This window comes from Gymnoscopelus microlampas (assembly GCF_963454915.1).
Source record: "Gymnoscopelus microlampas genome assembly, chromosome: 11".
Classification (NCBI taxonomy): Eukaryota; Metazoa; Chordata; class Actinopteri; order Myctophiformes; family Myctophidae; genus Gymnoscopelus; species Gymnoscopelus microlampas.
This window is the reverse complement of record NC_139948.1, coordinates 32,914,877-33,034,943: the sequence shown is the minus strand read 5'-3', so window position 1 is coordinate 33,034,943 and position 120,067 is coordinate 32,914,877. Positions and strand designations below refer to the sequence as shown.

Below are 120,067 nucleotides of genomic sequence, written 5' to 3'. Positions count from 1 at the left end.
TTTCCCCCAGTCACTGCCGTTACGATGTGTGTGGCAGAAACCAGATCCCTTGCCATTCCTATGGCCGAAGGCTTGGGACCGCAAACACTGTACATACTGTATATGTAATATTATCACACTATGTACCGGGTCAGTGACCTTGTGGCTATAGAGTGTCCGCCCTGAGACTGGGAGGTCGGGGTTCGACCCAATTCCCCCTGCTTGGCACTCAGCATCAAGGGTTGGATTGGGGTAAGTCCCTGCAACATACTAGCGTCATGTCCAGGGGGTGTACTTGTACATCAAGCTGCCTCACGCTCCTGCCCTATGGGCCTCAGGGCTCGGCAAGGCTTTCATGTATCGCGGTATGTGTGTTGTTCTGCAATGATGCTGTACAGTATAGCATGCTATTTGTGGGCTTTGCATATTTAACACCTTTCTATCTTTAACACCTGATTTACTGTTTGGTTGTTTAACCAGCACTGACTGACATGTCTTCTGTTAGGAAACAAATAACAGTAATACTAGTTGTGTTGTTGGGTAACAATTTCTATGAAGCCCTTGTCTATAATGCATTATAAGTTCATCTAGTAAATTCACATAACTCGGAAAGCGTCTGACCGAGTGCTGTCAAACTCGGCCTGTGAATATGACCCTGAAGTGTGTGCGGAGCCAATGGCAATTCGGACGGACCAACGGTTACCGAGAACCGAAAAAACAAGAATATCTGTATCTGTCAGCCAGAAGGTCTGAGGAGAACACAAAAATACTCTGTGTGTTTGGGAGATTGTATGCATTGGCTTCCCTGATTGGCCAACCAAAACCGCCGACTTCACGGATTGGCGGAGCATCACTTCACGTTTGTGGCGCTAAGCCAGCATAAATCCCTGATTGGCTAACCCGATCCGGCGGCTTTTAAAGTGATTGGCTGAGCTTTGCATAACCTTTGAGCCACAAACACTGCTGTAGCCAATATAAATTGAAACGTATCACACTATAATGCATTGCTGTCATTATAATGTATTATAAAATTATAATGTATCGTATTACAATATGAGAATAATAATACACTATGATTCTGGTGAAAAGAACAAAATGGCATCACTTCCTATGAAGCCCATGTCTATAATGCGTTATAAACATACTGTATTATAATACTTCACCTTATAAGTCATTATAAAATTCTTTATAGTTTGTTATGATTCATTGTTATCATTATGAGTAATATTATGAGTACTTATAACTATAATTATTTACATTTAATATAGTGTTATAAGCAGATTATAATGAATTATAGACATGGTCTTCATAAAGTGTTACCTTGTTGGAATGACATTGGTTTGTTCTTGATATACATTAATGAATACTATCCAAAACAGACTTCTCCTCATACAAGGTTTCCACCCGACAGATATGTCTTTCCTATACCAATAGGATTTACTCGCTGAGGCACATATCAGGTCACTGTTGAGGTTTCCATCTGGGATGTCTCCTCATACAGTACCACCTCCCAGCTCTGTGCGAACCACACTCTGCTTACTCCAACACATGTAGCCACACATCTCAGAGAATGACAGCCAAAATATGGAGTTTGCCAATTCGTCTGACTTCATACTAAATGAAAACTGCTGTGGTAGTCTGATTATAAATACAGCAGCAGCAATGGAATGGAACGGTACAGTGTCCTATTTCATTGAGTGAGTCTAAATTTAGCCACATACTCAGCACTAATTGATTGATTGTGTGTGTGTGTGTGTGTGTGTGTGTGTGTGTGTGTGTGTGTGTGTGTGTGTGTGTGTGTGTGTGTGTGTGTGTGTGTGTGTGTGTGTGTGTGTGTGTGTGTGTGTGTGTGTGTGTGTGTGTGTATGCTGTTATGTCTTCTAATATGAATTATACCATGCTTTGTCCACTGACTGCATGTGTATTGACAGGGAAATTGTATAATGAATTAATAAATGGGGAACTTAAAATCTTACTACAGCTACAGTGTGTTATACCCATAACAAGGAACATATTTATAAAGAGACACAATAAAGACCTTCGGTTTTTGGTAATGAATAGTTACATTTAAGAATAATCTTTAAACTAATATATTTTATAAAATAGTTATGTAGGCCTGATAATCTTGTAACAAAACAAGTTGCTTTTGAACCAAACATTTCCCCACACTAATTTGCAGATATATGATACTTAATGAGTTACCATACAGTGTAATTTGCCCCTTGAATCTCAGTGGCTGTTTCTGCTAGCTGGTATTTCTCATTCCTGCTGAAGGGGTGCTGTGTTCCTGGCACTGTCCTGTGAGATATAGGCTGTTAGTGAGACCCAGGACACACTGTGTTCTCAGTATCTCCAGGACTAGATCCTGTATGCACATGAATAATAAGAATTGTTCAACTGAAGATTAAGGAAATGGTGCATTTCCTTAATTCCAAGGACACCTTGGAAGCATAATCAAATGTTTGACAGACCTTTCTTCTGCCTAATTCATATTCCACCGTATAACGGTATGAAATGCCGAAAATACACAATTTACAAGCAATTTACAAGCTCACATCAATTAGGCTTTATTTTGAGCGTGTCAAAAAGACATGACTTCGAGTCTACCAATGACACAATACAATTTCCCAAAATGTCATAAAAGTTGATTTGGTTGTGTTCAGTTATCTGTCAAATCTGAGGTGGATGAAATCAGTGATAACGAAAAAGTGCTCCTCGGAGCACAGGTCAGGTCTCCGCCAGGTCTGGTAGGTTGTTTTGGGCCAGCAATGTTTGGAATGTTGGTCATTATAGAGGTTTGTTGATGAAGTTTTTGCACGATTTGCGTGATGTTTGGACAAAATCTGTAGGAGTAATGTTTAAAAAAAAAGTTTTGCTAAGATTGGCCTACTGGTAGCGCTGTAACAGGCCAATGTGAAAAGGGAAGGGTGCCATTTCTTCCTCAACTTAGTGGGGAATGTGCGTGCAAGGTTTCACGGCAATCAAACGCTACGTTCATGATTGATGAGTTATTTTGTTGAAAATCAGGATGGTATATGAAAAATCGGACCAAAAGCATGTCACTTGAACCAATTGTCAAAAAGTAACGGGGACGCCCCCCATGTCATTCGAACCAATCAAAAAGCCACGGCCACGCCCCTTCATCCACGAGTAAATCTAGACCAGCTTGCTGTACAAGCTGGTAAAACCTCTTACTTCTTCCACCACTGCATCTATGCCATCAATAATCACCCAGCCCCATTGTTCAGAATCGCTCAAACAATAGTGCAAGTGCGAACAAAGCCAAGCAATATGGCTTCCTTCCCACATCGCCAAGCATATGGGCAAGAATGACAGCTCATGAATCACTGTATTAGCTCTACGTAATCTGATCTTTATAGTCTTATAAGCTATTGGCTGATGCTATATTAAGGGCAGCAGGCTGTTAATCATGTTCTAACTAGATGAAGATTGCTTCCGTGCTGATTGCTATACGTGTAGTAAGAATGTGGTAATTACAATACTATTTTTTTTACTTTAATAACTAGTCCATACCCAGGGATGTGAGCACTGAAAGTATTTGCAGACTTATGGTTATAAGGGTTATGCGCTGTGTACACAGTATCAGGTATCATGCTGTTTTACTTGGAAACGCTGATTCCAATCACCTCTTCAGCTGTGTTTCTTGTTCACCCTCATAGCTTATTTGGATAATATAAGTACATTTTTCTATGTTATAAATATATAATATTCATTTCTCAATAGGCTACACATTGATTCTGAATATTTACAGTTTCAAAACTCATTTAATAGCTGTGTGTTCATATGACTGATCTCTGCCTAGCTCCGACAGCTAATCGCACACGCACGGCTACCTTGGAATCTCTGGTGTTTACACCAAAAACGCTAATAAACAGCTTAAATGTTGGAAAACAGGCTTCCTCACGGTCTGCATATGCTAATGGTCAATGCCTGTGTGCAAGTTCAGATCAATTGCTCAACCCACTGAGGAGAACCATGCGGAACAGAGAGTGTGACTGTGTGACTGACGGGCAGAGGTTTCCTTATTCATATGTAGGATAAAAACTGTCCAGTGTTGTAACAGTGCAGTCTAAGAAAGAATAAAGAGCTCCTAATTAAAACGTTAAATGCAAGAAACCAGATGGAAAGACTGCACTGATAGTTGTTGATGTTGTTGCAGAGTTATTATACAGTAGTTTTGAATTATTCATCACTTAGTTATGTCTTAGTTTTAGTTAACTATAATAACCCTGTGTTGTTCTAAACTTTACAGCAACGGTACTTAATCTGTTACTATAATGTACCATTACTGATAGTTTCAAAGAGAGGCACGCACAGCTTTGTTAGATAATTTGCCCTAGTCGCCAGTTCATACAGACACAACTGGAAAAGTAAATGGTCAAATCCTGATATTCCACTTGGTTTCAGTCATAGTTGTGGCTTGTGGGAGGGAGGGCTGAAGCATGGAAAAGGGCTTTCCCAGTCTGACTTGAATGAATGAAGTCACAAATGACTCTGACAGAAAAGAAAAGGAACTCCCTTCCTGTGGCGCATACGCAGGCTGCGTAGTGACATCACCATGGGGGTTAATGGAAACAAAAATGTCTCTCTCTTTGAATGCATCTGCCTGTAAGGAGACACATTAATCCTGCAGAGCTTGACTGTTGGGGACAAGAGAGCATTGTGTGTTCCACAAAACAGAATAGTTACTGTGCTCCTCTCCTTCATTAGATTTTCTGTCGTAATAACAGCTGCCTGGTTTAGTAATCTCCAATGTGTAGTAGACAGAGTATAAGGGCTGACTGTGATGTGGCTGATATTACGCTGCCATAAACTCATTCCCAACTGATAAATGCATCTTTATTTGACTTTTATAAGGACCAAAGTGTGGTGCTTCATTGGCTATTAACAAAAGTGGTGCTAAATAGCACTAAAAGCTCATTTCTTTTGCTCATAATCATAGGTGAACTTCTTTTGGCGCTATATAGCACCTATTTTATATAGTATCTTTGTCAAATGGTCCTAGAACCATTAGAGGTGCCTATTCTAAGCTGTACCAGTAGAGATCCTCTAAAAAAGCATACAGGCTATAACAGGTACTTTGTACAACAGCATTGTTATATAGAACCTCAACCACCACAAAGAACCTTTTAAGAACTGTGGAAGAACCAATACTTTTTATGTGTTATAAACCCAAACCTCCACCTTTCCTGTCAGTGTGTAAGAGCCACCCCTCTAGCCCCTGCTAGAAGGTCACATGGGTGATATCACTCCTAGTTAAATGAAGTGGACAGAACCAGACAGCTGCCTCTGTGATTCACCACACCTACCTTTCATCACACTGCCTTTAAAGGAATGGTGTCTATCTAACGGTGTGTGTGTGTGTGTGTGTGTGTGTGTGTGTGTGTGTGTGTGTGTGTGTGTGTGTGTGTGTGTGTGTGTGTGTGTGTGTGTGTGTGTGTGTGTGTGTGTGTGTGTGTGTGTGTGTGTGTGTGTGTGTGTGAGCCAGAGTGTATGAATGTGTGTGTGATGGTGTGTGTTTATTTGTGGGTGTGGATGCATATGTGGTTGTGTGAATGAGCAAGTGAGTAAGTACGGGTGCGTGCATGCATGGTTGAACACATGTCGGGTGTTAAATGCCTTGGTTCCGGATGGTCGTAGATGTTATACGACTTGAATAACAAATAGGATGCCAACCTGCTAGCCCTTTTCTATTGGTACCACTGCCATGATGAAGCTTTCTGGGTAATGAGTTACATGGGTACAGAACCGATGCAGCAAAACTAATTCATGAGTCACTGAAATATGCAACAACCAAGTGTTTTGTACACCTCAGTTTGTTTGTTTTTTACTAAACTTGACCAAAATGGATCTGCAAATATACTGTGACAAAAATACCCCCAAAGGAGTGGGGACCTTATTATTATTATTATTTACAGGTCTATGGCATTCGTTATGTTATTGCATCACAATCATTAAATTACATACTTTTCAATAAGCACAGGCTTACAAATAAATGAAACAAACCAACAAACAAACAAGAACAATTTCATTATTTCATTGATATTGTTAATGGCGAACCCTGACAACATTGGACAGTAATGTTATGATAGCATTGGATCAGTAAATAGCATCTCAATCCTGATGAGAGAGAGATAGATAGATGGAGACAGCGGGACAGAGAAAGAAATATGCCAGTGGGTTTAGTCAAAGTGACTGTGGTCTCTTTATAGCACTTGTCAGGGCCACTGTTGGCTCTGTTGTTCATGGCAACAGCCCGTAGTTAAGTGATCCTTGTGTCCTCGCATGAGTCCTGCAGAGAATGCTCTGCCTCTGAGAGGAATTAAGCCAGATTTATACTTCGTCATATGACAGTGTTGCTTGCTGAAATTAAAAGATTTTCAGATAAGGATGATATATACAATGTAATGTATACAAGAAGTATACAGTAACCAGAAAAGGTGCTCCTCGGAGCACAGGTCTCCGGCAGGTCAAGTAGGTTATTGTGTGGGCCAGCAATGTTCGGAATTCGTCATCAGGATGGAATATGAAAAATCTGACGGATCCGTCTTGATCACTTGACTATAGAGATAATGTGATTTTTTTTTAGGAGTAATATAAACAAATCGTTTTGCAAGAATCTGCCTCCCGGTGGTGCTATAATCTTAAAAGGGTGGCATTTGTTCCTCCACGTAGTGTGAATGTGTGTGCAAAGTTTCATCGCAATCGGACACTGCGTTCATGATTTGCGGAATTTTGTTCAAAACGGGCCACTCCTGCAAACTTTAGATGTCAATCTTAGCCAATGGAATATGAAAAATCAAACAGATCCGTCTTGATCACATGACTATAGAGATCATGTGTATTGTGTACCGATTTGAGTGAAATTTAGATAAAATCTGGAAGAGTAATATCAAAACATGTGTTTTACATAAGTCGGCCTCCTGGTAGCGCTATAAAAGGCAGATGTGAAAAATACAGGGTTAAGGTTTTCGGTGCAGTTATAAGTAAAAACATAAATCGGCCTAGAAAATGTTCAAGTGGCATTTCTTTCTCGGCCTAGTGGGAATGTGTGTGCAAGATTTAATGGAAATCACACTCTGTGTTCATGATTTCAGGCATTTTGTTCAAAACGGAGCACTCCTGCAAACTTTGGAAGCCAATCATAGCCAATCAGGATGGAATATGAAAAATCTGAAAGACCCGTTTTGTTTTATGACTATTGAGATACTGTGTACCAATTTGCGTGATGTTTGAACAAAATCTGTAGGAGTTTTGTCAAAACAATCCTGGTGGCGCTATAACAGGCCCATGTGAAGAAAGTGCACCAACGGTTCACAGACGGACACTCACACACACACACACACGCACACGAACGGACGGACAGGGTGCCAAAACATAGTCTCCGCCATGCCTTCGGCCTGGTGGAGACAATAAGACTTCAGACGCAAAAAGCATGCTGTGGTTTTATGTATTGAGGGTGTCCCAATGCACAGGGCATGCTGGAGATGATAACTTCATCTCGCAGTCTTGTCATGCTTTTGTGTTGTCCATTTTGCTCTCTCTCTCTTGAGCCTGATTTATGTTTTGTCGCTCACAGCAAATAGCTTTAAACTGAAAAACGTGATGCTCGGCATGTTTTTGAAGGTATTAATTTGTGTTCTTTATCAGACTCACAGCACCTCCTGGGTAGGGGCTCTTTCTGAGAGACAAGCTCATGAGCATAGAGATAGTGTTGGCTTGTCTAGGCCATGTAAACACTCGCACATGCCTACACACACACACACACACACACACACACACGCACACGCACACGCACACGCACACGCACACGCACACGCACACGCACACGCACACGCACACGCACACACACACACACACACAGACGTCTTTGCCAACATTTCCATGAGGTATGTTTCACCAGGCCACTCTCCAAGGAAAGAAAGACACATTACCAGCAGAACTCTCTCTCATTGAGAGGGACACAGTCACACATACCACTATTACTCTGGCACCGGGCAGAATACACTCGATTACACAGAGGCGGCGCGCACACTTTTCCATCGGTGGTGAGTGGGAGGAGATGTGGAAGGTAACATAGGGACCCTAATGGACAAATTTAAGCGACAGAACAGAGTGACAGTATGAGAAAGTCGGCAGACTTTCTCATACTGTCACTCTGTTCTGTCGCTTAAATTTGTTCTCATGTCAAGCCGTAGAAATAATAAACAGTTCCTGTTCTCTGTGATTGTAATTAGACAATGGTATGCTTGAAATTTGGCTGGCTGATATCTGCAGTATCATCCTCTAGGCCAGATAACACGCTAGAGTCCAGTTTTTTAAAGTATAAACCTAATAGTTGTACATGTAAGGATCCGTGCTCTATGTATAGAACACTGATCCAAACATGTACTCTAATTTCTAATTTCTTCTGCTTTATTAATGTTTACATCCAAACAATTGAGATGATAACAGAAACACATTGCCCAATTCCCTTCCATTGACCACTTAAGCCCTATTTCCAAAATAGTGAAAATAGCTAGCTTTTAGATCTGTTATTTAGGACATTTTTGAAAATCTTTGAACATTTGTCGAAGTTTGGGAACTTTTTGGCCTTTAACAATGGCGTGTTTGAGGTATTTTTTACTTTACTGGAGTATTTCCAGTTTTCAGTACTTTTTCTTCTACTCCACTACACCACCGGCAAATATTGTACTTTTATTGCACTGCTATTATTTGAAAACTTTAGTTACTAGTTACTTTGTAGAATTTGATTATTATTACAAAACATACATTAACCACTTCAACCCTATATACATTTTGGCTATTTAAAAATAGCAGAACTGCAAGCTCACGATACGACGCATCGTGAGCTTGTAGATCTGCTATTTTTAAAGGATTTTTATACTTTTGAAAACTTGTGAAATGGGACCTTCTGCATAATGAGTAATTTCTACTTTTGGTACATTTTGATACCAATACTTTTGTACTTTTACTCTAGATGTCTTTAACTAGATGTCTTAGTAAGTAGACTGTGTGACCGGCACAGTGATTTAGTGCATAGAGCCATACTGTTATTTCCTGTTTCGTATGACTTCATCTGTTCCCAGCATGCCCTGCACTGCCATGTTTCCACTGGCTGTAGCAGCTTCCTGTTCAGGCCTCATAACTGCTAATAGAGGTCCAACATAACTGTGTGTGTGTGTGTGTGTGTGTGTGTGTGTGTGTGTGTGTGTGTGTGTGTGTGTGTGTGTGTGTGTGTGTGTGTGTGTGTGTGTGTGTGTGTGTGTGTGTGTGTGTGTGTGTGTGTGTGTGTGTGTGTGTGTGTGTGTGTGTGTGTGTGTGTGTGGCATGCGTGCGTGCATACTATATTTATATAGTATATTTGTTTACTGTAACTGTAGTATAATGTAGTATAACTGCAGTATATTTGAATACAAAACTAGCATTTCAGTTTGTTATTTCCCAGAACCAATTGCACAAATTAAACCCTGGGACATACATTTCTGTATTGACGTCCATCCATGCAGAAACATCCCTAGCATCAGCATTTCAGATTTGCTGTGGCTTGACCTCAGAATGTGTAACATACAGATCCACCGAGCAGGAGAGTGACACTGCGTATCGTCCTACTATAATCAATGTAACACTGAGCAGGTGATAGCCATCAATGCAAACTTCACAACACTCTAAGGACATGTATTTGCAGGAGGTGGTTGCCTCGGCGACAGGACCCTGTGTTTATCTGTTGCTTTGCAGAGAGGAGGGGGGGGCTGAGTGCTGTAGTGGCCAGTAGCCAGAGAATGATAGATGGAATCCAGAGAGGGGGACAGGCAAGCCCAAAATAAACCCTTACAGGGCAGGTTGGCCTGGGAGCCCCACACCCATACACCAGCACCAGATAAGGCAACAATGTCACTTTTATGATAGACTCATATGGCAATATTTGAACAGATGGAGAGATACGGAGATACAGCTATAAGCTGTACTCGTGTGTGTTACTACTGTACTTGTAACAGTGTAAACGCTGCCTCTAATTTCAGTGTCATTATCAGCCTTGACATCCCTACTGTACATACAGTACTTGTACAAACACAAAAGCTGTCAAATAGGCTCTTTATATGCCCTCTAAATCAGGCTAAAGGTTTATACTTTTTTTGCACGGCTGCAATAGTCACAAAAAAGAACAGCTTTTCTATAAAAATATACATGAGGCTTAATGGATCTATGTAGCGCCAACAAATGAAATAAAATGCAACAAATTAATGAAAGCTGCCATAGGAATCCATGCAGATTGCAATGAGGACAGAAGTGTTTCCTAGATGGATGTAATGGATGTTCTTAGTGCAATGAAACAAACAAATGTGTCTTGAAGTCTTGAGGTGAAAGTGAGATGAGGAGGAACGGAGAGGGACTATGCTTCAAATTAGATGGGATACATTGATATTCTCTTATATATTTATGACATAAATATCAATATATCTCTAAATACAGATTAATATGAATATGAACTAAATTGTCACTTTGATCTCGTGTGTCACAAGTGTCAGCATCAATTCCAAAGAAAAATGTCAATTCCCACACACACTATCACCTCTGCATTGATGACATTAACAACAAGGTAACAAGAGGCAAAAGAAGTCCAAATCATCATAGCATATCTTACAGCAGTGGTTCAGGAGGTACATCAGCCACTTGGTTCGATCCCCCTTGGTTAGTGTTGAAGTGCTCTTAAGCACTCAACCCCTAACCAGCCGTCGGTGTGTGAAAAGGTGAACGTAATGCACAGGCGCTATATAAATGCACCATTTACCTTACCTTAATAATTGTTGTTTAATGATAATGTTGATAATGATTTCGATAATTTCACGGTTAATGCCCCCACACAATAAAGTTTCATCTAATGGCAATGTAGATTGATAGATCTCTCGTGTCAGCCAGCCTGATTAATTCCATCTGTTGCAGGCCAGGGAAATGGAAGACAAAGGGGAGATTGGAAAAATGGATAACAACAATTTGCCGTCTTCTTCAACCTCTTTCCCACTGGCATGTAAAGCCCCCCCCCCACACACACACACACACACACACACACACACACACACACACACACACACACACACACACACACACACACACACACACACACACACACACACACACACACACACACACACACACACACACACACACACACACACACACACACACACACACACACACACACACACACACACACACTCACTCACTCACTGGTGCTGCTGAGATGAAAGAAAGTAACACACAGACATCAATCACACATCTCTGCTGAGCTGTAGCGCTTTCCATGCAAACCCTGCACAGCTGATCTCTCACTGGGCTCTTCTTGTCGCCAGGGGCCCTTGATATTGATTATTTCAACCAGCTTGTACAGTTTACACGGGTAAGCTCAGAGAATACTAAGCTTTAGCGGTTTTAAGCAGGACCATGCAAGAGCACGGAAGAGTGTCTACTCTTCCGTGCTCTTGGGTCACTGGCAACTGAGGGAACAAGTGAGCATGTACTGTACCAGGCAGGAACGTTCTATGCCTGATCCTTGAAAACCGGCCAACACAGGATTCAGGATCACTATTGTAATACTCAGGGTGAGGCACGTGGGGATCCTGGGTGGGCAAGGCACTGGCAGTAGGTGTGGAAGTATGCACCAATGTGATCTGTGTTGGAAGGGCATTGGAGCTGGCCGTTAGGCCACAGGCTCCCTCTACCGTTTCCTGAAGAAGCTGGCTGTGACACTTGAGGACAACTCTTTGGTGTGAAACCACTGTGCAGAGTTGGTCGGTAACCTCTGGGTGCACAACTAACATGTTCATTCTGTCAGGGGCAGGTAACGAATGGTTTGCCATGGCAGACCGCCTCCACAACTTGCTCCAAACTGGTGGCATCGTGATAAACAAAAATGAAAATAAAATGAAATAAAAATTCTTCCCACTGAGTTCGGTGAATCATGATGGTTCTGTCACGGTTTTAAGCAGGACTCCAATGCAGGACATAGTAGGTAGGAATTGTGGGGTAAAACAAGTTGAATTTAGCAACAGGCTGAAAACATGAACAGGAAACACATGGGTAGCATACGGGACCATCTAATAATGTACAATAGAATCAAACAGGCTTAAATACAGTATAATCAACAGACGATCAGTCACAGACGTAAGAAGGCCGGGCTTACGTACTACACACAGGATAACAGGACAATCAACACAGGTCTTACACATGACATATTTGACACATACGTACGCACATTAAAGCTTCTCTTATGTGTTGAATAATCTTTAGTGGGCCTCCAGTCTTTTAGGTTAATGCTGAGTGTGGTGTTATGATTGGAAAGGGAATTGTGACTCATTCCCTCTGTCCTGTGGAAATATGCATGCTGAACACAGTACTGTAGCTGTTCAATCAATGTAATATCAACTGTAACTGCATAGTCTGACAGTGAAGGGAGTGAAGGAGAATGGGGTGTTAAGGGAGGCATGCAGAGCAGCATATGAAAAGAGACTGAGATATGCTAAAGACAGTAAGTAGGAGCAGTGAGGTGCGGCAGGGTGGGGCAGTGATGATAAAGTCATCCATAAGACAGATCTCGCCGTGGGTCAAAGGCATGTTGTCAGGGGGCAGGGCAGTGCATTGGGAGGGATGACATTCATTCTTATAATAGATATTTCTTTGTTCCTCTGCGACTATCTGGTTCCACACAGACAGCATGCTTCTAAGATTGTGTGAATGTAGTTGTTGCACTGCTGAATGAATGGCAACTGTCAGAAGAACAGCAGTTAGTGGATGAGCAAGAACAGATGGTTTTATGTTTTCCTCATCTGATTATTGAACCTACAACTCAAATTATTATACAGAAAAAGATGAGTTCCTCTGTTTATCTTTGTAGAGTGAGGTTGTGGATATTTGGTTTTTTTACTTGTGTAAAAACGTGTGTTTTTTTTTTTTACGTGTGTGAAAGCAGCTCAGGATACTTCGCCTTTTTACCACTAGGGGGAGTATAAGACTGGAAAAATAAACTGAAAAGACTGCAATTGAGGCCTGTTTTCACAGGTGCACAGTGCACTGCACAGTGAAGTTGAGATTATCCTTGGCTCACAAGGTAGTGCCCTACACTTCTGTAGTGTGTTTAAAATGTGTTAATAAGCTGTGAATGTGTGTGTATTAATACCTCACAAGTGGAACTCAATGTCTGAAGTGAAGCTGACTTGTGTTGCGTTGCAATAGCCACAAAATGCTTTAGAAGTGCAAGCAGAAATATACATTTTTTTAATATTAAAACCACAATCCAGAATTGTTTATTGATATAATAAATTATAGGTAAATATGGACAAATGTTTTAATACAACACACAATGGCAAATACTTTTCCTTCTTGGAAAATAACTCATCCCGTTTAAAATGCAGCTCTTGGTGTATCATAATTACATTAAAGGTTTGCTTTTCACCACGTGTGGATAACGGTATTCAGAAACAGCTGAGATATGACAGGAAATGCATTTGTGTCTAGACATGCCATGCCCAAGGTTTTGGTATGACTTGCAGGCCAAGGTTTTGGTATGACTTTACCGTCAAATGTGTTTCCTTGAAGCAACAAAGATTTAAGATCTGTAGGGAGCTGTGCCAACCACACTGACCTCAGTTCTTTTGCTTTAAGATGGCAGATGACTTTGATGCCTCAAGCAGCATTTCAACACTTACACCACTAGATGGGGCGCAACAATAAAAACTAGCCTTCATATCTGATACTGTATCAGCCATATAATGGATCAGAATAATGGATCATGCATTCACATTTCCAATTTCACCTCCATCTTGAAGTCCATTACAAATTTAAATTTCCCAGTCTCAGATTTTTGATATGACATGACAAATGAAAACAATTACATAAATGAGTTATCATACAGCCTGAGTGAGTGGATCACTAAAGTAGTCTATACTATAATACTATAATATGGAAAAAAAAGTTTTTTTAAAATATCCAATTAATTTACTTGATTGTTTTCCATGGACACATCAGGAAAATGTCATTTAATGTCCTTGACTATTACTTTCATTCAATTTATGTTTAAAAAAAAACTCTTTGGAACTACATATTAGCCTCCTTCCACTGACTGCTGCAGGATTCAGTGGAGGCTTTCGTGTTGCTGTGTTTTGTGTTGCTCCACAATATACCCTTTTCACTAATGTTGCATGTTATCCCTCTTGTATCTCCACAGGAAGAACCACCAAAGGAAGCCAAGGCCAAGATAGAGGAACCAGTTGCTGAAGGTGTGGTAGTCGAGGGCCTGCAGCAGATACCTGAGGAGGGAGCTGAGGGGGCAATAAACTCAGATGAGGAGGTGGAGATCGAAGAGATCATCGAGGAGTCTCGGGCCCAGCGCATCAAACGCAGCAGTAAGGAGCGTGTGGACAACATAAAGAAGGCTTTCTCCAAAGAGAAAATGGAGAAGAAGCGTCTAAAGACCCGGGAGAAATATGAAAAGACCAAGCAGAAAACTCGCGACAACATGGAGAAGACAAGACAGAAGACCCGTGACAACATGGAGAAGACCAAGCACAGCTTAGAGAAGCAGATGGGCAAACTGAGCACCCGCATGACTCCCAACCTGGAGCGCAAGGAGAAAATGAAGACCTCCACAGAGAACATAAAGAAGTCCCTGACCCCCGACCACACCGTCCACGCTCGCTCGAAGACGACTGTGTACAGGGTGCCGCCCTTTACCTTTCATGTGAAGAAGATCAGAGATGGGGAGGAGGAGGTGCTGCAGAACACAGTGGAGGCCGTGGAGGTGGCTAAGATTGAGGGCCTGCCACGGGCAGAGGAGGATGGGCTTGACCTTCATGTGGAAGTGGCGGAAGGAGAGCTGGTGAGAGTAGACAGCCCAGAGATGGAGGCCCTGCTGGAGGTTGTTGAGGACTCTAAGCTGGTCCTAGTGGAGACAGACCATGTAAAGTAGACTGCCCCACTTCTGCACTTCTGGGATGTGATGAAGGACGGTACTGAAGGATGAAGAAGAGAGAGAGACAGAGAGAGAGACAGAGAGAGAGAGAGAGAGAGAGAGAGAGAGAGAATGAGAGATCATTGATGAATGATTCTGATTGGACACCACGTTAACTATAAATCGACTTTCTGGACATGATCACAATCTATTATGACTCATTTTTTTCTGTTTCCTTTTTTCATTCACCCAACAGGGAGGACTGTTTTTGCTTCTTGTTAGTGTAAACATTAGAAGAAAAAGACAGTAGTTTATCAGTTACGCTGCAGGATGTTACTGACCATTTCTCTCAGCATTTTAGTTTTTAAGTGAATATTGTCATTCAATACAACAATTATCCCAGATCCAGATGTCGCAGATCGCGCACGGTTTTTCATAGAATTGTATTTGTTTTCCAAAGCGGAGTGCCAGCAATGAAAAGGGAAAAAGTATCATTTGCTATTGATGATTTGATGTATAATTGCTAGTATGTAAAATATATGCATCAGAGAGTATGGTAACAAGGATTAACAGAAAGGTTTGTTTTGTAATCAGTGTTTTTTGGTCATGTAAATGAAATGAAATGTCTGGATGACTAAAACAAAGGCACAAGTTGGGCCTTCAGAAGAGGCGTCAACAGGATTCGTTGAGTTATAATAATGTATTTCCTTGGTTGAAGAGTTTACAGATAATGTTAAACGATAATGTATAAAGCAGTTTGAGATTAGATCATGAAGCTTTTTATTGCCACTGTGGGCTTGGCTCACTCAGTATTTGTGCAAAGTGTCAAGATGTAAAGTTTGTCACATATTAAAGGTTGAAACGTAGATGATTGAAATTCTAATTATGCTATCTGTTATTTGAATTTATGTCAGGGAATGACAGGTTTGATTTGATTGATTCCTCCTTAGTTCAAGTACCACAGAATTCATAAATTCATAGCTCATGATTTTGAAAGCTACTCACTCATGTGACTACCATTTCTTGGGTTATTTTTGCCTTGCTTTAGGCTAGCTGGCAACCAAATAAAACTTGCATTCAGGAAACAGGACTGACAAGGGATAACAAAGACATTTCCACTTCAAGAACATTCTACCAAGGTTCTGAGTTGTACAATATTATTATGTGGGATATGGGTGTCTCTTCTAATTCTCCTTGATTGAAGCTAGTCACTAACATTACATTTATCTATAAATCATGATCTAAAACCTGAATTCATAACGATTGTTATTGTGTTTTTTCAATATGCATGTTTAATATTAACATAAAAGCACATTTTGAAAATGACTTAGGGCTACAATGTGTTTGTTTATATGTATGTTGCGTTGAAGCTGGACATTATATTCTGACTGTAGACAGTGTGTTGTCTATAGCTAACAGTGCTGCACATACTATAGGAAACATTGCTTGAGAAGAACAGCGTGTCACCACAGTCACAGCTCATTACAGAAAATGTTGACTCTACTAGGTAACTGCAGGCAGGCAGAACAATATTCGGAAAGCCCTGAAGCAAATTTCAGGGTAAAATGGCAATTTAACGACAGCTCATTCCACATGCGGAAATGCAAAATGTCATGGTAATTGTTAGTGAATTTATACACTAGTGTTGTGAATGGCTTTGCACTTTTATAAAATAAAAAACAGGAACAACACATTAAAATCTTAAACCTTCCATGGATACAGATATTAAGGAATCCATCACTCTCCCAGAAATGTTTCCATGACCATAACAGATCCACAGCAATTGTCAGCAATTGATGCTGTTAAAAGTGGAGTTCTAAAATATTTGCTGTATAATAAGTAGCCTACATTCAAATAAAAACTACTCCATATGTGAATGACAGTTTTTTTTTATCACAATCTGCAAAGCAGAACTATTCATGTAGATATGCAACCATGTGAATTAGAACCCAGATTTCCTACATTTCCTGCATCTACTGCGCAGCAAGAGGGGAACCTTCCCCTTGGACAAGACAGACATAAAGCCTCTGGTCTGCTACAATCAATCAATCCAAGGGTTGCTCTGCTTCACATACATGCCAGAATACATTTTTATAAGTATACGTTTTTTTTTTGCTAATATCAGCATGTTATGCTGACTGGATCATAATTATGCTCCTGATTGATGAAACAACGCGAGCCAATAAATCTAGCTCTGGACAATGACAAGCACACAATACTCATTGCAAGATGGAAGTGAACGTGCGTCCTGCTGTCTCCCTAGAGCCCATTGTGCCTGCCCTTGATGGAGTATGGGCTAGAAGGCCGCTCCTGTGTAGCATACGACACCATTAGTGTAATCAATGGGCCAGGGAATGTGATTAAGGAGAGTGCTCCCTCTGTGTCCTGAGAAGAGTGTAGAACCAAGAGAAGGACACTGCAAAGAGAGAGGCTACGATGCATGCAAACCTACACCCAGTGGCGGCCTTTCCTATGTTTCACCCGTTTCAATTGAAACGGGCCCCCAACCTCAGGGGCCCCCCAAAAAAAAAAAAAAAAAAAATTTTTTTTTTTTTTTTAAATATATTTTTTTACTTGCATCCCAGTCCGGGGCCCGCCTGTGGCTGGCCGACGTCCAAGAATTTCATACAAGAAGATGATGTAGATCTGATTGAATCAGGGCTCAGCTCAAGTGAATCATGTGAGTGAGTTGTTTTAGCTGTCTGTCCATGGTGGAAGTGCAGATAGCCTAATTAATTTAGTTCGAAAATGCATCATTATGGATTGTGGAAGCAAACCAACTTCAGTCCACACATTTTTTTTTAATTAAAAAAAAAAAAAAAAAAAACATTTTTTTTTTTTTTTTTTTTTTTTGGGGGGGGGGTGCATATGGGGCCCCCATATGAGCTCTTGAAACGGGCCCCCAGATCATTAAGGCCGCCCCTGCCTACACCATACATACGTATGCCACTCTGTCAGGATTACATGGGCATACATCCAGTACACTATATAATCACTATGTCTGCAGGGGGAGTACAAACTCCCAGGTACGTCTGAATGTTGCACATACGAGAAATGTGTCTCTGTGAGGTTGGTGCACATAGTGGCTCTACATGTTGGCTTTACATTGGCTCATAATCAAATGCCAACCTTGTTTTGTGTGACAAGGACTATTTCACCTGACCATTTCTATATGAATAAAAGCTTCTTGAATTACACATGTAGTGTGTATTTTGATCTTCTACAGCTTATCAAATTTCTTAATATGTTATGCTTGATTGCTGTATGTCCAATACTAACATTCATAAGCTGCTGTCAACTTTAGTTGGTCTTCCATTTTGGTGTAACTTTTGGCAGTGAGGGTGGCCTAAAGGTATAGAGGAGAATACTAGTGACTGGAAGGTTATCGGTTAAACCCCCTGGACCGGCAGGGAAGTAATAAATAAGCATGATTCGCCTCTCCTGCAATAGCCTTCCCACCATTGAAGTGCTCTAGAGCAAGACACTTGACCCAAAACTGCAGAGTGAACAGGGTGGCTCCCAGGTGTGTACTGTATGGGAGTGAAGCAGGGTGTTACTGAAGAACATGCATACAACAAACCTGCACTGGGTAAATAAAGTTAGCGAACCTTTTTTGATTGACTGATTGATTAATTGATTGATAGTTTTGATAGTTTACTTTTTAAGAAATATTTATTATTGTTTTCTCAGCATACCAAGACATATACAAATGTAATCCCAATCACTCTCGTCCCAGCCCATCTCCCTCTCCCCTGTCACTAGTCTTCACACAAAGTTACCAAAAATAAAGTAAAGTAAATAGCCCAAACAAACAATGATGATGATGATGATAATAAATATATAACATATAAAATGCTTAATTTAATTAATACTTAACAATGTGTTACAAAGCTGGTACACAAAAGAAGCTTCCCACATATTTTCTAAAAGGCTTTCTTCCTTTGAGAGCAAAGGTTAATTTCTCTAAAGCAAGACACTGGGAGAGGTTTTTCAACCACTAACTGATAGCGGGATTTTCTGGGTTTTTCCACAAGACAGATTTGGATGATTAGCTTGAAGAACAGAGAATTATCATAATTATATTCTTTGATCCTTGGGCAATCCCATAAACAGTGCTGTTACACTGTTTATGTGCCATTTTTGGTCTGTATTATTGGCATCAAAATGGTGTAATAGGGACAGTTACGTAAGTATGCATGAATCTGCTGTTAATAATGAACCTGGTCTTCATACCTGCACACATTCATCTACTGTATCTCTGTATCCAAGTCACTAAAAGTGAGTCATCTATTCTGTGAAGACTCTTTTTATTTTGTTTTTAGTAACCTATAGGCCATAGGTTAAAGACGCTTCACAATGACCACCAGAGTGACTGGCACTCACTTGAATTTTAACTTTTCTTTCTTGACTTTTGATGATGATTGCATACTTTATTAACAGTTTGCAAAAAGTACAGATGTACAGTTATACAATAATGCTAAAAGGATGACACAAAAAGCCCTGAGGACTTGTTTCCATTGTGGTCCTATGTATTCAAGTTGGTAATTTCTTTTGGCAAGCTCAAAGACTTGACAGGTCCAGTTGCAAATTGCAGACAGGTGCTCTTTTATGGCGGTTTTGAGGTAGGGTAGGGTGTCGCACTTTTTGATGGCGGTAGGGCATTCCACATTTTGGTGGCATAATAGCAGAATGAATGCATCCCCATGTTTGTGCCGAATCTGGGGGGAATGAGATCGTTGGAGCTCTCTCTGGAGTTGTGCATGGGCACTGGTCCCAGAGTATCTTGAAAACCAGGCCCATTGCAAGTTGATGTAGGCTACATTGTCCTACCCTGAGCATACCCTGAGCCCAACCTAGCATAATGAGCAGGGGTTAGGCGAGTCGTAGGTGTGAGGCCTAGTAGTATTCTGACTAGTTTGTTTTGAGGTCTGTAGTTTTGTTTTTAGTGCCTTTGAGGTGCATGCATAGTCAGAATTACATTGGATGACTTCAACTGTTTTCTGCATTCATTCATTCACTCTCTCTCTCTCATAAATATGGACATTATATCTACAGACAAAAAAATAGTTATATACAATCTAACCACTTTTTTCCCTCCTTTTTTGCTATTTGTGCTGCCCAGTTGCTATGAGTGAGTAGATGGAGGACTTGTTTGAACTCTTGTGCAATATATCGGGGTGGGAGGGTGGGCAGCCTACTAGTTTACCTTTTAAATTACCATTCAGATATTTTTCAGAGATCAAATAAAGTAATTTTACAATTTCCATTTGTGGAAGATTTGTATTTTCTGTTATCCAGACAGGCTTATGATAGATTGAGGCATAATAACAGCTGGCGATAAGATACAGGAGTGAGCAGGTAAAGGAGGTCAGGTCACTGATGTAGAGGTAAGGTTGGTCCGTTGTTTAGTCTTCATTAAACTTCTGATGACGTAGATACTGCCAGTAATTCAGATGACTTCCAGCCTGGCTGTTCTGTTGAAGGGCAGGTCCTCCCCCCGTGTGCCCGTGAAAGTAGACGCCATTTTCTGTGCACGCGGAGGGGGCCCGCATTGATGGAACAGCGCAGTTGCGACAGTAATAAACACAACCTTACTTTGGCTGTCTGTCCCGCCTCTCATGGCTGTATGGATGACGATGATTGGCTAAGGTTGTATTCTGGACTGACATTGGCTACTGTAGGTGTCAATCAATAGCATGACAGCGTTTGTGTGGCTGAAATGGCTGCAGTCAGTGGAGGGGTGGCAGTGTTGCCAGGTCCGCTTATTATAAGAGGCTTCGGGCTTGTTTTTCTGTAAAGTTGCTTGTAAATACTTGTGGGTTGCGGTTTTCTAAAGTGTAGTTGCTTATTCGTGCTTTCTTCCTAAATGTTATTTAAACCAGTGGTTTAAACAACATTTAAATCATCATAATATGTATGTGTCTGCGGACCCCATCTGAAAACATTTATGCCAGGGACCCCATTCAAGATTTGTGTTGTTAAAATGTCAAATTGTTTTCAATATATAAAAAAAAAATAGCAGATCTACAAGCTCAGCTTGTAGATTGGGTATTTTCAAATAGCCAATGTGGTTTAAGTTCTCATGTGGCCTTGCTTCTTTTAGGCTTGTTTTCATATACCTGGTTGCTTATTTCTCTCACACAATTTGGCAACCCTGGTATTAGGACGGACGGTGTGACTGTACATTGGAGAAGTGCTACCGTGTTGTGCGTTCTTTTTTATTCTTCTGCCTCAGTTTTAGCACTTTTAAGTTTAGCGAGTACGTCCTATACTGTGTTTTATTTAAATATCTAATAATATTATTGACTATCGTCGTGTTTTGTTGACCAACTTTTCAGAGGAGAAACGGTGAGTAGTTTCACTTTTCACACTAGTGCTGCTGCTGTTGTTGGTTGGTGTTTATTTTCCGTTACCAGCTTGTTTATTTGATGCCAATTATCATTCATAGTAAGTGTTTTATCGGTTGCTCAAGTGTGCATCGGTTTGCTCAATTAACATGTTGGAGATGGATGTCCCAATGTATCAATGTTGTATCAATATGAGTTCTTGTGTACCCTACGTCATATTATTGCATAATTGACTCATGGGAAATGAATGTGAATTTATATGTCTGCTGTTTAATGATATATTTGGGTATTTGCTTGGATGTTTGTTGCTCTGCACTATTTAACAATGTGGGGAAATTGCTTAGGCGAGGCCTTTTTGTTTTTATAGTTCTTAACCCCTCATGGTCTGGAACATAACATATAATATAATATAATATAATATAATATAATATATGATGATCCTGCATACTTGAAAAACTATCGAAAAAGCTCAAATGTTTCATGTCAAGGTAAATTAAACAACTGGGATGCTGTAGATCATTGTACTACAGTACGTAGCCTATGTTCTCCTCTTGTCACGCCCATCAGCCCAACAGGCTGCAGGCCTGACACTATGCTCTTTGATTTGCTGTTATTATTTAGTTATTACCATGCATATTTAAATGCATGGTGTTTGATGTGAACTGTTTTGATTTCTAAAGTAAGCTTAGCTCACCACTAACGAGTTCAAAACATTCCAAACCTTGCTCTGCTGGTGAATCCTCTGTTTGATGTCCTATGGCAGCATCTAGAGTCTAGACTGTACATCCTTTAAACTGAAGTGCAATCATTCTGTTTTAGTTTACTTCTTTACTTTGTAGCTGTGGTTTCAGGCACATATTGTTGCACAGCATATTTTCTTTGTTATTCATAGACATCTGTTCAGCTGTGCATAGTTTGTTTCTTGGCAACTAATTTATAGATTATAGAAGATTACATTTCGTATACCTTATTGATTTATCCCCAATGGGGAATTTCATAATGTCACCAGTGCAGAACGTACAGAGAAAAACAAGCTAAAATGAAAAACAGAGGGCACAGCCACTATCACACAGCTGTGCAAAATAAAACAAAGATCACATACTGTAGACCATGGCAGTGGATGAAGGACTTTCTAAAACTCAGTAATACTCAGTATTACACCTTGGTAGTATTAAACGATCGCTAAAAGTCTTCTGCCTTTTAGAAGACCAGTGCAAAAGATGACCCCTTGTACTGCAACATGGTGCATATCTTCATAAGTTGCTATGTGGCAAGGACTATAACAATGATGTAGCCAGATGTTTTGATTTGTTTATTCAGACTTCCTATCTTTTGGGGTAATGCTGCCACCCCAGCAAACTACTCCATACAATAAAACACTGGCTAAATGAATTGCTCTCAGGAGTTGGCAGCTGACATTTAAGCAAAGTTTCCGTAGGAAGAAAAGTCTAGACTCTAGACCAAGTCTAGACCAGGCACCAATGCATTGGTGTTCTCCTTCCAGTCATTTAGTTTTGCATCAATGTGGGCATTTGTACTCAGTAGCAGGTGACTATTTTTTCAACTGGGTGGCTTTTGACTGAGATGGGAGAAACCTCAACCCTTTTTGGCTGAATCATCAGAATGTTTTTTTAGGTGACATGAAGCCTGGATATGCGAGGGTGAATAAATACAGGGATAAAACGGTAAATTGTGTGGTGCCTGTGTGGGCCTTGTTATGTATGTGTGTACTGTACTGTACATGATATTGTTTTAAATGTAGTTCAAGGAAGTATTTTTTGGAATATAGTAGCCTGACTTCCTTTTGGGAATTCTTTAATGTCAGTTTGTACACTATTAATCATCCTTTGACACAACGCTATCTGTTGCACGTATGTGGATGACCACATGTCGAAGGCAGGTCAAACCTCCAGTTGAACTACTGTTGAACTCTTGACTCTTGCCGGATTTCCTATTCCCATTGACACTTAAAAAAAAAAAAGATATATATATATTTTTTTCTTCCTTTATTGAAAGTTACAGTCGACTGACAGGAAATAGAGAGAGAGATGGGGAGTGACATGCAGCAAAGATCGACGAGATCAGGAGTCGAACCCGCGACACGCTGTCAGGCGGCATTAGCAGCAGTCTAGGTGCCCAGACGGCTACGCCAGCCGTCCGGGCCTCCCATTGACACTTATGAGATTCCGAAGCGCTGGAGTCTTAACCTGACCCTAAGCAGAACTCATTCGTTATCTAATATCTTTCTACCTATTAACACTTAAGCCTAATACGTATTTGGGAACGTGAATAACTATTTCAAAAGACTCACTTGGATATATACTGTACCATATCATCGTTAAGGTAACGCTTGAAGCTTCTGGCTTGACCTTACACCAGATTCAGACTTGGTGTTGAGTGATTGTTTATTTGATCTTTACCTACATCTATCATTAAGGTACAGGATAGTTGTGATATTCCAATGACTGCCTGGGTCGTGGAACCAGTGTAAGTGACTATACTGTAAAATGGTTTAAAGAACACAAATAGAGGAATATAATGGACAAGTGTTGAGCTCCAGTTGTTGTCACAGCTGTGTTATTGACAAATGTGCCAAGTAGAGCAGTGCTTTTAGTAGGTCTTTGTTGTCAGGCAGAGCATTCCACACTCTGTTATTAAGGGACAACACAACATAAGATGTGCTGAAGGCTTTAGGTTGCTGATGGGTTTATGGCTCATCTAAGTGTTGCATAGCCTAGGCCTAGGGGTTCCCAAACGTTTTCATGCTAAAGACCCCCAAGTAGTCATAGCCTCTGGCTGCAACCCACTATTGCAAAATAGCTTAAATGATTCAGATGTATTTATTTAATTTGTCTATTTTTTTCTTTTTCCTCTCCTTTCCAATTGGCACCCCAGTGGCAACCCCCACTTTGAAATCCTGTGGCCTAAAACATGGGTGTCGTTATCTTATGAATGTTGTGAAGCCACTAGCTAGTGGATAGATTAACAGTCACCAGGAAGTTGTTACCATTCACACTTTATGGCCCCACAATAATCCTTCAATAAATGGTAACAACACAACATACAAAATAATGCCTCAGTGTGGTATTGTATTGATTGTGTAATGAATGATGGAAGCCTTGAGAACTCTACCAAGTTAAAAATCTTAATCACTGATTAGTTAGCCTAAAATGAAAGTTAGTGTGTAATGAAAATGCAGCAATATGAAAAAAAGAAAACTAAACTGGATATACGATGATGACTCAGTCGCCCTTTGGTGCTACTCGCCTATAGTTTCTACATACACACAAGTTCACCCACAGAGATGCACCTGTTTGATGTGTTTGTGAAAGGGGAATGTGGGTCAGATATGAGCTTTGTCACCGTAGTTCAGATAATGTGGATTCCCCTCTTTCTCCCCTAAAACAAAATCCATAACCATGTGTGATGCTGACGAGCTGAGAACATAATCTTTGGCTGCTGTACCCAAGTCTGCTTTCACGCATTTGGATCATACCGGTAGAATAAAGACCTCTACTTTCAAAGTCATATTCATTATTTTATGATAGGGGGTTGGGTTGCCCTAAATATATTAGTGAATAAATGTATCCAAGTATTGACCATGGTTTATTTTTTGGCAATGTTTGCCTTATTCGTTTATTAGTAGATAGTACAGTGTAGAGAGACAGGAAACCGAGGTCAGACAGAATGGACAGCCCAAAAGCCATGGTTTATTTACAGACACTAATCCAAATAATGTTTTGGACAATGGCGAAGGTGTGTGTAACTTTTGAGCATTGTCTCAATGGAGATAAATGAACCTGCTTCCTAACCGATTGTAAAGCCCAAGCAAGCCCATGTCTGATTCATCCGAGGAGCTAAGCTAAAGTTAATTAATTATGCCCTGTGTAAATACAGTGTTAGATAACATTACTGCGGCAGCCGGCAACACATTCAGAGTTGAGGCCAGAGTTCAGCAATAAAATGCTGTGAGTGTTTAGTAACAGCTCTCTTGACTGACATAGTCAACTCTTTAGATTTGGTTTTTATTTTCAGGGTCCATCATTGTTGTCTACATACAGTACAAAGTACTCCAGGGAACAGTGTGGCCTGCTGTTGGTAAGATGAGAAGCCAGACAGGCGCTGTCATTTGGGGAACAACAGGGATGAGAGAGACAATGGTTTCACTCATCAGGATAATGAAAGGCCGTAGCTCCATTGTACTCTCTGATGATGAAAGATATAACCTGGAAAAAACATGAGGAAGGGTTATTTTTTTAATGCAAGACAATATTCTCTCCAAATAATATAACTTGTTCAGCTTTTAATTATCAACAGCCACGGAGATATGATGTAATGAGATTAGAGAGGCATTTAGTCCTGTTAGCTTAGCCGTGTGAATGTGAACTGTTTGCATTTGTGAAGGTGGTGTGTTTCGAGGAACCGGAAGTTATTATGCTAAAAGGCCTCCTGTGTGTGGGCCGTTTATAAAGATTTCTGTGAAAGCAGATGAAATCTTTGATTTGACAAGATTGATGTTCATGTTTGGTGCATTTAACCCAAGACTGGGGACACATCTCTGTCATTTTTAGATTTGAGCTAAAAAGCAATGTTTTACACTTTGGCTATTAAAAAATAGCAGATATACAAGCTCATAGCTTGTAGATCTGCTATTTTTGAAATATTTTGAAAATTTGTGCAAATCTTTGAATATATATTCTTTTAAAGTGAACATTTTTAACTCAAATCTTTGCTTCTGGGGGTCCCTGGAACAATATATTTTAAGATGGGCATCCGCGACCAAATACATATACTTTTGGTCCTTGACATGAAAAAGTTTTTTTTCAGAAAGCTGTTTGGATTTAGAAGACATTTGTAGAATCGGCCTCAGGTCTTAATGGGTTAAGCGGATCTATTATTGTTGTTGGATAATATATAAAGTTCTCTTTACTGTGCAGGGTTGTGAGGTGTGAGTCAGGATGGCACAGTGGAACCAGTTACAACAGCTGGAGACCAGGTATCTGGAGCAGCTCTACCACCTATACAGCGACAGCTTCCCCATGGAGTTACGACAGTTCCTCGCCCCCTGGATTGAGAGCCAGGACTGGTTGGTATCATAAATAATTGATGACAGAGATCCTTTCCTCTGTTATGTAACTCCTCTTTGCTTTCATTGCTTTCACAAATGTTCTCGATTTTTCAAAAATAGCAGATCTACAAGCTCGTAGCGCGGCACTCAGTGCCGCGCTATGAGCTTGTATATCTGCTATTTTTGAATAGCCAAAGTGTAAAATAATGCCATTCTTATACACCTGCCACTATCGATTATTTTCTAATTTCTCAGTGATTATTCTATTGGTTACTTTTTGGATTAATTGAATAATGAGGAAGCACTTCTTTTTGTTGGTTTTTCATTATAAACAAAACATATATAGATACGGTGTATATATATAAAACAATTATAATTGACGATTAGTCTGATTAATCACTTAAGTCCTGTTTTATAATTTGTTGTACAACAGTATTGCGTAAAAATAGTGAAAATGGGCTATGAGTACAAACTCACAACGCAGAAAACTTGTAGCGCTGCTATTTTCACTATTTTTGAACATTTAAAAAAATATGACAATAATGACATGCCAAAAATAGGGATGGCAGTCCTAATTGTTTTCCTCCACTCGCTATAGCAAACCAAGGTCCATTGTGGGTTCATTTTGAGAAGTGGTGTCATGTTCATTTATTGGCAGTGAGACCTCAGCATGCCATGAACGCCTGGGAACTTACCAGGAAAATTATTGTAGTTTCCTTCACTAGTCTCCTTCCTCATAATGCCTACTTCCTCGTAACACCAAATAGACACACATCAACTGAACGTTATCATTTCTTTACATGAACTTTATGTTTTAGAGAGGTGATGTCATATTCTTTTATTTCTTCATTGTGTTATTATTTTATTTCTTAGATGAAATGAATCTACACTCTCATGTAGCCAGAACGTTTTTCAACATTTTGCAGACCCTTGACCATGAAATTATGTTATGAAATTTGGGAGGTGCGCAGTGACTCTTCAGCTTTTTAATAAACAGAAAATATATTTTCAGGTGGGTTACGAATCTTTTCCAATCAGGAGAGAGTACCCATTTTATAATTTGATAGTGTTCCAGTTTTCCTCTCTCCTGATTGGATAAAATTGGTATCCCTACCTGAAAAAGACATTTCTATTTACTACAGAGCGGGAGAGACAGGTTACTGAACAAACACTCTATAGCAATGATAGCTATCAGAATATAGAGCTATTTACCACTTATTTTAACAAGAAATATCACTTACTGCCGCAGGATCAAAAGTATGCTCCAGCAAACATTCTGACAGGCATTCCATGCTGGTATATTTAGGTTGGAGAAGGTCAGTTTCCATAAATGTACCCGCGAGGCAAGCACTGCATTAAAATGTTTGAAACTGCAGTTCTGCCTTAAAGTAACTTAAGGAAATAAGAAACCTTGACTCTTCAGGAAGTTGACGGTGAGCTGTGACTGCTTTGTAAACTGCTGTGGGAAAAACCCACATTAAGAATTAAAGCTTACTAGGCTGATGATAGATAATAGTTTAAACAACTAATGTTGAGTAAATGATTAGTATGTGCAGCACGGGTTAACCACATGAACCCTAGTATCATGAGGTATGTCATGATAGGTGAACAGTGAAAATAGGCGAATATTCTGTGCAAGTAGCAGATCTGCAAGCTCACAACGTGTTACATTGCGATGCGTTGTAGATCAGCTAGTTTTGCTGAAGAGATTTGGTGTGTAGAGGGTAAAAAGGAGGGGACCAAGTACAGTATATAGCCCTGGCAATGAAATGTGACTAGTCGACTAGCTAAGCAGTGCGCATATCATGGCATCTCCCTCTGTGTAAAGCATTGGTTCTCAAAGTGGGGTCCGGGGACCCCCAGGGGTACTTGAGGGGGTTCCAGGGGGTCCCCAGCTAAATGATGGACAGGAACCAAATGGACCCTTATGGGTCTGTAACTCTGAGAGTGTACAAATGGAACCAAATGGACCCTAACGGGTCCATTTGGTTCCATTTGTACACTCTCAGAGTTAAATTAACATTGGTTTTACAATGTGAATTGGGGTCCCAGAGGTATAAATGCCATTAAATGGAGATCTGTAGCCTAATGCATGTTAAACTGGGGGTCCTTGAAATTAAAATGGTTGAGAATCACTGCTAGAGAGCCGTAAAAACCTTCTCTTATTGGGGTCCCTGGATTATCTTTTCAAATGGGGGTCCGCGGGCTAATAAGTGTCAATTAGGGGGTCCTTTACATGAAAAAGTTTGAGAACCAGTGGTGTAAAGCATATGCTAATCTTTTTCCATTGCTTTCATAGGGCCTATGCTGCAAATAAGGAGTCCCATGCCACACTAGTGTTCCATAACCTCCTGGGTGAGATTGACCAGCAGTACAGCCGCTTCCTGCAGGAGAATAATGTCCTCTACCAACACAACCTGCGCAGGATCAAACAGCATCTGCAAAGCAAATACCTGGAGAAGCCCATGGATATTGCCCGCATCGTTGCTCGCTGTCTGTGGGAGGAGCAGAGGCTACTGCAGACCGCCACCACTGCTGCACAGGTAGCAAGGTCTTTTTAAGGAGTAGTTCACCAATTACACACCCCATGAAGCCTTGCGTTCTTGGAGATTGTTTTTGTCGCAATAATAAGACAATAATTTGATGGTCACGTGGTCGGTCCGTAGGAGACTCAATTGAGTCTCCTGCTCTGCCGGTCATCACATTATTGGCCCAGGAATGTGACAGAAACAAAAAAATCTCCATGAATTCAAGGCTTCATGGGATGTGTAATTGATAGAAAATAAGTAATTGTTTGGGTTAACTACTCCTTTAACGTGTGTAAATTGTGTTCAGTTCTCCAATCTGCAGTTGTATACAGTAGCTACCTGGCTATGATATGTCCAACTGTCAGTATATGTTTATATGTGTATGTGTATATGAGGAACCAGAAGTAGTGATTTCCACCCCCCGCCCTCTCCTTTCACTTCATTTTTAAACCTGACACATTGCGCAACAGGTTTCAACATCACACTTTCATCACAAGAACGAGTGTGACTAAAAATGTAAACAGTTGTCGTCAGATCACTTGTGATTGGTTTGGTTTGTTTTGGTTTCATTTGGGCAAACAATAACAACATTTCATCATAAGATGTAGTCAAATTTATGTAATTTTTACCTTTACTGTAATGTAATGTAATCTCATTCTCATTCTCAAGAGAGACCTGAATAACATGTGCATTACAACAATTTCATCCAGGACTCGTTATTTTATGTATTGGCATATGTGCCAAAAGTATGATTTTGAGACCTGTTTTTCTATATGGAGAGAAAAGAAAAAGGAGAGATCTAAATGAAAATACAACAAAAGTTACAGCAGCTTTGTTATTCTAATGCAAAGTTTCGTCTGGCAGGAAACGATTGTCGCTGTGTTGGAAATGAACACACGGACAGATGATATACTTTGCATTTACCCGTTTTATAAATGTACAGCGCAGCGGCCTATGTGCTTACTACATGTCTCTTTGTGTGTGGTTCTCATATAGGATGGCCCAGCAGCCCATCCCTCTGGGACAGTAGTGACAGAGAAACAGCAGATGTTGGAACACAACCTTCAGGACATCAGAAAGAGGGTTCAGGTGAGGCTTCAGCATGACGTCTTCAACCCATTAAGACTTGGGGCCGATTCTACAAATGCCTTCTAAATCAGTAGTTCTCACACATTCAAGATTTTCAAAATATTTTAAAAAATAGCAGTTGTACAAGCTTGCGGCACGAAGTGACGTGCTGTGAGCTTGTATATCTGCTATTTTTGAATAGCCGACGCAAAAATCTAAAATGACACAGAATACAGATGCTTTCCCGGTTTTAATGGGGTAAAGAATAAATGCATGCTGTATATTAAGCTATCTGGTCATAAATATAAAACGTCTCCTATATTATTCCTCAGGATATGGAACAAAAGATGAAAATGCTTGAGAACCTGCAGGATGACTTTGATTTCAACTACAAGACATTGAAAAGCCAAGGAGGTAACATTATGGATGGTTTACATTTGATATTATTCTCTCATTGATATGCGTTTGATCCCATGCCGCTAACCCTCACTTAACACCTGAACCAGTTTTGAGAAACCAACCCTTCAGTGCATCCAATTCAGTTTGTTTTCATCTCTCACTCCTTTTTGGACAGAGCTCTCTCAGGACCTGAATGGGAACAGCCAAGCAGCTGCCACCAGACAGAAAATGGCTCAGTTAGAACAGATGCTCAGTGCTCTAGACCAGCTCAGGAGGGTCAGTCTCTTTTCCTCACTTTATTATAGTCATATGACATGTTTCTCAATTATCTTGTAATCATAAAATGAAAAATAAGAATGAGAATAGTTTTGTCATGTACATCTCCCAGCTCATGATAACTTGGCTTGTATACTATATATACTATATATGTTCATGATTGGTTTTCATTGTACTGGCCGGGTTCATGATTTCTTGTTGTACTGGCTGGGATTATGATTGTTTCTCGTTGTACTGGCTGTGTTCATAACGTGGTCCTGTTGTACTGGATGTTGTTGCAGCAAATAGTGACAGAGCTGGGTGGGCTTCTGACAGCCATGGACTTTGTGCAGAAGAACCTCACAGACGACGAGCTGGCTGACTGGAAGAGGAGGCAGCAGATTGCTTGTATCGGAGGACCTCCGAACATCTGCTTGGACCGCCTGGAAACATGGTAACTCTACTTGGGGAACAAAATAAATATGACCTATTTTTCCTTGTCCAGCAGTGATGCTACTTGGCGTATTAAATCTCCAGTGGGTGCAGTTTGTTAAGTACATAATGTACACTATCCACCTCAATTTGAACCCAGGTCTCACGCATGGGGAAAACAATCATCCAAAGGCCAAGGGAAATGTTAGGCCTTCTGGTACTCAGGGCTACTGTGCTGCAAACAACTTATTGATACATGAACAGGATATACTTAAACAAACCACAACTATTCAGTTGTCTTTTACCCTTGAGGTATTTCAAAACAATTTTAGAATGACACTGATGAAGGCCTAGGACTGAAACAATGTCTACTCTTCCCTTGAATGTTTTATTAAAAGACAGAAAACGTATTCAATGATGTGCAGAGTCTGCAGACCCATAATTCCTTTTTTTGATATCCAGTCTTTTTGGTCAACGCACCAATTCAAAGCAAAAGTGATGACCTTAAAGCTACAATCCGTAAATTCAACGTCTGCTGTCTATCCCCTCATCACAACGATGACTGAACTACAATAAAGACGGCAGTACATCTGGTGTCCAATCTGGTGCGCCGCCTGCTTCAAATAGCATTATTGACAACCAGTCGCTGTCCTACCTGACAGAAGGGTAGTAATTTCTCAATGGAAGAGTAGTAGGGATAGAGATGTGCTAGTTATATTAACATACTCTACCATACAGATTGATTAAAATATCATTTTATTCATTATAATACTCGGATTATAGCTTCAAAACTACATACAAGCTCTCTTGAGGTTGTACATTGTTGTACTATCTGTTTGATTGTCCGTCTCTCTGTCTTATGTATATGAACCTTTATGTTTTATTAGTGATTTGTAGCAGGGGCCCATTGGGAATGACACTTCCGTCTCAGTTTGACTTCCCAGCATAGATAAAGACTTTGATCGATCGATCGATTAAATGTTGAATGCTCTCTCCCTGGACAGGATCACGTCTCTGGCTGAATCTCAGCTCCAGATCCGCCAGCAGATCAAGAAGCTGGAGGAGTTGCAGCAGAAGGTGTCCTACAAAGGAGACCCAATCATCCAGCACCGGCCCGCCTTGGAGGAGAAGATCGTGGATCTGTTCAGAAACCTCATGAAGAGGTATATATAAAGAGAACGTGACGTCACACCATTGAAAGTAATAGCTGAAAACCCCACAAGATGGCGCCACCTGTCCATTAAACTCAATGGCCGGGGACAAGGGTTTGATGTCATGATATCATCCTCTACATTTGTCCACTAGGGCTGCAACTATCGAGTATTTTCTTAGTGATTATTCTGTCGATATTTTTTTGTATTAATCAATTACTCAAGATGCTTGTTTTTTAAATCCATATCTTTATTTTTTATACATATATCAATGAATCGACAGGATTTTTGTTTTTTATAATCGACTAAGTGAAATAGCCTGATTAACCACTTACAGTATGCCCTATTTTATACTTTGTCATACAACTTGTACAGCAGATTGACTATTTTTGATATTTTTGAAAATGTTTGAGGAAAAGAAAACTAAGACAAAGTTTACCGCCTTTGGCACCTTTCTTTTTGTCCCTTTTCCCCTTACCAAAAGCACCTCGGATATACAAACAAACAAACACGACAGAGCAAGCTTTTATTTTTGAATTGAATTTTTATATTCCATTCAAGCCTATCGATTAGTTTGATAATCGATTTGAATCCCTACTGCCCACATACCTTTTTTGCTCAACATGTGCTAAAAGCATATTCAATATTGATTGGTTAATTATGTAATGCATGTTCTTGAATACTTTGTATAATCTAAATATTATACATATATCAATATATATCATATTTAAAAAATTATTGTTCTTGTGTTGCTCTGATATTTTGACGTTTTCCCAAAAGTCTCTGAAATAACCTGTTCTGTATTCTAGTGCTTTCGTGGTGGAAAGGCAGCCATGTATGCCCATGCATCCAGACAGGCCACTGGTCATTAAAACCGGAGTGCAGTTCACAAACAAAGTCAGGTAAAGCACTGCTTTTGTGACAAGTAGAACGTAGGGCTGTCACGATTGTGAAAGTTTGCGTTTTAATCGTGTTTTTTTCATTGAACACTGGAACATGAATAAAAATTACATGCCTGTTTGCCTTTTAGGTAGATTTGTGCTTGTAGAGCTTGTAGATCTGCTATTTCCAATTTTTTGGAAAATATATGAACAATTTTTAACATGGAAACGATTGCGGCGATTATTCAAGATAATTGCGATTATCTCAAATATTTGCGATTAACCGATTATGTAATAATTGTGACAGGCCTAAGTAGAAGCATACCAGTGCATATTTCCATGCCACACCAATACGCTTGGATTATGTTTGGACACATACTGATGCGGTACTGATATGCTGACTGATAGTTTGTCAAATGTGTTTTTCATCATTTTTTCAGGTTATTGGTGAAGTTTCCTGAACTGAATTACCAGCTAAAGATCAAAGTTTGCATCGACAAGTGAGTTTTCCCCTCTCCACACAGTCCAATACTTTATTATAATTCCTGATTACAAAGACACACGTCCGTGCCTCAAGACCTTGCATGCTTTCCACAAAAAGGAAGGCCCTCTATATCAAATCCATCTATTTGTTTTGCAGGGAATCCGGGGATGTGGCTGCTATCAGAGGGTAACTTCCCTTGTTAAATCGCATTAATTACTGAAGCACCCTTTTAAAAGAGAGCGTAAAAGAGATTATTGTCAGTAACTCCCTACATTGATTATCTCTTAGGTCTCGAAAGTTTAACATCTTGGGCACAAACACCAAAGTTATGAACATGGAGGAATCAAACAACGGCAGCCTTTCAGCGGAGTTCAAACACTTGGTGAGGCAAAGAGGGGAAAAAGATTAGACGATGGCGATGAGCTTGTGTGATAATCAAGCCAGCTAATGACTTGTGACTTCCTGTTTGTTCGCAGACCCTGAGAGAGCAGAGATGCGGCAATGGTGGCCGGACCAATAGCGATGTGAGCACTATCTCATGACACCTGTCATGTTTTACTTAAACTGTGTGTTAAAATTATACATTCTGTCATCAATGTGTTTTTATTTTCATGAGCTCTGATGGGAATGAGCAACACACATGAAGAAAAAAAAAGAAAAAGAAAAAGAGCAACACATTTATGATTTGTGTCTGATCGAACTGTTGTTCTCTCCAGGCATCGCTCATTGTCACAGAGGAGCTCCACCTCATCACGTTTGAGACGGAAGTGTATCACCAAGGTCTAAAGATTGATCTGGAGGTGAGCTTCAGTTCTCAATGTCACAGATTAGGAGAGGTTTTCTATGTATGTTTCGGTGTCATACGTACTAGAAGGTCATATACTGTAAGGTCTCTTATCTAGTAATGAATGTCACTTTGTTCAGAAAACCTTTTTTACCCATCTAGGGACCACAGCCAAAACTTGCCTACAACTGAAGAAAAATGCAGTTTTGCATGTTGCGCTGTAACTCACACATGGCATGTGGCTCTTCTAGACAGACGAGTCATTGTCAAACTTTGTCTCCTGCCCACGGCTTCCATAGATACCAGCCCCCCACAGCATCTAAATGAGCCCTTAATCAAGCAGAAACACCCAGCCTAGTCTAGCAATGAGCAGGAAGGGTTCAAAACAGTAGAGCATATCTGTGGTGGCACCTCCAATACCACAGTGGTGAACTGTGGTATTGGATCGTCTGAGCCAACGTTATTCACATGCCAAAACACAGGAAATGAATGTCTTTGTTTTTAAGTTTGGTGCAATGGTAAATTCCAAAGAAGGCTCTTTTAGATTTGAGTACTGAAGCTGTGTAGAGGCTGAGAGTATTTTTTGTTAAAAAGTCAAAGCTCTATATCCCGATGCTAATCATTGATGTGTTTCAGTAACGGGGGTCTCAGCGTCTCTCCAGCTCTTTAGTAAATAGAAAATAAAATGTCAGGTGGGATACCAATTTCATTCAATCAGGAGAGAGAACCCCACAAAGATAATTTATCAGCTTCAATTGTGTACTGTTCCAATTTTGTTAAAAGTAGAGGAAGCTTCTCAACAACACTTTCAAATCAGGATATGGAGCTTAATATCTAACATTTTCAAAGCAGTCAACCTGGAAATAGACAAATAAAACAATTACATTTGTTTTGTGTCATTTTTAGACCCACTCCTTGCCAGTGGTGGTCATATCCAACATTTGCCAGATGCCAAATGCCTGGGCCTCCATCCTGTGGTACAACATGCTCACAAACCACCCCAAGGTATGACAGTGCCCCCTGGTGGAATGGGGCCTGAACTCAAACTATCTAAATTCCAGTGGAAAGAGTGATTCACATTTTGGTTCTAGCCTTTCTAGAGATGGACGTGTGTGTGTCATTTCTATGCAGAATGTGAACTTTTTCACCAAGCCTCCTGTGGGAACATGGGATCAGGTGGCTGAGGTACTAAGCTGGCAGTTCTCCTCCACTACTAAGAGAGGTTTGACTATTGAGCAGCTCACGACGCTTGCTGAGAAGCTACTAGGTGAGACGACTTGCCAGAAAATTCTCTGCTAATGTTGTAGTGTCTTACTGTGTCGTACTGTAATAAACAAAAGAGAGAGAACGCATACAATAACTCCAGTTAGACTCCCTATTGAAGGTTCAGAGCCGGCTTACATTACAAACAAGCCTTACTTCATAAGCCCTTGTATCCAATACTGTAGGCTTGTTACATGAAGATATGCATAATAACCCTTCCCAAAAGAAAACTGGTGATGCAGCTTTCTTCAATTATGCTCCCAAATTATGGAACACATCACACATCACACTAAAGAGATTAGATGGGCAGGCTCTGTTGAAATCTTTAAACTACACTTTAAAAACACATATTTTTAATCTATCCCTTTTATAGGAACATTTCTCACAATTTTAGGCGCTTTATTTCATTTAACTTTCAGAAAGTCAAATTTCTTATTTTTAGTTTCCTTTAAATTTTTTATTGTCTTGTTTTTTATGTAAAGCGCTTAATCAACGTTTTTCGTATCTCACTTAGCATGTTTTATATGAAAGTGCTATACAAATAACGATTGTTATTATTATTATATTAACATGGGACTTGCTTATCCAGGGCCATGTGTCAACTACTCCGGTTGCCAGATCACCTGGGCCAAGTTCTGCAAGGTATGTCATCGACACAACCAGCAGTGATCAATTCTCCATCCTTCCATTGTGCTGCTTCAATTTGATCTGCATTTCCTTCCTCTCCTCAGGAAAACATGGCTGGCAAAGGTTTCTCCTTTTGGGTGTGGCTGGACAACATTATTGACCTTGTGAAAAAGTACATCCTGGCCCTCTGGAACGAAGGGTGAGAAGTCATTCTAGGGGTTGCGTTGGACACTGATCCGTTGACCACTTTAAATGCAATGTCGCTGGTTCAATTCATCGCTGTCGCAAGTTGTGGATAATGTCCGTGTAAATGATAGACGGAGCGCCATGGGTTAGAATATACCAATGATGCCTTGACCAGTTCCCTAGTTTTGCATTGTAATGGGGGTGATTTGCTGAGTGCAGATCCACATCTGTCACAAAGCCATTTGTCTGGTGAGAACCTGAGCTATTTACTTGAATTGCTAATCACCCATGTGCTAACAAGCAATTGAAGGTGACAATGTAGTTTTCTATGAATAGTTGAGGATTTGGAAATGTATTGTCTCTCCTCAACTGTCCAGTAGTGGTACATATTAAGAAAGCCTTGTTTGTGTTCACTGTCAGATTATTAGTGCTTTCCCACCGCAGGGCCTAAAACCAATAATTGAATACCTATATGTCATTAAGATTGGTTTGGCCAAACTGAACGCGCGCTGCATTCCATGTCAAACCGTGCCCAAATAGAAATGCAATTGGAACACGTATTACCGTTCTATGTAAAAAACTAAAAGCAAAGTGCCGAAATGCAATCTTTTGTAGTTGTTTTGACTAGAATACTATGATCACAAGGCCTTTTATGACAAGATTCAAATTGGGTGTCACGTAAGAGGTTAGGGACACCACCCCTAAATGAGGGAGAAATTAAAACTTGAAATAGGGTCCCATACTATTTATATTTATTTTAGCTTATGGAAGAGTTTATGTAAGCTGATTTTCCTTTGTGTGACGACAACTACTGTAAATAAATGCCAAGACCTCTAGCACAATTCGAATACTGCCTTAGGGTTACTGAAATAGCTGCTGGCCGCCATCCAAACCGAGAAGGGTTCATGATATGAAGTTCATATTCACTGCTCTTATGGCAGGAGTGGTACTGAACCATGGAACGCTGATTAGAGAGCTGAGAGAATACTGTATATACCCAATAAACAAAAACAATTGTGAACATTTGGTAGGTGTTGATTGTGTTGTCTCTCTGTAGGTATATCATGGGCTTTATCAGCAAGGAGAGGGAGCGAGCTATTCTGAGTCCTAAGCCCCCTGGCACCTTCCTACTGCGCTTCAGCGAGAGCAGCAAGGAAGGGGGCATCACATTCACCTGGGTGGAGAAGGACATCAATGGTGAGGAAAGCCACTGTCTAAATGGTGATTTATACTTGGTTACGCGAGACCGGTAAATATATAAATCTGGCTTAACGGTCAGTGCCACCGCGTTGAACACAGACAATGAACGTCATGGTTGTTATTTGGTCTTAGGTAAAACCCAGATCCAGTCAGTGGAGCCTTACACCAAGCAGCAGCTCAACAGCATGTCCTTCGCTGAAATCATCATGGGCTACAAGATCATGGATGCCACCAACATCCTTGTTTCACCGCTCGTCTACCTCTTCCCCGAGATCCCCAAGGAGGAAGCATTTGGGAAGTATTGCCGACCAGAAGCCGCTCCAGAGCCCGAGATGGGAGGAGATCCCATGAGCAGTAAGCTGTTGCCTCGTACACCATTGTGACTGTTTTATTGTTTTTAAACAATGAAACAATGTGCATTGCTTGGCACACAAGTTGTTTTTATATTTCATCAAATATATTGATGGGTGTGTCTCTATTTTTAGCCCCGCTAAGGCAGGCATCTAAAGATGGCTTGGCCAGTCCGTCTGTCCAATATATATCAAAAACAACTGGCCTGGATTGCCATGGAATTAGCTGTACACCTTCATGGACCCTAGAGGATGGCCCATTATGATTTCATTACATTTATTCCATTATTTTCATGCTCATTCATGAACCCTAACCATTTGAGTGTCTCCATGACGTATCCATGCCACTAGCACCACTCTCTAGCCAAAATGTCAACTTTGTACTCAATTATATCTCATAATGTATTTGGCAGATTGCATGATGAACCCTCCTGATTTTGGTGACCTCATGGCCTTCTAGAAGCCTCTTTACTGAGGCATCCACCGCTACTTAAGTGCATTATATTTGCCCTCCTGATTGTGCCACTAATAAGGATTTCTCTGTCATGGATGGCAATGTCGGTCTGTTCAAACCACTTTGATGTGGTTCAGTGTAAGGAGCAGCACAGTCTTGTTTTCACAAAATATTTATAATATATGGTAACAGCAGCTATTTCTTTGTTTATTCCAACAGCTATTCAGCCATACTTGAAGACAAAATTCATCTGTGTGACCCCGTAAGTATCTACTTCCCTTTTACTATGTTAGAATCACCCAAATTTACCGTAAGTGCATGCCACGTCAATCAGTGACTTTCAGTTACAGTACATTAGCTCTTTAGTCACTGGCAGTTACTAGCACCTAGTTTCAATACTGGTTCCTGCTAGATATTAATGTTCACTGCAGTACTTCCCTGTGGTTATTGTTTCTAACCAATAACTGCCCTTGTATTGTAGCACAATGAGCAACAGGGCTGCATTTCTTGCCTGCTCACTATTTGTCATCAACTTGCTTGGAAGATGTCAGAAATCATGTAATAGGAAGAGGCAGGAAGTATGTGAGAGGAAGAGACTAGAGAGTAGCGATGAGTGCATACAGTACATTGTAAACCATTTAGCAGTGCAATAAATGATAAGAAACTTAAAAAGGAATTACCTGTAGAGCATCCATAAATGTTGGCCTGGGCAGAAAAAATGTCTGAGAAGGACAGAGTTTACAGTGAGTATGATGTACTTCCAGTGACATCAGACGGATGTAGTCACAGGTTTTATTTTAAGTGCAAAATCCCTTACACATTGCTGTATGACAGGACAGGTCTGACTTCACTATCCCACCCCAAACTGCTTCATTGGCACATTTTAATTTATAAAGCCATATTTGGGCTACTTCCTTTAAATTTGCCTTTTTAATTTGAAAACAAATTCTCACAATCGTCCTTCCCTGAACCTGCCACTCTTTACCGTCCCTCGTCCGTGAACAGAACTTGGGAGGATGACTTTTAGTTTTTATGCTCCATGGTCCTTGAATGGAGAACTTAAAGCCTCAATATGTAACTTTTTTAATGAATAATTAAAAAAAATCTCTGGTAGAGTATGTTATACAATATAACTTGGGGTGGTTGTATTTTGTCTCCCTGATCTTCTATTGAGACATTTAGATTGTGTCAAAGGTCATGTCTCACCTAGACACAGGACCTGACCTGATAGTCATGATTCAAGTTATCCCCTGAGCAAGCAGGCCGGCTCTATTAGCTCAATGGTAAAAATGTCAGCACATTAGCAGGAAAACTGGTTCAAATCCGAGGTAGAAGAGGAAAGTTACATAGCGTTGTTTTAATACCTTTGGGTTATTTTAAAAGTTTACATTCAGATGCTAAAAACTGATGTCTGCAGCTGTTATACTTGAGTTTGTATTCATGTAATTTATATTTTGCTTTGTGTTTTTTATTGTATTTTAGATTGTTTGCATTCTTTGCCAGGGCTCCCTTGTGAATGAGAGATGGTTAAATAAAGGTTAATACAAATTAATAATGGTTAATTTAGTCAGGGATGGTTTGGATGATGAGCGTTGGTGGTGGATGTGAAGGTGCGTTGCGAGGTTTGCTCAGCCAGATCCTGACCTGTCTCCGTAGGTGTCCCTCCGTGTTCATGGACTTTCCGGACAGTGAGCTCCTTGGGACCGCATTTGCGGGGTAGGCTCTGGGGGAGCTGGCATGTAGGGCTATATGTGCATCTTCTCCCTTTGTTTGTGTGTCTGAGGGCGGGTGGGTGTCAAAGGATTTAGTTACAGTCCTTCAACGACCTAACACTTGTTATGTTTAGCCATGGCCTAACACTAGGCACATCTCCCTGCCATTTCATTGGAGTTTTTGACATTGTTCATTCCACCCCCGTTTTCCAGTCATTTTCATAATTCAGCCGAATCGATTTATATGGATTAAACAGTCCACCTGTATTATTTGTTTGATTTGTTGAATTTTTTTTTAAAGAAAGAAGACATTACAGGATAAAGTATTCAACAGTTTCATTTAAATCCGCACGCATGTTTTTAATCCAAAATGACCAAACAAAAGGTCAGTTTTTGTATCTGTATAATGGATTGTCTGTAAGGCTTGTAGAGATGATTTCCTAATGCACTCTGGTCTGTTTGATCCACTCAACTGCTCTAACCTCATAATCCTGACTGTAGAATAGCTGTCTTTAACACTAGTTAAACGTGGTAGACCTCTGTGTCAATGTGCTGGTCCATTGCTGCCTAGAAAGAGAATGTCACTTACTCAACATGTCACCTGTTCAGTCATGCCTATTTTTCTTTACACTGTCATATTCCTTGTGTCAGTGAACTGTGCTTTGTATTTATTTGCATTGGAAGATTTTGCTTTCACCCACTGACTTTGTCCCCTCTGTCAACCACTGCACCAGCATCTTTTCTGAAGCCTCTGAATTTTCTCCAAGGCAAGTCAGACCCTTGGAGTTAACTTTTCACTAATCAACCTTAGTCTCGCTGATGTTCATGCTAAATGATGAACTGGAATGGCAGTCACTTGTGATGAGCCTGAAGTCATACATAGTTGCTGGTGTACATGAGTAGCCTAAGTTATACTGTACTTGGTTACGCGCCGGTGTCGCACAATGAAATGAGCTGATCTACAAGCTCACAAAGCATGTCGCAGGCTCGCAGCATAACGCATTATGAGCTTGTAGATCTTCTATTTTCGGTGTGTGACACTGGCGCGCAACTAAGTATAAATCACTTAACACTTATCTTAACACTTGTAAGACACATCTTAAAAACATGTAAAACATACAGAGATCTTATCCTGACATTGACATCTGCAAGTACGTAGTATATGTGCTGACGCAAGCGGTAACAGTGGAAGTCGTGTGGTACTGTTGTCTGTGAGCCATCGGTGTGGTTTGTAACATAGTTTGTCCTCTTGCTATTTCCACAGTACCAATTCTGGCAACACCAGCGACCTGTTCCCAATGTCACCCCGCACCCTGGACTCTTTGATGCACAACGAGGCAGAGGCCAATCCAGGGCCTTTGGGTGAGTCAATTACAAATAACAGTACGTGCATACACAGGATATGCACATTGCGTATACAGTACCGTACATACATACAGAATGTTTAACCTGACATTTATGGCTATATTTGAATTTATTCCACAGATTCACTTACTTTGGACATGGAGTTGAGCTCTGATGTTGCATCACCCATGTGAAGACAATATCGCTGTTATTTTTTGACATGCGTCATGTTTTTGTATCCTCCATAGATTACTGTTTTACCCCATGTTGTGGTAGAGATCCAGAGTTTCATTAGAAACTCGCAGTCTGCCCTGTACAGTTTGTTGTAATGTTCCTGTGAGGGTGAAAGCAGTCCCTTTCACACTATCCTAGATTAAGGAATTTTAAAAGATATTCTTTTACAAGACATTGAATTTGCCACTTCTTTTAGGTTTTAACATAGAATTTGCCACTTCATTTAGGTTTTAACAGTCAAACTACAGAGCTGTATGATCAACTGTTGATTGATCTTGACAGATTGTATTTCAAACCGCATATACACAGTTTTATGAAGTATGTCCCCATGTGGAACCTTTCAGTAACTCAAAATATATATTTTTTATTTTATTTTAAGAAACTATGTATCTTCGCTTTATTGATTTATTGACATTGTTCATTGCATAGCTTTTGTTTATAAAAGGAAATGTAAAGAAGATGATTGTTATATAAGCTATCCCATTTTGGAATTAGGTTTAAACAATTATGGTTGTTGTTTTTTGTCATTCCTGATGAGATTTTTCTTTTGTGCTTTGTATTTGTCTGACTTTTTGTATTTGTTATAATTCCTGCCAAAAGTGACAGCTTTGGTGTTTCACAATGTCCCAGATCCCGTTTACACAATTTCCCCTACGTTCTTCAATATATCAATGGCGTGGAGCCATCTGATGTATTTATAATAATACATTAAAATGACTGTAGAGATAAGAAAGGAATGACAAGAAATTTAAATTACTCTTAAAGGTTATTTGTCTGAAAGACATTTTCTTCTTATCTTTGTAGTGCGAGTAATTACCTGACATTTTCTCTGTCTTGTGGTTATACCATATACAGTATATATATGTATATACACACACACACACACACACACACACACACACACACACACACGCATAAATTCATCAAACCTATTCTGAAAACAGGAAAATGTTTGTGGACCCCATTTAAATGCTGTCATTTGTCATAATGTGAATTGCACTTGCCATAGGATCGGCAAATGACTGTGTTTGTAGTGCTTGAATTCCTATGATCATGTAAAACAAATAATTTACTTAATTATGAGTCATCTGTTTTTAGTCAAACCTCCTTATTGACATAATTGCGTTAATGTGTATTTGACAGTGTGTGTTGTTTAGCCAAACCACACCATGCACATGTTATCACTTCTAGGAATGCAGTTCAATGACTTCTCTTTCTGTATGCCATTTCAAAGTAGCTTACTGTAAAATATACTGTAGTGATTATTTCAAATAAGATAATAAAGTCAAGTTATCACTAGCAGCGCAGTGCTCTATTGCTTTATTTTAAAGGGTGAGGGTGTCACTTTTTGTGTTCACTGAGTTGCTTGTTAAATGTGATAATTTATTTGTGATTATATGGCATGTTAAAACAAAGTCATACACAACACTTAAATATTTTACATAAATAAGTTGAGATTCACCTTCACAGTTTTCAGAATTATGAGGATGTCACTGAAATAAAGTGTATATTTATTCCTGTCGTTAGTTTTAGCAGGTGCGTAAATTATTGTTGGACATATTTCTGGTGAAATGGAATTGATTATTGCGGCATCCAATATTCAGTCAGATCAATGGCTCATAATTCAGAGCCCTGTCATACTACTCCATGGGCTGTGAGAAGGAAGTTAAGGGGTAAAGAAGATGACAGAATCTAAAGCAGAAGATATTTTTCTGGCATTGTAATATTTCTACAAATTATGTTTCATTTACTTGAGAACAGCTCTTCCTCTTTCACTTTGATTTTAGCAAGCATACACCCACCCAGTAGTTATTTTCTATTGCTGTACAAGTTTGATGACCACTGCTCTTTGACACACATTTGGTTCCCTGGCTTTCTCTGGTTAAAAACGAGTAAGTCCAGCTGATATCACTCACTGAAGAAGCGTGTGTAATTTGACATCCCCTCAGGCATCACCTTTGCACATTCTCTGCATATGTGCCTGGCTGGCATATCGCACACATTCACGTTTCAGCGCAGAACATTCAAGTCATTCATGAAAAGAGCTATGAAAAATAGACATAGTATTACATCCATGGACATAGCAGTGCTACCCGCTTTAGGGGGGATTGGATGCTTTACGGAAATGGGAAAAGGAAGTAGGATCTACATTCCCCCCCCAGTTACAATTATAGTCATGTCTACCTCAGTCTGTGTCCTCTGTGTATCATTTTCTCTGACAGGCAATCCCCATGCACACTTCTCCCCTGACCACATACTGTAGTCAAATCCTGAGTGTTAATTTAACACTCAAGTGTTAACATGGGGGATTTGACCACACACACACACACACACAGCTCTTGCGCTGCATGGTTTGAGGTGAGGAGGGGGTGTGGCAGGCAGACACGTTCAGATTTTTACCATCAGCGGCTGCTGACTCAGCTGTTTTAGGAAGCAACTGTCACCCTTCAGGCCTGGCCAGCAGCCAATCAGTTTGGGAATCGATTCAGCTTCAACAGAGTGCAACGCCTGAAGCGTTCTGATGTGTGTGTGTGCTGATGTGTGTGTGTGTGTGTGTGTGTGTGTGTGTGTGTGTGTGTGTGTGTGTGTGTGTGTGTGTGTGTGTGTGTGTGTGTGAGAGAGAGAGAGAGAGAGACAATGTAGAGAAATAGTTGTCTTGTCAAACTGCATGTGCAGATAGAGTTTCTCACAGGGAAGTGAAAAAAAAGGTTCTAATTCTCTCTCTTTCTGTGACCTTATGTTGTTGGGTTAGTATTTCTATTTACACATGTAACACTTAAGCCATGTTAGAAACTCTAAACTCAACAGATATCTCTATCTCTCTCTCCCTCCTGTAGCACTGGAGCATGGCAAAGTTAGTCAATATGGAGATTTAAAAAATACTATTATAATTAAGCTACTGACAATGAAATGGATAAATAGTGGAGTTTGGAGGGAGAGGTGCAAGACAAGAGAAACCCACAGTGTAGCATTCAAATCAACAGTTGTGCAAAGGTTACCAAGGGCTATTTCTATTCATTTTCTTTCTCACCAAGGCAACCACTTCACTTTCTGTCTGAGGTTGCTTCCCTCAGGCGCACACCAATAATTAATTTGCTCTATGTTTCACCATTCCCTCCCTGAATCCTCCTTAATTCCCTTTCTACTCCCTACCACTCTGCTCTCCTATCGGTCACACACACACACACACACACACACACACACACACACACACACACACACACACACACACACACACACACACACACACACACACACACACACACACACACACACACACACACACACACACACACACACACACCATTACAACCCTAATGGAAATGTGATAATAAGGGAGGCATACTTTGCCAACAGCCAATCCAATACAGTTGAGAGTCCATCTACCGCCAGGGGGCGCTATGCTCCACCTTGGGGGAATCACATTAAATCATTTATGTATTTTAAATGATCACATTAATGCGTATGTAAACCAGTCTACATGCCATGGTCTAATGTGTGGCACAGCTGAGCTCTGCAACCACTGCAGCGTACAGTTTGAATCTAATGGAAGAAATAACCTTTAAAATTATGAATAATGACTTTTAGCCTTCCTACTCTGATAACCAGAGTTGTTCGTTCGTTCTCGTTCTGTTACTTAGCTTGTGTCAAGAAGGATGTGGAGGAAAATAATAGAACAGTGTCTCACAGCAAGTGATAATAATGAATAGTGAAAATAAGATATCTAAAGCGTGAACATTAAATGTATGTATTATTAGTATATTTATCTGTATTAGTATTAGTGTTGTTATGAATCCAGAACGGCTTTAAATCACTTTAAATCAATCAATCAGGAGAAATATACGTCCCTGTCCTCAGGGCCGTGTTAATGTCAAAATGCGCACTAGGCAACGGACAGTTTTCGGGCCCCCCCCCCCCCAGCGCACATGCACGCGCGCGCAGCGCGCGTGCATGTGCGCGACCCATGCGCGCGCGCAAAGCGCGCGCGCGCGAAATTTTGCGGTTATTTCGCGGATTGTGGCCGTTTTTGGGCGTTTCTTTGTTACTTTATTTCGGTTTTAGGGTTAGGGTTAGGGTTAGGTTAGGCTTATGTTATTTAATAAAAAAAAAAAAAAAAAAAAAACTTTTTAATTTTTTTTATTTTTTTTTTGGGGGGCATTTTTCGGCCCCCCCCCCGACAAGACATAGGCATGTGCCTACATTGCCTGTGCATAAACACGGCCCTGCCTGTCCTCACTATACATACGCCGGAAGTGGGCGGTTTGTCAGAGAGAGAGAGGGGGGGGGGGCGTGAGTGAGTGAGAGAGATGTATGTCATTCACTTGTTATCCTCGTATATGTAATGTTATGACTTGTTTTATGTTATATGTATGCTTTGGCAACGTAAAACGTATTTTATCATGCCAATAAAGCATTTGAAATTGAAAATTAAGAGAGAGGGGGGAGAGAGGGTGAGTGAGTGAGGCAAGAGAGAGGGAGAGAGAAGGGGGGGTGAGTGAGTGAGTGAGAGAGAGAGAGAGAGAGAGAGAGAGACACACACTAGAGTGAGTGAGTGTGAGACAGAGTGAGAGAGAGGGGGAGATAGAGAGAGAGAGAGAGTGAGTGTGGGGGGCGTGAGAGAGAGAGAGAGAGAGAGAGAGAGAGAGAGAGAGAGAGAGAGAACTGCGTAGCGAACTGTTGGAAACTAGCGACTGAGAGATTCCTGTCTGTCGTAGGTCGTCGCTCACGTTGCTCCAGGTTCCCTTGAGTTGTATGAAAGAGAGGAGCATTAGAGGACAACACATTGACACTTCACACAGAGGTAGGTCTGCTTCAACGACACATGGCGTTCATGGCTTTTATTCTACGCTGCGCTTCTGCCGAGGGTCTTTATCGGGAAAGAACGCTCTGACAGCGCTTTGTAAACAAACTGCTCTCTCCGCTGTGTGTGTGTGTGTGTGTGTGTGTGTGTGTGTGTGTGTGTGGGTAGCGCTCTTCTATCTAAACATGGAAATAATAGTTTCAGTTATTGCCATGGCATTGACCAGTTGACATCACCAATGGTTGTTATAATGATTTATATTGTTTTTTTGTTTGTTTAAGTTTTCCTTAGCTTTATCTATTTTTTCTGTAATAGACCTAGTGATTCAACAGGCAGGGACCCCCCCCCCCAGCCTTGCCTGTCAAAGCGACAGAATGCAACGCTGGTCTTTACAACAACACGGCACAAATTGTAATCTACATGAGGCACAAAGTCTCAAGCTATCAGCTGAAATAGGACTATAAAGATGTATCCTGTGTGTACATAGAGAGAGCATGGACATGTTTTTATAGGCTGGGGCTGCAGGAACCGTTAGACAGCAGCGCTCAGGCGCATATAATCGCGTAATGAGCGTGCTTCAAAAGTTTGACAGGTGAAAGCCTGCCTGCTGCTGCTGTTGGGTAGAAGCAGCCATTGTCTTTTCTCAAGAATGGCCTTCATTTTGTCGAACATTTTCGTTTTCCAGTATCCGCAAGCAACTCTAGATCCTATTTTTAATATCTGGAATCTAGAGTTGCAATACCAACCCATGACAGCCCATACATCCAAACAGAAAAGTCCTATCTGATTGTATTACACGACGTTAAACTCGCCAACAACATTGCAGCTGTACGGAAAGCTTGAATTATCCTCTTTCTATCTGCAAAGTTTTTGTTTAATAAAAATCCTCATAACATGTGGATTTTTTTTAAACAAAAACTTTGCAGATTCTTTGCATAAATTCCGTGCAGGTGATCATTTTGTGTTGGGGTTTAGAAGTGCTCGTTGGAAATCACTCAACAGTCCTGCATACCACCTGTTTCTAAATTGCACATAATGCAGGAGGCAGCTATTGAAAACGAGCGCTTCAAAACACAAAAAAGGATAATTAAAGGCATTGTAGGGAGTTCAGACATAATCAAAGAAAAAAACTGTTGTCAAACACCGCCCCTCCAGCAGTTCTTTTCCCCGACCACCAGGGGGTGACGCAGGGCGGACTTTTTAAATGAGTCATGCCCAAAATAGGTTGCCTTATGCGGATACAATTCGCGGAAATGCCCGACCCTACGGTTCTCTGAATTTATATTTTTAAATAGGCTCTTTCATGATAAATTGACCACATATATGAAGCTAAACAACTAAATTCTATCCAAACGATTTTTTAAAAGTAAATTATGTGCCTCAAAAAAGAAGTTTGAGAGCGTTTTAAAACCGAAAGTAAAAAGTTGATACGGCACGGACGCGCACGGACACGCACATGCGTGCGTTAATTTACGACCCGGACATAAACAACATGAACATAAACAGAAGGGAAAATACGGATTTCAGACAGAGGACTGTGTTTCAATGAAGGAAAACACCCCAGCATCATTATATAGTGGCTGATAGAGGGGAGAAAATGCAAAAAATATATATATGCATATTTTTTAAATTTAGGCTTAATGTTCCCTACAATGCCTTTAAAGCTTTCCATATGCTGCAATGTTGGTGAGTTTAACGTCGTTTAATACAACCAGATAGGACTTTTCTGTTTGGATGTATGGGCTGTCAAGGGTTGGTATTGCCACTCTAGATTCCAGATATTAAAAATAGGATCTAAGAAATTGCTTGCGGCTAGTTTTCCAGTATGTTTTTTGATAAAATGCAAATGGTCTTTCAATTACTGCAGTGGCACATGGTGGAAAAAGTAGCCTAGATGTAAGTACTACTGTCCTGTAGCGTTGTATTATAGGTTGTAGAGACTAATTGGACTGACAGTTTTTCCTTATGTTTCAAATCATATCAGTGTGACAGAGAGGAGATTGTATGCACAACTTAAAAGCATATTTAGAAGTATTTATTTTGTCATAGATAAGTCTGGTTTGTGCAAATACGAGCTACTTCATAAAACAAATATTTAATTGAAATTACTTTGGAACGTAGATAGATTGTGTTTAATACAATAATATACAATAATAATAATATTGTAGATGATAGCGCACTGGTGTAAAAAAAAAGAAAAGTTAGAAGGCCTACATCTCAACCTTTGTGTGTCAGGTGTAAGGGAATGTATTGAAAGGTCCATTTTTAAATCTGTCCATAGAGGCTGAATGAACTCCTGAACCAACACCTTGGTGTTTAAGAGACAAGTATAAAATGTCACTTGAGCTTTGATGCCTCTGCTTTGGTTCTAAGGTGTGTGTGTGTGTGTGTGTGTGTGTGTGTGTGTGTGTGTGTGTGTGTGTGTGTGTGTGTGTGTGTGTGTGTGTGTGTGTGTGTGTGTGTGTGTGTGTGTGTGTGTGTGTGTATTCAGCATGTTAGGCCTATGTGATGCCTAACAGGTATGTTAGGCATCATGATCGTGATCGTGATGCCTAACAGGTATGTTAGGCATCACATAGGCCTAACATGCTGAATGCTGACTCCCTACGATCCCTACTTTGATGTGATATTTTCCTTTGGACATATGCTCCACTAGTGTATGTCATTACTATATCATCTTAGACATCTGCCTTGAATGACTGAACCGTCTACAGGGCCTTGTGTCTGCGTTGCATTTATCACTTGAAAATCAGTTATTTACGAAGTATAAATTAGGCGCTTATCCTCGCTGATTCTAATATTCTATAGAGGCTGTGTGATGAGCTTAAGGTCCTCTCTCTTCAAGGCTGTCAGAAGGCTTAATTTGATGATGTCTCTTTTCTGTCAGCTGGAGGAAGTGATGCGGTTTGCCCTTTATACATGACATTAGCTCTGGTCTGGTTCACAACCTGTTTTATTAACATAACTCTTCCTTTGTAATGTTTTTTTTTTTTCAAACTTGCATGATGTATTGGTCATTGCTGGGTACATTAGCTGTTCGCCTGCTCAAACAGTCCCTGAGACGTATCCTATAATGATCCATAAACCATGGCTGAAGGCTTTTGTCACTCCCACTATGTAGCAGGTACACATCATGGCTGTTCCCTTTTCTCTGAGAGTGAATGTTTTGGGATTGGCACAGGGACGTAGCACGCCGGCCAGGCATGACTTGGCTGGCACAGCTTGCCCTGACAGGGCTGGGCGATATGACTTCAAATCAATGTCACGATTATCTAAAACTTTTGCCTCAATTACAATGAATGAACATTTATTGTGAAAATAGCATATCTTCAAACTCACAATGCGTCATGAATCATGATGCAACGTGTTTGCATCGAGCTTGTAGATCGGCTATTTTCTCTATTTTTGTATAAATATAAAACAGGGTTTAGAGGTTAATCAGACTAATCCATTGAGTCGATTAACAATAAGTATTAGAATAGCTTTGTGTAGATTTTGTCGATGAAGCAGAACCAGCAGTGTAACAGGGAAGGGAACCCTATGCCCCTGCCTTGATTTTCTTGTGCACTGACTGTGCCATGTGCTCACGGCATGGCATGTTCATAAGCCTCTCTAGGGTTCTCACTTCTCATCACTTCATGACTTTCCCCACTGTCAGGCAAAGATGTAAGCTCAGCACTGGAAGATGATAAGTTGTGATAAGAAGCCTTCAGTAAGGGGGGGGGGCTTTTGGAAAGTTAGCTGACCTATTCATGACAGTGTCATAATGAGTGGCTAGATGTTGGCCTAGTACAGTATCCGTCTAGATTGATGTCTGTGTGGTTTCCCAACTGACTAAGCTGTGAGTCAAGGTCTCAGAATCACTTATACAATGACTGTGCTATAGCCTGAGAGATGTCTGTTGTCTGAAAGTTGAGGAAGAGAATGGATCATTCAAGAAGTCATCGTGCAAGTGTTATGTTTTGTTTGTGAAAATACTCTTTCTGGACCTTCACAAATGATGGCTGAGCAAAGAATATTTACAAATAGTGGCTTTTGGACATTTTTTTCCTGAGTTTTTTTTTTTTTTTGACACATTTCTAAGCCAATAATTTGATGATTGGCTCAATTTGATGACTGGCTCAATGGAGACTCTCTGAGTCACCTACCGGAGAGACCATGATAGAGGCCTTGATATACTTCATTTTGATGTCACACACCAAACATAGCAGATCTGTAAGTTCACAGTGCTTTGTGCCGTGCCCCTGACTTGTTGTGAGCTCACCCTTCTGTAAGTTTCACATACGTGTGGGATTGCATAGAAGGCACAGGTAACACTCTTCTGGGGAAAGTGTAAATGGATGTTACTCCTAGCTGTATCTCCTTCTTCCTCTTCTGCCTTCTGTCCTGTGTTTCATAACTGCTGTACTGCCATTGACAATTGAATTTCCCCCATGGGCAGTGGTGTAAAGTAACTAAGTACATTTACTCAAGTACTGTACTTTTTTTTGGGAGGTACTTTTACCTTATTGGAGTATTTCCAATTTTCAGTACTTTTACTTCTACTCCACTACATCTCAGAGGCAAATATTGTACTTTTACCACACTACAAGTATTTGAAAACTTTAGTTACTAGTTACTTTGTAGATATAAATTATTACATTATAAAACATATATTAACCACTTTAGCCCTATTTTATACCTAAGCTATTTGAAAATAGCCGATCTACAAGCTCACATGCGACGCGCTGTGAGCTTGTAGATCTGCTATTTTCAAACATTTTAGTACTTTTACTTTTGATACTTTAAGTACATTTTGTTACCAATTCAAGTCAATTTTAAATTACAGACTTTTACTTGTAACACAATGCAGTATTGATACTTTTACTTAAGTAAAACATTTGAGTACTTCTTCCACCACTGCCCGTGGGATCAATAAAGGTCTATCTGTCAGACACACAGCCAAAAGGACGTGATCATCAGGAAGTAGGTGGTGACAAGCACACTGCCCCCTCCCCCCTTTTTTAGTTGAGCTAATGCTAATCCACCGGGTCACATGACCATGAGCTCTTAGCTTGGACTAGGCCGCTGCCCTGGGGCACTCATAAATCTGTCTGTCAACCAGCCCGACTGACTGTTGACATCCACAACATGTATTCCTACACCTCCATTGCTGCTACCCATCCTGCACCAAACTTCACTTAAACCCTATATTTGTTGACCAGCATCCCCCAGGTGATTAGTAGGTCCGTTCCTTTTTTGCCTCTGTACCAAATCTCTTTGCTGAAAATAGCCGATCTACAAGCTCACAATGCGCCGAAATGTGACGTGTTGTGAGCTTGTAGATGTGCTATTTGCGCTGAATTTTCACCCCCCAGAATAGGGACCCCAGGTTAAGGATGGCCGGGAGGTACAGTATAGCGGCTGTCTGGGAACAGGAAGATCCCCAGCTCCTCCTAGCTTTGTATCGAAGTGTCCTTGAGCAAGGCAATGTTGATGATATTTGTTGATGATATGTATTATTGTGTTATTTTGATGCTATGTTGATGAATTGAATACATAGGACCACAATGGTCCCCAGGACTTTTTTTGTGTTATCCTTTTAGCCTATATGTCTGACTATACCTCGTGCTGTTCACATTTCTGACTAATAAAGTATTCAATCAATCAATCAAAATGAACTCCTAACTGCTCCCGATTTGTAGGTCGACGCCTTGCATGGTGCTGTCGGTGTGTGAATGTGTGAATGTAATGCACTAAAGGCCTTTGGATAAGGCGCTATAGGAATTTAGACCATTTAGCTTGTTCATGTCAAAGGGTGATATTAACAATTTCAAGACAATATTGTCACTTGTTCTCCTTCTCTCTTTCTCGTTCTCTCGTTCTCTCTCTCTCTCTCTCTCTCTCTCTCTCTCTCTCTCTCTCTCTCTCTCTCTCTCTCTCTCTCTCTCTCTGTCTCACTCATTCTTAATGAGTTCCTCTCTTCCCCTCTCCAGTGAGTTCAGTATAAGGGAGGGGTGGACGTCCATGGCTTCCAGACAACTGAGACATGATAAGAACGTGGTGTTTTTATCTCAGTGACACAAACAATAGAATAGCCTGGTTTGTTTACACGCCCCGTAGGAAGTTGTTCACTAGAAAGGTGCGTTGCAGTAAAAAGGACTTTTAACATCCTTGAAAGTTGCTGACGGTGCACTGGTTTGGTTGCTCTGGCTGCACATTGTATGTAGAGAAGTCGCAAATACAGGCCAATGCAGATAGAGACACTTTGGCTATTCAAAAATAGCAGATATACAAGCTCATAGCACGGCACCGAGTGCCGCGCTAAGAGCTTGTCTGCTATTTTTGAAAAATGTGAAAACTTGTGCAAATCTTTGAATATATATATTTTTAAAGCGAACATTTGTAACTCAAATCTTTGCTTCTGGGGGTCCCTGGAACTAAATATTTTGAGATGGGGGTCGGCGGCCAAATACATATCATTTTGGGAGTCCTTGACATGAAAAGGTTTGAGAACCACTGATATAGAAACCTACGTTTTTTCGGAATACTGTTGGGATTTGGAAGACATTTTTGTAGAATCGGCCTCAGGTCTTAATGGGTTAATAATTTCCTCATATTTACACAATACCCCCTCTGCCAGCCTAAATACACAAGAGCAAAATGCTGTTCCAAGTTGGCGCAGATGGTTCTTCTACCACAGTGACCGTCATCCTGAGACAGTGTCACATTACTGTAAAACATCCTCCCTAGCATCGGGGGAGGGGGGGGGGATACAGCTACAGTACTCTGAATACTCACGGTAGAACTACTTTCCAATAGAGCAGTTATGAATCACAATCTTAGTTGACGATTATTTGTCATACAAATAATTGCCGTTAATGATATGATTGTGGTTTTGGCAGTCAAGATTGAAACATGTACATAATGTAATAATTGTTGGCTTAGAAAACACATTTCACAGGGTAGATAGCAAAATAGCAATAACAAAATGACTGACAATGACTAGTACTAATAATCAAGCTAAGTAAGGTACTGTATTATGGCCAAAACAGGCCATATTCTTAGTTAAGAATTTTATACTTGATTTTATTTTATTTTATGTTTTCAAAAATAGCCCATCTAGACGCTCACAACATGTCCCATCATGACGTTTTGAGCTTGTAGATCTGCTATTATAGAAAGTTTTAGAAAATTGTGACGGGCCTAATTCCCAAGCCATACTGTCAACAGACAAATGAAGAAATGGTTTGAAATAAGTAATAAGTAGCACTTTAACAATTAATAAAAGATAATACCATTATTTGATTGTTTCACAATCACAATTAAGTCATCGTGAACCTTTGCAGTTAATTCATACACCTTTGGTCAACTGTTGCACGTTGCCCTTGTTTGCTCACGTTTACACAATGTTTAATGTAACCAGAACATTGTACAACTATACAGTATGTGGGATAATGATAGGACTTCTTTTCTGTCTGTATGGTACATCACTAATTCTTTTTAATTTCAAGCACACCAGTTTGCTATGCATATTAGGCCATGGACCCACATTTGATATTATGTTTTTTTAAATCCTATTTATCAAGCATTTTGCTGGGAACCCCCTGATACAAAGATCAAATTGTCTCTATATCTTGTACGGAAGTATATTGCTATTATTGTCAAAAAATAATAATAATTAAATATCACGTAGTAATAGTCTTGTATGTTATATTTTTTTATTATAATGCACAGTTGGACCTTTTTGTACACAAGGCATATTTTTGTGTTAACAAACAACACATTATCTAATCAACAGATAGAGAATGCAGTATTAAGTGCATTATCATTTAATACTGTAGCCTATCCTTTAGACAGGGGTATTTAAGAATGCTAATGTTAAGAGGAGTCAAGACAAGTTCAGGATCAAGGCAGCAGAGGTCAAAGGTCACAGACAGGCATATTATGAGGATTATGGGTATTCTTTGCATTCCAGTGGGTCGTTGAGTTCTCATGCTTCTTAAGTTCAGTGTTTTCCCCTTTTTCTTTTTAACCTACATGTATATTAAAATGTTGCATTTGGTAGTTTTACATGGTAAATGTCTGTGTGAATTTCTCCATTTGTGAGAGTGTACACAAATGTCACCTAATGGAGACTTCCATTAACTTCCATTTGTATATGCGCAGAGTTAAATTGACAATTGACATTTTACTGTGTATTAGCACTGCAGTTGGGCAGGGTTTGTAGGTTGCTGTTACCATAAGGAGGCGAAATTGCCACAGCTACGTTCAAGCCTATTACTGGATTATAGTGAATGAGACATGACTGGCTGCCTCGCTCACAGATTAATCATATGTGCTGCAGCCTGGCAAGAGACAGGGAAAGATTCATGAAGTTGACAGCCTAAATCACTCAAAGACAGATGAATTGGGGAAAAGAGATAATATGTTTAATTTATCTATCTTTTTACACACATACTGTTGGCAAGGACGTACATATTTGAATGAAAACGGTCACACACAAAAAAACTATTACAATATATGTTCATATATGTGTGTGTGTGTGTGTGTGTGTGTGTGTGTGTGTGTGTGTGTGTGTGTGTGTGTGTGTGTGTGTGTGTGTGTGTGTGTGTGTGTGTGTGTGTGTGTGTGTGTGTGTGTGTGTGTGTGTGTGTGTGTGTGTGTGTGTGTGTGTGTGTGTGTCTCAGTATATCTGCATGTATTGTAACTAGATTTAGGTCATGAATGCTCTTTTATGTCTGTGTAAAAAAACAAAGCATAACGTCTGTCAAAGATTACTATAAGGTGAACTTGATTAAAGATTATAATGAGCTAGGGGAAAAAACCTGTTCTACTCTTTTATTACAGTCGCCTTTAATCTGTTGTTTGATCCAAATAGGCAGTGGAGCTGATTGATCAAGAACAAATCCTGTCTTTGTGCAAGACAAAGACAAAGTCAACTGCTGACTCACTGTAGTTTTGTTTTGTTAATTTATTGATGACAGATCATCATCATCAGAGGGGCAGCCGTAGCTTAGTGGGCTTAACCCTCCCTGATTTTGAACGTCTCATCCATGCTTTTATCTCAACCCCGACTCGACTATTGTAATGCATTGTATGTTGGTATTAGCCAAGCCTGCTTGCAACGACTACAGTTAGTCCAAAACGCGGCCGCGCGCCTCTTAACAGGGGCACGGAAATATGATCACATCTCCCCTATTCTTGCCTCCCTACACTGGCTCCCTGTTCGTTACAGGATTCAGTTTAAGACTTTAATGTTTGTCTTTAAGTCTTTAAATGGGCTGGCACCATTATACATTTCGGAACTTTTACCTCCTAAAAATGGTACAAGGGTCTTGAGGTCTACAGTGACCAGTCACTCCTTAAGGTCCCAGCAACAAAGTTGAAAACACGGGGAGATAGATCATTTTCCTTCATAGCGCCCACACTGTGGAACGAGCTGCCACCCCATGTTAGAGTGTCTCAAACCCTGCCTGTGTTTAAATCACGTTTGAAAAATCACTTGTTCTCCTTGGCGTTTGAAAATTCAGATTGAGAAGCTGCTGCTTCCCTCAGGCATTGTGTCAATCGTTGTCTTGTTCACTGTGTGTGTTTTTCTTGTTTTTTTTAGTTTTTTACTGAGTGTACAGCACTTTGGTTCAACACTGTTGTTTTTAAATGTGCTCTATAAATAAAGTGGATTGGATTGGATTGGATTGGGTAGAGAAGCCGCCTGGTATCAGAACCGGTCACCGGTTCTCTTCCTGTCCCTGACAGCAGTCTGGGGATCTTAGTATAATCTATGTATGTTCAATTTTGTGATTGTCGTCCTCCCAATACAAACAAAGATTTGCCATTTTTGCCTTTTTTTGTTCAGAATTGAAAAATCGGGAAAACGCTTTCATCATGTCCATCTTAGCAGCCATCAGCTGGGTGAAGCTGAAGCTGAATTTCCTTTGTGGGATTAACAAAATCTCCCCTTCCCTAGAGTGTGTGTGACTTCCTTGAGCCACTGTTGTAGACATTTAGATCATTGGCTCCCTGCATAGATGTCTGACGTGTTGACAATTCGTCACAGCCGTAAATATGATATATATAATATTGTATGAATGTGTGTGGAAAGTATGTGGTCAAATTTCATTTGATGTACATTAAAGTGTAAACCTATATGTCAGATAGTGGAATAGTGTAACATTTCATGTCTCAGTCATATTAGCACATGACATTCTGTAAGCCCAACCTTAGGCAAGGTTTAGTATTTAACTATACTGTATTTATATAAGCACTACTGTAGTGTGCGTGCGACCATTTCGTGCAGACTTGGTACTGTGACTGCATCTACATCCCATATCCTGAGGCTAATAAACAGCTTAAATTGTGGGAAGAGTGATTAATCTGCTTCATCAGACTCTGCATAAGCCAATAGTCAATGCCCTTGTGCAATTTCTGATCGAGTGGCCAAGTGAACTCTCTAAGGAGACAAGTAAACCTACGGCATGGCCATCTGTCCGGGCTATGGGGCCATGGAACGTGACTACAGATTCCCTAGCTCATGGCAAAAATGATAATAAACATTTTGGGAAAAGTTTAAAAAAAAGTTTTATAGTAAGAAGTAGGATAGTAAGATAAGATTTCACTTCTCTCCGTGTTCAAAGGAAAGTGAGGATACCAGTCTGCTGGTTGACATCCTCTTCACTACTACTCTCTCCTTCATTTGAACACTGTCCCATGCCTGCCCTTAGAGGCATTCAGCCATGTGAGTTCATCACATGTGCTGTTAAATTTATACACAGAGGGATAGATGAAGGGAGCGAGCAGGGAGATAGAGGAAGAGGGACCGAGACAAAGAATGGGAAGCAGAGAAAGATAAGAGAGTGAGAGAGAACGAGAGAGCAAAAAACAATAAGTGCAGTATCATCGTTTTGTTTACCCTCGCTGCATTTTACAGTGGCTCTTCAGGCATTTTCTGTTCTCACGTGACATGCGCTCTCATCCCTAGCCGTGCTTTGTATATGGCCCAGGTCATGAAATGGTGTCTGTAGGGAATTGTGCATTATACATGGACAGGATAAACACTGGAGGGTTTGTTTTGTGTCCTTTATTCCGCCGTTACTGTTAGTTACGGAAGAGGCCCGCAGTCTGCTTTGCATTGTAAAACATTGTAAAGGATTATTCTGAGGGCATGCAAATACAAACAAAATATCTATGTAAGTCCATACAAATGAATGAACCATAGAAAAGGATAATACCTATTCAATAAATATGATATATCACAGTTAAAAAACATTAGGCCTTGTTGCATTACAAGGGCCTATATCCCATTTCATGGACATCTTTTAGTTCAAATCTATTAGTCATGTCCAATTTTGTGCCCAGCATATATGATTAAGGTTTCCTTTCTATTCCTTTTATCTGTAGGCAAATTGTGAGAAGAACACTGGTGCTAACAGAGAGCAGTGCAGGTTACTGTATATCTGCACGCAGCAGAGTCCATATGAACTCGTTTCAACCCTTTCAAGCCGGGAACGCATCTGTGTCATTTTATATTTTAGCTATAGCCATTTTATACTTTGGCTATTCAAAAATAGCATATATACAAGCCCATAGCGTGGCACAGAGTGCTGCGCTATGAGCTTGTAGATCTGTTTTTTTTTTCTTCTGGGGGGGGGGGGACAAACAAGGGAGATTCCCTCTATACTATGTGAATAAAAGAACAGCAAATTAATGATATTAAAACAATACGACCTGATATATCACGAAGGCAATTCGCTCCACATCTAAGTCTGCATGCAAACAAGCGTTCGGTTGAGCGCCTGGAGAATTCTGAAGTTCTTATCTATTACATTCAGTATATCAACGCTGTGGCTATCAAGGCCTGTTTTCTAACTAGAGCACTACCTCAGTGCTCCACACTCTATAAAGTAAAGGTTGAAGGCCCAAGGTTCCACAATGGACCATCAGACCTGAGGCAATTCTTAAAAATGTTTTTCTAAATCCATACAGTTTTTTGATTTAAAAAAAAAAAAAGTTTCAAGATTTTTTCAAAAATAGCAGATATACAAGCTCATAGTGCGGCACTATGAGCTTGTATATCTGCTATTTTTTAATAGCCAAAGAAATCTAAGGAAAGGTGTGTGGTGTCAGTATGCACGGTTACTGAGCAGCCTTTGCCAGGTTTAATGGTGTCAGAGACCCATATTTTTTTCTAAGATATTTTTTGGGGCTTTTTTGATAGGATAGTAGGCTGACAGAAAATGGAGAGAGAGATGGGGGGGGGGGGGTGGGTGACACACAGCTAAGGTCGCCGGGATCGGGAGTCGAACTCGCGACACGCTGTCAAGCTGGATTAGCATATATGATATGCGCTAGGCCAGCGGGCGCCCTAGGGTTACATTTTTGTGCACTGTAAAATCCTGAGTGTTACTTTAACTGTGCGGCTGCACAAATGGACAATGTGCTGCGTCTCTGCATCTCTGATTATCGGATACCTGACAAGTCAATGCATTCAATAAGCAGAGAGGGATATCTCACTCTGGGATGAGCTCACATAGAATCACAAAGCCTAACATGAGGTCAGGTCAGGGACGGTCTTTTTTCAGACTGACCATTTTTTTCAGCACGTCACACTCATCACATTGATACTTAACATCAACAATACAGTGATTTAAGAAGGCATCTCAGTGGAGTGGCGCTGGGCTGGAGGTGGGGGGATGGGTCGTTGTGGGCTTGAGTCGCCTGTCTTTCTTCAGGGTCCATGCCCGGCTTATCCAGATTATCCTTGGACCACTGCCGTAATCACTCAGATGCTACAGCGTACATCACCGTAATACTGTTGATTCCTTTGTCGTCCCTCTGACGTGTGGTAGAGATTTCTCCGATAAGAAGAACTATTGATATGACAGTTGCTTCTGCCCTCCTGCAATTTACCCCTTTTTATCCCCGTTGGTGTATAAGTTGGTCTGCCTGTGATCGGCTACTCACACGCAGCGGTATGCCAGCGCAGCATCATGACATTTGGATCATGCCTCTGAGTCTTGGTTGAAAGGGGTTTTCAATCTGTAAGGGCACTGTGCGAAGACCGTTTGGCTATTAGCGGGGAACAGCCCGAGCCCTCAGGAGAATCCCATGCTTGGCTTCCAAATGCATTGCTACAGCACATTCCCTCAAGCACGTTCATGGTATCAGATGATTACACGGCCTAGACTTAGTTCAAAGCATGTTTGAATTTAAATTCGGAACTTTCGATCAACATGTCACACGCGCTTCCCTTTGAATTTAAATTCGGAACTTTTGATCAACATGTCACACGCTCTTCCCTGCAAGAGACATCTCCTTGTAGTATTTCTGTTGGTCCTATGATATTTGACACACCTTCGGCTAGCCTGACAGAGTCGAAGCAGGGTATTTTTCTTTTTCTTTTTTTTTTAACGGGCAGACTATGGCAACGAACTGACAATAGAGCCTTTGATAGGATAAAAGTGTTGATGCTGGAGTCAGTGGCATTTTGTATGTCCAAAGAATTTGCTTTGCGCACGCACGCACGCACGCACGCACACACACACACACACACACACACACACACACACGCGCACACCCTCTTTCTCTCTCTCTCTCTCCCTCTCTCTGCAAGGAGACCAACTGACAGGGTCACAAGGACTCAGCTACTGTACAGCTGTGTGTTATGGATGTCAGTGCTATGCCTAATTTATGCTCTGTCGTATGTCGCGTGGCGAAAATAGCCGATCTACAAGCTCACAAGGCGCTGCATCCATGACGCGCTGTGAGCTTGTAGATTGGCGATTATTCATACAAAGGATAAATCAGGCTCTAAGGTCACAAGCGGTGCAGAATGAGGGATCCCCGAACACCTGCCTGTGCCAGACAGTATTGCTCCTGACTATGGGTATAGCAAACACGCCCTGAGACCTCTGGTAATCTATCGGGTCTACAGGGGAGATGTCTCTGGTCCTGTCATCACTCTCTAGAGTAAAGAGCTCTATATGCTAAGCAGGCCAGTGAGATGGGTGGGGTGGAGCTGACCTTTACTGAGCGAACTGAGCTCACCGTGCAGGGAGGGGAGATAGGGGTAAGAGGAGTTGTTTGTGTGTTTGTGTGCGTGCGGGTGGGTGTATATGTATCAGGAGTGCAGAGCTCTGGCGACCAGGGTGGAGACTTTGTGCGAGAAACCGCAGCTATCTGACCTCTGACACATGACAAGCCTGAAAGGTCAAAGGTCAGAGCTCTCTGCCGCTGCCTGCTCTCTGGTGTGTACAGGGGTTGTTGATGGAACTGGCTGGGCCAGGGGCTTCAGCCTGGGGGAGGGAGGAGTCAAGTCAAAAAGCCAAGAACTGTCTGAGCTACATCAGGTCTCTTCCACTTTACGACGTTCAAGTTCTAGTAAAAGGTGAGATGCTTTTTGTTGCTGCCGGTCACACCAGGCTGAATGTCATGAGTCAATACACAGTATTAAGGCACACAAGCCTTTCAGGAATTCCTGCCAATGCCAGTCAAAAGTAGGGGTCACCGTTGCAGATGCAGTCCCCAGGTCAGATTATTATGTCTGCGTGACCGATGGAAGAAGTGGACAGGAGTATGAATCCATTCACCATACAAGGACTAATAGGACACAGAAAGTGACAGTGGCTTGTTTCGGGATAACCTTCTGCATTCATGTTAACTCTGATTAAATTAGTATACTTGGTACAATTGCTTAATTGCTAAGACCAACCAAGTTACCTAAATCTTTCTTACAGCCAGTGCAAGACATTGATTTGTCTCCAAACTGTCTGTGATGATTCCTTGTGCCTGGAAGTGAGCTCACACAGTGTTTATCTCACCTCAGCTCTTCTAATAGCAGGGTGCCTGTGCTTTGCACCAGCCATTAGATCTTCTAATTAGATCCCTCTTGATTCTGTTGATTCTCTTGATTCTTCTTATTATCATACGTTTATAGGACAGAGAGAGCACATATTCACTGTGATTAGTGACACGAACCCTAAAGTCCCTATTCTGGGCATAATAGGCAAACATTCTGCAAAAAAAAACATTTTGCAAGAATTATCAGATCTACAAGCTCACAATGCAGTGTCACAATGCAACGCGTTATGAGCTCGTACATAGGCTACTTTAACTATTTGACATACGATGAATGTATGTAGGGTTTAAGTGTTAACCTCTCTGACACTCTATAAATGTTATTCAATTGAGGAGTGAAGATAGGAGCGGTACTGAGATAAGGAGGAAGCAACTACCTTGTTTACAATAGCCTGTCCCTGACAGGGTGGCAGACCATTAGTTCACCTCTCACTAATATTGTCTTTATATCATCTATTGCGGTGGTTTTAAACCCTTTTCATATCAAGGTCCATTATTTATTTGGCATTTTGAGCCACAGACCACCATTTGATGAGTTTTAGCCTCTCAGATCCAAAACTTAGAATATTTTGTTATCGTTGGATAAGATTTTGTCCACAATTCCATGCTGTATTGGTAATTTGGTTACCGACTCTCCGTCATTTAGCTGGGGACCACCTGGAACCCGTTCAAGGACCACTGGTGGTCCCCGGACCACTGGTTGAGAACCCCTGATCTATTGACAAGTCCTGCAATGGTTCATGTCAGCCTGCATGTGGATCAGTAGGAACGGGTAAGGTATGTCTCTGAAACAGAAACAGAAAACACTGCTACAGTGCAAAGTATATAACTGGAGTTTCTGGATGTGTGAGCAGCAGTGAGGCTGTTTTCTTTTTATTGGCTGCCCCACAGGGCAAGGAAAGTGCAGTTCATTTTATGCTCTGCCTCTTGCCCTCTTCACCACTTGGCTCAGTCCTTAGTGGCACTGGCACCGTCCAGCCTCTTTTCATGTAGGCTGACCGCGACTTTCCAGTGCTAGCTACCGGCACACAGAACGAGTTGGTTAGTGCTGTGTTTGTTTTTCACATGTCCTGAATGACATGGATAAATATCAGCATTTTTCCGCTTTAAGCCATTAAGACCTGAGGCCGATTCTACGAATGTCTTCTAAATCCTAACAGTTTTTTGAAAAAAACTATGTTGCTATATCAGTGGTGCTCAAACATTTTCACGTCAAGGTCAGGAGCACCCAAAATTAGATGTGTATTTGGCACGCCGACCCCCCATCTCAAAATATTTAGTTCCAGGGACCCTCAGAAGCAAAGATTTGAGTTACAAATGTTCATTTTAAAAATATATATATTCAAAGATTTGCAAACATTTCCATGATTTTATCAAAAAATGCAGATCTACAAGCTCATAGCGTGGCACTCGGTGCCACGCTATGAGCTTGTATATCTGCTATTTTTGAATAGCCAGAGTATAACATAATGGGTTAAGTGGTTACCAAGATGTAACTTGTTTCACTTGTGCAAAGACACTTGACAACCACCTCTCAGAGGCATGGTACTCTGTGGTGAAAGTTGAAACTCTAATGTATTGTAAGTACACCCTCCCAACTCACCCTACCAACTCTAGTGACCCAACACCTTTATGAAGTGATCATGAACTGACTCACACTATGGGATATTTAATCACAGTAGTGGATGGTCTTATCCGGTATTGATTTGTGAAGAGTGACACTCACCAACGTTTATGGACATTGACATCTTGTTCCTGGGCACCTGAGGATGTTGGAGATTGTAAACTCATACGCGAGGCCTACATTTATATAGCTTTTCTAGTCTTTGAACCACTCAAAGTATTTACAATCCACCCATTCTCACACATACAGTACAGTATGTCGTATAATAGGCCCTAGTAATGATTTTCAGGAAAAAAATGAATTATTATAAGGCATGCTTTATACAAAATAATATTTCTGCCACAATTTAATCCTGTATTACTGTCTTTTGCCATTCCATTTAATTTGTGCATGAGTACTATTAATTGTGTCTAACAAAATTGATAGACACCTCACCTAGCCACCGGGCTTTGGATCTCCTTACTGTAGTTACTGCTTTTTATCTAGCATCTATAAAACATAACAGGTCAAAAAGTGGATCAGCTGTGATGGAAAAGCAGTTTGCTTGTTGCTTTAATCACCAGGAAGAGATTTCTGACAATTGTCTTACTGTTGTTCTTACTTAGGACCTTCAACATTGCCCAAGCAATTTTCCAAGGTCTCATGGCCTTATGAACAGTTTTTCCCCAGTCCCACCCACAAAGGTTATATGTCTACAGTATATACTATTATTTAAGATTAGCCAAGCAATGGTAAAATACCTATATTAAATCCAAAATAGATTTCCCCCTCTGCCTCAGGTCTAGACAGTAACCCCGAAAAATGCAGTCTTAGTATTGTGTAAACCTACAGGGTTAGGGGGTCGGACCTCCTCTTTTGCACGACCACAGGGCAATGTAAACAACCCCCTCCCTCCCGCACTGCTCTGTTCTGGGGGCTCCTTATTACAGCTCCTTTAAAGGGATAGTTCACCCCCAAAAATATCATTTTTTCTATCGATTAGTCACCCCATGGAGATATTTTTTTGTTTTTGTCGCATTCCTAAGCCAATAATTTGATGACCGGCCGCGGTCCCGGTAGGAGACACAAATAGTCTCCTTTGTATCTCCTACCGGAACCGCTGCCTACCGGTCCGCTGGTCATCAGATTATTGGCTCAGGAATGCGAGAAAAACAAAAACATATCCATGAATTCAAGTCTCCATGGGGTGACTAATCCATAGAAAATAAGTCTTTTTTTTTGGGTGAACTATCCCTTTTAAGGTATTCTTTGGTTCCCCTGTACCCTCCTTAAGCCACGTTGTAGGACATAACCAGCCCATTGGTCACAGTCCATTGTGGAGAGTGGCTACCATGTTTGTTCGCTTGTCGGATGGCATTTTACACACTGTTTGGTGAGGAACGACGACGGGTGTGAGGCCCGGGGTGAGACTCAGCTAATAGGGGTAGGATCAAAGCTGGGGTCTCAATAATAGTATTGATTTCTTTGGCTATTCAAAAATAGCAGATATACAAGCTCATAGCGCGCGGCACCGAGTGCCGCGCGCTATGAGCTTGTAGATCTGCTATTCTTTTAGAAAAATCGTGAACATTTGTGCAAATCTTTAGCTTGAATATTTTTTTTATGCGAACATTTGTAACTCAAATCTTTGCTTCTTGGGATTCTACAAATGTCTTCTAAATCATAACAGGTTCTCAAACTTTTTTCATGTCAAGGACCCCCAAAATTATATGTATTTGGCCGTGGACCCTCGTCTGAAAATATTTTGTTCCAGGGACCCCCAGAAGAAAAGATTTGAGACAAAAATGTTCCCTTTAAAAAAAAATATATATATATGTAAATATTTGCACAAATGTTCAAGATTTTTCAAAAATAGCAGATCTACAAGATCTACAAATCTATTTTTGAATAGCCAAAGTATAAAACATGGATAAAGTGGTTACACATATGCGTTCCCGGATTGAATGGGTTAAATTCAGTTTCTTGGCAGATCAGCCAACAAAGTTGTAGAAACTGCACCCTGTGCATGGATAAGGGGTCCCGGTGGCCCCTAGCCACCTCTGACCCCAGACACATGGAGGTATGGTATCAATCAGTGTTGGAAAGTAACTAAGTATATTTACTAAAGTACTGTATTTAAGTACAATGTTGAGGTATTTGTACTTTACTTGAGTATTTCCAATTTCCAATACTTTAACTTCTACTCCACTACATCTCAGGGGCAAATATTGTACATAGTTTCTTTGCACCACTGGCACCAACGCAGCGTGAACAGTCTACACAACCAGGAACTGTCTGGTGAAGTGAAAGAGAAACTCATGTGCAGGGCGATGCCATCCCAATTCTTCCTGTATAGTGCAGCTTTGCCACTGAACGCCACAACATTGTGATTTGTGTATTTATTCTCAAACTGCAGACGTACTGTATAGTAACTTACTATCAGCGGATACGGTCTGTGTGCATGTATGTATACGTCTATATCCAGATATAGTTTTGGACAAGGCTGGCATCTAGACCGGATGGCATTGGTTAGAAACGGAATGGAAACCAGGCTTGACCCATTAAGACCTGGAACGCATCTGTGTCATTTTTTGAGATTTTTTTATACTTTGGCTATTTTTAAAAAATTGTGAAAAATGAGTGCAATTCTTTGAATATATATGGTTTTAAAGCCAACATTTTTAACTTGAATCTTTGCTTCTGGGGGGTCCCTGGAACAACATATTTTGATAAGAGGTCGGCGGCCAAATGCATATCATTTTGGGGGTTCTTGACATGAAAACGTTTGAGCACCACTGATATAGAAACATACGTTTTTCAGAATACTGGGATTTAGGAGACATTTAGGAGATTTATGTAGAATCGGCTTCAGGTCTTAATGGGTTAACTGGTATCGCAAGGTTACTATCGATAGCTAAAGATTGGACAGTATAGGCCATGCCATAATTATACACTGTCTTGATTCTTTCATGATTTTTGTTAGGGGGTTCAAGTGATTGTAATAACAAACCTAACCTTTTTTTTCTTCGATAATATGTAACATTCTCTCATCGGCATTCAAGTTGCTTTTGAAATAATACCTGCACTGACTGCACCCACTGAGAGCTGCACTTAGCTGAGGGGTATGAGGGAAGCGCAGTGGTCAGGCACTAATTTGGCCTTGTGATATGGGGCCTCTCTTGCCTTTAAAAACTACTGGGGGACAAGGGGCCTCTGTGGCTGCGGGCCTGATGCTGAACAATGGCCCCCAGTGCATATTATTAGGTCTGCTCCACTAGCTCGGACAAAAGATTTGAGTCCAATTAGAGATGGAGGAGGCCTTGCCTAAATGTTATTTTTTGGGGGGGATTAGATTTCCTTCATTCTGAGGGTTACATGGTCAAAAATGTGTGGATAGGGGTCGTAGGGTTTTTGATGATGCCAAAGACGGAGTGACACACATACAGTCTACAAGATGAAATGACAAAAGAGTTGGAGCTTAACAATGTGATGCAAGCAAATGAAATGCTGATGGACCTGGTGGATGCGTTTAGTTTGATCAAAGCCTACAGGATCCATCATGCTCCTCCTGTCTCTAGGTCTGTCGCCTGCTCATTGATTCAAATGCATGCTCTACTGCTGTATGTAGGTTAAGCTTCTCGGGAGATTATTTTAGAAATTGTTTGTCCATTCCCTCAATGAGTCTAAAGCTGTCTAGTCTCTATACGTTGTCATCACCGGATTTATCGTACAGATGGAACAGCTTCTGTTGTTTACGCTCCTTGTTGGACAACATTCAACGGCACCTTTTAAATGCAACTAAAAGGATTTAGATCATCATGCTCATGTTGGTGATGAGGGTTTAGTTTAGTATAACACAGTCTGGTTGAAAGTGGTGAAATTATCATACATGTTTAAAATAATAATAATAATTATTACTATTTTTTATTTATTAATTATTATTATTTTTTACAAGCAATCTAACCTTATCTGCCATACATCTAGGTGTCATATTAATAGACTGTTGGACAGCCACAAAAAGGATAGCTGGGTCCTCCCAGCTCACATTCTTCCTTCCCCTTCTGTCCATCTGCCTAGTGGTTGTGGAGTTGAGTCAGGCTGCAGGGCACTGGTCCAACTGTGGATCCTCGCCAACACACTGGCGTTCCTGTGCCGCTGACTTGAGCCTCAGCCCATGTCCACATTTAACACTCCCTCGGGGCCTCATAGATTATATAATAACTCCTACTATTTTGCCATGCTCCGCACTAATGCATGGATTCATAGTACATACTGTGCATGCATACGTATGCATGCATGCATGCATTCCCGTATATTTGCAAGCACACAAATGCACATGCCGTGGTTGTAATGCACTGTTGCATACATACATGCATAAACAAACAAACAAACAAAAAAAAGAGAGATTCGCCACATTTCTTATTTTGAAGACAAAGACAAAACTTTGGCTCATGGTTCTTTAAGACAGTTTGACCACATAAACCCTATGTACGTCAAATAGCTAAAATAGCCGATCTACAAGCTCACAATGCGTCGCCTTACACCGTGTTGTGAGCTTGTAGATCGGCTATTTTTGCCTTAATGTTCTTTTATATTTTACGGAATGTTCCTCTGCTATGACAGAATAGGGATGCTAGGGTTCATGTGGTTAAGAGTAGACCAATGACCAGAAATCAGAACGACAGAATAATTCAGTGATTTCTAATTATTAACGCCCTTTGATTTATGGCACCATATACACACACAGTCCTTTTGTCATCCTGAAGTTTGACTTGATGCTTTCACTTCGTCTTAGCAGAGGTTCAAATGAGGACAGGATCTGAGGCGACCGTGAAAAGAGATTGATGACTAAGCAAGCAACCGTTGGTAGCCTAGAGGGGAGCGATTTCTCTTCCCCTCAATGCATAAGCAAGTGCAACTGAGATTTTAAGGTTCATTGAAACTCGGTGGTGCAAGCCTAGTGTCACGTGAAATGCTTTTCCAGGGTGAAACGTACCTTGACATGACATGACCCCCTGTCAAAATGTTTGTGTGACAAATCACAAATGATAAATCAGCCTTTATCATCTCAGCCTCTACGGTAGCTAAGTGTGGTATATGTGAGAGCCGCCATAGAGCCACTCCCATAGAGCTACTGTACACATATACGTGTCCATTTACGCACTCTCTGAGTTAAATTAATGCTCAGGATTTCACTGTGTGTATGTTGAACCCAGGTGCTGGCGCCTGATGTCCCTCTGTCCCCTTTAGGGGAGAACAAATGAATAGCGCAGAATCTCTGTGTGTTCAGTATTTAGTGTTGAACAGATAATGATATTGCTGCATACAGTAAGCTGAACAAAAGGCTTATTTGACAAAATCTCTGCATATTCCTTTAAGCCAACATGGGGTTATTTAAATATAGCTTTTTGTGATTCCGAGTAAAAGAACATACATTCCTACTAAGAAACTAATTGACTACTCTTGCTTAATTTATAGTCTTGTCGTGTGACAGTGTTGCACACCGGCAAATAGCCGATCTACATGCCGCGGTAGCCTCATTGAGCTCTATATTATCTGAAGGAAGGACTGAAAATCCCCACCCACTCATTTCAATGAAAGTTGCTCACCCAGCGCATGCTCTCCGGTATACCTCTCCTTCTGGGGTATACCATGATGATGACATGATGTCATCAAACCCATTGGCCCATCAGCATGCGCATTATTGTCCTTTATGTGTCTACGTCACAAACTACCTCCATGCGCAAGGCTGTGAGTCCAGCCCCACTAGTCCAGCCCTTGTCACTCGTTTGTGTTTTGGGCCCAAACCGGCCCAAACGTGCAGTACCAGGGTTGGCCACTTGGAAGTTTTTACTGCAACAAGCCCCTCCGGTCTTGGGTCTTCAATCTTCAATCTTCAAGTTCACATGTGACCCGTTGTAAGTCTGTGGATCGGCTATCTTTGGTGGGCAACATCGTCATACAACAAAGCATAAATCGGGCTACCGGTATATAGAGTTTTCCAGTACAAGAATAAGCTGAAAAAATCGGTGCACTTTCTTAACTGCACTTTTACAGTCTTTAATGCATCATTCGTTCAGAGAGACCTTTATTTAATATGCCAGACATACACGGTTTGCAATATGTATATATTTATATATATATATATATATATATATATATATATATATATATATATATATATAGTGCAAACACAGGCCATGACTAGCCTCTCTCACCTCATATTCCCTGGCCCGTGCTCTTAGGCTGCTGTCCAGATGGTGGAGAGTGTTAGCAAAGGGAACGGCGCAGATGATTGGCTGGCATGCAGGCAGGAGAGGGCTGTGGCTGACCAGGCACAGTAAGGTTTTAGGGGGGAGGGGAGGGTGAGAGAAAGTCAGAGATGTTGAGCGGCTATAGCGGGCCAGCTGAGCACAAAGAGGGCATAATACTGTATGACCCCGTGCCCCCATGACAGAGAGAATGCAGATCTTCACGCTGTGTTAAAGGCACTCCCTCTTAAGCACTGCACTGAGTGCTCATGCTGTATTTAGCTGGCTATGGAATACGCTCCGTATTTATTTATGAATATGGTATTAAGTTACTGAAATCACAATTTTTCCTTTTCGACCTAAGAGAATGGCCCGCAGCTGGTTCTTCTTGGATGATAAGTGAAATTACTGTGACTGTATACCTCATACAAACCTCTAAATAGAAACTGCCCACACGCTCCCTTACAAAGTTGAAAATGCCCCCAACCATTGCTCATGTGATCACAAGTTAATTTAACCTTCCCAAACAGAGACTCAGTAAATATATCTCTCTGTTGATTGCACACAGTGCACCATTAAGCAAACATCATGCCGGTATGCTTGAATGGCTACACGCACTGGACAGCCACAAACCCAGCTGTTGTGCCAGTCTAAAGCCTAAATCATACTTTATCACTAGAAAATCAGTTATTTACGGTGAGGGATATGAGCTATCATGCATTGAAGTATAAATTAGGCTTAACCACTTGATGAACACATACTTCGTTGTACGTCAAATACCGGGAATACAGTGGCCGATCTTACGCGTCGGGATGTGTTGTGACGTGTTGTGAGCTTTACGTGGATCCGCTTTTTTCCGTTGAATGTCCTTCTATTTTCACCAAAATGTTCTTTTATTTTTGCTGAATGTTCTCCCGTTTTTTTGCCAAACAGTTCTTCTTCTTTCGCAAAATGTTCTTCATTTTAAACAAATTCATGTTCTTCTATGTTTGCTGAATATTACAATCTTTTTTAGCTGAATGTTCACATATTGTGACATTCTCGCTAGGGTTCATGTGATTAAGGCGAGGCAAGCCACTTTTTTGCCCAGCTGAAAATACAAGGCACTCTTCCAAACGGCCAAAGTTGAACATGTTTCAACTCTGCAACCAGATTAAAAACACCATATACGCACACGGCTCAGCACAGAATAGATTCTCGGTGCCTCGTCGTCACGCTGCTGGCGTTTCTTAGCATGGTGTAAATACACGGCGCTCCCATTGAAAAAAACAACAACAACAACATAAAAAACACTTTGGTGGACACAGCCCCATAAAGTTAAAAAAAGGCCTTGACAAGTTGCCTGTAGCAGGCTGGATCCTGGAGGCAGGCACAGGGACCTGCAGTACAGTATATTAACCATTTCAATCCGGGAACGCATCTGTGTCATTTTAAGATTTATTTGGGCTATTCAAAAATAGCAGATACAAGCTGCTATCATAGCTCATGAGCTTGTAGAACTGCAAAAAAATAAAATAATCGTGGGACATTTGTGCAAATCTTTGAATATATATATATGTTCTAAACTCTGATCTGTACTTCTGGGGGGGTCCCTGGAACAACATATTTTGAGATGGGGGTCCGCGGCCAAATACATATAAATTTTGGGGGTCCTTGACATGGAAAAGTTGAAGCACCACTATAGCAGAAGATTTGAGTTACAAATGTTCGCTTTAGAAAATATATATATTTACATATATATATTTGCACAAATTGTCAAGATTTTTCAAAAATAGCAGACCTACAAGCTCACGCTATGAGCTTGTAGATATGCAATTTATTAACAGCCAAATAAACCTAAAATGACACAGATGCGTTCCCGGTCTTAATGGGTTAAAACCTTTGATTGATTGACTATTCCTGCTGCTCTTCCATCAGTCAAACTGCAGCCTGCTTCTCTCAGCCAATGCTCAAGCCAGGGACATATATAACACATTGCTAAATACTGCTGCTTAATCAAGGAGGAGGAAAAATCAGCGCAGAGTGGTGCAATGGTTGTCCCTGTTATTATTGCTGGATAACGTCTGTCTGACTGACGTTATTGTCTCAAATAACGTATTGTCTCAGAGGCTATGTTAAAGAGGTGGTGCCATGGTTTTGCACTTTTTCTGTTTTTCATGTGTCTATGAGGTTGATAGAACTTCATTAAGCCCCCCCGGTGGTGTTTTATGGTGTTTTATGTCTTCTCTGACTATTTTGAGTTTCTACCTGGAGGCTGAAACCTTGAGGGTCAAACGTGCCAATAGAAAAACAGCCCTTTAGTGACATAGTAAAAATATACCCTCCCCCTCATTATCATAACACAACAGGTGTGGAGGAGGAGGGACTAGGACAGGTGGGTGGTGCTAAGGTGGTGGAGGAGGTGCTAAGGTGAGAACCAGGTATACTTAATGAACTGGAGGCGTGTCCACATAAAAACATAATTTTAACACTTTCTGTACACTTTTTTGAAAAAACTCTTCCTCCTAGTGTAACCATAATACCTGATGATTATGTTTTAGGGGTGGGAAAAATCACTGAAAATCACGGCACCCCGTCTTTAAAAATGCTTGGAATACTAATGTAGAGGTGTCCTCCTGGTTCGTCAGGGCAATTACGGCAATATCAGATAGATATTCAATTACTAAAAATATATTGCGTTTCTCTTGCAGAAGAAAGTCCTTAACTACATGGACCCTGGCATACCTATTCTGGGTCAAACAACGCTTTGAACTTATGAGCTTGTAAATTTGCTATTTCGGTGTACAAAGCCCTGGCGATTATATCATTGGCAGTTAAATTGTCAAGCTATCCATAGCGTGTCTCTCTGAGACACATATTGTAGCATGTAGCAAGTATTGAGAAATGTCGAGATAAGGTTTGGAAAAAAGGTTTTAAAAAAGCCCTATATGCTATGGGACAGTATTTTCTGCCAGTCTGCCAATCTGTTCATTTTCAAATGAACAAACTTTTTTTCGTAAACATTTTTGCTAAATTTACCCAAAACAGGGACGCCAGTGTTAGTAGTAGTAGTAAAACACAACAACAACAACCAAGGCATGGACAGCGCCGTAGGAAGCCATTCCCAGTTGGGGGGGATATATTTGTACCGGCCCACATGCACGAGCGCAGATTTTTTTCGCGTTTTTTCGTGGTTATTCCCCTTTTATTTCGCGGTTATTCCCCTTTTATTTCTTTCCCTTTTTTATTACTTTAATTCGGTTAATTCGGTACCAAAAAATGTAGAGGGGGGGTGGGGCCGCTCTTCCACCTTCAAGCAGCTCACACAGCTCATTTGAGGCTTTTTTTCCTCCTCTTTTTCCCTGTGGTCTCGCGGCCCAAATACCGGTTCGCGGCCCACGCGAGGCCGCTCCGCGGCCCACGGGGGACGAATCCCCCCCCGTTCCTACGGCCTTGGGCATGGAGCCGCCAAAATTGAGCTGCTATTGGGAATGTGGCCTCTCTGTATGTCTTGATCTCCTTGGTGTAAAAAAAGGCTTGACAGTAGTTGTGCAGGGACTGTGTTGTATTGTTTATTTTGCCGCTAGTTATTGCAGTAAGACAAGAAAATCAATAACACCAGGATTTCTGCTTCAGGGTTTTTAGACTCAGCATCAACCTCAGATGTATAAGACCTAAAGCAGCTGACAAGCCAGGCCCCCTTGTTTCTTTTCTTGTACCGCCATCAATACCAATATAACCACTCATATCTTTTACTGTGTGTGGTCTTTATTCTTATGCATAATGTTTCGTCTTCTCTCTGTTTAGACCAATCTGCCTGCTGAGCAGCCAAGCAAAGGTCTGCAGGTCTGTTTATGTAATAAGAATAACAAGACAGCAAGCAGTGTGGGTGGTCACTTTAGCATAAGGGACAAGAAATAGGCAGCTAGATAGTTTGGTGCAGAAATGGTACAGTAGTAGGCCTACCATGTATGTGTGCTAAAGTGCAGACAATGCCCCCCCGCCCCCCTCCAGCTTAGGATGGCACTTACAGTACCTTGTGCGAGAGAGTGGCTACATAATTTCCGTCCGTATAGGAGAGCATCTTCTCCCTTTGTGTCTTGCGGCCCATCATCACAGCGAGCAGATAATTGTGTTCTCAGCGCCGCCACAGGAGCACCGAGGGGGAGCTCGCACCTGCGGGGCATGTGTATTCTTGTCTTTTTTACACGATTACAATTGGATCTGTCAGTCAGAAGTGTGTGTGCGCGTGTGTGTGTGTGTGTGTGTGTGTGTGTGTGTGTGTGTGTGTGTGCGCGCCTGCGCGTGCGTGGAACATATAGTAGCCTACACTACAAAATGGCCATTTCCTGTCTTTTGGCACGGAAGAAGAAGTTTTATTTTATAAAAATGACAAAGGGTCATAATAGCAGTTATTGTGCTCTTGTCTTCTCAGATGATTGAGGCATAATTGTTTTATGTGTTTACGGGTGGCAAAAACATGACATTCTCCAAGATATGTCGAAGGAAATGCGTAGTTATTAGGCAATCTTGAATCTGTACCCATGTGCAAAGTGACATGCATGATCGTAGTTAAGATCTGATATACCATTAGTGTGTGTGTGTGTGTGTGTGTGTGTGTGTGTGTGTGTGTGTGTGTGTGTGTGTGTGTGTGTGCGTGTGCGTGTGTGTGTGCGTGTGTGCTTGTGCGTGCGTGTGTGTGTTGACTTTCCCATTGATGTCCTATAAAGTCCTGTCAATGGGACTTCATACGCCAAAATGCAATAAATAGATAACTACCCATGCCTACAGCTTGGGCTGAGGCGCTGCCCCTTGGTTGGTTTATCACGTATATCCATGCTGTAGTCTTTTTAATTCACAAAGACAATGAATGAGTAGCATTTCATCAACACTCTAATCCATGGGTCTTCAACAGGGGGTTTGTGACCCCTAGGGGGTCCTCAGGGAACATTAGTCGAAAATAGCCGATCTACAAGCTCACAACGCCTCGCAGCACGAGGCGTTGTGAGCTTGTAGATCAGCTATTTTCGACAAAGAGGTTTGGTGTGAAATTTATGAAAAAGTGTAATCTGCAACACAATTTTATACAATATTTAGAGGTGCTTCATCTCTCTCTCTTCGTGCCGCGCTGCGAGCTTGTACATCTGCTATTTTTGAGAGTTTTTTTTTAAATATTCAAAATGCTTGGAAATGTTTTAATATTTTTTTTTAAACATATATCTTCTTTTCTGGGGGTCCATGGCACAAAACCTTTACAGATGAGGGTCCGAGGCCAAATACATATCATTTGGGGGTCTTTGCCAAAATAAACAGGTATGAGAACTACTGGTTGTGGCACTTCCGCATGCGCTGATTGGTCAGTAAGCCGTATCAACCCTAGGGTATATAGGGCTTATCACCAACACGCCCAGTGTGTGATATAAGCACTAAAAGCTGCATACTTCATTATTCTTTGTTAGTTGGAGCATGCTATGTTTTCAAACGGGAAAGATGCACATACTGTAAATACTACTGTTGATTACAAATAAAACAACAATATACTAGTGATGCCATTTTGAAATGTACTGTACCTGCAGCATCCTCTGTGCCCATGTCAAAAACCCTTCGCTCTTAAAATGGGTCACATGTTTGTCATGTAGCTCCTGTTAGAGTGAGACAAATCAACAGCATCATCTCTCCATTAGCCCTGTAGCCATGACCAATTTGACCGCACACACACACACACACACACACACACACACACACACACACACACACACACACACACACACACACACACACACACACACACACACACACACACGTACACCTTCCTCCTGACCCCTTCCACACACACGTACAAACACGTATACGTGCACTTAAACTAAGAGAGACCGACGGAAGCAGACCAGCAATGGTCATCTGTGACTGACGATACTCACTGTGTGTTTTTTTTAATAATAAAAAGCTAAATCAAATGGACATGTTAGGGTCCCCACGTGCACACACATGCATGCACACATGCACGCACGCAACCAGGCACACACACACACACACACACACACACACACACACACACACACACACACACACACACACACACACACACACACACACACACACACACACACACACACACGCACACACAGTGATCTTCCTTATGGTGACAGCGTGGTAGGATGTGGTTTGTAGCATTGCAACACAACCTCAGGGCAGCTTGGAGGCACAAAGGCCTCCTTTTAATCCTCCGTTGCCATTCTATTTCCTAAAACTGTCTACTCCCATGTCATGTGCTTCTCTCAGAGAACCCACCTGCCTTTTCATTGATTCTTTTATCGCAGCACTCTGCAAGCTGTGGGCCGTGAGGATATTGTAAGTGGAGCCCCAAATAATTGACATAACACTAAAGAGTTGAATTATAATGTAACATTAATATTAACCCATTCAGTACGGGAACGCGTCTACAAATGCCTTCTAAATCCTAACAGGTTTGTGAAAAACCTATGTTGTTATATCAGTGGTTCAGTGTTATATCAGTGTCAAGGACTCCCAAAATGATATGTATTTAGCCGCGGGACCCGCCCATCTCAAAATATTTCATTCCAGGGACCCCCCAGAAGCAAAGATTTGAGTTACAATTGTTCGCTTTAAAGAATATATATTCAAAGATTTGCACAAATCTTCACGATTGTTCAAAAAAACAGCAGATCTGCAAGCTCATATTTTCCGTGCTTGAATATTTGCTATTTTTTGATAGCCAAAAGTATAAGATAGTGGTAAAGTGGTTAAAATGATTGTGATTGTGCTATATTAACACGTTTTGCTGACCCCACTTTTCCGTAGATAGAGACAGAGATGCTGTACTCTCCACCCTAACCCGTAAGAGTGAACCAGCTAAATGACGCTGTAAACAGTGTGATTTATGAACACTATAAAAGGTGCAGTAGCTGTGTATGAAATGTCATTTAACTCAAATTAAAATCCACAAACGGCTTTGAATCACGCCGCGAGTTGGGCGAAGAGAGGATTTCCTCTTGGATTGCATTACGGTTCCACTTTTCTTAACTCACAGTGACATGTTAACTCAGTTACATTAGTCCTCATTACTCTGTCAAGTAGCAATTACTGCTCATTTCGGTCCCGCGTCTTTCTGTCAGGATAATAGAAAGAAAACGAGCAAGTCAGTTCCTTAATCACACCGAATATGTCTCAGTGGAGGTCATGGATGTCATTTTAATGAGTGGACTCTCATTGTTCTCTGTTCCAGACAGAATTGTTGATGTGAATCATTTTCATGGTACCAGGCACACGTCATTTCTCCTGCATTTCTGTGTCAACATTCAGCCAGTAGAAAGATCAGTGGTCAGTGGACAATCATACTTCTTCTTTCACACATCATTTCGCTGCGGTGTGTGTCCCGGCACATACAACTGTGCTTGATGTCACTTTGTCACCTCTCAGAGTTAGCCTGGCATGGCCAGACTAATATCACTGCGTAGATTTTAGTCTGGAATCTCTGTGTGGAACCTGCAATTCCAAGGGGCAAATTCAAAAAATGCCTCTGGTGATATAAACCTAGCCTGGTAAACCCTCCCTCCGGAAATCTCATTTCCATTTGATTCCAGGAGTGAGTCTGGCATGATCGCCCATTCTGCAATATTGGCTGTGGGCTGGAGTTGGGCGGGAGTAATATCGTTGACTGACAACCCCTTCAGCCAATGATCGTTGTTCCCCTTCAGCCAATTGCAGTGCATTTTTACCACCTCCAAACTAATGTGACGCAACGGGACTTTTGAGATGGCCATGCCCAAAATAGGTTGCCTTATTCGGATACATGCGTGTCACTGCCCGCCCCTGCCGGTTCTCTGAATTTTTATTTTTAAATAGGCTCTGTCATGATTAATTGACCACATATATGAAGTTAAACAACTCAACTCTATCCAAACGATATCTTAAAAGTAAATTCCGCGCCTCAAAAAATAAGTTTTAAAACCGAAAGTAAGAAGTGAAGGCACTCGCACAAACAACAATGGCTGCCGTTCGTCTTTTGTTGGCTGCACTCAGGCTGCACTCGGCTTCATTCGGGCTCACTCGAACTCGCCACCTGATTGGCCAACTGTCGCTGTCAATCACAGAACGATGAGCGACGACGCTGATACAGTAGGCTCGTTTTTTTGGTAATGGCATAGAAACGCCCATACAAGCCTTCATGCCAGACTCACTCCTGGAATCAAATGGAAATGAGATTTCCGGAGGGAGGGTTTACCAGGCTAATATAAACCCGCCCCATATTTGCATACTGGGCCCTGATTGATGATCCCTCACTGGAGGGAGTGAAATCCAATCACAACTGAGCAGTGCCAGACCAATGGCAGATTTGTCTGTTTTCCAGGCTATATCAGAGTGCCAGTGTGTGTGTATGCATGCAAGCAAGCAAGCAAGCATGCATGCATATATAAATGTGGAATGGTTGGAATGGTTCTTGATATCTCTTGGTATCTATTTCTGTGTGTCTGTCTCCCTTTGTGTGGGCACATCTCTGTGCATGCTGCCTACTTGCTGGAAAAGTTGATGAGTTGACAAGATGCACTTTGGCCAGCGCCGAATGTTTGTTTGCGTGCAGAGACAGTATCAGCGCCGGTGATGTAATGAGGATATTTGGCTTCCATGTGACCGTATAGTCCCAGCCACTGAGCCTGTCCAAGGTTCTGTTGTTGCCTAAACCCATGTTCCACGCATGCACCTTGGCCCAGTTTCCCCCTGCTCCCCTGTCCTCCCACCCTTTCATCTAATGGGAACTACAGTATTACCTTCTCTGTGTATATATTACATTTTATTCGCAAGCAGCATCCTCCCAAACTGCCTGAAATAGGCTAGGTCATTGACATAGTTTGTGACCGACGACAATAAATATTTGATTTAGTAGAAATTAAATCGATTTATGACTCTGATGCTGCAAATTCTTGCTATCAAAGTATTACTAATATGTTTTTAATATTGAATTTAACCTCAGTAGATGCTTGGCTAATGCTGAGTGCGTGGTGGTACAGCATCAGATGACTGGATGCAGTCTGGAGTAACACACGTTTCCAAAGGCACATACATTTCTATGTAGGTCTTTAAAAGTGAAAAACCAAGCATTTGTTCTGTGTGTATTGAACTATATAGGCTATCCATCCCAGGATAGGTTTCTTTCCCCATTCTTTTCCATTCGATTTGTGAAAAAGAAAAAGAAAAAAACACGATTTATTGTAATTTATATCGTATATTGTATTTAATTCAATTCAGAAGCAGGGATAAAAACATATCCCACCGGCGATCAAAAAAAAAGAAGAGGCCTGGCTGGATAGATACTGTATATGATCCCTCTTCCCACCACCCGGCAAATTGAACCCTGCACTCAGCTCAGACCAGCCTGTCGTTGCTGCAGGAAAGAAGATTCATCATGTGTTGCTGGATGTAGGTTAAGGGCTTTATTTTTCACTCAGCTGTTTTACAACACTCTGATGTTATTTATAAACCTTGGCAGAAGTCGGTGTTATAATGCACAGCCCTCTGCCATGGTGCCCAGCCCAGGGCAGTGAGCTAGGAGGAGTAGCCCTAGACAGACGTATCTGTAATCTGGCGTGATGCTAGCTAGGGTCTGCACGCACCCAATACAAATTCCTATACGTGATTTCTAAAAACAGCCAGCAGCATGGAAGCAGTGGTGTAAAGTACATTTACTCAAGCACTGTACTTTTACTTTACTGGAGTATTTCCAATTTTCTGTACTTTTACTTCTACTCCACTACATCTCAGAGGCAATTTTTGTTTGTTTTTTACTTCACTGCAATTATTTGAAAACTTTAGTATGTAAATTATTATATTATAAAACATACATGAACCACTTTAGCCCTATTATATACCTAGGCTATTTGAAAATAGCCGATCTACAAGCTTGTGAGCTTGTAGATCTGCTATTTTCAAATATTTTTGTACTTTTACTTTTGGTACTTTAAGTACATTTTCATACCAATACTTTTGTACTTTTACTCAAGTAAAGTTTGTATTTCAGACTTCTACATTGCAGTATTGATACTTTTACTTAGGTAAAACATTTGAATACTTTTGCATGTAAGCACACTCACCAGCTGAAAAGGGTTCTTCTTCTTCCATCGTCAATGTACAAAGATAGCAGAAATGAGAACATGGAGACATTCTGCCTATTTTCTCAATAAAACAACTTTAATGCTAATATTGGTGTCTATAGTCTATACGGGCCACATTACCATGCATTTCTGGCAGTCCTTGGTGCAGCAGCTCATGTGCACACAATTTTATTTTAAAAGTCTTTTTTTTCTTTTCATTGCTACAGGCGGAAGAAGATGACCGGTCACACTGTAGCCCACTGGTTATTTTAGTCTGCTGAGCTTTCCCAGGCAGCAAATAATAAAGCCATGTGATTTGTATATATATATATACACACGTACATGACACGTTTGGGTAATATTTATCTCTGCTGCCATTCAGTCTTTTCATTGTCTTTTTTTTTTTTTACTCAATTTTTATTGGAACAAAGGATTTTCAAAAGACAGATACACATACAAGAATACAAGACAGAACATAAAAGGGGGGGGGGCTACAAAAAACAGAACAGTACAAATACAAGAAAGAAATGAAAAAGGCTGCATTCTACAATTGTTAGTTATTTTTCTAGTAAATATTAGTTATACATTGTTCATGGGCTGAAAGAAAGATGACCACTTTTCCCAGTTTTTGTGTAATTTGTCCTCTTGTAGTCTGAGTATGAAAGTTAGTGTATATTTCCCCTATAATGTCCACCCAATTGTCTTTGGTTGGAGGATCCTGTTGCTTTTCATTGTCTTTCATTTCGTCTTTGTAGTCTCAAAAATAGTCGTCTCCAAACAAATTGTGTTACAATAGTGAGTCTACATACAAGAGAAGAAATAAGAGATAGCTGTGCGTGCGTGCGTGCGTGCGTGCGTGCGTGCGTGCGTGCGTGCGTGCGCATGCACATGTGTGTGTGTGTGTGTCTTAACTGGAGCAGTGACATGTAAAAGTACTAGTTTGCACATCACTTGCCATATAGTTTCCTAGCAGGAAGTGCCCGTGTTGATGAAAGACAGTTTCTCCTGAGAGGAAAGAGTGGGTGACTGAACGCTGTTTGACTTTCTTTTCATTTCATTGGCATCAATGAAATGAAAGTGTCTTTTAGTTCAGTAGATACACGCGGTTGTGCCGCAGTCGCTGACACACCATCCTCCCCATCATCCCCATCATCCTTCCCTTTTGCCTCAGCACAGCCAGGGGGCCACTACCAGGGCAGGCTTGTTGTAGACGGAAAGGAGAAATCTTTCTTTCTTTGCCATCTCACTGGCAACATCAGCCACAGCAAGGAGAATACTGCATTGGTGTTGCAAGATGACTGATGTCAATGCATGGTGGTACTGTACAAGAAATGATGTACAGTAGTGCCACTGGTAGAGCTGTCTTTGTAGTACGAGATCCATACAATACAGCAGTGGTTCTCAAACCTTTACATTTCAAGGTCTCCCCTTACATAAAATGTATTAAAATCTTTTGAAAATAGCAGATCTACAAGCTCACAATGCGTCGCGATGTGACACATTGTGAGCTTGTAGATTGGCTATTTTCAAATGGACAAAATGTATATAGGGCTTAAGTGGTTAATGTATGTTTTGTAATCTAAATCTACTAGTAACTAAAGATTTAAAATGATTGCAGTGGAGTAAAAGTACAATATTTGCCTCTGAGATGTAGTGGAGTAGTGTAGTGAAGTAAAAGTACTGAAAGTTGGAAATACTCCAGTAAAATAAAAAAAATCACACCCTGTGTGAAGGTAGCGGCGCCTTTGATACATTATGTCATCGATATGTGTTTATAATGTGTTTATAGCCATGTGTCACGTGAAGCTTGACCAATCACTTTGTTGACGGGTCTGACCAATCAGAACGTTGACGGGTCTGACCAATCAGAACGTTGACGGGTCTGACCAATCAGAACGTTGACGGTGAACACGGACAAAGTCAGGTATAGAGCAGACGGGTCTGACCAATCAGAACGTTGACGGGTCTGACCAATCAGAACGTTGACGGGTCTGACCAATCAGAACGTTGACGGTGAACACGGACAAAGTCAGGTATAGAGCAGGATCCAGCGCCGCTAAAAATACCTCAAAATTGTACTTGAGTACATGTACTTAGTTACGTTACACCACTGCGTCTTAGTTTGTCTGTCTATGTATCTTATTCTCTATTGATCTATCCTCTCACACACGCAAGCTAATCTGGGCGTGGCGACACAAAAAAAGTCTGTTTCCCTTTTGTTGACTTCTCCTTGTGTTCACTCTTCCTTTCCCTTGAATGATGACTCAAATAGTGTCTCAGACACAAAGTTTCCCATATTACTGAAAACCAAGGCGCGACAGACAGGGTCTGATAGTATGTGTTGCAAGTAGTGCATGTTCCCTTTTCTGTAGTATGAAACTACAGATTATACAGTAAGCTTTAAAACCATGTGTCATCATACATAAGAAATGTGATTGTTGTTCCCATTAAGACCTGGAACGCATCTGTGTCTCTTTTTGATTTGAGCTAAAAAAAAGCATTATTTTACACTTTGGCTATTCAAAAATAGCAGATCTACAAGCTCATAGCGTGGCACCGAGTGCCGCGCTACGAGCTTGTAGATCTGCTATTTTTGAAAATCGTGAAAATGTGTGCAAATCTTTTGATATATATTGTTTTAAAGCGAACATTTTTTACTCAAATCTTTGCTTCTGGGGGGTCCCTGGAACAACATATTTTGAGATGGGGGTCGGCGGCCAAATACATATCATTTTGTGGGTCCTTGACATAAAAAAAGTTTGAGAACCACTGATATAGAAACATACGTTTTTTTTCACAATACTGTTGGGATTTAGAAGACATTTGTAGAATCGGCTTCAGCTAAATCAAGCTGAGAAAAGGCCCATCAGAAATCTGTGACTGTATCTCACACCTCTCTCTCACAGCAGTTACAAGTATTTTGTGATCCTATCCTATAGCATTTACCCTTGTGTTCTATGAAAAAAAGAAAAACCCATAAAAAATAAGCAATTTCTTTGATTTGCACGTTTTCTTTGTTTGCCTGCTTGTGGCGGCACATTCTATCAGACCCTGTATACAGGCACAGACCGACACAGCAGTGTGTGAGAACCTGTCACATGCTGAATCCATGTACTTAGTCTGCAGGCAAACTGACCTCCAACCCCAAAACCCTCTAACCCTAAAAAAAAGTTGTAGTTGGTTGAAACTCATTTTAACTCTCAGTGCCAAGCCCCGAGTTATCCCGAGTTTTTTCTGAATGCCCTCAGTGCCAGAACGAGAAATCCAGAGTTTTTACTTAATGTTTTTTTATAGGTCTGATCTTGAATCCGAAGGGAGCAGTAAAACTGTAGCACAAACGGATACGGAAATAATGGATCTAACGTCATTCCGTTCCCGTCGACTCCATGTTTGTAGTTTTTTTTCTTTCGCCTGTATCTCTGTTCTTTTTTTTTTGTCCATTTTTCCGAGGAGACACGTGTTTCCAACGGCCTGTAGCGAAGGGGACACTAGCTCCGGATGCAATGTTTTGCTTCCGGAGCAATAGTCAGAGACTCCTGCTCCGGAAACACACAGTGAATCGATCGATAAATATGGATCTAAACTTTTATGACAACTTTAAAACTACTAAAAACACGAATATCGCTCGAAAATCGCTTGGCACTGGGTGAGTACATTATGAAAATACTCTGACAGTCAAAGAGTTAAGATCCCTAATTTTTCTAGTGAAAACAATTGCGGGACATATTCCATGAAGAGTTTTAGTTTAACCCATTAAGACCTGAAGCCGATTCTACAAATGTCTTCTAAATCCTAACAGTTTTCTGAAAAAAAACTATGTTTCTATGTCAGTGGTTCTCAAACTTTTTCATGTCAAGGACCCCCAAAATGATATGTATTTGGCCGCGGACCCCCCATCTCAAAATATGTTGTTCCAGGGACCCCCCAGAAGCAAAGATTTGAGTTAAAAATGTTCACTTTAAAAGAATATAAATATATTAATTTGCACACATTTTCTCGATTTTAAGTGGAAAATAATGCTTTTTTTAGCTCAAATCTAAAAATGACACAGATGCGTCCCAGGTCTTAATGGGTTGAATAATTTCTGATTCCCCAATCCAGAATGATCTGCTGATTATTCATAAGGCAAATTTAAACAACATAAAAAAGGACTAGTTGTATAGTTTGGAGCAAACAGCAAAACTCTACATCTACTGACTAGCCCATGTTTGAACCGCTTGACTCCTCAGACAGGAAATTGTATTCTCTATAATCCTCGTCTGTCTTGAGGTCCTAATTCACAGTGAATTGATTTCTCTGTGGCACAGTGTTCCCTGGAGCGGAGATTTGAGTGTCAGAAATAGAGTACAGTACCAAGTCGGAGTCATTAGCTACCACCTTTAATGTCAAAACAAAAACTGTCTTTATTTTACTTTTACTCTTTCCTCCCTGCAAGTACCAGCTCTAACACTCAGAAGAATGTAAAAAGCAAAAAGCAAAAAATGGCAATCCTCAATTACTGCGCCAAGTTCTCGTACTACTGTAGTGACAGAATGTAGACGATAATTTCAACATTGCTGAAACTGAAAGCTTAAAGCCTCATGGGCTGGTATGAAGACCTGCGTCCAGCTGGGATGGGATGGGCTTTTTCTTATTTCGAGCGGTTGCATAATGCTGACTGGAAACTGTTCTCTTTTTTCGTTCAGACATTCTCTGAGCTCATAAACATGCCTCGATTCTACTCTATGGATGGAAGTGGTTCTTTTGTTAATTCAGCCTTTATTTACAAGTACGGAACTCTAGGGGACTCTGCTCAACGAAGTACTGTATATGGATTTAAGTACCTAGTTGAACCTCAGGATTGTGTGGAGGGACAGCCACTCATTTTCAATGCCGCCAAGTTGCAACTAAAGTAGTACCAATTTTCTTTTAAACTATGGCATGTACTGTAAATAGGATAACATAAAGAATTCTGAAACTTCCTCAATAGCAGCAATGAGTCAGTTAAATGCTCGTCACAAACATTTCCCAGTGATAGCCGTTATGTTTGGCTGGACATTTTACTGTGACAGTAGTCAAAGCTTGGGCCAATGTTAAGTGAACAAAATTGACTTACTTACATGCTATACTATCAAACCATTTGGCTTTATGGGTAACGAGAGAGGGTGCTGAACTTGAAGCCTGATTTATGCAAGTGTTTTGTCACTCGACTAAAATAAAATTTCAACTGAAAAAAGTGTTGACATGTTACAACGAATGATTCGTCAACACCTTTTTCAGTTGAAAATAAGTTATTGTTGTCGAGCAAAATATCATATGACACTTTTTCACCAATTGGTTACTGCGAAACTGTGTGTGTGTGCGTGTGCGTGTGTGTGTGTGTGTGTGTGTGTGTGTGTGTGTGTGTGTGTGTGTGTGTGTGCGTGTGCGTGTGTGTGTGTGTATTGGCTTTCCTATTTGCAATAAACTCAAATAACACAACAAAGCAATAAGTGTGAAATACGAGCCAAGGCTTTTTTGGGAGAAGATTGGTCATAAAGATAACAGGGAATGACATGCAATGGTCTTCGAAAGGGAGGCCAAGGTAGTTGTTCCCCAAGGCCATCTGAAGAGTATTGTGTGTGTGTGTGTGTGTGTGTGTGTGTGTGTGTGTGTGTGTGTGTGTGTGTGTGTGTGTGTGTGTGTGTGTGTGTGTGTGTGTGTGTGTGTGTGTGTGTGTGTGTGTGTGTGTGTGTGTGTGTGTGTGTGTGTGTGTGTGTGTGTGGTGGGGGGGGGGGGACTGTATGGCTGGGCGATATGACTTCAATATCATGATTCAAAGTTTTCCCTCAAATACGATTGATGAACGTATATATATTTTAATTGCAGATGTACAAGCTCACAATGCATTGAATCGTGACACCTTGTGAGCTCTAGTGGATCAGCTATTTTCTACAACATTTTGTACATCAAATGTTTTTTTGTACTCCAAAGTATAATACAGCAGGTTGAACAGAATGAGTGACATTTTAGGCATGTTAGGAAACCAACAATTTAGCAACTTTACCATGACAGAGAAAGAAGCATATGTGAGTATGGTATCACAGTAATCACACCATCAAATCAGTGTTCATTTTACTCTGAGAGTCTTCAAATGCAACCACATTTGTACACTCTCTGAGTTACAAATGGAGGATTTTACTGTGTGTGATAAATTGCTGTATTTACACAGTCAGTGAAGGTGACCATACTTGCTTATGACTGACTGGCTGTGTATGCTGATTGACTTGAGTTTCCTCTTACACGGCCTGGGGTCATTTCATACCTGTTTCCCCAAGTGTAACCTTTGGCCGTTGGCATTAACACACGATATGGTTTCTCCTACGGCTCATTGTCCCTTTGGTGGATTTCTTCTCCTTTGTGTCCTCCTTGCTCCAGTTTTCCCTTTAAATTGGAGTCATAAGACTGTCAGGCAGGCCAGTATATTGGTTTGAGAGGAGCTGAGGGAGGTGAATGGCTACAGTAGGCAGTGTTGGAAAGTAACTAAGTACATTTACTCAAGTACAATTTTGAGGTACTTTTACTTTACTTGAGTCCATTTTTCCATACTGTATACTTCTACCCCACTACAACTCAGAGGCAAATATTGCACTTTTTACTCCACTACAATTATTTGAAAATGTAAGTTTCAAGTGTAGATTATTATTGCAAAACCAATTAAGCCCCATTTTATATGTTGTCTATTCAAAAATAGCCGACCTACAAGCTCACAACACGTTTTGAAGAGGTTTGACAAATGTTTCAAGATTTGAGAAAAAGAAAAAAGTAACAGTATTTTTACTTGTAATAAAGTATTTCTATGCTACTTTTACTTACAGTAAGTAAAAATCTGAGTATTTCCTCCACCGCTGGCAGTGGATCAGTGTAGACTCTGTAGTGGGCAAACAGCCCTGCTGGCTATAGACTGTCCTCAGTGGATAGATGTCACATGACATCTCTCTGCTGCTGCATCTCTGTCCAAATGCAAGACCATGGCAAAGCCTAGAGGATTTGTAGATTAGATGAGATGTATTTAAAAATGTAATTCATTGATTCACATTTTCAAAAACAGCTAAAATAACATTGTGCCATGTTGTGATTTGTTGATACTGTATATAACAAACACTATCTATATACTAAACCCTAAGAAAATAATCGATAGTTGCAGCTCTATATCAGTGGATATCTTATCAATTTAGACCGTATGAGAGCGAGAGTCGGGGACAGCAAACAAGCAGGGTGACGGGGCATTTAAGAGGCTGAGAGACAGCGAGAGACAGCGCAGAGAGATTTAGATGGTCAAACAGAGATATGCACATATTTGTCTGCAGCCCGCTGCCAGCATGTGGGTTCCTGATGTTCTGCATTTCAGGGTCCAACCAAGGAAAAGGAGCTGTCCCTATAATCAATCACGAGCAGTCTGTTCTCCTCAAAGCCTCCGCACTATAGTCTCTGGTTCCAAGTGCTTCAGAATGTAGCCTTAACCCTCCAGTGAGCGGTTCAGAGCAACATTGCAGCTGCCACAGCCCCTTTCAGCACTTTGATAGGGCCTGCCCCCTTTCTGAAGGAGACCAGCCCTTTGATGAATACCAGGGCTGCACAATTAATTGAAAGTAATTGGAAATCGTGATTTCATGTGTCATAATAGGCTCTATGCACAGCAGCCATATTGGAAAGAAATTGGGCCTCTTCTTACTTCCTTAACAGGTGTTACCAATAATACTAATTAAGGCTCTGTTCCATTCTGGTCAAACAGAGTCAGGGACAGGTGCTGATGTTTGCTCACTGGAAACACCAGTGGGTCTCAAAGTGTGGTCCAGGGACCCTCATGGTTCCTTGAGGGGGTTCCAGATGGCCCCTTACGGATGTGTAACTCTGAGAGTTACGGGTGTCCTTGAAATGAAAAAGTTTGAGAACCACTGCTACACGAAATGGAACAAAGCCTTTATTAGTATCATTGGTAACACCTGTGAAGGAAGTAAGGAAGAGGCCCAATGTCCTTCTAATATGGCTGCTGTGCATAGAGCCTAATATATGTTGACATGAAACTTGGCAATTAGTTCAACCGACAACCTTATTTGCTGAGCTGTTGCACCTGGCCCGTGTCTCCTTGACCATTATACAAGGGTTAATAACCAGAACATTGTACAACCCATCTCCCAACCCATCCGGCTCCCAGAGGCACAATAAAATCACAGAGGCCATTAAATAGTATTTGGCCAAAGATATGGCGCAGTAATCACAATGAGCCACTAAGGTAAAGGTATTAATAATTGTGATTGGTAACTATGATTACAATATTAAGGAAAATTAGCGTGTTATCATTTTAGCCATAATCATCCAACCCTAACGAATACCGGTACTGCCCGACAACCACACCTCCCCTCTTTACCACCACAGACACCTGCCCAAAAGTTGAGTTAATAAAACTGTGATTCTTCAAGAGATACAAAATCCCTCCTCAAGAAGACCAACTCATACTGTCTTAATGTAGTGTTTTTGTTATGGTTATGTTGGTATGGCTTTTTGGAAATGAGAGTATTTGTGAAGGGGATGTGGGAGGGGGGTGGAGGGAGGGTATGTGTGTGTGTATGTATGAGATTGTTTTGATGTCATTGTAAGTAAAACATTGTTCAATAAACATATTGTTAAAAAACAAAAACAAAAACAGAAGACCAACTCAGAAAGCACTAATCAAGCCCCTCACCCCAACACCCCGCACCTCCCACTGCCTGTCTGAAGTCAAAGAACAAACGATGCTTTTGTTTGCATACTGTATTTTCATCCAGTCAAGCTTCATCTTGCTACAGTATATGCCCACATCCCTGCCCACAACATCAGCCACTCTCTCTCTCCGAATCATTTAACGGGCCATGTGTGGCTCACGTCTTTGTGGAGAATTACTTGTTCTCACAAACTGTAGATTGCAAAATATTTGAAGATGAAGAGGGAATAACACATGGGAATTCCATTGCAGAGTCTTTTTTAGCAAAAATAATCGTTTTGTCAATACTGTGGTCCCTGAGAAAAAATAACTTCCTCAGAGACACCCACAGCCTTCTCACTTCCTCTTTTTGCTCTCTCTCTCTCTCTCTCTCTCTCTCTCTCTCTCTCTCTCTCTCTCTCTCTCTCAGGTTCTCCTCCTTCAGAATTTCCTGCTCTTTCATGGTAACGCAGAGCTGAAGACGAGGTAAGTTGCAGTGTTTGTGTTATAATAATGCTTGTGTTGTGTGTGTGTGTGGTCGATAGTCTTGGAAGTGTCTCATAAGGAAAGGAGCGTGACAGAGAATGATACATAATGGCTGTCTACACACGTGTCTGTTTGTGGGCTGGCATTTAGATGTTGTGGTAAGGCGAGGTGAGACGTCCCCTGGGATGGCATCTCAATCTCACTTGGAGGTGGGAGTGATGGTGCTAATGGTGAGGACCAGGCGCCTGGAGCCACAAAGCAGCCTTTAAAGAGACAGGAAGAGGGACAGACAAAAGGAACAAACATTTTGACTCTTACGTATGCGTACCTGTGCACAAATCGTAACTACAACACAGACATAGCAAACATCATCTTCATCTCGAACTCTCAGCTTACAGCTGAGAGTTTGTGTGTGTGTGTGTGCGTGTGTGTGTGTGTGTGTGTGTGTGTGTGTGTGTGTGTGTGTGTGTGTGTGTGTGTGTGTGTGTGTGTGTGTGTGTGTGTGTGTGTGTGTGTGTGTGCGTGTGCGTGCGTGCGCGCGCATGCGTGGAGGTGCTGTACATACTGACGGTACCCACGAGGGTTCAGGTCAGGACAGGAAAAGGTTGAGAGAGGAAAGGTTCTTTCCTGTTAGGCTCCTCCTTCAATCAGCTGACATTGTGGGCTGGTGATACTTTGCTACTGAAGCCCTCACAGACACGCAGAAGAAGACTCATTCATTACCCTGCCCGCAGCGATGCATGAGGGTAATGTAATCAGTCATGTCTGTTTGTTTGTGTGTATGTGTGTTTGTGTGTTAGCGAGATAACTGAGGGACAGATTTTCACGAAACTTGGAAGGAATGATCAGTGAGCTTGAGAAAAGATTGAATATACTGATTTAATGCTGAGCTATTCAGTACGTTTCAACGTCAGATACTTGACAATAAAAGGCTTGGTCCGTGTCCAATATCGAAGACCTGAAAGAGTTGTGAACAGTAGTCCTATCATAATATAATATAATTGGCTATTCTTTAGTGGCTATACAGCTGATAGCTGGAGAAGTAACAAGTTCCAAGTACAATTTTAATCAGTGCACATGATGTATATATTAATGAACTTAATCATGTCTTCCAAGTATATATGTAAAACACTGAACACAACACAGAAAGCTTGTGCCTGCTTCCCCTGATTAAAATATGAAGTAATGGTTCAGTATATTCGATACAGATATGGTTCAATATATAATGAGAAATAAGAATATTGCTAAATTAGAGTTACTGAGAGAAAGAGAGAGAGAGAGACAGAACCAGGTTGAGGCAAACTTTCATATGTCCTTGTTTGTCGGAAAAGCTGTTTCTGTGTGTCCATTCATATACAGGTATTGATACACACATACAACCTGTATACCCTACACAGTATATGATCTCCTTTGTACTCTTATACAAACATGCATGCACAGCGCATGCACACACACACACACACACACACACACACACACACACACACACACACACACACACACACACACACACACACACACACACACACACACACACACACACACACACACACACACATCAATCATTTGCTGACAGGGAATGTGCCACTTTTGAGAATGGTGAGTGGGTGTATTGACTGGAAACAAGCAGCAGTGATCCAACCCCAGGTCTTCACAACTAACCAGTCCCACTCATCATGCACCTGTTGACTCAACACAGAATCCTGTTTGGGCCCTCAGCATGTTCATGAGCATACAGTAAACAGCATGATCATACACACTCAACTAGCCTGGCCAATACAGCTTGAGGCTAGACACAGAAACTTCCTCCTTTGTTTAGTTTGCTCACATTTACATGTAGTAAGAATGTAACATTGGAGTATTCACTGCATTCATTATATTTCAGGTAAATCTATTAACAGGACTGGAGACTGGAGGAAGGACTGGAGTTTAATGAGAAAAGAAAAAACACATTGTACATAGTATTTACTATGCCACCCGCTACCCTGAAACAATCCCACTATGCTCAGCTAATGTCATCACCATTGTTCATCTAAGAAGTATCCCAGAGTTCCACAGGGTTTCCCCTATTGTACTGTAACTGCTATATGGACAGAGCCCTCACGGCAGGCTAGACTTATTTAAGTTCTGGTCCTTGTCCGTACAACTGAGTGTCTGTGTAAGTTTCCCAACTTTTAGAGCCAACAGAGAGTATGGATAATGGGAGTTATTGAGGGGTCAAAGAGATGTGTCACCCAAATCTGACAGAGCTGACTGGTTTTGCAATGACTTTAGGAAGCTACTAGCTCTGGTCTATAGCGTTAGAAGGAGTTCTCCTTAACGCTATGGTACTTTCGATTCTTTCCCCTTGCACCGCGGTAGCGCAGCCTCTCGTCTGTAGTAAAAAATAAAAATACACTTTTGCTACTCACCGAAACAAAGATGGTTTTATGGAGTTGAAAGCCTACTCTACTTAGTGGGAACACTTTGAAAACAAAATATTTCACCGGAAGGAAGAATCTGGTCAATAGGAAAATTCTATTGACCAGATCTGTAGAGAGCACTGTGGAGTAACCACATATTTTTTTCTTTTTTTATCAACTTTATTTTACATCACTATATTCCATATAATAAAATAAAAGATACATAGGATACATCAAAAACATATTTACAATATACCATCTACAATATCGATACAAAAAGTCCTACAAAACCAAACGAAAATATCTATATTTTAAAAAGATACTATTTTCACTAAAAACAAACACATCTCAGGAACCACAATGCCTACTATATGCCAAGCCTACCTGGACCACTCATTTGAACCACCTGAGGGAATTCCTATGGCAGGCCATACTGATCTGTGAACCATAGAAAAAATGCAAGCTGTGCCTTGAAGAAGTAGAGTACCTTGGCTGCACCACTGGGAAACGGTGTGGGGCCTCAGCTCAGAAAAGTGGAAACCATCACCAACTGGCCATAGCCTAAAGTGGATTTGTGCACTATTATAAGTGCTTTATCCCCAACTTGCCACCCTTGCAGCCCCCCTTAAAGAGACAAAGAAGCAGTATCTTTATCATGTGACTTGCAGTGTAGTTGGCTTAGAGGTCTTTCACCTCCCTGCAGTGGTCTCTTGGTACAGAATCCATCTTTGTCACTCCCACCTTCAAGGAGCCATTTGTTGTCCAAGCTGATGCCTCTGAGACAAGAATTGGAGCAGTGCTGTCCCAGACCCAAGTTGGGGAAGAACACCCAAGGAGGTACGTATGTGGCAAGCCAAGAAAAACAACACCCCCAGCTCAAACTAGATGAAGTGGTAGAAGGAAGATATTTTCAAAGTGCTGCAGCCAATTGGCGCTGGGGTCTGGGCACACCTGTCAGCAATTAATCAATTGAGGACTCACCCAGTTCCCCACACAGGCATATTTTGGAGACTACATGGAACCATTTGGAAAGTAAACTCTGAGGACTCTGACTGAGGATGCCAGAGGGAAATACTGATGCAAAAATAAGGTTAATCACTCTCTCTTCTTGGCCCTACTACAACTACCGGCCATCTGGTCTCACGTGGCCAGCCTCTCCACAGCTACGCCTACGGAGAGTCTGGGAACCTCTCTCTTGGGTCAGCGAAGTATTCGCGACGACCTGCCTCGCGGCTGCGCAGAAAAACGTATCTCTCTGACAACGACTGGAGAGCTGCACCGTGTGTGTGTGTGTGTGTGTGTGGTGGGACCGCCCCTCAGTCCTTCCCATTGGTTCTTCAATTCAGACCCCTTTGCAAATAAACCTGGTGAAAATGAAAATAATTCTGATTCTTGGTTGATCAGACTGATTAGATTTTAATCTAATGCAGCTACGCTTGTTAATAGCAATTCTGCTGCTTCCAGCGAAGCAGCAGAATTCCAGTGAACTGTAGCCTACTCACCCTTTTACAGTGCAACAGGGCAAAAGATACGTCACTGTTGTGTACAGAGAATCAGAATCAGAATCAGGTTTATTGTCACATCACAGGTTTACAAGGTAAAAAAGTGGGTGAAATTCGTTTTTGTACAACACTCCCATCGCAACGTTAAATTCCGTAGAAAGAAGAGTGGGGAGAGAGAAAAAGAAGAGGGGTAGGGGGTTAAGTGGGAAGGAGATCAACAGAGAACAATAGAAGGCCAAAAACAAGTTATCTGCATATTTACAAAGTACCTGAGATAAGAGACAAACTAAGGTGCCTGAGCATAGCAGCAATGTATGTATACTGTGCATGATATACTTATAGACGCTAAGGTGCTTAGAGAAAAAAAGAGCGCAATAATGAAAATCAAAAAAAGTTTGTGCGTTATACATGGGGATTAAGGTGCAGAGGGTCAGTGCGTGTTCACCTAGGGTGGACTGACCCTGGTATAATCCGCAAGTAGCTCCATGAAGGAGAGCAACAAAAAAGTAATCTTTAGCATTTTGACTAAAGCTTTTGCCACAAAGAGTACATTTAAGCCCTTTCTCCTTATGGTTGTGTGGGTTGTGTGGGTTGTGTGAGCAACGTTGTTTTAACTGGTATGAGGCATGGCTACTGTGAATAATCTGATATAACGTGGGTCTTATATTTATTTTTCTTTAATGCCATCTCAACCTGACAGTGCACTGCACTGCACATTTGACTGTCAATAATAATCTCATGCCAGACCTCCGCTGTCTCCTCAAACAGGTCCACACAGTGAATGACATTGGTCGATCTTGCCAGATTGTTCAGTGACAAATGAGAAACTAGTGTTTACAGATGGAAGAACTGAAAGAGAATGTACCCATATCGTGGTATTCTCTCTCCATTTCCTTCACTCTCATTATTTCTCTCCTAAATGTTCAATGTCCAACCATACCAAGAACTACTATCTCCTTTTTCTGCTGCTTTCTGTCTTCCCCTCAACCATTCTACACATTCATGTTCCCCTTTCTAATCCTCCTCCACTATCTCTCCTTCCCTCCCAGGGTGTTGAAGATGGCAGTGTGGATCCAGGCCCAGCAGCTCCAGGGAGATGCACTGCACCAGATGCAGTCCCTCTATGGTCAGCACTTCCCTATCGAAGTGCGACACTACCTGTCTCAGTGGATTGAGGGCCAGATCTGGTGAGTTGTACTGCAGAGAGAGAGAGTGTGTGTGTGTGTGTGTGTGTGTGTGTGTGTGTGTGTGTGTGTGTGTGTGTGTGTGTGTGTGTGTGTGTGTGTGTGTGTGTGTGTGTGTGTGTGTGTGTGTGTGTGTGTGTGTGTGTGTGTGTGTGTGTGTGTGTGTGTGTGTGTGTGTGTGTGACACACACTCTGTCTTCTGGACTAGATTAAATAGTCAGTTATTTGGCCTTATCAGACTTTAGGCCTGCGAGGAGGCACTGGAGATTGGATCCACTGCTTTTATGAGTCTTCTCTCATTTTTATCTGCAAAAATGAATAGCTTTTTAAGCATAAATGTATAAGTATTTACAGAGGTCTCCAGTGAGACAGTTGAAGGCATGCAAGGAGAAAATATATCTTTTGCTGCATACAAAAGAAAATGTTTTAAAGAGAAAATAAATGAACATTGCTCATCAAATTCTAGTCTTGTATAGGCAATATGCAAATTCTCCATCACCAAGTTTATATATAGAGCATTTAAAACTCTAGACTGAGTTTAATCTACCGCCCACTAACCCAGCTGAGTAGAGGACACTTTTATGAACACGGCGAAAAGGCTGGGAAATTATTGGCCAAACATCTGTCGTTTAAGAGCAAAACAACTTACTTCTGGCATATGTAGAGACAATGAAGACATTACATAACTGCCAGAACTCATCAATGAGAGTGATATTCCAAATGATATTCTTCTGACTGTTTGGCTGATTAAACTGTCATGTCAACGCCCAGACGGCTGGTGTAGCGGTCCGGGCACCTAGGCTGCCAATGCCTGACAGCGTGTCGTGGGTTCGAATCCCGATCCCGACAACCTTTGCTGCGGTCCACTCCCCATCTCTCTCTCCCCAGTTCCTGTTAGTCTACTCTGTACACTATCAAATAAGGCAGAGAAAGCCACAAATATATATATATTTAAGAAAAAATAACATTTAAATCAATTTCCCCCAAATGTCTGCCTGTTTTCATCCATAATATTAGTACCTTGATTCTTTCATTTTGGCGTACTGCTTACATTTGGTTTGGGACAGCAAACACCTACGATTAAAGAAAGGCTTCCTTCAAAGGTCCAAATGTTTGAAGGAAACTTTGAAGGAATTGCTTTACCAAATTTCTAGTTTTATTATTGGGCAGCAAATATTCCGTGTTTAACATACATATGCAAATGTACAGTGACAAAAATACTCCAAAGGAGTTATTTACAACATCAAATATCAACATTTCCAAAGAAATCGCCAGATAATACTAACTGACAGAATTATTTCTATTAACCCCACACTGAAAGGACCAATGATGTATATCCTCCAATTCATGGTCTCCAATATACATTGTCCCTCCATGACGCATTATTTGAACAGCATGGGAATAGGACCTAGATCTTACAGTACTTTTCCTGATGACACATGGGACTCAATATTTAATCAAATAAACTCACTGGCATACTCAATACTCAATAAACTCCTCTATGTGTGCATGCCATGCACTTATCCAATTTCATGTAGTCCATCATAGCCACTGGTCCAAAACAAAATTACCCCCAATATACCCTGATGTGGATCTGACTTGTGATAAATGTTAGGGAGTGGGTGTGTGTGTGTGTGTGTGTGTGTGTGTGTGTGTGTGTGTGTGTGTGTGTGTGTGTGTGTGTGTGTGTGTGCGTGTGCGTGTGCAACTGTGCGTGTGTGCGCTCATGCATTCATGCATGTCTTTGTGTGTGGGCATGTGCACGTGTGCCATCAGGGATGCCATAGATCTGGAAAACCCCCAGGAGGAGTTCAAGGCCAAGCGTCTGCTGGACAGTCTGATCCAGGAGCTGCAGAACAAGGCTGAGCACCAGGTGGGAGAGGACGGCTTTCTGCTCAAGATCAAGCTGGGACACTACGCCAGCCAGCTGAAGGTTAGAAATACTGTACAACAAACATGCATGGATCAACCCATTCAATTCCGGGAACGCATCTGTGTCATTTTTGATTTCTTTATCTGCTATTCAAAAATAGCAGATATACAAGCTCATAGCACGGCAAACGAATGCCACGCTATGAGCTTGTAGGTCTGCAATTTTTTGAGGAAAAATCTTGAACATTTTTGCAAATCTTTAGTTTGAAAATATATATGTTTTTTTTAAAGCGAACATTTGTAACTCAAATCTTTGCACCTGCGGATTCTACAAATGTCTTCTAAATCCTAACAGTTTTGTTTTTTTGTTACTATATACAGTACATCAGTGGTTCTCAAACTTTTTTCATGTCAAGAACCCCCAAAATGATATGTATTTGTCCACCGACCCCCCCATCTAAAAATATGTTGTTCCAGGGACGACCCCCCCCATAGCAGATCTACAAGCGCGCTATTGGCTGCTATTTTTTTTATAGCCATAGAAATAAAAAAAAAACACACAGATGCTTTCCCGTTCTTAATGGGTTAAAGTTCTCAGTCGCCATGACTGATCTCAGTCATTTGGATTCCATACAAAGCCAGCATGTCTTCTTTGAGCAGCATGTCGCTCACCGAAAATAGCAGATCTACAAGCTCACAACACGTTGCAGCGTGACGTGTTGTGAGCTTGTAGATCGGCTATTTTTCGTCCATTAGTCATTTCAAGGTGAAAGAAAAAAAAGAGTAGTCAAACTATGTAATAAGATACATGTTCAGAAGCATCTTCCATTAAACACATTGAACGCCTCAAGCTAAACGAAATGAATTGAATTGAAACCCGCTAGCACAAAGAAGACAAGGGCATATTTTGTCCAAAGTGATGGGATACTGGGTAACCATTTCAGTGCACAGGTGGTTAACTCCAACTCCCTAGCCGCTGTTCTCGGAAACGGAGGAATCTGAAGGTGTTTAGGAACAGCTTGTATCCGTCATTAGGAAAACAAGCTGAGGACAGCCCAAGCAAGGGCCTTGGTAGCCACTCGATGGTACTATTTATTATTGAGCACCTTCCTCATGGATCTCTCCGTCTATTTGTCTTCTCTCTCCTCACTGAAACCGTGCATTGCCGTACCACTGTGTGTGTATTCCCATGACATGCATGGAGATTAGGTATACACTGGTTTGTGTTTTAAAAATGCATGCACATGCACTCACTCTGATGCTGCATATCACATAGCGTAGCGTGTCCGTGCATCCATGCATGCATGTGCTTGTCTGTGTGTGTGTGTGTGTGTGTATATGCCAGTGAGTCATGTCTTCATATTATAAAGTGCTCTGTGCTTCAGAGATGGATCTCATTAGGCTCGACTAATAAGCCTTAGCGTGCCCAGAGATTGGGCTCCTAAACTTAGCGAGCCTGCCTCAACGGGGCTAAATTGGTTGGTCCTGTGTGCGGGGCTGCTCCCCAAGCCAGTGGCTAACAAGCACTAACACAAGCACATGTTCTCCTTATCTTTCAGAGCACGTATGACCGTTGTCCACTAGAGCTGGTCCGATGCATCAAACATATCCTCTACACGGAGCAGAGGCTCGTAAGAGAAGCTACTAATGTGAGTCAAGCACACACACACACACACACATGCACTCAAGCATGCGCCCATGCGCGCGCGGGCACACACACACACACACACACACACACACACACACACGCACACACGCACACACGCACACACACACACACACACACACACACACACACACACACACACACACACACACACGGACGTTTGTATTACTATACTTGTGAGGACATCAACATTTTAGGAAGCCGATTTTATGATTGATTTATGATTTTTTGGGGGGAATTTTTAACCGCTAGTCTAAAGCCGGAAAATAGCTCACAACTCACAACGTGTCGCGCTGCGACACGTTGTGAGCTTGTAGATCGGCTATTTTCCAGTGTTTGACATCGCCACACAACTAAGTGTAAAATATGGGAAAATTTAACCCCAACCCCCTAAACCTAACCTCTAAAGGTCTAAATCCTAAACCTAACCCCAACCTGAATCTTTTTCTAATTGTAAACATAGCTCTAAAAATCTTTTTTTCAACCATAAAATAACAATTTCTCATGTGAGAACCAAGAAAATCGTCCTCACAACATCTTTTTCTCATATTCTACTATTCTTGTGGGGACGTTTGGTCCTCATAAGTATAGTAATACACACACACACACACACACACACACACACACACATATGCGCGCGCGCGCGCACACACACACACACACACACGCACACACACACTAATGTGGATACATGCATGTATGGATGCACTCACACACTTATGCGTAAACACACATGAATAAACACCTGTGGCTTTCCATACATTATTCATTACCCAGCCTGCACCGTGCCCTCAAACACATCTGAAAAGCTCAAACAAAACAGAACCACGAAAATAATGGCAACCGACTCTGCGGTGGCTAACACACAGCACGCTGTGACATTATGGAAATGGGGATCTCGGGATTGCATTGAGGGAGAGCCCCTCATTTCCTATATCGCAGATTTACAACAAAACTAGCAAAATCTCAGAGCAAAAACAAAATAACTGTCTGTTCTAGATTAGTCACAGAGATAGCACAGTGCCTGGCTTTGGTTCCCTGACCAGAACACACATACATACTCGTGTACAGAATGCCATAAAATAGCCTTCCAAAAGGAACACTTTTAAATTTCCCTCTAGCACCGCAGCTGTGAGGGAGAAAGTAGTTAGATTTCACGTTTTATAACCAGCAGTGAGTTATAAAACCATAAAAGCCAGTGGTCCATAAAGCACCTGACTATCAATAACTCCTGGGCTGAATTGATTTCCAGTCCAGATACGCTTTTTCTATTACAGGGATGCATTTGAATTGATTGAGTTAGCTGTTTTTCTTCTTCGGAACGCGAATTCTCCACAGTGCTCCGTTTGCGGCTTTAACTGCCTGTGCAGTCTGCCTGCTTACAATTGCCTCCACTCTCTTGTATGGCCAGTGTTCTCATCAGTGTTATTATGTTAGTGTATGGTTATTGAACATTACACAGTACAATAGCATAGCTAATACAAGCAAGGTTAATTTAATGTGTTATATACAGTATTTGCCAACATTAGGCTGTGAAAAAGGAGTTTTTCTGGGGTAATGGCCTACCCTCAATGGCCCTGCCACCATATAACCCTACACTACAGATTGTTCATAAAATAAATGCAAGTATATGAAATGAAAATGACTTAATTAGTAATTCTACATTTTGTAGTTTGTTTTCCAGTTCAGCTTAAAAACTACATCAGGGTAAAAACATGGCAGGCTACATAAAACAGACGACCAGGTCTATGAAAACAAGCCCAAAAGTAGCAAAGATTTTTGTACATTTTATACATTTGAAAGCATAAGAGTACTTTTGGTACTTTAAGTATATTTTGATGCCAATACTTTTGTACTTTTACTCAAGTACATTTTTATTACCAGACTTTTACTTGTAACAGAGTATTTCTATGTTGCAGTATTGATACTTTTACTTCAGTAAAAACATGTAGTACTTCTTCCACCACTGGGTATGGGTATATGACTCAAAGCTTCAGGCTGAGCCTCACCTCGCTGCTAAATGGTGGTGGTCAACCACGTCCAACAACAATCAATGACGGACTCTCAACCACAGTGGATAAGCAACATTATTTGGTCTACCAGCCTCTCCATTACGTCAGTGGTTCTCAAACGTTTTCATGTCAAGGACCCCCAAAATGATATGTATTTGGCCGCGGACCCCCTTCTCAAAATATTTTGTTCCAGGGACCCCCCAGAAGCAAAGATTTGAGCTACAAATGTTTGCTTTAAAAATATATATATTCAAAGATTTGCAAAAGAAATCAAGATTTTTCAAAAATAGCAGATCTACAAGCTCATAGCGCGGCACTCGGTGCCGCGCTATGAGCTTGTATATCTGCTATTTTTGAATAGCCCAAGTATAAAACGTTAAGACGGTTAAAATTATTGTGATGCTATATTAACACATTTTGCTGGGGACCCCCTGGAACCCCCCCAAGGACCCCTGGTGGTCCCCGGACCCCACTTTGAGAACCAATGCATTACGTCACTCACTCTCTTGCTTTCTAATTGGCAGTCGAGTTCTCCGGTGGGCGGGTTGATGGACAGCATGTCACAGAAGTACCAGCTGATCAACCAAGCCTTTGAGGAGCTCCGTCTGCTAACTCAAGACACTGAGAACGACCTGCGTAAACTCCAGCACAACCAAGAATACTTCATCATTCAGTACCAGGAGAGCCTCCGCATCCAGGGTGAGACCACAGAACCCCACAGCTCCTACATTAAATTAAGACCTGAGGCGATTCTTAAAAATGTTGTCTAAATCCTAACAGTTTTTTGAAAAGATTTTTCAAAAATAGCAGATCTACAAGCTCATAGCGCGGCACTCGGTGCCGCGCTATGAGCTTGTATATCTGCTATTTTTGAATAGCCAAAGAAATCTAAAGTGACACAGATGCGTTCCAGCTCTTAAAGGGTTAAAAGAATCTATACAACATCCTGTACAGAACATTACATTTAAAATGAAAGGTATTATGCCTCATTCTAGCACGTGTCATTTGAGGGGCTCTGCATTGGACAATTGCCTTTCGAGTTGCTCATCTCATAATATAAACCAGGAGTTAATAGGAGGAATAAAATAAAACATTGAACAAAAGGTTCTGAAATTTGTGTTTGGTAGATTATGTCTCTGTTGTAACAATGCTTCTTGGAAATAACTTCAATACCGTTGGAAAGTCTGTTTATTTCCCTTTTAAATGGTGCCTTTTAAATTGTCCCCTTTAAACATCCATTGATGGGATGAGCAGCATAGCTGAGTATGTGGGTTACTCCCATTTTGCCAAATCTTATTCTGCTGTCGCTATTGACTCTTGTTTGGTGGATTGGATTATTGAAGTCTATCAGTAGCAAGGAAGAAACAAGACATAATTGGCAATTTTACAATTTCCATAATCTACCAAACGCAAATTTCAGAAAGACAGAATCATGAAATTTCAATCCGTGAGATCATTTGATTTGATCATACATCACACATCCTGTGCTGGATCCTACAAACTGGGATGGAGCACAAACATTCCTGGGCGCTTTAGCCTCCCCTCACCAATACAGATCTATCCATGACCTGGCCCTCAATGGGGCCTGCATTGTGGTAGAGACGCTGTGGCTGAGTTAATTATTATTCCACTATGACGGCAATGTTTGTGTGGTGGTCTGGGAGAGACTGTGTGTGTGTGTGTGTGTGTGTGTGTGTGTGTGTGTGTGTGTGTGTGTGTGTGTGTGTGTGTGTGTGTGTGTGTGTGTGTGTGTGTGTGTGTGTGTGTGTGTGTGTGTGTGTGTGTGTGTGTGTGTGCGTGCGTGTGCGTGTGTGGCCTTGACATACACCAGTGTGCAGTGTGTATTGGATGTTTTACTGACCTGTCACCCAACCCCACACCCCCTCCACCCCACCCTGTTTATCCCCTTCCTCCCCACCCCATTTCTCAACCCCCCCAACCCACCACCATCCCAACCCCCCAGCCCAGCTGACCGGCCTGGCTACGCTGCCCCCTGCCGACAGACAGCTAAGGGAGCCCGCCCTGCTCAACAAGAGAGCCACGGTGGAGGCTTGGCTGACTAGAGAGGCCAACACACTACAGAAATACAGACTGGTAGGGATATAGAGAGCTAACCACTTGAACCATACCGACCCTGTTCTGGGCATGTCATAATAGGCGCACATTCGTTGAAAACAGGCGAACATTCGTCGAAAATAGCTGATCTATAAGCACGCAATGCATTGTATTGCGACACGTGAGCTTGTATATCTGCTATTTTCCTCAAAGAGATTTGGTGTAAAGGTAAAGACCTCTGGGGGACCCCTGTCAATGAAGTATAGTATATAGGATTTAAATATTGGCAATTGGCATCAGTGCCTCTTTCAAGCATTGATAATCGGTTTATATTGGCACATTTCAAATGAAACTGGGATCAAGTCGTTTTGCAGGTTTGCTGATTTGGTCTGGGTCTACGGAAACAGTGCGGGCATACATGTGTGTGTACAAATTACGGAAAATGGAAAGGGGGCTCTAGATCGGCTCACACTGGTCAAATCAGAACGAAAACGAAAGCCTGATGACAAATTACTGTAGCTGACGCCCAAATATGGAGTGTGTTGTCTAACCTCAATGTGTCGTCATGGCATCAGGCGCAAACACATCAGTCAGCTCCATATATGGCCACAAAAGGGGGCATGCCCATATATGGGCATATATTTGCCCATCAATATAGTTACAATTGAAAACCAACCTCGCTAAAAAGCTGACACGTATGGATGCAAACACTTCAAACATCAAATTGAAATCAAAACCCTCAGGTAACATTGCCACTGACTTTGGCACATCTCTGCCATTGTTAGTGACATACTGTACAGCTTGAGCTCTTCCCTGAGGCTCTGGATTTTCCTTGCTCTGTGCCTCGGTTCCAAATCGCTCAGCCGCCATGTTCGCTATGAGGGTCGTCATCGTTTTCAGCCGGGGGTCCACATCCCCCTTGGCTGTCACTTCCAGGACCTGATTTACGTCCTCATCGAACTGCTGCCACTCAGTACACTTCGAGGATTGGGGCCACTGGATCCTTGGGTGGGCCGAAGGCGAACAGCCAGTTGTTACGGCTGGAGCTTGCTGGCGTTGGAGGCTCTGTGGGTTGTTGGGAGATGATGCTGTCTCTTGGGGGCTTAGGGTGGCATGTGAGCTGTTGGCAGCGGGTGTTGGCGACACTAGGAGGCTCTGGGCACTATGGGTTGCCTCCGGGCCTGACTCCTTGTGCGTCTGAGTTTTGTAGCTTGGTTTTGGCTTCCTCTCAGAAGAAGTGGTTTGGGCTGACAACCCTCTCCACCCCAGGTTGCCGTCTCTCCGGCCGTTCTCTGTCTCCAGATGTCACCACACTCTTCGTGGTCGTCACCCAGTCTGTTCCTGGTTGTCACTGGTACTCCCAGAGTATTTCAGTTAACAGAAACATCTACTGATGCACAACCTTGGACACATCATCAGTGTTGTCAATATTGTTGTCAATATTTAGAGGAAGATGTTAAAAAGGGTAAGGGTAAGGGTAAGGCGCAACAAAAAAGTGGACTCCCTCTTTTCCAGTAACCAAACACAGCCAGTCAACACCAGTTAAAATCCATTTTTTAAAGATTGTCTTGGCTTTTTGCCTTTATTGATAGATTGCTTGCAGGAGGCTGACAGGAAATTATGAGAGAGATGGGGGGGGGTGGCACGTAGCAAAGGTCGTCGGTATCGGGAGTCGAACCCGCGACACAATGTCAGGCTGCCATTGCAGCCTGGTGCCTGGACCGCCACGCTGCGGCCCAGGCCAAGTCAGTCATTTATTGACTAATTCACACACATGGAGACATTACCTCATATCAAAAGTAAGGCCACCCACCCCTACCGTACCAAGGTTGTACACTAGCCAATGTTAAAACATAAATGAAACTCTGGCAAACACAGACACAGGACTGGTGTAGTTGGATCCTGGACAGGAGAAAGACATCTGTTCCGCTGGAGACAGGCAGCTTTGTAGTGAAGCCCATGAAGACAAGAGCCAATCACCTGCGAGATTCCACCTACCAGTTAGCCACACAGGGCCACACATATGACCCTAGGGTCATAACAGGGGGGGATGCTGTGTGTAGGATATTTAAATCCGACCCAAAGGTCCATCTGTGTCCAATAGTGAACTGTTAAGTCCTGATGAAACATCAGTGCAATGTCTTCCTTTGTTGCCGTGTACGTACGTGTATGCTTGCTTTTCCATAAGCCTGATTTATACTTTATCGTACAACAGATGTGATGCATTGTGAGCTTGTAAATAAGCTATTTTCGGCACGCGCTGCCGACTGAGTATAAATTTAGCATCATAAATTTACGTTTAAACTCATTCAACTCTGTCACCTCAGCAACCTACTTTTGTTCCCTGAGTGATTTGCAAAAACAGATAAATGAATGAACACCAGTTAGTTTGCCATTCGCTGAAATGCCCAATGAAAGCAAGATTTAGATGATTTAAAATGTAAAGAAATTTAGATATCATCAGAACAACCTAACACCTGTTTGATTGATACTCATTGGAGTGTACACACAAAAAAAACATGATTTAGGATAATAAATACAGACAAAAAATATGAATATCATTAGGTCGATTAGCCCACTGGCTGGGAAATATAATCCATGTAATAAATGTCCTCTCTGTTCAACACATAAAAGGCCAGTGGTTGTGTATGTGAGACAGAATACTTTTGTAGGGACCATATTGGGTGCAGCCCATGGTAACGTGATTGCACATGTAATAACAACATAATTGAATATCTGTTTTTTGCAAAAGAATGCCTCATTTACTCCCTAGAGCAGTTGCGGGCAGTGCTAGTAAACACTGCCTCAATAGGTAAAACATAAGGGATAGATAAATAATTCAATAAATAAATGATATATATAAATTATATAAATATTGTATGACCTAGATGTTTATGCCAGCATCCATAGCGTGTGTCATCGTAGCCCCCAGCAAAGTAGGCTGTGATCTTTATTGATCTTTAGGTTGTGAACATTGATGACCTATCCAAACTTTAAGTACTTTGCACAAAGAAAAAAAAGGGAAATGAAAAAATAGATAAATACAAAAGACAACACATGCAGTAAATACACAGATCGCTATTCACGTACTGCATTGTGTGTGTGTGTGTGTGTGTGTGTGTGTGTGTGTGTGTGTGTGTGTGTGTGTGTGTGTGTGTGTGTGTGTGTGTGTGTGTGTGTGTGTGTGTGTGTGTGTGTGTGTGTGTGTGTGTGTGTGTGTGTGTGTGTGTGTGTGTGTGTGTGCCTGCGTGCATGCGTGTACATGTGTGTGTAGGACCTGGCAGAGAAGCATCAGAAAACACTGCAGCTGTTGAGAAAGCAGCAGACCATCATTCTGGATGACGAGCTCATCCAGTGGAAGAGACGACAACAGCTGGCGGGCAATGGGGGCCCACCGGAGGGCGGACTGGACATCCTGCAGTCCTGGTGAGAACCTCAACTACCTCCCACGAGGATCATAGCCTCCAGACTCCCTCAAAAGCCTGAGGTCACAGGTTTATGGGCGTTCAATAGGCCACTGCTGGGTTTACTTTGCAGGTTTATAGTGTCCTAATAGGAGAGACATCAGTTGACAACTCCAACGTGTCTATTCTCCATCCTGTCCAGGCTTTGAACTCCAATTTCAAGGTTTTAGTGTTTTATTTGTATCGATCAAGAATGATGGAAGTAAACACGTGGTTGCTGTAGGCACCTGTACCTGTCACGTGTTTCAGCACCGTAGAAATTAAGCTCCGTTATGTTATCAAAATAACCCATTAAGACCTGAGGCCGATTCTTACTTATGTCTTCTAAAGCCTAACAGTTTTCTGAAAAACGTATGTTTCTATGTCAGTGGTTCTCAAACTTTTTCATGTCAAGGACCCCCAAAATGATATGTATTTGACCGCCGACCCCATCTCAAAATATTGTGTTCCAGGGACCCCCCAGAAGCAAAGATTTGAGTTAAAGATGTTAGCTTTAAAACAATATATATTCAAAGATTTGCACACATTTTCACGATTTTTCAAAAATAGCAGATCTACAAGCTCGTAGCGCGGCACTCGGTGCCGCGCTATGAGCTTGTATATCTGCTATTTTTGAATAGCCAAATTGTAAAATAATGCTTTTTTATCAAAAAGTGACACAGGTCTTAATGGGTTAAGGGCAGAAAAGTCCATCTGTAAGAATTCTTTCTGCTAGATTAAATGCAGACATATACTGTGCAAACCACATCTGCAGTGGTTGGAAGTGGTCTCCCTACTTCTCTATAGAGACATTTTGACCCTGGTGTCTGGTAGGACATCTGGCTGGCTGACCAGTGACCATGTCAATACAGTTATTTGTAGCAGACCGGTTTCGACACTACAGTTTATTGTAGCTTGGACATAAAACGTACAGATTGTAGCTTTCACTTCCTCAAGACTTCCGCATCAGATGACTAAGTCTGTTTTATCCCATGCTGAGCCAGATTGCATCACTGATGCTCTTTATCCCAAAAAGCTTCAGTGATATTTGTGTTTTTGGTACAAAGCATTATGTATTTACCCGCCGATCGACGGTGGGTGCTGGGCCAATGAAACGAATATGAAAAAGAGGTAGAGCCCGCACACCATTTTCCAGATAAAGGATTTACTGACCTGACGAAGATCCTGCGAGATCGAAACGTTGTCGCAAATAAAGTAAATCCTTTACCTGGAAAATGGTGTGCGCCTCTGCGGTCTCTACCTCTTTTCATGTTTTTGGTTCAAAACCAGCTTCGATTTCGAAAATATTTGGATGTATCAGAGTCGACGTCGCTTTTACCATCAGTCTCAGCTACAGAGGGGCCTCATTTATTCCAAGGACACATTTCTGTGTCAAATATCCACACAAGTCCTGGTTGCATCCATGTTTTGAGTATGTGCATAATGCTTTCATCAGGTGTGAGAAGTTGGCGGATACTATATGGCAGAACAGGCAGCAGATTCGGAGGGCAGAGCACCTCAGACAACAGCTGCCCATCCCTGGTCCCATTGAAGAGCTACTCAACGAACTCAACAGTACTATCACAGACATCATCTCAGCCCTGGTCACGAGGTGTGTGAGTGTGTGTGTCTCATGTGTGGTTTTAGTTTTTGTCTTATGTGTGTGTCGTATGCTGTGTGTCACGCGTGAACATTTGTGTTTGCCTGGCTATAATATAAAGCAGTGTTTCCCAAACAAAGGGTCGTGATCCATTTTGAGTGCAGATTTTTTTTTTACCTCTCCTATTTATTTATTTGTTTGTTTGTTTGCTTTTTATTGTTTTACAAAACGTTTTTCAAAAAATGTTAAAATCTAAAATATTTTAGAAATGTTCAGCTAATTTCTCTATTTTTAAAATTGGGTTTAAGTGATTGTTTCATAATGTAATTTAGGATGTTTGGTTCCTTGGGAGACAACAAATTTCTCTTTTGGGTCTCGAGCTGAAAACGTTTGGGAATCCCTGATATAAAGGATACTAAATAAGAACCTCTGAATGCCATGTAGCGGTATATGGAAGAAGGTATATGAAGAAGAAATTCTTATTCTGGCAAATCTTTATCTTTTTAGCAGCGTACCCGTGCAGCAAGAGAACCACTCATTGAGATTCATAGCCTTTCTCCCTGTCTTCTGTGACGCCATCTTCACCCACTTCAGCTATCCCCCTTCAATTCATCCAAACATGTCAGAATGTATGTTAGCATTAGTGTGTGTGTGTGTGTGTGTGTGTGTGTGTGTGTGTGTGTGTGTGTGTGTGTGTGTGTGTGTGTGTGTGTGTGTGTGTGTGTGTGTGTGTGTGCGTGTGCGTGTGCGTGCGTGTGCGTGTTCAATTATGTTGTTACATGTGCAATCACGTTACCATGGGCTGCACCCAATGGTGGCCCCTACACAAGTATTCTGTCTCACATACACAACCACTGGCCTTTCGTGTGTTCAATAGAGAGGACATTTATTACCTGGATTACATTACCCAGCCAGTGGGCTAATCGACCTAATGATTGATTGAGCATCACAGGAGCATAGTTATATCACTGTAGAGCATTGAGAATCCACCCGTGTGTGTGTGTGTGTGTGTGTGTGTGTGTGTGTGTGTGTGTGTGTGTGTGTGTGTGTGTGTGTGTGTGTGTGTGTGTGTGTGTGTGTGTGTGTGTGTGTGTGTGTGTGTGTGTGTGTGTGTGTGTGTGTGTGTGTGTGTGCGTGCGTGCGTGCGTGCGTGAGCGGCTCCATGCTTAAGCCCCATGCTGGGCTGATGCGTAGAATGGAGAGGCCGGTCTGACACACCTCTGAGGGATCAGCTTGACTCCTTGACCTCCACTAGACCTCCCAATTAACAGAGAAATGAGAGAGAGAGAGAGAGAGAAAGAGAGGATGACATAGTCCAGGTTCAATGGAGGGAGAGAGGGGTGAGATAACCTAACACTTATGGCAGGACTTAAAGAGATAAAAAAGAAAATGCGAGGTAGATAGAAGCAAAGGAAAGTGAAAGTGAGATAGAGAGATATTTCAGGAGAGACAAAGAACAGGCTGCATGCAGGAGATAAAAGCAGGAGCGCACGCAATTCGTTTTAGGTTATAGTATACACTGCTGCATATGGATGCTAGCGTACGCTTGCGGCCCTGAAGGCACATCTGCCACTGTTGCTCAGTCCTCTGCCTGCGTCTCTGAACAGGAAGTCATCCGAGCTTGTTCAACCAGCGCTGCCTCCCACTCTCCCACTTGTTTGTGTCCCTGCAGGGACCCGTAATGCACAGAGAAGCCGTGCCACTGTCACGCCAATGTCTTTTAAGGCTCAGACACGCTGCACCCAGGATGTCTGCTGTCACGGTGTACACAGTAAAATCCTCAGTGTTCATTTATCCATTTTGTACACACTCAGGTTTAAAACAACACTGAGGATTTTTCTGTGTAGGCACGACATATGTTTCCTCTCTCTCTCTTCTGCACATATCCTGCTCCTCCGTCTAAACCGCATCCTCCCTATGTGTCCCTGACATAAAACCCCAGGAGGTCGTGGGCTGGGGAGGGAAGAGCATGTACTGTAGCGTCTCTTATCATCACCTCTTAGTTTCACCCGCAGAGTGGATTGCTTGTCAGCGGCAGAGCTCAAAATGACGGCTGCGCTCCCTTTCAACGGCTCCCCAAGAGCCCAGAGGCCTAATCTCTAGGCTTGTTTCTCCTTCTGTACGTCGTGTGAGTGTGTCTGTGTGGGAATCGGACGGAAAGAGCAACATTGTTAGAAGCAGCAAAGTGTTCAGACCAAACCACGGCTGACATCTTTACCACAGCCGATCAATAGGACCATCAGCAAGGTTTTGTTGGGTGTGTGTCCTGTGGAGTTTCCCCTCAATGCAACGTGTGTGTCTGTGTGTGTCTCTCTCTCCCCTCAGCACCTTCATCATAGAGAAACAGCCTCCGCAGGTGCTCAAAACGCAGACCAAGTTCGCCGCCACAGTGCGCCTCCTAGTGGGGGGGAAGTTGAATGTGCACATGAACCCTCCCCAGGTCAAAGCCACCATTATCAGCGAACAGCAAGCCAAAGCCCTGCTGAAGAACGAGAACACAAGGAAGTGAGTCTGTGCATGTGCACCTTCTTTACTCTATACTATAATTAATCACAGAGCTTTGATGCCACAATTAAGATACGCAGCAATGTCGATAATATGCAGTACAGGGATTAGTGGATCTGTATGACGAACTCTGGCCCACTGTTTCACCAGAGCTCACCACAAAGACATGGCTGGAACTTGAACAATGCCTTAGAGGAATGTATGGAGCGTATGGAGAATCCACATTTAGACTGTTCCATCGCCGCGTCCCACATTCCTGTTGCCTAATAGAATCCTGCCGGCATTGTCAATCAGCCAGTCGGTCGGCCAGTAAGGCCGGTGGTTAGCCATGGACTGAATGCTGCAGTAGCTTAGCATTCATCTGCTGTTATAAATATATATATATAAAAGACTTGTTATCTCACCCTCAGTACAGAGGCAAACAATATGCACAGTATTTCACCCATGCTGGGAACATGAGGGCTGTCTTGATTGCACAAGCAGAAATCAAGAGGGAACATCATGGCCATACTCAGTTCCTCCCAAAAAGAGATTATTTTTAGGGTTTTTTTGTACTCATTTGTGCTGTGCAGAAATGACCCATGCATTTCATGTGGTGTGATTTCAACCACATCATCACAGCACAACTAAATTGAGTTTCCATTTGATTTGCTTCATTTCTCCTCCAGTGACAGCAGCGGGGAAATTCTCAACAACAATTGTGTGATGGAGTACCACCAAACGACGGGCACTCTCAGTGCCCACTTCAGGAACATGGTGAGGGTGAAGGCCTTGGTGTGCTCCCAGCTGTGATTGGGTTCATGGTTAAGCCTAATTAATACTTTTTTTGCACGATGGTGCCACTCGCGGAAAATAACATTTTCAGGCGAGGCCGAGGGCAGAGGTGGGTGGGGCTACATTCTATCATGCCTACTAGCTCTATACACACTAGTAGTCTATAGGACTCGTGGGCATCATATCATGTGAACCAACTTTCATTAGTGCTGAGGAGAATCGGCATGCAGCTTCTGTAGCCTTTTTCTCCACATTGCAGGGTTGTTAACCGCCAATCCCCCTGTTCCGTCCATAGATTAACAATCTGGGAACCCATCGTCAAATAAAAAGGAAAAACAGCGCCCCCAGCGTTTTTCACTTTCGCATTTGAAGCGTAGCTCTGAATCTGTTCTTGAGAGATTCATAGATTAATAACATCTCAACTCTGTGGTCTGAATCAAAGAGAATGCATGCATTGCACATTGCTAGTCAAACTTAAAAGGCAATGAGGCTACGTTTAACTAAAAGTATAAAAGATCAACCCGTAAGTCAATCATTTACACATTAAATTAAACTCAGGATTTTGTTGTGTGTGTTTGTCCGATGTCTTCTTTCATCTTGCTGGTTTTCCCTTTCATGTAGTCTCTGAAGAGGATCAAGCGGTCGGACCGGCGGGGGGCCGAATCGGTCACAGAAGAGAAGTTCACCATCCTGTTTGAATCCCAGTTTAGCGTCGGCGGCAACGAGCTTGTGTTTCAAGTTAAGGTACAGACCTACGGACAGAGAGGAAACAGAGAAGCCTCCCTTAAGCCTGATATACTGTATATTTACAATCAGCCTGATCGCCAGAGAATTTAGTATACATTGCACGGATCCAGTGCACGTCATTCCGTGCATAGTCGTCTAGAAACCCCGAAAATCCGTGCATATGTACGCCGAGTCCCACGGTGGGCGTAACCAGTCGCAACCCGGAAAAACCCGGAAGCAGAGCAGCCCCCACAACAAAATTTACGATTCTGTGCCTGAGTAGGCTCAAGGGAATGTCGCAACGTTCGGGGCGGCAACTCGATCGCTTTAGCTCGCTCGGTGGTCCCTTACGTGGCGACAATTCCCTTGAGACTGCGCGCCTTCCGAAATGGTTTAGTCACAATGGGGGAGATGCGAGGCGGCTATGCACGGGTTTTCCAGTTGTCTATGCACGGAGTTTGAAAAACGTTCAATGAGAACGTTTCCTCTGGCGATCGGGTTGTTACAATAGGTGTGTGTCAGTGTCGCACAGTAAAAATAGCCATAAATAGCCTTACTTACAACGCATCACATCTTGATGCGTTTTGAGCTTGTAGATTGGCTATTTTCAGCACGCAACACCAATGCACCAACAAAGTATAAGTCAGGCTTTACTTTCAACACAATGATGCTACATTCCTGCTACAGCGGCTTTTGTGTGTCTTCTATCATGCGTTTGTCACAGGAACATAACCTTGAGCATTCACTCTTACACAAACCATGATACATAAACCCACTCCCACACTTTACCTAGAATTCACCTAGAATTCACCCAGTCTTTGTTTAGTTTTTTAATAGGAGTCACTCGCAGTAATTGTCCAATAATTATGTCCATAGAAATGTGAAGGTTGCTTGTTGTTACATGGGTATTGTTAACACTATTGTTTCGCTGATGGACTCCTGTGTTTCCCTGCGCAGACATTATCACTTCCTGTCGTGGTGATTGTGCATGGGAGCCAAGACAATAATGCCACGGCAACTGTATTGTGGGACAACGCATTTGCAGAGCCGGTACGTTGTGTTGTGTGTTATTTTCCTGAACCATGTGTGCACACATGCATACGTGCATTTTTGCACCTGCTCTGTATCATGAGTTTTCGCATGCTGCTTACTTGCCAGATATGGTAAAGCTCATGTGGACTCTTTCCTCTGCTGTCTGCGCCTCCAGGGACGGGTGCCCTTCCTTGTGCCTGATAAGGTGCTGTGGCCGCAGCTGTGTGATGCTCTCAACATGAAGTACAAGGCCGAGGTTCAGAGTAACCGAGGGCTGTCTGAGGAGAACCTGGTCTTCCTGGCGCAGAAGGCCTTCAGCAGCTGCAGCAACAACCCAGACGACTACCGCAACATGACAATGACCTGGTCCCAGTTCAACAGGGTCAGCGCCACTCTGGGCTATCCATTATTGTCTTAGCCATTATTCTGTCAATTACTTTTTCGAATAATGGAGAGGTGTTTTTTTTTTTTTTTTTTCAATCAACAAGTTTACCGCAAAACAATTCTAATTGATTTAACTATTTTTTTTGTTATTCAATCAGTCTGATAAGTCACTTAAGCTCTATTTTGCCCCACAGGCTGAACTCAGGATACCACTAAGGCTGCATGCAAAGCTAGATGAGTTATTCATTGTCTTTGTTCCGTTTAGCCATGTCAACAAAAGACCTGTATTCTCTTTGGTGGACCTGAGTCACAGCACCTCATGTGGGAAGCAGTCATGCTGATGGGTCTGTTTGTCCAGACAGCCAATGGCTAATTTAACTGGAAGCCTCATTGGCTCGCTTGAAGCAGCCACTGGGTGGGGGGGGTTACACTCACATTCACTGCACACCATCCGTCTCCCTCATTAAATTACAGGAACATCTAATTTCAGCCGGTTCACACACTACTACATGCACATGCACGTACAGGTGCATGTGCAGACGCTCGCTCTCTCTCACTCTCTTTCTCTGTGTCTCTCTCATATACACACTAACACATGTACGAATTTGGAATGGCTGTGTGTTGCTGTGTCCTGATTGAACCCAGGTAATTGAGGACATGTTGTTCTCTCTATCTGTGGGCCGGCTGGTCTCTGGGAACTCGCATGACCTTCAGAAGATCAGCGCGTCTGTGTATATATTCTGATGTTTTTTTCTTTCCTGCTGTGTATGTACATGCACAGCGTTGGCTTACAAAGCTCCCTCCTCCCCCATCTTACAGGAAAGCCTGCCAGGGAGGAACTTCACATTTTGGCAGTGGTTTGATGGCGTGATGGAATTGACGAAAAAGCATCTCAAGCCACACTGGAATGATGGGTAAGGAGAGTGACGGAGGTCGCCGTCAATTTCACTCTTCCATTGAATGACTGCTAAGAAAGAACGGGTTTTATTTTATTGGCTAACCAAACAGCCTTTTTCTGTGTGGGTAAATAGCTACACTCAACCAGTACAGACTGGATGTGACATCCCCCCCTCTCTTTTTCAATCTCCATAACAGCCAATGGTCCACACTTGTTGAATTTTCCATGGCAACCTGGAGATATCCCTACCTGCAAATGTGGGGCATTAAGATGAAACAAGAGGGGTGAGAGAGAACACGTGACAATTGAATTCTCTCTCTCTCTCTCTCTCTCTCTCTCTCTCTCTCTCTCTCTCTCTCTCTCTCTCTCTCTCTCTCTCTCTCTCTCTCTCTCTCTCTCTCTCTCTCTCTCTCTCTCTCTCTCTCTCTTTCTTTCTCTCAGTGCTATTTTGGGCTTTGTGAACAAGCAGCAGGCTCAGGATATGCTGATGTCTAAACCCAATGGTACGTTCCTCCTGCGCTTCAGCGACTCTGAAATCGGTGGCATCACCATCGCCTGGGTGGCGGAAAACCCCAACAAAGCAGGTACAGTGCCCGCTCGTCGCTCACTGAACGTTGCCAGGCCTGGAAATAATTAACGTGCCATAGAAATAATGAGTCTTTTTTAATTGTCCTGAATCATCAGGGGAGAGAATGGTCTGGAATCTCATGCCATACACAACCAAAGACTTCTCCATTCGTTCTCTGGCCGACCGTATCAGCGACCTCAACCACCTACTGTTCCTGTACCCTGACAGACCCAAGGATGAGGTCTTCTCCAAATATTACACTCCACCGCTATGTACGCAACCTTCTTTTCCTACACAGCAAAATCATGTTAATTTACACCACCTGTTGCATGTCTTCGCTGTCGGGTGGGAACCTTGCATGTCCAAATGTAGTTATTGGATCCAATGTAGTTATTATTTAGTTACGTGGAAACTGGCTATTTTTCGCTACTTTTGCTCAGCACTGTCATACGATTTAGTATAAAATAATGCATTAATTTGTGAAAGAAATATAAAAAGACTAAAAAAAGTGCTCCTCTGAGCACAGGTCTCCGCCAGGTCAGGTAGGTTATTGTGGGCGAGCAATGTTCGGAATTCCCCAATCAGGATGGAATATGAATTGGACAGATCCGTCTTGATCACATGACCATAGAGATAATGTGTACCGATTTGATGTTTAGACAACATCTGACAACAAAAGGGTGGCATTTCTTCCTCAACCTAGAGGGAATGTGCGTGCAAAGTTTCACGGAAATCGCATTGCATTGATCATTGCACGCGGTACCACGCTGTCTCACCGGTCTTTTGAGCAGGAGCACGCGCACGGACATGCACAGATGTGCACGTGCGTAAACACGTGAATGCGTCCACTCGATTCGTGCGCCAAGCACCACCTGGCTACTTCGCATATCAGTAGGTCAGGTCAGGTGTAGTAGCTAGTAGCGTCTGTAGATTAGTTGTTGGTAGGCTACTCAGGAAAACAATAGCCAGCAGATAAAGGCACTTCACACCCCATCAGATGCACAACCCCCGTCTGGTCTCTCGATTCAAATGCATTGGTCTAGCAAGGGCAGTGAAGATATGGTCAGAAGGATTATCAGCGTCCATCTTCGTTTTTGTTTTTCCACAATCGCAGGTTAATAGCCTTTATATATGCATTTTATTATCCTACCTTTATTTCTTAGGTTCTATAAATCAAGGCATTATTTGGAAAAGTTACAAAGTCACACGTGTGTGCACGTGACGTCATTATAAATAGCGTCCCCCCCAGGCAAAGAATTACCACTACACCACTGCCAGGGAGTGTGTGTTCACAGTTTCACATTGATCGGTGCTGGAGATTAGCTGTTCACAGACGGACGGACACACACACGGACACACACACACAGACACACACGGACGGATGGCAAAACATAGTCTTGGCCACGCCTTCGGCCTGGTGGAGACAATACAATTTGGAGATGCAAGGTTTCTGCCTGACAATGACAATGAATAACATTCCTTTTAAGCTGCACAGTAAAATCCTCAGTTTTATATTATCCATTTGTAATGTAACTCCAGGAGTGTACAAAATGTAACCAAATGGACCTGTTACTTACATTTGTACATTCTCAGAGTTAAATTAACACTGTGTACTGTATTAACAATTGTACTGTGTGACAGCTCTATGACAACCACAACTGTCTCCTGTTTGTCTCTTCCAGCCAAAGCGGTGGACGGCTATGTCAAACCCCAAATCAAGCAAGTGGTTCCAGAGTAAGTGTCTCCCACTCCCATCCTCTTGTCCTCTATCCCAGTGGTTCTCAAACTTTTTCATTTCAAGGACCCCAAATATTTTGTGCCAGGGACCCCATACAAGATTTGTGTTATTAAAATGTTTCCAAAAAAACTAAAAAAGATGTTCTGAAAATAGCAGATCTACAAGCGTTGCATCGTGACAGCTTGTAGATTGGCAATTAACAAATTTAGCTGGGGACCCCTTGAATTCCCCGCAAGGACTCCTGGGGGTCCCCACTTTCAATTTAATTTCAATTCAATTACATTTTATTATAGTAACAAATCACCACGAGCTGTCTCAAGATACTTTACATATAGAGCAGAGGGCCGACATTGCCCCCCCCCCACACACACACACACCCACAAGGCAGCGCAGAGTCAATCATCAAACATTGGTTCCTGAATTCAGATCAACCATTAGTTGGCTATTACTGCTGAAGGAGGCCAATTAGAGCATGCATGGGTCCCTGAGCTCGTTGTTTCCTCATCATTACAGTTTGGCTTGTTAGTTAGCGGGCCCCGCCATGTGCTGCTCTCTGCCCCCATACCCCCCCCCCAACATCACCCTGATGCACCCTCGGACGAGCGAGTGCAAATAATGAGGCAGTGAGCAGTGCAGTGGGAAGCATGCTGATACGCACCTCGAGACAGTTGCTTTGGAAACTGCTGAAGACAGGCTTTTTATCTGATATTTTGTGTGCTCATCTCCTCCACAGGTTCACTACACCAAACCCTGACCCGGCGGGCGGGAACCCCACCTACATGGATCACGGAGCCTCCCCGGCACCTGTCAATCACCCTCATACCTATGCAATATACCCACCCGTGTGAGTCAACAAGCCACTTGAAGATCCAGTTTCTTCCGTCTCTCTCCTCTTCTATCTCTCTATCTCTCTGTTTATTTGTATGTTCAAACATGCATGTGAAAGAGCGTGTCTCTGTTTCTGCTGACCGAAAATCGTCTCTTATAATGACGATAACGCGGAACTTTGCACCACGTTATCATCGGCTGGGTTGGCAATAATCCAGCCAATGCTGGGTTATTGTGTGGGTTAAATAGGCTTTGTGTCTGCCTTTCTCCTTCCCTCCCCTTCTCACTCTCCATCTCCCTCTCTCACGCTGATCTACAGTAGCTCTGCTTCTCTCTCCTTCCCTCCTCTCTACCTTCCTCTCACTCTCTCATTCCTCTCTCTCTCGCTGTGTCCATATTTGGCCATAGTCAATTTGCGCTGACGTCTGGGATCTCCATATATAGGCATATGACGTCAGACCGCCCGTTTGACGATGTTTCTCAACATCGGGTCCGGGTACCACCGGGGGTTCCATAATGGACCCTTCAAGGTCTGTAACTCTGAGAGTGTACAGATGGAACCAAACGGATCCTTAAAGGAGGAGTTCACCCAAAAAATGACTTATTTTCTATCAATTGCACACCCCATGAAGCCTTGAATTCATGGATCTATTTTTGTTTTTGTGGCATTCCTAAGCCAATAATTTGATGACCGGGTGTGTATCCGGTAGGAGACACAAATAATCTACTTTGTGTCTCCTACCGGATACATTAGCCGGTAGGAGACGGGAATCAAATTATTGTCTTAGGAATGCCACAAAAACAAAAATAAATCCATGGATTCAAGGCTTCATGGGGTGTGCAATTGATAGAAAATTAGTCATTTTTTGGGTGAACTACTCCTTTAAGGTTCCGTCTGGTTCCATGCGTACACTCTCAGAGTTAAATAAACGCTGACGATTTTTCAGTGCAGATTGGGGTCCCAGAGATAAAAAAACTGAAAGTATCGAAATGGGGGTCCGTAGCCTAATGCATGGGGGTCCTTGAAATTCGAAAGGTTGAGAATCACTGACTCTCAACCTAGTAGATATCCTGAGCGCTCTCATGTGTCTTCTTCCTCTCACTGCCCTGAAGCAGGGGTGACTCCATGTTGGATGCAGACGGGGACTTTGACTTGGATGACACCATGGACGTGGCCAGGCACGTGGAGGAACTGTTGCGGCGGCCCATGGAGAGCCAGTGGAGCGGCCAGCAGTCCTGACCCTTGACCTCTGGCCCCAAATGACACCAAAATGAACCCTGCCTCCCCAATCCCAACCTCCCCTTTCTCATGGTTTTTAATTCCACTCATGTGTCATGATTCTTTTATTTTTGTTTTGTTTTGTTTTGTTCTTCTTCTTCAGATAGCTATAATGTGAAATGTTACTAATGGTTGTGATTGTTTTGTTTTTTCTTTTCAGCATGAAAGCATGCATGTCGGTGACTTCTTTTAGTTTTTTACTTTTTATTCGTGTCCATAAGTGTTTGTAAAACAGACTACCATGTTACAGTATTGTGAAAAGAAAGAAAGAAAAAGAAGCTCATTCACATCGTGCATGCATTTTCAGTTGATTTTGAACATAAAGGTTTTTAAAAACAAAAACAAAAAACTAAAGTATCTACTGTATGAAGCCAATTTAAAGATTGTACTGTTTTATTTTTATTTTTTCTTTGTAAATGGTTTATCGATATTTTGATATGGACGTTGAAACCTGCCCTTTGACAAAAAGATAGAACTTCAATGAAGAGTTTTCCTCTTGCGCTTGACAATATAATCACAGTTGTTGCTAAAGTGGGGTTTCGATCAGTTGTTAACGTCCATATACACTAACCTAAACGCAGAATGACTCTCCTGTTGGTCTCTGCGTAGCTGACCACACACACACACACACACACGCACACACATACGCACACACTCGCGCGCTCTCTCTCTCTCTCTCTCTCTCTCATACAGTAGGGACATGTGCACAATTTTATGATGTGTTTGTTCGGATTTGTTCACCAGCTGAAACCAGGGGGCCTTGTGCCTCTTTCTCACAGGGCTATGTGTCTTGTGTTTGCACAGAGAAAAGCAAATCTAAAGAATTTCTCTGGCGCTGCCTGCTTATCCTCTCTGGGGCCCCCCTCTCATCTGTTCCACTCATCAATGCTACCTCTCATTACTCCTCTGTCAGTTGTTGTTGTTGTTGTTGTTGTTACTAAAGCCTAATTCAAGCTTTGTTGAACAATGATATTGCTTGCAGAAAAAACAACAACGGATTTACAGTTACAGTAGGTTATTTTCTGCGAGTGACACTGCTGTGCAATGAAGCATAAATTCGTTTTTTAAGGTTGCAGTTTTTCCCAAACTCACTCTCATACCAGAAGGCTATAGGTACATTCATAAGTGTTCCTCCTTGCGATTTGTTGTTACATGTGATGCTGGGATGATCCTCTGTCTGCTATAGAGCTGGCTGCTTGTCGAGCTTGATTTTGAACATTTTAAATACGTGATGGAACCCAGGTGCATCGGGAGAATCAGCATTTTCTTTTATTTTCTTTTTTGTATTAGTCATGTCAATTCCCATTTCCCCCCATGTAGTCCCTGTCACTGCTGACCCCTAATGTTTGGTCTTACGGAGGGTGTAGACAACCACGACGTGACACACGTGATATCACCAATTCACTTCTTGGCACCTGACAGTGAGGAGTTTCATTAGGAAGACGTAACACATGCGGAGGGCTATCCTTCCTAGTTCCGCTCCCTGCTGAACAGACGCCCCGGCCAACCTGTAGGAGTCGCTAGTGCAGCAACAGAGAACACCCTCCCCAACTGGCTTACCACCCTGTGAACACTGCCAATTGTTTCCGTTGGAGCACCCGGCCAAACTTGACGCACCGTGGAGGACTTGACTCCACTTTACCCCTGCTACGCCCGGACGCCATGGACCATCAAGCGTTTTAATGTCAGATCACTTGTGTACTTAACTAGACTCTAGTGAACTACAGGCTGTGCTGCCCTCGTCCATCTGACTCTCTTGTTCCTCCGTGGTAAAATCCTCAGTGTTAATTTAGTCTTATATTACATTTGTAGAAATAAAAATATACGCTCCCTGCGTTTAACCACTTAAACCCGTATGTATATTTAGTTGACCGCGGCCCCCCAGGGATCTGTACTTCTTTTTTCCCCCTACAAAATCTCTTTGTTGAAAATAGTCGATCTACAAGCACTTGTGTTCGCCGAATGTACGCCCCCAGAAAGAGACGCAATGGGTTCATGTGGTGAATTAAAACTGAGGATTTTACTGTGTGCCCCCCTGTGCTCAGCTTCTACTAAACGTGTACACAGGTGCACGTATGTGACAACAGGGCAATGCCAGCAGCTGACATCCACAGGCTTCTGAAGCAGTTGATCTGGCTTTGAATAATTGGATGTACTCTTCGGTCCCGGGCCATTCAATGGCCATTTATAGAAAACACAAAGATTATTGTAGACAGGCTTTGGTGTTGTGTGTCTCTTTTTCTGGTGTTGTTTATATATACAGTATAAAGTTATTTTGCAGTCAAGATGTTGTTTTGATTCTGTGTCCCCTGTTCCGCCATGTGGCTCTGTGTTGTGTCTTCATATTCCCACAGGAAACCAATATACACAGTGAAGTGTCTCAGACAGTTAATGCCGTAACTATAGGCTCGGCACTGATTTCAAAGCACATGAGGCTGGACCTCATCATGTCCAGCAGGTGGCTGGTTTAATAGATAGAACATGACACTAATGGGACATAGTTAGGGATTTGAGATAGCAATTCAAGGCAGGGTTAAAGCTTTGATTTCTACTTCGGCCATAAAACAATATAATAAAAAAAAGATGGTACTGTAGGCTTTAGCAAGTGCCATTCAGCTGTAGTTAGTTAGCCTACTTTTGAGATCATCCAACATGAACTGGAGACGATATTGATTGGAATAAAATTACGTTTTCAAATGTATCGGTGTCTCTTTATTAACATTTTGTTATCTCAATAGATGATGTTTATTTATTTTGCCACTCAAATGGGTTAGCTGAAATGCCAACAGATCTATGGTGTAGGCCTATTGGAAGAACTGGATGTCGTATGAGAAAATGGCCACCCATTCATTTCATCCTGATAGGTTATCACTTGAAGCGAAACAAGGGTAGCAAATCGTTTGTGTAGCACACATTTGTATGGTATGTTCAAGCTCTTTCGCATAAACATTTTGTAAATAGTATTGCTACCCTATTTATAGGCTACGTGTAAGGTCGCTTATGGAGACATACTGCTCTCCCTTGCGCTACATTATTTTATATTATTAAATAACTATATTTAATAACTAGATTAGTGTTTTCAGGCGATTCTTGAATAGAGGGGAGGGAGCAATAGGCTGCTTA

General features: G+C 41.7%; 3 protein-coding genes across 10 annotated transcripts in view; all 3 read left to right on the top strand.

Moving 5' to 3' along the window:
• The window catches only part of cavin1a (caveolae associated protein 1a), a 22,677-nt gene extending 6,867 nt beyond the window's left edge, over positions 1-15,810 (top strand). Inside the window, exon 2 of the mRNA XM_084072763.1 lies at positions 14,222-15,810. Within this exon, the coding sequence (XP_083928889.1) occupies positions 14,222-14,962 (741 nt within the window). The 3' untranslated portion in view covers positions 14,963-15,810. The remainder of the gene's footprint in view (positions 1-14,221) is intronic.
• A 5,294-nt stretch (positions 15,811-21,104) lies between these two features.
• stat3 (signal transducer and activator of transcription 3 (acute-phase response factor)) lies at positions 21,105-43,013 on the top strand. 7 transcript variants are annotated; one of them, XM_084072752.1, is made up of 25 exons: positions 21,105-21,292; positions 26,229-26,377; positions 28,659-28,902; positions 29,884-29,976; positions 30,288-30,369; positions 30,530-30,630; positions 30,912-31,063; positions 32,046-32,204; positions 33,002-33,094; positions 33,514-33,573; positions 33,714-33,743; positions 33,846-33,939; positions 34,034-34,081; positions 34,274-34,357; positions 35,248-35,346; positions 35,473-35,608; positions 36,194-36,246; positions 36,336-36,430; positions 37,475-37,614; positions 37,750-37,971; positions 38,641-38,683; positions 40,078-40,137; positions 40,868-40,900; positions 41,398-41,495; positions 41,619-43,013. In XM_084072752.1, the coding sequence occupies exons 2-25, from the start codon at positions 26,250-26,252 to the stop codon at positions 41,669-41,671; spliced, it is 2,400 nt and encodes a 799-aa protein (XP_083928878.1). In that variant the 5' UTR covers positions 21,105-21,292; positions 26,229-26,249; the 3' UTR covers positions 41,672-43,013. The 7 variants fall into 7 exon arrangements, with proteins under 7 accessions (XP_083928878.1, XP_083928877.1, XP_083928880.1 ...); XM_084072751.1 differs by having other exon boundaries at positions 37,475-37,638; XM_084072754.1 differs by lacking the exon at positions 40,868-40,900.
• A 3,300-nt stretch (positions 43,014-46,313) lies between these two features.
• On the top strand, positions 46,314-119,645 carry stat5a (signal transducer and activator of transcription 5a). 2 transcript variants are annotated; one of them, XM_084072758.1, is made up of 20 exons: positions 46,314-46,512; positions 88,421-88,476; positions 93,430-93,567; positions 95,341-95,497; positions 96,996-97,085; positions 99,639-99,813; positions 101,078-101,208; positions 104,444-104,595; positions 106,069-106,224; positions 108,538-108,717; positions 109,386-109,473; positions 110,113-110,235; positions 111,175-111,267; positions 111,425-111,631; positions 112,453-112,547; positions 112,973-113,115; positions 113,216-113,371; positions 114,782-114,833; positions 115,571-115,681; positions 116,782-119,645. In XM_084072758.1, the coding sequence occupies exons 3-20, from the start codon at positions 93,440-93,442 to the stop codon at positions 116,903-116,905; spliced, it is 2,361 nt and encodes a 786-aa protein (XP_083928884.1). In that variant the 5' UTR covers positions 46,314-46,512; positions 88,421-88,476; positions 93,430-93,439; the 3' UTR covers positions 116,906-119,645. The 2 variants fall into 2 exon arrangements, with proteins under 2 accessions (XP_083928884.1, XP_083928885.1); XM_084072759.1 differs by lacking the exons at positions 46,314-46,512; positions 88,421-88,476 and adding an exon at positions 89,171-89,222.
• The last annotated feature ends 422 nt before the right edge of the window (positions 119,646-120,067 follow it).

Coding starts and splice junctions, on each gene's coding strand:
- stat5a (XM_084072758.1), top strand. CDS start 93,440: ATGGCAGTGTGGATCCAGGCCCAGCAGCTCCAGGGAGATGCACTGCAC. Junction 106,225..108,537: donor ATCTCAGCCCTGGTCACGAG/GTGTGTGAGTGT, acceptor CTCTCCCCTCAG/CACCTTCATCATAGAGAAAC. Junction 113,372..114,781: donor ATATTACACTCCACCGCTAT/GTACGCAACCTT, acceptor TGTCTCTTCCAG/CCAAAGCGGTGGACGGCTAT.
- stat3 (XM_084072751.1), top strand. CDS start 26,250: ATGGCACAGTGGAACCAGTTACAACAGCTGGAGACCAGGTATCTGGAG. Junction 30,631..30,911: donor CTCTAGACCAGCTCAGGAGG/GTCAGTCTCTTT, acceptor ATGTTGTTGCAG/CAAATAGTGACAGAGCTGGG. Junction 33,940..34,033: donor CAGCGGAGTTCAAACACTTG/GTGAGGCAAAGA, acceptor GTTTGTTCGCAG/ACCCTGAGAGAGCAGAGATG.